The sequence below is a fragment of the Pleurodeles waltl genome, chromosome 1_1 (assembly GCF_031143425.1).
Source record: "Pleurodeles waltl isolate 20211129_DDA chromosome 1_1, aPleWal1.hap1.20221129, whole genome shotgun sequence".
Taxonomy (NCBI): Eukaryota; Metazoa; Chordata; class Amphibia; order Caudata; family Salamandridae; genus Pleurodeles; species Pleurodeles waltl.
The window spans coordinates 294117052-294261230 of record NC_090436.1 but is presented as its reverse complement, the minus strand read 5'-3'; positions in this window follow the sequence as shown (position 1 = coordinate 294261230).

Sequence of the window (144179 nt, the reverse complement as noted above, 5' to 3'; positions counted from 1 at the left end):
CCGTCGTCAGTTGAACTTGACCCCACCCCTGAATTTGTTCTTTAATCTCATAGTCACCTAAATGAACAAGTATGGTACGTGGATATTTAGCATTTAATGTCTGCTGATTTGGTACCCTGTGTGCCTGCATTATGAAATGACCAGTTGATGAGTCTGGAAGAGAATTAATTTAATTAAATCAGACATAAGCTGAACCACCACCCCCTACATTTTCTTTGCCTTCGGGTACACCCAGAATCTGAAGATTTGATCTGCTGAAGTAATCCTCTAGATCTTTCAATTTAAATTGTAAAGAGTACATTTCTAGTTTGCCCACTTTTGATTCTTCCTGATGCGAGTTGTTCTTGATGTCAGATATGCTCTGATCTGCCTGCTCAAGATGAGTTAAGAATTGTGTATGTTTCTTGTTGATTTTTTCATATAGTAATGAAGTGGAAAATAGATTGGGCTTGCAATACTTTCATATCACAAATTAAATTATAACAGTATGTAGGGTCAAATTAAAAACTGAGATAGAAGATTGATGCTTACTTTGAATAGTTCACTATTGTTCAATATCACAGTGAGAGCTAGGTATCAAGATAGGGGGCCTCATTACGACCCTGGCGGCCGGCGGTAAGCTGGCGGTCACACCGCCAACAGGCTGGTGGTGTTCTGCCAGCTATTATGACTGTGGCGCAATAGCCACGGCCATACCGCCGGCCCCTCCACTATACCGGCAGGCTCCCGTCTGGCAGTCATAATCCCCCGACCGCCAGCCTGGTCACGGCAGTAAACACCGCCATGTAAAGGCAGGCGGTAAAGGGGACTTGGGGTGCCCCTGGAGGCCCCTGCACTGTCCATGCACTTGGCATGGGCAGTGCAGGGGCCACCAGGCATAGCCCCATCGCGCATTTCACTGCCCGAATTTCAGGCAGTGAAATGCGCGATGGGTGCTACTGCGCCCGTTGCACATCAGCGTTGCCGGCGGCTCTATTACGAGCCGGCAGCAATGTTGATGTGACTTTTCTGCTGGGCCAGCGGACAGTAACACTGTTACCATCCGCTGGCCCAGCGGAAAAGTCGGAATAGGGAGCCAGAAATACCGCCAGCATTGGCGGTATTCTGGCGCCGCTGCCTCGGCGGTCTTCTGTGAAGACCACCAAAGGTTGTAATGAGAACCAGGGTCTTTCACTGGAGTACCAATTCAAGTCTTCACACCTGCACCTTGTATTGGGGGATTCAGTCTTGGTCTCACCTGATCTGCAGGAATATCAGCCACCTGGAGAGAGCTGAGTAACGCAACCACACTACCATCGGAATGTTTAGCACTGTTTTCTGTTTTCAAAGAGTTATCAAAGGGAGGTTAACTGGCTTGCAGTAATAAATCCTCCTCAATCCATTGTCCTCTTAGGTACATTGCTAGGAAGGAGGAACTGATTGTGGCTTGAAAGAGATAGTCATTGAGGATTTAGCCAAGTCATACTTAGCTGAATGGATGCTTCCACTGTTGTTGAGAAAGATTTTGTAACTTCTACTGTCTCAACCATCTTAGCCAGTGCACTAATTCCAAAAACCGTTGCTGCCATTGTTTTCTCAGATAGTAAGAGTTTCTATTCATGGATTTATCCCGAGAGACCTCAGCACTGTTGTTTGATGGATTCAGATTTATTAAGAGAGCCCCATAAAGAGTATGACTTAGTATGCAGCAGAAACATGCTCTAATTCAAGGCAGAACCCACTCCGTTCTGTAAATGAGTGACAGCCAGCAATGCCACACTCAAGGTGATAAAGAATAAGACTTATGGTCCCCCATGGAAGGAAGTCCCCACCACAACTCCTTGTGGCTAATACCTGTGTGTTCGTTCAATGGTATTTAGCATTCTTTGGTCACTTCTGCTGGCAACAGGGGCCCAAACCTGGCTAATGCAAAAATGTAAATTTGTCATGAGAGCTTCTATCATACTCAGTGACTGAGGATTTTGAACAATCCTTTGGGAAGTTTGTCTCCTTCATGCCATCATGAGACATGGTATTTTGCACTCCCAGAAGAATTGTTCAAGCCTATGTGTGTGGTGGGCAGGGGACAGAAGAAGCAGAGCCACAAAGAGGATAGTTGGATGTCAGAATGCACTAGCAGCTTATTAGGCAGCAGTGTAATAGCAGCAATATTTTGCCTTGATCCCCTCTGCATTTACCATACTGCATTTAGAGGCCATTAGAGTGGCAGTAAAGTGGAGGGGATTTAGGCAGGGGGACTGCTTTCTGGACACAGGGCCTGATTTAAAGTTTGGCAGATGGGTTACCCCGTGACAGATATCCTGTCTGTGATATTATGTTGTCCATAGGATGTAATGGAATCTTAATACAGTGGACAGGATATTCATCAGGTTTGTGAGGGAGTAACCGCATCCATCACCTCTAAATCAGGCTCATGGTATTTTTCCTAAAACTTTACCGCACCAGAGATTTTTGTCTTTGTGTTTTTGGATATTCTGGAATCTGTTAAAAGGAATAATGAGCTTCCTCAGAATGCTTCTAGCTCGCATGCTTGCTTCAATCTGCCTGAAATTAAGCTCCAGCAGGAATGTTTGGGCTTGTATGTACGAGTTATCTTAGGTTTTTTTTAATTTGTAGCTTTAGAGACAAGAATGTCATCATCAATATAAACATTCCTGCCTTCCCCTAGTACTTCTTGTGATTGGTAGTTTGTTTTCTCCTTTACTCCTTTTCTGCCATTCCTGATGCCTCTGTTATTTCAGAACAACTTTGACTACTATAGTCCTTTTGTGAATGGGGTGCAACTGTAGTGGTTGCATCAAATCAAATCAAAGCATTTATAAAGCGCGCTACTCACCCGTGAGGGTCTCAAGGTGCTAGGGGGAGGGGGTTACTGCTGCTCGAAGAGCCAGGTCTTGAGTTGCCTCCGGAATGCGAGGTGGTCCTGAGTGGTCCTGAGGTTGGTGGGGAGGGAATTCCATGTCTTGGCCGCCAGGTAGGAGAAGGATTTCCCACCTGCCGTGGTGCGGCGGACGCGAGGGACGGCGGCAAGTGCGAGGTTGGTGGAGCGAAGTTGACAGGTGGGCGTGTAGAAACTGAGGCGACGGTTGAGGTATTCGGGTCCCTTGTTGTGGAGGGCTTTGTGTTTGTGGGTGAGGAGCCGGAAGGTAATCCTTTTGTTGACGGGAAGCCAGTGCAGGTGTCTCAGGTGGGCGGAGATGTGGCTGTTGCGGGGTATGTCGAGGACGAGGCGGGCGGAGGCGTTTTGTATTCGCTGCAGACGTTTCTGGAGTTTAGCGGTGGTTCCTGCGTATAGGGTGTTACCGTAGTCCAGGCGGCTCGTGACGAGGGCGTGGGTCACAGTCTTTCTGGTGTCGGCGGGGATCCAATGGAAGATCTTTCGGAGCATGCGGAGGGTGAGGAAGCAGGAAGATGATACGGCGTTGACTTGTTTGGTCATGGTGAGAAGCGGGTCCAGGATGAATCCGAGGTTGCGTGCGTGGTCTGATGGGGTTGGTGCGGTGCCAAGGGCCGTGGGCCACCAGGAGTCGCCCCAGACGGACGGGGTGTTTCCAAGGATGAGGACTTCCGTTTTGTCTGAGTTCAGTTTCAGACGGCTGAGTTTCTTCCATTCTGCGACATCTTTCATTCCATCTTGCAAGTTGGTCTTGGCGCTGGTGGGGTCCTTGGTGAGGGAAAGTATCAGCTGAGTGTCGTCGGCATAGGAGGTGATGTTGATGTTGTGTTTGCATACGATGTCGGCGAGGGGGCTCATGTAGACATTGAAGAGAGTCGGGCTGAGCGAGGAGCCTTGTGGGACGCCGCAGATGATCTTAGTGGGGTCTGAGCGGAACGGTGGGAGGTAGATTCTTTGGGAGCGGTTGGAGAGGAAAGAGGTGATCCAGTCCAGGGCCTGTCCTTGGATACCGGTGGAGCGGAGGCGGGATATTACGGTTCGGTGGCAGACGGTGTCGAAGGCAGCCGAGAGGTCGAGGAGGATGAAGGCGACTGTTTCTCCGTTGTCCATCAGAGTTCTGATGTCGTCTGTGACTGAGATGAGGGCGGTTTCTGTGCTGTGATTGGCTCGGAATCCGGACTGAGAGGGGTCGAGTAGGTTGTTGTCTTCAAGGAAGTTGGTAAGTTGCTTGTTGACGTCTTCTCTATGACTTTGGCAGGGAAGGGGAGGAGCGAGATGGGGCGGAAGTTCTTCAGGTCGCTGGGGTCCGCCGTAGGTTTCTTCAGTAGGGCGTTGACTTCTGCGTGTTTCCAGCTCTCGGGGAAGGTGGCAGAAGCAAACGAGCTGTTGATGATTGTCTGGAGAAGCGGGGCGATGATGTCGTCGGCTTTGTTGAAGATGAAGTGTGGGCAGGGGTCCGAGGGGGCACCGGAGTGGATGGAGTTCATGGTAGCTTTGGTCTCTTCCGTGCTGATGTGAGTCCAGGTGTTGAGGGTGATGGCTGGGGTTGAAGGTTCTGTGGTGGTTGGCTGGGTCTAGTGTCCGAAGCTGTCGTGTAGGTCGGTGATCTTACGATGGAAGAAGGTGGCGAGGGAGTTGCAGAGGTCTTGTGAGGGCGTGATGGCGTTGGCGTTAGGATTGGAGAGCTCTTTGACAATGTTGAAGAGTTCTTTGCTGTTGTGAGTGTTCTTGTCCAGTCTGTCTGTGAAGGAAGTTCTTTTGGTGGCGCGGATCAGTTGGTGGTGTTCGCGGGTGGCGTTTTTGAGGGCAGACAGGTTTTCTGCGGTGTGGTCCTTGCGCCAGGCTTTCTCGAGGGTGCAGCAGTTTTTTTTAGACTCCTTGAGGGTGCCTGTGAACCAGAGAGGTTTCCTGGTGTTGGTCTGTCTTGGGAGGCGTCTGAGGGGTGCGAGATTGTCCGCGCAGTTGGTGATCCAATGCGTGAGGCTGAGGGCTGCGTCGTTGGGGTCGGTGGAGAAGGTGGGTTGGTTGTCGCTGAGAGTGGAGAGAAGCTGTTCCGTGGGGATTTTGTTCCAATGTCTGCGTGGGATGGGTTGTGTGCAGAGGTGGAGAGTCTCGCGTTGGAAGGTGAAGTGGACACATCTGTGGTCGGTCCAGTGTATTACGGAGGAGTGGCTGAAGGATACGTGGTTGCTGGCGGAAAAGATGGGGTCGAGCGTGTGTCCGGCGATGTGGGTGTTCACCAGTTGCTTGAGACCGAGGTCGGCAAGGTTGTCGAGCAGGGCGGTGGTGTTGGGGTCGTTGTTCTGTCCCAGGTGGAAGTTGAGGTCACCGAGGAGGATGTAGTCCGGCGAGGCAAGGGCGTGCGGAGAGATGAAGTCAGTGATAGAGTCGCTGAAGAGGGCGCGTGGTCCAGGGGGTCTGTAGATGAGAGTTCCTCTGAGGGTGGTCCTGGGGTCGGTGTGGATCTGGAAGTGCAGGTGTTCGGCGGCGAGGGGGGTGTCTTCGGTGGAGGTGGTGACGTTGATGGAGTCCTTGAAGACGATGGCGATTCCTCCACCGACTTGGTTGGTGCGGTCTCTCCTGGAGATCTTGTAGCCGTCGGGGATGGCTATGGCGATGTCGGGGGCCGAAGAGGCGTTCATCCAGGTCTCAGTGATGAAGGCGACGTCCGGTGCGGTGGAGTCCAGGAGGTCCCATAGTTCAATGGCGTGCTTGTGGACGGAGCGTGCGTTGATCAGGATGCATTTGAGGTGGATATTGGCGCGTGGGCTGGTGGGCGGGGAGGTTTCGCGGTGGAAGGTGAGTTTGCAGGTGAGGCATGCGAAGGGTCCATGGGTGCGTTTAGGGTTGGCTTGGAAGCAGGTACTGGAGCGCCCCGGGTTGAGGGCGTGGAGGGTGTTGGGGTCGTAGCGGTGCTGAGGGGTTTGGGAGTGCTGGGGGCCAGGGGTCGTGGCGCTGGGCGCGGTCCAGGCGCGGACGGGCGCAGACGGGCTTGCCTTTGGCGCGCTTTCGGTGCCAGCGGCCGCCATAAGAGGGAAGAGGGGGGAGGAGGGGTCAGCTGGGGGCAGGGGGCAGGAGGGGGGGCGACGAATGGGAGCAGGGGGGGCGGGGCTGAGCTGGAGGTGGCGGCGGGAAAGCGGAGGGTGGGGGGGTCAGGTGGAGGGGAGGGGAGAAAAGATAGGGGAGGGGGGATTACAGAGGAGGAGGGGAGTCAGGAAGAACAGAAGAGGAGAAGAGAGAAGAGTCAAGAAGAAGAGTAAAGAAGAAGAGGAGAGAAGAGTCAAGAAAGAAGAGCGACGAGTCAAGAGAGAAGAGAGAAGAGTCAAGGAGAAGAGTAAAGAAGAAGAGGAGAGAAGAGTCAAGAGAGAAGAGCGACGAGTCAAGAGAGAAGAGTCAAGTAGAAGAGTAAAGAAGAAGAGGAGAGAAGAGTCAAGAGAGAAAAGAGAAGAGTCAAGAAGAAGAGTCAAGGAGAAGAGGAGAAGAGTCAAGAGAGAAGAGAGAAGAGTCAAGAAGAGGAGTCAGGCAGAAGAGGAGAGACCTGAGAAGCAGAGGGGAAGCGTCCAGAAGATGAGGAGAGGCCACAGAGGAAGAAAAGGAACACGCAGAGAAAAGTACAGAAGAGGAGAAGAACACGCAGGTCGGGGTGCAGAGGAGAAAGAAGAACACAGATGAAGAAAGAAGAAAGAACACGCAGGTCAGGGTGCAGAGAAGAACACAGATGAAGAAAGAAGAAATAACATGCAGGTCGGGGTGCAGAGAAGAACACAGATGAAGAAAGAAGAAAGAACACGCAGGTCGGGGTGCAGAGAAGAACACAGATGAAGAAAGAAGAAACAACACGCAGGTCGGGGTGCAGAGAAGAACACAGATGAAAAAAAAAGAAGAAAGAACACGCAGGTCGGGGTGCAGAGGAGAAAGAAGAACACAGATGAAGAAAGAGGAAAGAACACGCAGGTCAGGGTGCAGAGAAGAACACAGATGAAAAAAGAAGAAAGAACACGCAGTTCGGGGTGCAGAGGAGAAAAGAAGAACACAGATGAAGAAAGAACACGCAGGTCGGGGTGCAGAGAAGAACACAGATGAAGAAAGAAGAAAGAACACGCAGGTCGGGGTGCAGAGGAGAAAAGAAGAACACAGATGAAGAGCAGAGCAGGAAGAGAACGCGGTGATGAAGAGGAGCGGGGCCGAGGAAGAACAGAACACGCAGCAAGTGGGCTGCAGAAGAGGAGCAGAGAGCGAAGGGAAATGGACAGCAGAGGTGCGGAGAGAGGTTGGAGGAGAGAGCGGAAGGCAGAAGACAGAAGTACAGGAAAAGAGAGGTGAGTAGTGCGGGGCTGGGTGAGGGGCTGGGCGGGGGGAGTACTTACGGTTTTTAGCAGGACTTGCTGGGAGGTGTCAGGAGCCTGGGCTGGTGGAGCTGCAGTGGCAGGGGGAGCGACCTACCCTAGGGTCAAGGGTCGCTGACTCTGCCGCGCAGTGGCCGCCATAAGAGGGAGGAGGGGGGGAGGAGGGGTCAGCTGGGGGCGGGGGCGACGAATTGGAGCAGGGGGTGCGGGGCCGAGCAGGAGGTGGTGGCGGGAAAGCGGAGGGTGGGGGGGTCAGGTGGAGGGGAGGGGAGAAAAGATAGGGGAGGCGGGATTACAGAGGAGGAGGGGAGTCAGGAAGAACAGAAGAGGAGAAGAGAGAAGAGTCAAGAAGAAGAGTAAAGAAGAAGAGGAGAGAAGAGTCAAGAGAGAAGAGCGATGAGTCAAGAGAGAAGAGAGAAGAGTCAAGGAGAAGAGTAAAGAAGAAGAGGAGAGAAGAGTCAAGAGAGAAGAGTCAAGGAGAAGAGTAAAGAAGAAGAGGAGAGAAGAGTCAAGAAAGAAAAGAGAAGAGTCAAGAAGAAGAGTCAAGGAGAAGAGGAGAAGAGTCAAGAGAGAAGAGAGAAGAGTCAAGAAGAGGAGTCAGGCAGAAGAGGAGAGACCTGAGAAGCAGAGGGGATGCGTCCAGAAGATGAGGAGAGGCCACAGAGGAAGAAAAGGAACATGCAGAGAAAAGCACAGAAGAGGAGAAGAACACGCAGGTCGGGGTGCAGAGGAGAAAGAAGAACACAGATGAAGAAAGAAGAAAGAACACGCAGGTCGGGGTGCAGAGAAGAACACAGATGAAGAAAGAAGAAACAACACGCAGGTCGGGGTGCAGAGGAGAAAGAAGAACACAGATGAAGAAAGAAGAAAGAACACGCAGGTCGGGGTGCAGAGAAGAACACAGATGAAGAAAGAAGAAAGAACACGCAGGTCGGGGTGCAGAGAAGAACGCAGATGAAGAAAGAAGAAAGAACACGCAGGTCGGGGTGCAGAGAAGAACACAGATGAAGAAAGAAAAAAGAACACGCAGGTCGGGGTGCAGAGAAGAACACAGATGAAGAAAGAAGAAAGAGCACGCAGGTCGGGGTGCAGAGGAGAAAAGAACGCAGATTAAGAAGGAAGAAAGAACATGCAGGTCGGGGTGAAGAGAAGAACACAGATGAAGAAAGAAGAAAGAACACGCAGGTCGTGGTGCAGAGAAGAACACAGATGAAGAAAGAAGAAAGAACACGCAGGTCGGGGTGCAGAGGAGAAAAGAAGAACACAGATGAAGAGCAGAGCAGGAAGAGAACGCGGTGATGAAGTGGAGCGGGGCCGAGGAAGAACAGAACACGCAGCAAGTGGGCTGCAGAAGAGGAGCAGAGAGCGAAGGGAAATGGACAGCAGAGGTGCGGAGAGAGGTTGGAGGAGAGAGCGGAAGGCAGAAGACAGAAGTACAGGAAAAGAGAGGTGAGTAGCGTGGGGCTGGGCGAGGGGCTGGGCGGGGGGAGTACTTACGGTTTTTAGCAGGACTTGCTGGGAGGTGTCAGGAGCCTGGGCTGGTGGAGCTGCAGCGGCAGGGGGAGCGACCTACCCTTCGGTCAAGATGTCGCCATTGAAAAATGTGCTTTGGTTTTACACTGTTACCAAATTGCCTGACCTAATCAATCCATATATCTCAAGGGTGAGACTCTGGAAAGGTTTCAGAGCCTTCTCCGCAGCCATCAACTCACTAAAGCTGCAGGATTGAAGACTTTGAGCCATTAGCCATCAACTGGAAAGAGAGGAGAGAATTGATGGACTAGTACTAGAAACAGTTAAGTGGTTAACAGAAAACCTTGGAGGAAACAAAATTACTGGCATTAAGGTCCACATTTTCAAAGACTTTACATCAAGTTGGCATCACTTTTTTGACACAGACCCAACACAAAGGCCCTCATTACAACATTGGCAGTAAAAGGCGCTTACCGCCGTGCAGAAGACCGCCAACACACTGCCGCGGCCGCGGAATTCCGCCACAGCCATTACGACCCACAGCTCGGAAACCGCCAAAATTCAGACACCCACACAAGTCCACCACACCAACGGTCAATGATAAACTGGCGAAAACAAAACCTCCACCGTCACGCCAACAGATATACGCCCACACTATCACGACCCACGAATCCACGCGGCGGTCTTTCAACCGCGGTATTCCATTGGCGGTACACACCGCTGCGCTCAAAATACGCACACATTTACAAAACACTACCACATTGGACAATTCCAAATACACACACCTGATACACATACACACACCATTCCCACACACCCAAGACAATATAAAACACACACCCACATCACCCACAAACCCCTACGACCAAAATACCGAAAGAACGCCAGAGAGAGACACTACAAACTACTACCAAGCATCCACAGGCACACAACACCATCACCCACAGAACTTCCACGCACCTCACACAACACACCACTAAATATCACCCCACTTATCACTACACACACCACCCCACACATCACCCACACCACCCCATCGCACGGCAAAGACACCCCAGGTTCTCTGAGGAGGAGCTCAGGATCATGGTGGAGGAAATCGTCCGGGTAGAGCCACAGCTATTCGGATCACAGGTGCAGCACACCTCCATAGCTAGGAAGATGGAGAAATGCGAAGAATAGTGGACAGGGTTAACGCAGTGGGACAGCACCCAAGAAATAGGGATGACATCAGGAAGAGGTGGAACGACCTATGGGGGAAGGTGCGTTCTGTGGTCTCAAGACACCACATTGTGGTTCAGCAGACTGGCGGTAGACCCCAACTTTCTCCCCCACAACTAACAACATGGGAGGAGCAGGTCTTGGCGATTCTGCATCCTGAGGGCCTCGCAGGAGTAGATGGAGGAATCGACTCTGGAAAGTCAAATCTTAACTATTACATCCCCCACCCTACCTGCATGCCATCACATACCCCCACCCTCACCTTCACCCCATCACTCCAACTCCTCACAAATGTCCCAATATCACAAACCACCCATCCCAACACCAAGCCCTGCATGCACCAACAAAGCATGGACACCCATCACCAAAGCATGGCCACTGCACATACCCATCCACCCCCGAAACCACCATCACACAAGGTCCCACACAGGAATGCAAGCACTGGGGTACACGGTCAACCACCCATTGCACACCATGGCACACACAGATGCAATAAACATCATTTTTATACCCCTGCAGGACCCCTACTCACCGGAGAGGAGGGTCCACACATGTCCACACCACCAACAGAAAAGGCCCACAGTGATGACAGCAGCTCTGTCCAACTGGATCTAGATGACTAGCCTGGCCCATCTGGGACCTCGGGACAGTCGGTTCCCCTGACAGTCACAGGCCACCACAGAGCTTCTCCCCTCTGGAAACACCAGCACAGCACCCACCCAGCGGGCCCATATCTCTGTCCCCACGTCAATCAGCAGTGTGTCCACCACTACAGGGAACCCAGGCTAACCCTCCACCCCAACAACAACAGGGACTTGGGGGCAGTGGCAGTGGGCACACGGTCCAGGGGACAGAGGCCCAGGAACACAGGGGAACTGGGAGGGCTGCTGTGCGACAGGGGGAGGACAGGCCTAGGGAACCCACTCTCCACGAGGCCCTCTCCAACATCATGGGAGCATACCACCATTCCCAGGAGAAAATGGCAACGGTACTGGCCAAGTATCAGGAGACCCAGCGGCTGCAGGAGGAACAGTATTTGGGCTTCAGGGAGGAACTCAGATCCATCAATTCCACCCTGGGCACCATCGTAGGGGTGCTGAAGGAAGTCCTCAACACCAGGAGGGACACTGTGGCACAACAAGGGGCCCCTGACACTAGCCTGGACGATGAACTGCCCATCACCTCCGCCCGCGCTAGTGGACAGGAGGTACCGCCACAGGACCACCACACCAGCACCCCACCCCCTTCAGAGGGAGAACCACCCCGCAAACGGTCCCTGAGATCCAGGACAAAGACAGAGAATGATGCCAAGACCCCCGCAAAGAAATGATTCCGCCCTGATTGTCATCCTTCTGTCCCACCTTGTCACCCTGTCCATCCTCAAACTGCCCCAGCTCCACTTCCTATGCCCATTTGGGCAATGCACCTGTGAGACTAATAGACTGGACTCTGCCATGGACATTCCTCCACCATCACCCCTCACCGTTTTACAGCACCCTCCAATATTGAGCACTTAAATAAACACCCTTAAAACACAAAACAATCTGGAGTCTGTGATTTCGAAATAGTGTATTAGTAATTACAGTGACAAAATGTTCTTTCATTTGTAATGTCAACATACCTATGTCACACAGCTCTAGTCCGTGAGGAAACAAAGCAGATGTCACACAGTGGGACCCACATCTGTGAAAAAGTAAGGGAAAGTGAAAACTCAGTGAGCAGAGGTAGTAGTGTCAAAGTACATGTAGTAGGCAGGTTTGTCTTCTTACCTGTGTCTCACTGGAAGTATTGCAGGATCACAGAGTTCCGGTTGTCGGTGTCCTCTTCTTCTGCTTCCTCGTCTTCACTGTCCACAGGCTCCACAGCTGCCACAACACCTCCATCTGGACCATCCTCCTACAGAAAATGCACTTGTCGTCACAAAGCTAAGTTGTGAAGCACACAGTAGGCCACGATGATCTGGCACATCTTCTTTGGTGAGTAGAATAGGGATCCACCTGTCATATGGAGGCACCTGAACCTGGCCTTCAGGAGGCCAAAGGTCTGCTCTATAATCCTCCGAGTTCGCCCATGGGCCTCATTGTATCGTGCCTCTGCCCTTGTCCTGGGTTTCCTCACTGGGGTCAGTAGCCATGACAGGTTGGGGTAACCAGAGTCACCTGCAAATGGCGAGGGACAACTATTAGACACACACTAACCTGTAGAGATATCCCGAGACCATTCCCACTGACTTGCTTCCAGGTGATCACCTAATAGCCACACACGATGCCTCTGGAGTTGCCTCATCACATAAGGGATGCTGCTACTACTCAAATGTAAGCGTCATGCACTGAGCCAGGAAATTTGGCATTAACATGGGAGATGTACTGGTCGGCCAAACACACCATCTGCACATTCATCGAATGATAACTCTTCCGGTTTCTGTACACCTGTTCACTCCTGTGGGGGTACCAAGGCCACATGTGTCCCATCAATGGCACCTATGATGTTGGGGATATGTCCCAGGGCATAGAAATCACCTTTCACTGTAGGCGAATCCTCCACCTGAGGGAAAACGATGTAGCTCCGCCTTTGTTTCAGCAGGGCAGACAACACTCTAGACAAACATCTTGGAAAACATAGGCTGGGACATCACGGATGCTATGGCAACTGGTGTTTGAAATGACCCACTTGCAAGGAAACTACTGACAGCACCTGCACTTGAGGGGGGATTCCTGTGGGATGGCGGATAGCTGGCATCAGGTCTGGCTCCAACTGGGCACACAGTTCCAGGATTGTGGCACGATCAAGCCTGTAGGTGATGTCTTTCCTCCACTGTCGACAGGTCCACCAGCGGTCTGTACACCGGAGGATGCCGCCATCTCCTCACATGTCCCAGCGGACGGTGCCTATGAAGGACAACAGCAAGCACAGAGTCAACCAACTCAGAGGTACGTAGCCACAGCTTCCACAGTACACAATTCATAATCCGAAATAAGCATGTATGAGTTTTTAGGCAAGGCCTAGGTGTGTGTGACGCAGTAAAAAATGTATCCATGTTGGCCCCTGAAATGGCGGCTACCTGACCTGTAAAGTGGGACAATGAGATGTGAGGTAACTGCGCTGGCGTTGTACACCGTCGCGGTAAGCGGTCGAAGACTGCGGTGCAATTCTGCATTGGTTAACATTGGACCCTATGGGTCCCGGGAGCCAATGAGGATGTACGCCGGCGGTGACGGTACGCACCGCCGCGAACGTGACCGCCATTTTCTATCTGTTCAATCACTCAATACCTGATCTTCAACAGGAGAGGACCTACACTGCAAGTGCTGCTGTGACCTCAGTCTGGAAGAGACAATGGCTCGTGCGTCTGGGGAAAGGGCCCCTGCCTTCACATCGGAGGAGTTGGAGAAACTCGTGGATGGGGTCCTCCCCCAGTACACGCTAATCTACTGTCCTCCAGACGAACAGGTAAGTACACTGTGAGCATGCTGTATGGGCCATGCCGCTGTGGAGTGGGGTGGATGAAAGATGGGGGGGGAGATTGAGGCGTGCATGTAACGACGGTGAGTGCATGTGCCACATGGCAAGGGTAGGGATGGGGGCCAATGACTGTGATGGTGCAGTTGGTAATAACTTTTCTTTTTCCCCTGTACAATTCATGAAGGTCAGCACCCACCAGAAGAAGGACATTTGGCGTGCCATCGTCAAGGACGTCCGGACCCTTGGGGTCTATCACAGACAGAGCACCCACTGCCGTAAGAGATGGGAGGACATTCGCCGCTGGAGCAAGAAGACGGTGGAGGCCCAGCTGGGGATGGCCTCGCCAACGTGGGAGGGGTGCTCATCGCACCATGACCCCCCTGATGTTCAGGATCCTGGCGGTGGCGTACCCGGAGTTGGATGGGCGCTTGAGGGCATCACAGCAGCCACTAGGGGGTGAATACACTCTCATTCAGCTGATTGATCGCGCAGTGGAGGTGTCTGGGTGGGGGAGGTGGGCTGTGGGTTTCCCTAGGCCAGGGCGAGTGTGCTAGTGAGGTCCCCTTCTTCTGGCAGACCCGGTGGCACCCCACCCCACCTGTGTACAGTGCTAACTACACCTAGTCAGGCTCCTGTGACATCCATGTGTTCAGATGTCGGCCATAGCCTTGTAGGCCATGTCCCAGGGATTGAATAGTGGACCCCAAGTGCGCGGCGTAGTGCAGGGGGCTTCTTTGTCTGTCATGTCCGCCAACGGTAGCGGTAATGCATGCACTCAACATGTCTTTCTTCTGTCGTCCCCCCCCCTTTTTGTGGTCTCCCTGTTCTTGTGTGCATTAGCATCATCAGGCGGAGGAGCAGTGGCACCGGAGCAGGAGGGAGCTGCATCCCACATGGCCCTGGAGGGCGAGACAACGGACTTGGAATTCACCAGTGGGACGGAGAGCGAGGGGAGCTCCAGGGCGGGGACAGGAGCTGAGACTAGTGATATTGACTCGTCCTCTGATGGGAGCTCCCTTGTGTTGGTGGCCACATCTATGCCCCCGCATCTACAGGTACAGCCGCCACCCCCCCTACCAGCACCACCCTCCCAGCAGCCCCTCAGCCTTTGCCCCGTGCCCGCTCACACAGGAGGGTGGGCATCACCTTCGCCCCAGGCACCTCAGGCCCTGCCCCAGTCACCCCTGCTGCCCTCAGTGAGGAGGCCATTGACCTCCTCAGGTCCCTCACTGTTGGGCAGTCTACCATTTTGAATGCCATCCAGGGTGTAGAGAGGCAGTTGCAACAAACAAATGCATTCCTGGAGGGCATTCATTCTGGTCAGGCAGCCCTTCAGCGAGCTTTTCAGACTCTGGCCTCAGCACTGATGGCAGCTATTGTCCCTGTGTCTAGCCTTCCCCATCCAACTACCTCCACCCAGACCCACACCCCTGTACCTCAGCCTATCCCAAGCACACCATCAGACCAGCATTCACACACGTCAACACACAAGGGAAGCTCTGGCAAACATAAGCACCACATATCCCGCAGGCACTCACGCAAGCATCACACACATGCAGACACACCAACATCCACTGCCTCCACTGTGTCCCCCTCCTCCTCGTCTCCCTCCTCCCTCCCAGTCTCGTCTCCACTCACACCTGTATGTACTACATCTACAGTCACTACTTCCATCACCAGCACACACACCACCACACCCCGCTCACGTGCAGTCACGACCCCAACTACCATTCACACGTCCCCTGTGTCCTCTCCCAGTGTCTGTGACGTCACCTCCCAAGATACACAAACGCAGGCACACACCCACCCAACAGCCATCCACCTCACGACAGCCTCCAGCGCATGCACCTTCACCCAAAGTCACCAAACGTACACCTCCTACAACTACAACCTCTTTCTCCACTCCCAAACCCCCTCCAGCTACCCGTCCCAGTGTTCCCAAGAAACATTTCCTGTCCACCCTTGACCTCTTTCCCTCACCTCCCCCACCATGTCAGTTTCCTAGGGCCTGACTCTCCAGGTCCCAACCTAGCACCTCAGCCACAACATCTCCGGGACCAGTGGTGCCAGTAGTCACCGGATTCTGGAGTGCACCAGGCAGCAGGGCAGGCAGTGTGGCAAGGAGCCACAGCACGGACAGTCCCCCACCTGTCAAGCATCAAAAGTTGGCCAGTGCCCGGCGGGAGAGGGGGAAGACTCCAGCCACCAAAGCCGCTCCCAGGGGTACAGGTGGGAGTGTGGAGTCAGCTGCGACACCTTCTAAGGTGGGGAAGGGGCACAAGAAACTCAGCAGGTCTGGGAAGGGCAGCACGGCGGAGAAGACCGTCATCATCCCCGCTGCCCAGGAGGCCACTGCCATCATCCCCACTGCCCAGGTGGCCACCGCCATCATCCCTGCTGCCCAGGAGGCCACTGCCATCATGCCCGCTGCCCAGGAGGCCACCGGAGGCCAACGCCATCATCCCCGCTGCCCAGGTGGCCACCGCTATCATCCCCGCTGCCCAGGTGGCCACCGCCATCATCCCCGCTGCCCAGGAGGCCACCACCATCAGTCCCGCTGGGCCAGACAGGACCGCCAGCACCAGCCCCGCTGGGCAAGAAAGGAATGCCAGCACCAGCCCCGCTGGGCCAGAAAGGACCGCCAGCACTAGCCCTGCTGGGCCAGAAAGGACCGCCAGCAACAGCCCCGCTAGGCTAGAAAGGACCGCCAGCCCCGCTGGCCCAGAAAGGACCGCCAGCCCCGCTGGGCCAGACAGGACCGCCAGCACCAGCCCCGCTGGGCCAGAAAGGACCGCCAGCACCAGCCCCGCTTGGCCAGAAAGGACCGCCAGCAGCTGAGTCGCTGGGCCAGACAGGACCACCACCAGCTGAGTCGCTGCCAAGGACCCCGCCGCAACAAGCACCGCTGAACAGGACACCGCCACCACAAGCACCGCTGAACAGGACACCGCCACCACAAGCACGGCTGAACAGGACACCGCCGCCACAAGCACCGCTGGCCCATGAGCGCCAAGGGCACTGACGCTACTGTGTCCGCCACGAGCAGGATGAAGCACTCTGGGCACAAAGCCCCCTCCAGAACCAGTGGAGAAAGGCATCCACTCACACAGTCCATAGCAGGATGAAGCACTCTGGGCACAAAGCCCCCTCCAGAACCAGTGGAGAGATACATCCATTCACACAGTCCTTAGCAGGATGAAGCACTCTGGGCACAAAGCCCCCTCCAGAACCAGTGGAGAGATACATCCGCTCACACAGTCCTTAGCAGGATGAAGCACTCTGGGCAAAAAGCCCCCTCCAGCACCAGTGGAGAAAGGCATCCACTCACACAGTCTTTAGCAGGATGAAGCACTCTGAGCACAAAGCCCACTCCAGAAACAGTGGAGAGATACATCCACTCACACAGTCCTTAGCAGGATGAAGCACTCTGGGCACAAAGCCCACTCCAGAAACAGTGGAGAGATACATCCACTCACACAGTCCTTAGCAGGATGAAGCACTCTGGGCACAAAGCCCCCTCCAGCACCAGTGGAGAAAGGCATCCACTCACACAGTCTTTAGCAGGATGAAGCACTCTGGGCACAAAGCCCACTCCATAACCAGTGGAGACTGTTATCCACTTGAGAGACTGTGACTTTGCACTCCCCAGGATTGAACAGTGGGCAGCCCACCCACTGTAGAGACTTGAGAGATTGTGGCTTTGCACTCCCCAGGATTGAACAGTGGGCAATCCTCCCACTGTAGAGACTTGAGAGACTGTGGCTTTGCACTCCCCAGGATATGGCAGTGGGCAACCCACCCATTGTAGAGACTTGAGAGACTGTGGCTTTGCACTCCCCAAGATTGAACAGTGGGCATGGGGCCCCCTCGTGGATTTGGCGTCGTGCACTCAACCTGCTGAGGTGCCCCCCCTTTCCCTTCCCCCTGAGGTGCCTGTTTTATTGCTATCTGATGCCCCTGCAGTAATCTCTCCGTCATGTTCAGGTATTGAGTGTGGGCCTAACCCATGCAGTGTGGGCCCAGTGTTCCACAGACTTCAATGGAGCAATACCTGGACTACTATTCTTGGTGTATATATTTGTGAATAGTGTATATATATTTTTGTGTACTGGATTTTAATATATTACAATGGTTACACTCATTTGTTTTTGTCTTTGCATTCTTCCGGGGGGTCTGGGGGGTGTAACTGTAATATATCATGCTGTATTAGTGTGTGTGTTGTAGTAGGTGAGGGTGGGGGTGGGGGTGTTGTGTGTTGCATGTGTGTGTCCCTGTTTTTCCCTCCCTCTCCCCTGTGTCGTAGGTGCAATACTCACCGTGGTCTTCGCGCCGGCGTTCGTGCTCCTGGTAGAGGCGCAAGAAGATAAGGGCAGGGAGAATGTGCAGCTCTGGTTCCATGGCGTCCTGGTTCCTCGTGGGGTGTGTACAGGTGAGCGTTTTCCCTTCGAAGTCCAGTTTTGGCCGTGTTTTTGTTTGCGGGGAATCCGCCCAGAAAAGGTGGCAGATTGGTAGGTTGTGATACTGTGGGCGGTACATTGTCCTCCGCCTGTCTGTTGGCGGTGACCGCCATGCTGTTTGTTTGTACCGCCGTGGTGGTCGGAGTGTAAAAGTGGCTGTCTTTGTTGGCGGTTTCCGCCATGGTCGTAATTCAAATTTTTTTCCGCCGGCCTGTTGGCGTTCTTACCGCCGCTTTAACACCGACCGCGGGGTTGTAATGACCACAAAAAATATTTTGTGGTATATACAAATCAATGCAAATAGCACAGAATGCAGTGCATTGCACTGCCTTGTCTTATTTTGTATCAGTTATACTTTCCAAGGATGGTGCATGGGTGTTCTTGTGCATCCACACAGGGATTTTGACAGAAATCTTATCTACAAAAATTCATAGAAATGGGTTTGCAACAAAGTGATGTGCCTGTCTGAGGCTAGTGTACGGAGGAAATATTTCTCATCATTAATTCCTCTTTGCATTCTGCAGCACACAGATAAAGAGGAAATAGCCTCAAATGATAGATTTTGTGCAGGAAGGTACTCCATTCACAAAAACTATCCCAACCTTAAAGTAGACACAGAGCCACTATGGTGCTAGGGTGCCTGCATTAACACTAGGCAGCAACAAGTGCTCCAGCGCATGGGGAGAGCAGAACTGCACCATTTGTTTTTAAGATATATGGAAGTTCTGTGCCCTCCTGTTCATGCAACACAGAGCAGCAACTTCACTTCATGTGCTGTGTTGCATAAACTCTTTAAAATATGCCCTAATGTCTCTTTTAGATCATTTAGCAGTGTTTGCATCTTCTGACTATTGCATTAAAATGGAGATTACGCCAGATTATCAGAAGGAAATTTATACTGAGAAGGAGATTATACTCCTGGGGTTTCCTACGCGTGAGTCTCCAAGAACTTCGTGTCACTTTGTATGAAAATATATTAAACAATTTCCTTACGTCAGCCCAAGCAAATATGCCCATACACTCATAAGTGATAAAGAATCATTGTGTGGATGGAGGGTCCACATAATGCCACAACCACAGACTCATGTATGACTTGTACTCTCTGGAACAGCTGGAGGAGAAAATCCAAAAACCTGTAATGATTTATTTGTTTGTAAGTGTAGAGGGTGACGGGGGGTCTTGACAGGAAGTACTATAAAGACGACACACACCAGTACTGCAGTTCTCGCGGAAATGCCCCCGAGGTCAACGACTCTCCATTTTATTGCATTCGCTAAGTAGCCCAACCCCTTTGACCTTCCTGGTTTTAGTTATCAAAAGAAATAAAATACCCTGTGGGGAAAACCCATCTCATGAAACTCCTGGGAAGAGACCAAGATAGAAAAATGTAGAAAGGGAAAGGAAAAGTATAGACCAGTGAAATTATAGAAACATTTAAACCCCTGATACGTTGTTATTCATTAAAAAAACCTACAGTAACTACATCAACATGCAAAGTCCCTCAGTCTCTGGCTGGGAGCTGGACTGGGTCGCAAATGATACCTCTCACTCCGACTGGTGGTCTCCTTGCAACCCACATCACGTGTCGTTAACCCAGGATCGGGCCCCTGAGCTTGCTGATCGCCCAGTTCCTCCTTCGCCGGGACTTCCTCGCCTCCATCTTCATTTTCAACATGGGCATCGCCTCCCCCATTCTCACAGGAAACGTCAACCCACTTAAACCAAGATATGTTCCGGGTGACTTGACACCCATCTCTCCGGGCAGTCACCATGGTCCCATTTATTCAGATCACCTTCCACCGTTCTGACTCATATGGAGTCTGAAATTTCCACTTTGACGTTGGTTTCTCACCACCACAAAGTCATCCACCTGAAGATCCAGACATCGGGTTCTTCTCAGATTGCTTGCGATTTGATTAGTCGCTCTTTGTCTCTGCTGGGCTGCTTCAATATTCAATTCTGTCAGTTCCCAGTTTAGCTCAGCTATAATACAGTCCCTCGGTGGCTGTCTAAACATCAAAGCTGCTGGAGCACACCCAGTGGTGCTGTGGGGCGTCTGCCTGTATGCCCGCAGAAACTTGTGCATACACCACTCAACATACTCCCCTTGTTCCACCCCGATTCGAAGAGCTCTATTAAGAGTCCGTATGAATCTCTTTACTTCACCATTGGCTTGCGGCCAATAGGGCGTGAGCTTTCGGAGATGAATTGCCAGAAGACCCAAGTAACCTTGAAACTCTTGGCCCTGGAACGGCGGACCGTTATCAGTGTGAATCTCATCAGGCAGGCCAAATAATATGAACGTTTTCTTCAAGATTGGTTTTATGTTTTCAAAAGCAGTTGATGCAGCTAACTCCACCACGGGGAATCAAGTACAGGAGTCCATCATAACCACTGTCAGCCTCCCATCGGTAAAGATTCCAAAATCCATACTGACCTTTGGCCATGGCTTGGAGCTCGGCGGCTCGGTAATCACAGTAGCGGTGGGTTGATCAATAGCAGGGATGGCACAGGAGTGACACCTTGCAACAAGATTATCTACCATGCCATCCATGCCTGGGAACCATGCTTTGGCTATCTCCTCTAGTGTGAGGGCCACGGGACAGGCCCCCTGCACCACCATCTTCACGAAGCTTTCTATTCTTTCTCCTTCATCGTCGGAATCATCATCTGGTTGAGACAACGGGGGTTGCCTCGACAAATAATCAGCCAGATTGTTTACTCCCGGCCTGTAAGCAACCTTGAGCCTGTACGGTTGAATCAAGACAACCCAACGTTCAATCCTAGAGGGAGCCAAATGCATGGATCCCGCAAACAACGACACAAGGGGTTTGTGGTCGGTTATCACCTGGAATTCCTGTCTGACAGGTATAGGTGAAAATGCTGACAGGCCCAGCGGATTGCTATCACCTCTCTTTCAATTTGTGCATAATGAGCCTCCACCGCTGACAAGGTTCGGCTGGCATACACCGCAGGCGCCCACTCCTGGTCACGCTGTTCCTGCAGTAGCACCGCACCTAGCCCAACCAGACTAGCATCCACTACTACCTCAGTGTTTCTCCTGGAGTGGAAATAGGCCATTGTTACCTTATCCAGCCATGCCTCCTTCACATCCTGAAATGCCTTGCTAGCGTCCAGACTCCAGTCCCACTTGGTATCCGCTTTCGTTAGTCATCGCAAAGGTTCGGCCATCGTAGCCAAATGAGGTATGAAATGGCCACAGTATGTTGCCATACCCAGGATGCTCCTGACTTCGGAGGCGTTTCGCGGAACTGGCCCACTGTAAATGGCATACACCTTCTTGGGGTCCATTCTCAACTCCTCATGGTAGAAAATGTATCCAAGAAATTGACGGAGTTCTGGTAAAACGCACATTTTTTTTTGTGAAGTGTGAGACCTGCGTCAGACAACCGCTGCAGCGTGGCTTTCAACCGGCGGTGAGAGTCTTCCAGCGTCTCCAAGAAGATCAGAATGTCATCACTTAGGTTCAGTACACCCTCCAGACCGGACAGTGTCTCTCTAATGGCATTCTGAAAAACTTCAGCGGCCAATGACACACCAAAACTGAGCCTTTTGAAGTGTTGTAGCCCCACATGTGTGGAGAAAGTCATAGGGGGTCATTCTGACCCTGGCGGTCGGTGACCGCCAGGGTCACCGACCACGGGAGCACCGCCAACAGGCTGGCGGTGCTCCGAAGGGCATTCTGACCGCGGCGGTTCAGCCGCGGTCAGAAAGGGTAAACCGGCGGTCTCCCGCCGGTTTACCACTGCCCTAGAGAATCCTCCATGGCGGCGGAGCGCGCTCCGCCGCCATGGGGATTCAGACACCCCCTACCGCCATCCTGTTCATGGCGGGAAACCCGCCATGAACAGGATGGCGGTAGGGGGTGCCGCGGGGCCCCTGGGGGCCCCTGCAGTGCCCATGCCAATGGCATGGGCACTGCAGGGGCCCCCGTAAGAGGGCCCCACAAAGTATTTCAGTGTCTGCAAAGCAGACACTGAAATACGCGACGGGTGCAACTGCACCCGTCGCACCTTCCCACTACGCCGGCTCAATTCTGAGCCGGCGTCCTCATGGGAAGGTAGATTTGCCCTGGGCTGGCGGGCGGCCTTTTGGCGGACGCCCGCCAGCCCAGGGCAAATCTCAAAATACCCTCAGCGGTCTTGACACCGCGGAGCGGTATTTTGACGCGGGAACATTGGCGGGCGGCCTCCGCCGCCCGCCAATGTTAGAATCACCCCCATAATGTTCCTGCTGTCAGGGGCTAACTCCAGCTGGTGTTAGTCGGAGTTTAGGTCAAGTTTTCAGAACTATTATGTGCTGTTTAAGTCCGCGACAATCTCGTCCATTGTAGGTGTGCCGTTCTCTCTTGATGGCATGATTCGGCAGCCGCATATCGACACATAGGCAGATGGCCCCAGGCTGCTTGGGTTTTGGTGCGATTACCAATAGCGATACCCATGGAGTAGGCCCCGTAACCTTCTTGATCACCCACTGGTCCTCTAGGGCTTGCAGTTCTCTCTCCACTGCCAGTCTGAGATGAAATGGAACACAGCGGTGCCGCAGCACTGTGGGGGCCACTGCAGGGTCAATGTGCAGTTCGAACTGCTGCCCCTTGAGCCTTCCTAGACCTACAAATAGCTGTGGGAAGTCATCAAGTATGGCCTCTGCATGCGTGTCATGGACCTGATGTGCAAAGAAGACAAGTTCCAGGTCCTCAGCTGTGTGGCATCCGAGGAGGGTGCCCCTGTTTCCTTTTGCCACGTAAAACTTGGCTGTCATCAAACGACCCGGGTTAACTACTTCCACGTCAATGGCACTACGCAGCCGGAGCGGATCCCGCCCCCGTAGGTATAGATTTTTGTGGTGCGGGTACTAGTTGTGGCTTCAAGGACAACTGGTCGAACAGCATACTGTCCATTACATTGACCGACGCCCCATTGTCAATAAGCACGGTCGACCTAGCGCATGTATGTCCACGTTACACATGGGGGGTGGACGTCGCTTCTGTTGCCTCCCTCCCGTGAATAAGATGCTAAAAATATCTTCCTCTTCTTCATCTTCATTTCTTCCACTTCCTGACCTTCCTGCGCCTCCACCTGTGCCTTCCGCAGGTGTCAGTTGCCTCACTGTGGCAGTCTTATCCGGTGCGGTCTTCTGTCTGAAACGGCTGGCTCAACACACTCTGGCAAAGTGATTCACCTTCCAACACTTGTTGCAGGTCTTTCCTCTCGCTTGGAACATGCCGGGCATTTTGTGGCCATAGCTGCAGCTCTTGCACTCTCTTTCACCTTGTTTTTGGGCACGTGGTGATCTCTGTCTGACTGGATGCGTTTGCAGAGTGTCAACATGTTTCTCCTTCACCATGGGGTGCTTGGCAGCACTAGACGCCACCGATGCCTGCCCTCTCGTGGCAGCCATAGTGTCTGCCCGTGTGGCTGAGAGCTCATGCGAGCGGGCGAGGATCAGTATCTCATCCAACTTGATGCCCGGCTGCCGTAATATTAGTTTCCGCAGCATGTTGAAATGGCACCCCTTAATAATCTGTGCATGGATCTCTTTGTGCTGGTTCCCGCCAACACAGGTACTTGCTAATATTCTCAATCTGGCATAGAACATATCCACCAACTCTGTGTCAGACAACAGCACTTGGCGGAGCTTGAACCTTTCATAGTCTGGATTCAATTGTGGATCAAAGTACAGGTTCAGAGCAGCAACCGCCGCATCAAAGTCATTGGCCGCACCCGTATTTGGGATGGTGCTGAAAAGCTTATACAGTTCATCCCCACCCATGTGCAATATCAGGGACCTACGCCCCGCACCATTGGTCTCCCTTGTGGCACAGAAGTAGTTGTCCAGACTACCAAGCCAATGGCGCCATCGTGGCGCTGCTGTGGCAGGATCCGCCAGCTGGCTGAAAGGGGTCAGCACTGCCACTGACGAGTGGATTCCCACAGTGGGGTGTGGAGGCTGCTGGTCTGGTTGTGCTGTGACGAGCTCATCACGGTTGCCTGTTACCGCTTGCACCATGAACACACTTCTTCAGTGGCCCTGCCGGCCAGTGTCTGTGCTGTTGGAGTCCCCTTCCCGGGAGGTGAGAAACGTCAAGTCTCAACTGTGGCTTGCCTTCTCCTTTATTGCCCCCTTTGTTTTTGAAGAATATTGTGCCTGTAGATAAGTCCCTTAACTCCTGTCTGTTATTATTATTATTATTATTTTTTTACATTTTTTGGTGTTTTTTTTTGGAGTACTGCAGTAGGCCAATGGACTCCCTCGATGAGGTGTGTCACAGTTCACTTACATTATTGTGGAGGTAGCTCTTCTATTTTTTTTTCTTTAGCAGGCTTCTGCACGTGGCCACGCTCGGACCACCAGTGCTGAAAGGGAGAGGAGAAAAAAAAACGCTGCGTTGTCACTTCAGGCACCCAAGAGGCAGCGGCGAGGTGGGGCCTTCCTCCTGCCAGCAGCGTGCCTCAGAAACACTGTGTCTCCAGGACGGCACGAACACAGAGCGCCACCTCCTCCAGGGAATCAGGTAGCAGCGGCCTGGCCCACGTCGGTGACAGGAGGCGTCACCTTTGCTGCTGCCCGCAGACCAGAGAGGGGGGGCAGCGAAGGCACAGAGTCCGCACACCCCGCATCACAGCCGACACCGGCGTGCTCCTCCCGGAGAACGGAGCACCGAGGTGAGTGGTGCGCTGAGGCCCCTAGACTATGGGGCATGGCACAACTGCGGGTAGTTTCCCCCTCGTCGCCAATACGAGGGTGATGGGGGTCTCGACAGGGAGCGCTATAAAGACAGCATACACACAAGTACAGCGGTTCTCGCAGAGATGCCCCCGGGGTCAATGGCTCTCCATTTTATTACATTTGCTAAGTAGCCCAACCCCTTTGACCTTCCTGGCTACAAAGTATAGGAGAGCCCGGGTGGCTCTCTACAGTAAGAAGCCTTGTGGGAAGTACTCCAATGTCTGATAGTGCTATAATTAAATACACAACAGAAAAGAAAGTGGATTCTTCATTGAAAAAGAATATGGTGACTCAAGTAAAGGTTCAGAAACAGTATTCCACAAAGAGATAGCTGGGCTTCTGGGAAACCAGCCAAATTTGAAAATTGTTGAATCTTCAGTGACTTGTAGAAAGTCCTTCACAGCGAATTACTAATATAGGGGCTACTTGCTTCTAAATGCTAAAACACTAATCTTGGCTTGCAATTAGGTTACTACCTTCAAGTTTTATGTGTTTATCTGCTTAACTGTGCTATGTTTCATAACTGAGTAAAAGTCATATTTATTTTAAATTATAATCACTGAATGGACCAAGAACTGTGGTATCCGGTTACCATAGCCATAGTTACCAGGATACCATAGTTCTGGATTGCTAGGAATAGCAGTTGGAAAGAGTCTTGTAGAGGAACGGAGGCCACTGCCAGCTCTCTACAAATAAACTTATAAAGCTCACCTGTGTACCACGTGATTTGTGGAAGGAAGACTATAGAATTGGTGATGAGTTGTCCCATAGAATCTGCCTTCTATACATCGCATAGAACATTTCCAGACTTTACCTGAATGTTGGGGATATGGAAAACAGCGTAAGAGGTGCTGTTCTGTGGTGCTGTTCAACGTTTGCATTGTCTGCGTGTATGGCAGTGAGAGCTTTGCGGCGCAGGATATAGCAGAAACATTTATAAAATTACTTTAAAAAAGTTCTGCATTGAAAGTGTGGGCAGATGTGCTTGAGCTCCTCCTCGCGCATTCCAGAGAATGACTCGCATTTGGAACTCTCACACATGCGCGTCTATTAATGTGTGCATCGTACCAAATTTAAAGGCATGGACTTGACTAGTAACCTGGAACGGCCATCTTTGAATTAGGCTTTGCGGTCTGAGTGCTGCAACATTTGAGTTCCAGATTATGGTGATGTGCACACCCTATAGCAGGGGTCTTCAAAATCGAGGGCGGCCCCCCTGGGGGGCCTCAAGTGATCCCAGGCGGGGCGCCAAGCTATGATCAAAACAGTCATTACACAACAGTGTTTTGTTTTAAGCAAAAACATGTTATTGCATTTTTAAAAAGGTAACAGTACTTAACTGCAATGTTTAAATAAATCTAGACATATTTAAACATTGCCATCTTTATAAAATAATTGTGAAAAAGTTCTGAAGGGGGACCCCAATGATTTTTATTTTTCAACTGGGGAGGCAGCATTAAAAAGTTTGGAGACAACTGCCCTATAGTGAAGCACATCATATTTACCTCCAAAAATACAGTGATGCACACACCCTATTGCAAAGCGCATCAAAAGTATATTCCAGGACAATCACAACCTGTAGTAAAGCGCATAACGAGTATTTTTGTGATTGAGAAAAATTGTATGTCCTTATACAGTGATGTACATACCCTATTGCAAAACCCATCAACAGTATATTTTAGGACAACATCTTTGCCTGATTGTCTTTAAGTGCAAGGGAAGTGCTTCAGGCAGAAATCACTTCACCTTCAGAGAAAAGCACATCATAAGCATTGTTTGTACCAATTTATTCACAGGGATGCACACACCTGGTGCTGATTGGCTTTAAATCACTGAGAAATTATTTCAAGCATGTCTTGCTTTTCTTAGTGCAGAGATGTGCACAGATTATATCAAAGCACATCAAGGGTAATTTTGGCACACACAATTTCCACAGTAATGCCCACACCTTTATTTTTGTTTAGCAAATTTATTGTTACGGTGATACTCACAGATTACCTGTTCATTAACAAGTGTCTACAAGTGTGCACATATGGTGAAGTGCACACCTGCTGCTTTATTGTATGTTAGGCATTCCATATACTCTCTCCTGTATAAGTATTATATGTGCTCAAACCTTTTCACTCACTCCACCAGTACCATTCTTACCACTTCCAGGTGAACCCCAAATTAAATGGCCAGAGTAGAAAGATTATTTTTAAACTATATGTCAGCATTAGAGGAGGAAGGTTCAGAGGAATTCACTGCTTCCGGAAAGAAGAAAATACTACTTGATAGTTTAGGTCTGGAGGATCTAAGGGCCTGATTTATGAAAAGTTAGCATCTCCTTTGTGCCATTTTTTGACGCAAAAGCAGTGCAAACTTACAAAAAATGATGCACAGGCGGAGCTAACTTTTCATAAATCAGGCCCTAAGAGTATGTGGCCAGATGGAAAAGAAAGTAAGGACGTCAGCTGAAGGGGATTTTTTTTAATAGGCAATAGAAGATTTCAATAATTATTATCAGCCAGCTGTATGCGGTGCAATTTACTGTTACAATTTATTTCAAAGGAAAGAATGAACCAATTCAGGACTATATTTTCAGCATTAAAAACATTGGCTGTGTCATGTAAGTTTAGTACACGTCATGATGAACTGATACAAGATCAAATAATTATGCATACCAATGATGACAACTTAAAGGAAAGGTTGTGGGTTAGTGGAGACTCTTTTAAAAGAGCTGGTGGCTATTGTAAAGAAAGCTGTGCTAACAAAAAGGTTAGGGTCAGAATTTGATTACATCTCGATTCTCTTCAATGATTATAGTCTAGCTAAAGATCTCCTGGCCTTTGATGCACGGACACGCACACTATGTATTGGTAGGGTATCAAATCTTAGACTTAGCAGTCAGCCGCCTGGGGCCCCGCTATTCAGAGAATGTTGTATATCCGGAATTATAGCAGCTGGGGCTATTCCCTCCCCAGTTAATTCTGTTACTTCTAAATATGAGAACCCTTCCCCCTCACTCTCTGAATTGGACTGACTGTCTGCCCCCTGTACAGTGCTTCCAAAAACAGTAAATGATGTGTGTCAATTTATAGGGACTTCGACTCCTGCCCTACCTATGAGAACAAAGTCAATATCTCCACCTCCTAAAATTAACATCATGTCCTGGAATGTAGCTGGAATCAAGCAAAAGCTGGATGACCCGGAATGGGTAAGCCTTGTAAACAAACAAGATATCTGTCTCTTCCAGGAGACATGGACTAAAGAACAGTTATCCTTACAAGGCTTTACAACCTATTTCTCTGCTGCCCAACCTGCCTCTGGTGGATTTGGAAGACAGATAGGAGGTTTAATGATTTTACTGAACAATAAGTTAGAATGTGATCACTCTGTGATAAAGTTTAACTCCTTTGATCTGCTGGGTGTGCAACTTACATTCCGTCCTGGCTTTAAAATGATAGTTCTGAATATTTATGCTAGATCTGTTCCCCGTGGGTCTGATTCAATTGTTCTTTCCCAGTTGACGGACTACATAGACGTTTTGGACCCTTCAGTTTTTCTGATTATAGCAGGTGATTTTAATTGTTCTTTTGTGTTGGACAACTCCATTAGCAATCTGACTACTGAGGAGGACGAACATTGGGGTATTCCCCAATCTAAAGAAATGGTACTTTCGCCTGTTTCCTGTGTTGCATTCCAGATGTCTTCCCTTTGCCTGAACTATGGCCTGAGAGAATGCAATGGCCGCACTAAATCCGACTCAGAGCGAGCCATTACTTTCAAGCGAGGGCTTTCCTTTAGTACTATTGATTACATTATTTTGGACATTAGGCTATGGTCAAGTTCACTTGATATGGAAATTTTACCTCGCTTGGATAGTGATCATAATCCTTTGTGTCTTGTATTGACTAATCATGCATTTTTAAGAGTCCAGCACTTAAGGATTACTAATGTTCCATTCCCTCATTTGAACCATAGACGCTCTAGGGTCTGCTGGCCAAAGGTTGAATGTAACCCGTACTTAATTGGGGAAATTTATTCATCTTTTTTAAAACTCTTTGTAGATTATGAAGATCAAGAATCCTCGGATATTCCTATTATGGCGATCCACACTAAGATGGTCGATTCCCTTCAGGGTATCTTCTATAAGGAAACTTCCTTTAAATTGAGACCCGCTGACACCCTTCGCAGGGACTGGTATAATCAGGATTGTGCGCAAGCAAGATCCACCTTAAAAGAGCTGTTAAAAATTTTACGCATGCGGCTATTAAAGAGGCTCGTTGTAGGTATGCTAATGCCCTGAAGCGAGCCAAAAGAGACTGGGAGAATGAGACATGGCAGAAACTGCTTGCAGCAGTCCAAAGTAAAGATGATAGCTCTTTTTGGCGGTTGTTGACCTCCAGTTCAGGCTGTCATTACTGTTCTGGAAGTATGTCACCTTATCTAAGCAAAAACTCTATGTGGCTTTCGTAGACTTAAGATCTGCATTTGATCTTGTCCCAAGAGAGAAACTGTGGGAAGTATTGTACAAAATTGGTATCCCAGGGAACTTAGTGCATTTAATCCAAAGATTACATGAAAAAGCATTTGCACAAGTAAGATGGGGCAATCAGGGGGAACTCACAGACAAAATAGACATCAAGAGAGGAGTGCGCCAGGGTTGCGTTCTTGCCCCAACGCTATTTACACTGTTCATCAATGAGGTGGTGCAAGTCGTGTCCAATTGTCAAAATGATGCCCCATCTTTGAATCACCATAAAATTCCAATTTTGTTATTTGCCGATGATTCTCTCTTGATCTCCAGAACCCCTATGGGCCTCCAGGTACTCATGGACAAGTTCAGTTCGTTTTGCGGTGACTATGGTCTGGAACTTAACCATAGCAAAACTAAACTCATGACTTTGGGTTGTGGCCCCACTAAGAGATATTCAATATTTTACAATGGAACGCCCCTAGGTTTGGTAAGCTCTATAGATTACTTGGGGGTGAGAATTAGCAACAATCTGCATTGGGGGGCCCAAATCGACAAAAGTTTGGTTCGCCTGGTACAGTCATCTGGAGCCATTCTTCGTTTTCATAAGTCTACTTCTGAGAGAGTGATTACTCCAATTATTAAAATTTATAGAGCAAAGGCACAAAGTGCTGCGGTCTATGGGGCAGAAATTTGGGGGTCCTCAAACACTGGCAGGCTTGCAGTGGGGGAAAACAATTTTGTGAGGTCTACTTTGGCCTGCCCTCGCAGTACCCCACTGCTGCCATTGTTCTGGGACCTTGGCCTTTCACGCATCACAGATGTAGTTGCCCTACGACCTCTGCTTTTTTGGGTCCGTGTTTGGTCCACCCCTGAGTTATCTACATACAAGGAGTCTATCCAAGACATCTTGGATAGACCAAATGTACTCACCATTCCCTGGTTTAATCACATCTCTAAATGGTTTCACAAATTGGGTCTTAGTGAGCTATGGAGTCATCCAGAAAGTATAAGGAAGGAGCAGAAGAATCATTTGAAAACTGTATACTGGACTTACGTCAGGGAAAACTATCTGCTGTGCCCTACTCACGGCAGATTGACCTCACAATTTTTTGATTTTAAATGGTATCCGTCTTTTGAATCTTTTATGGATATAATTCTTGACCCATTAAGTAAGAGTTTATATATCCAGTTCAGATATGGTTGTCTGCCTCTCAAATCATATGGCAGTAAGTGGAGTGCAACTACAAGATCTGATTTATGTCCGAGCTGTACCCATAATCCAGAATCCATTGTACATTTTATTTTTTTATGTCCTGCCTATTTGATTGCGCGTCGAAAGTGGTTACGGCCAGTGTGTAGAAATATGGGGGTAAGACATTGTATTGTTGCCTTAAGAATTCTGATGAGGGAAAGTTCCCCCCCCTTGCCCTGTGCGGTTAGTAAGTACATTACAGCTGCCTGGCATGTACGTATTAATCGCTTGGGGAAAGTTGCTGATGCGGAACTTACTTCCAAATAAGGACAACATGAAAAACTGACAATGGAATGTTTTAGTCATCAAATTTTAACCACACAGCTAGACTGGAACAAAACCCCATGATTAATTTAAATGACAGTCAGTAGGAGATTAGGTGTTTGGTTTTTATGTGTTTTAAGGCCGTAAAGGATGTTCTTTTTTATTCCTCTTATTTCCTTTTTAACTTAATTTTTACTCATCTTTTATCTTTCTACCGGTGGTTGTTTTGCTTTTATGGTTGAAAGTAACCGAATAAAGCTATGTATGTACAAATATAACTGTGGGAGAAAACAATTTTGCGAGGGCTTTGATAGCGTGCCCCCGAAGTACACCACTGATCCCAATGTTTCTTGATTTGGGGCTAAACCAAGTAGCTGATTTAATTTCCCTATGACCTCTATTATATTGGATAAGGATTTGGACCACCCTGAATTGGATTTATACAAAGCATCATTGCTTGACCTGCTAAAGAGACCAAATGCAGCTATTATTCCTTGGATTAAATATGTGTCCAATTGGTTTTGTATCTTGGGGTTCGGAGATTATTGGGAGAATCCCCAAAAATTAGTGAAATCCCATAAAACTGCTTTAAAATCAGCTTACTGGTCCAATGTATGGAACAATTATATTTGTTGTAAATCTCATGGTCGATTAACTAATCTTTTTATTGATTTTAAGTGGTTTCCGCAGTATGAATCCTATTTAGATATTATACCAGATTTACAGGGCAAAGGTTTATGTGCTAGATTCTGTTTTGGGTCCTTACCAATGTTGTCTTTAACTTGCAACTGGGGGCCAATCACTACTTCAGATATATGTCCGGCTTGTGGCGGTGCCCCGGAAACAGTTGAACATGTTATGTTTTTTTTTTGCCCTACATATTTTATTTCACAGTCAAAATGGATTCGAAAAACCTGTTGGGAATGGGGCTGAAAAATTGCAGTATAGCAATAAGGGTTTTAAAAAGCCATAGATCAAATTAATTAATTTTAGCAGTCAGCAAGTTTTTAGTGGCAGCATGGCATATACGTGATCACCATTTTAATCAAGGACCCATGAAGCGTGCCCAGGCAGGATTTTAGATGAATACTTTGATATCACATGCATGTATTTATTTATGTGTTTTTCTATAAAATTATTTAATTATTGTACAGATTATAAAATGAGATGAAATTTTTCCTTTAATGTATGTGATGCTTTGATGGTTAATTGACCGAATAAAGCTTGACTACTGAAAAAGGTTTGCAATTGGTGCGACTTCTTCTACAAGTAACAAGGATAAGTATGTTGTCTGTCAGGTCACTTTGAGTAAAGAGAAAAGGAAATACAAGAGTACGAATAACATACAGGGTACTGTAAAATTCCCCATTTACTGTGGTAAACAAAAATGTATGGAGTGATAAATTTGTGAACATATGGGACAATGATTTGGTGGAGTCTGAGATCCAACCAGTGAGATTTATGGGACAGGATATTCCTATGTTGGGATACAAAGTTTTTTAATTTGAGTTCAGGATATGTACCATATAGGGAAAGTTATATGTGTCTGAAGTTGGACCCTTATTGTTAGGTTGGAAAGGCCAAAAGGCGTTGGGAATTATTTTAGATCCAAATAGGAGGGATCAAGTCTTATTACTCGACACACAAGAACAGAATGAAAGGAGATTTGTAAGAAGGAATTCCCAGAACTATTTAGTAAAACCGGAAAAGATAAAGGGTTTGTACACAAAATAGTACTCAAAGAAGGTGCAATACCAGTGTGCCATAAGCTAAGAAATATTACTTTGAGAGCTAAGGACTAAGCGGTCAATAAACTGAATAAATTGAAACAAAACGGTATAATTGAGCAAATTGGGGGGCCATATTTCTACCCCATTTGCGCCGAATTTGTGTCATTATTTTTATGCAAATTCGGTACAAAACTAACTCCATATTTATGTTTTGACGTTAGAACCGTAGGTATTCCCATCTAAAAAATGGTGCTAACCCCACAGCCCCATATTTATCCCGAGGTGCTAAAATGACACACAGTTGGGAGGAGGGGCTAAATAATGGTGCAAAGCTTGCTTTGCACCATTATTTAAAGTCTAGGTCAGACCCATTGAATGGGTCCACAGGTGCCCTCTTCAAGCCCCAGGAACACCCTCACCCACACCAGAGGGACACTGGAGGATGGGGGACCCCATCCCAGGTAAGTGGTAAGTACGGTAAGTATAATTGAAAAAAAAATTGAAGTGTCATCGGGGGCCCAACTTGGGGCCCCCTGAATGGCACAGGGTGCAATAACCACGGCCCCCTGTGCTGGCCATTGGGTGGTAGGCATGATTCCTATCTTTTCTAAGACAGGAGTCATGTGGCATGGATGGTTTTGCATCAGAAAATGACGCTAGGCTGGTTAGAGTCATCTTTTTTTACTCTGACCAGCCTAACAGCATTTTTTGTGCAAAACCCCCTTCTCCCATACCGCCAGCCCCACCCGACTAACATCATTTTTTTTTACGCTAGCCCACCCTTTGCATCAGTTAGCGCTATTCCATAAATATGGTGCCCGGCTGGTGCTCAGGAATGGCACAAGCTGGTGCTAAACATTTTGGTGCAAAACTGTGTTAGTGTAGTTTTGCGCCAAAAAGTATAAATATGCCTCTGAGTGTGCAGAATGGCTGTCTCCTTTAGTGGTGGCAAAGAAAGATAATGGGTCAGTAAGACTATGTGTGGACTTACGAGAATTAAACAAAAAAAGGGAAATACTCACATGTGGCAACTGAAAAAATCATGACCCAATGTGCGCTGGCCTGACGATCTGGGACCACCTCCTCAAGTATCCAAGGAAGTTATAAACCTTGGAATTACAATGGACTCCTAGTTAACAATGAACGTCCAAGTGGACAAAATAGGGCAATAAAGCATCATCGCCTTGAAGACTCTGCAACGCATCTTCCCCCCTCGGATTTCCATACAAGGTGCAGGCTACTATCTCTCTTGTACTATCTAAACTGGATTATGCCAATGGCCTCTACCACGGATCACTTCTAGCTATTATGCAAAAAACTACAATGTATTTAGAACTCAGCTGCCAGGCTACTATTACATGTAAAGCCACAAGCCCAAATCTCCCCTACCTTGAGAGCACTACACTGATTCCCGGTTACCAGAAGATCCACCTTTACGCTGCTTTGTATCACCGACAAAGCTATACATGGAACAGGACCGCTTTTCATTAGAAACAAAATAACAAAACACATTCAACAAAGACACCCCCACTCAAGATTGGCACCTCACCTTAAAACACCACCATGCAAGAAAAAGACACAAGGTGGTACATCCTTCTCTGTTCAAGCAGCCAATCTATGGAATTCATTACCCCCAAATATGAGATCCACAATAACTATCTATGTCTCTATCAGTCTATCCTCCATCCCCATTCTGACTCATCCCAAACCCATTCTACTACTTTAATTTCCAAAATGACCCTGCCTCAGCTCTTTTCTCCTCTACTGCTCCTGGCTCACCCCACACCTCAGTTTACTACTATGATTTCCCAAACAATCCTACTAAATTCTCCCTCACTTATCTCACCTTTGACATAAGGAATGTAAACCATTTGGATGGAATGACAAAGAGAATAATGAATTTATGAGTATTAAGGAAGATATTTGTTCAGCACTTCCTTTGCAGGGGCTGGATCATAGTGCTAACCCCATTCTCACCATGGACGCAAATGGAAAGGGTTTAGGAGCAGCTCTGAGCCAAGTATCAATCACAAATGGTAAGAAGATAGAAGAAACTGTTGCATTCGCAACACGTTCCCTAGCTCCCATGGAAGAAAAATACTCTGTTATAGAAAATAAATGCTAGAATGTGTTTGGAGAATGGGAAAGTTTAGACAGTATTTGTGGGCTTCAGATTGTATTGTACGTACAGACCACAAACCTTTAGTCAAAGTATTGACAATGGAAGGTTCATCATGGGCTACTCCCCGTTTAGGACAGATGACAATCAAACTACTAGAATACACTTACAAGATAACAAAATAGCAGATCTATTGAGTAGATTGCCTGTGTGTAGCCAAATACCTTTTCAGGATGAGTGGGATGAATACAGTGTTGTGGTTATTGGTGATGATATTGAAGCCATTCTGGAGAGTGAGTAGATAGAAAAATAAAAAGATGATAAAGTCTTGGAATAAGTTAAAAAAATTGTGATGGATTGGTGGCATATCAAGAGCAGACTCAATGAAGAAACCAGAACATTTGGGGAACTTAGAGGTGAATTGTCCATTTCTGGTGAGGGATTTTTATTGATAAGGCAGAAAGTGATTCCTCCCAATGATTTGAGAGAAGGGATTTTGGAGTTAATGTACAAAGGGAATTTAGGAATTGTCAGATGTAAAAAAAGAGTCAAGAAGTTTTATTGGTGGCCAGGATTAGATTCAGATATGGAAAATGTTGTACACAAATGTAGAAGTTGTGCTAATACTGACAAGTCACTTTTAAAAATTGCGACCTCCTTGGGGAGGGTAAGATTGCCTAAAGGACCTTGGCAGTCTTTAGCTGTTGACATTTTAGGGCCCATTTTGGATTAGCACAGAGTACTGAAGTGTGTCATTGTTCTCATGGCTTTATATTCCAAATGGCCAAAAGTTGAATGCTATCCTAAAGTGGATGTGGATGTGGATGTGGTGATATCATTTTTGGAAGGAGCTTTTCTGTTTGTAGACATTCTGAAGCAAATATTAAGTGATAATGGTCCTCAATTCAAGTCTGATTCCTATCTAGAAATTGTGTTTTTGAAGCACACACAGCAGTATAGCCATCCATTAGGCAATGGTTCTGTGGAGAGGTTCAATCATGTGATTATGGGAAATGTGCAAGCTGCAATGAGTGCTAGAAAAAATTGGAAAAGGAAATGACCAAGTTAGTATGGGTGTACTGAATTACTCCTTCAATGACTAGTTATAGTCCTTTTACAGTGCTGAGATGATTAGAACGATTCATGAAGGGCAATAAAGCTTGGATGTCTGTGGAAATAGGAAATAAATGGTATCCTGCTGTTATTATGAACAGCTTGATGTCAGCATAAAATAACTAACAACGTTTACTATGATAAAAAAAAAAGTGTCAAAGAGCTAATGCTGATAAAGGGTGACTGGATATGAGTAAAGATTGACACAAAGTAAAGAAAGGAAGCAACAATTTTTCCCAGCCTCTAAAAGTATTAGAAGTATTTGCCTCTTCCACAAAATGACCGGACAGTAAAATTTGGCTCTTTAGCAAATTAGCTAGATGTAACATAGGACCATATGTACAATGCATTTTCCCGGTCACAAATGGCCCATTGGGCCGTTTGCGATAGGAAAAATGCTTTTTCCTATGTACCAAAGCAAAATGCGACTCAGTAACTTGTTTAACGAATTGCATGTTGCTTTTGCGATGCTGTATTAGGAAGGAGTGTGTTAGGGCATCCCTTCCTAATACCAAATCGCACTGGTATCGCACTTCAAGTTGGTGGTAACCCATTTGCAAATGGGAAGGGGTCCAAGGCACCTTCTCCCCTTTGTGAATGGAGGCGTAAATATTTTTTCAATGCAAGTAGTGGTCTCACAGACCACTGCCTACTCTGAAAAAATTTAAAGAAGTTTTTCATATTTTTGCTTGAAATGCATCCCGTTTTCCTTTAAGGAAAATGGGCTGTATTTAAGTAAAACCTTTGTTATTTAAAAGCAGTCACAGACATGGTGGTCTGCTGTCCCCAGCAGGCCACCATCCCTGTGAGTGCGGCCCTTCCCAATGGGGGTGCAAATTACAACCTTCCTCGTGAATATGGACGCCCATTAGAGGACAGCAACATTGAACTGGGAGTCGTCCATCATTGCTGGAAACAGACCCTCCAATGCTCCTAGAGAGTACTGCCATACTCACCTGACCTCCCACTGCAAGGACCAGAGCCAATAGTGCAGAGTCTCGCCCTACAGAATATAGCAGAGTGGTCCACAAACTGTGTGAACCATATTAGGGACCTATAGAGAGTTGGGGAACTATTATCATTTGAAGACTTTTCTGATACCTTTGTTGTATCGAGGGGCCAATTCTTATGGTATAGTGCAGTGACGGTGACACTGAGACACTAATGGGGATGGCAGGAACTACCACTCCACGGGGGATGCCAAATGCTATGCACCATATCCAGTCGCTCTAAAGCGAAAACTTGTATCTACCAAGCCATAAGACTTGACCTCACCACACCATTAGCCACTCTGCGAAAGGGATATCTCACACCCAATTGCTGAAACTGACTGGGCCAAAATCCTCAGGAACATATACACTGTGTCCTATAACGCAAGATTCAAATTGATAAGCTTGTATTACTTACATAGGGCCTACCTAACTCCAGGATGTATTCTTAGGCAATTTGGAGTCCAAGAAGTGGTCTGCTCATGTTGCGGCCAAATAGGAGCAGAGATGTTCCACATTGCATGGGCATGTTCATCGTTAGAGGAGTACTGGAGTGAAGTAGTGGCTTGCATTACTGAATTGATACTGCAGTCCATACCGCACACCCCAGTGGGTTGTCTGTTGGGGGGATTCTCAACGCCCTCAAAACATAAAATGACCACCAGATTCATAGACTTAGCCCTGACACTGGAGAAGAGAAAGATTACCATAAATTAGAAATCTACCAGGGGACCTAGCCTGAATAAAGGGAAGGTGGTGCTCACTAGGTGGGTGGGATACAAGTATGCAATCCTACTTAGAGAGGCAAGGTGAGGCAGAGGATCAATGGAAGGGGCACGAGCATGGGAACATCTGGTAGACTGTCTGGTTGATCCAGAGCAGAATTCCCCTACTAGCACACCTGCACACAAGGACACATAAGGAACTGCACATCCAAGTCATCTCTATTGTAAATTTAGGAGCGTAAAGAGGTAGTACCCCGGATAGATCTTTGAATAATGGGAAAGGGAAGGGGAGGTTTGGACATCATAGTTGCCTCAGGAGAAGGGAGAGGGAGCTCAGCAATAGGTATTGAGAATGGGGGACAGTCTGTTATTTGTTGCTGGTGGGATCAGGTCAAATGTGTGCTACAACTATGTATCAGAATTTGTGTTCAAGAAGACCACACAATGTGACATCGGGCTGTAAAATGTAGATATACCCATGTGGTGCAATATTGCTGAACCCCATAAATTGTGCTTGTATTATTTGAAAATGAAATAAAATCTGTTTAAGCAAAAGGTAAAGTATGAATTAACGTGGATTTTCACCGAATCCACTTGTTAGTAACGTGCTCCATGTGAAACAGGTCACATGACACAACGTTTCATAGATAACAGGGAGTACACCAAACCATATAAGAGCATACACTGCATATCATTACAACTGTTCCATGAGCAATGTCACCACAATCGTTCAATAGAAAGTTTGAGACAGACCAAAGGTAATACAGAGGGACATTCTTGGAAATATTTGAATTCTCAGAAGCCAATCTAGGAATGTAGAGGTGATATTCGAACATCACTGGAAAATGGGGTGCTAAGATTTACTGAATCTCCATTTCTTTGAAGTTCTCCCAAAAATCATGGCAGTTTTTGTAGCTCTTTGTGGCGCATGCTAATGCTTCCATTACTGATTCATGCTTATGTGCTGCGCATTGAAGGGATTGCCCTTGATGTCTGCCATGTCAATAGTATGAGGATATTTAGCATACCATTCAGGGCACAATTTAGAAGGGAGCAAGGCAGGTTCTATACTACCACACTGAACTCTATCCTTGTAGGATTGTGGCCTGCTGCTAATGGGCTAAGATGTGCCCTATAAGTGTGACCACACTGACAGAATGTGTGCATTCGTTCTTAAAGAAACCTTATGATGTTTGTTTCAGCTGTCCCACTATAAAGTTCTTTACTGTTCCATGAACGTTCTAGTTTTCATATTTCACCTCAGAGGCTCTGACTGCACAGACTACCATTATGCAACCGCTAGACTAGCTGCCAGGCAAAGTGATAGACTCTGAATAACTGAGGTGAACTACAGTGTGCATCGTAATTACAAGGAGTACCCTTTCCTACCTAACAATGTGGTGGCTTCCTGACTTGCTGCTCTTTACCTACTGGGGGTACAGTTGTTTTACTGTAGCTTCTTAAACATATATTGCTCGCCAAAGAAACCCCCCTGAATAAATATAGACCTCTATTGTGGGATGGTGTATGTGTTTTACTGTATTGAAGCCTACCTTCAAAACACCTGCACCTGTTGCACCTGTGGCTTACATCTACTATGAGTAAACATTGACTACACAACCACAACAATTATTTGTACAGTCAAGGGCAACTAAATGAATCTTGGTTTATTCATTAAAGCAACAGAATACATTATCCTCAGGCAACGGAGAAAACAGTAAGGTTTACCGCAGATCTGGCCCCATGCGATGTATAAATGACATGATATAAAAAATCTGGCCATACACCATACACCTCACACCTTTCCTAAAGACACAAAGACCACTGCCATGGTTATCAGTTCCCTTAACAGTTAGACAATGACTGTGTAATGGAGAAGAAGAGGTGTTGGGGGCTGTTGTTATTTAGCAGCCTTCCTCCCCCCCCCCCATTCCAGCTGCACTAACACAAGATGTATTCGGAGCAAAGTCATAGCTATATGTCTCTAGGCATTTTGGGCTCTGACACTGCTCTGATCCACTTGCTCTTTTATCCTTTTATCTAAGAATAAAGACTGTGGGGTATATATATATATATATATATATATATATATATATATATATATATATATATATATATATAGGATATATAGGGTGCTAATAAGATTTAGGGGGTCATTCCAACCCTGGCGGTCGGTGTTAAAGCGGCGGCCAACCCGCCAACAGGCAGGAGGTAAAAAAAATGGAATTCTGACCCTGGCGGGAACCGCCAACACAGCCCGCCACTTTAACACTCCGACCGCCACGGCGGGGCAAACAAACAGCGTGGCGGTCACCGCCAACAGACAGGCGGCAGACAATGTACCGCCCACCCTATCACGACCCACCAATCCGCCACCTTTTCCGGGGCGGGAGCCCCGCCGATAAAAACACGGCGGAAACAGACCACGAATGGGAAAACGCTCACCTCTATACACTACACGAGGAATCTGGACAGCATGGAACCCGAATTAAACATCCTACCAGCGATTGTCTACCTGCTCCTCTACCAGGAGCACGAACGCCGCCGCAGGAGACAACGGTGAGTACTGCACCTACGACACAGGGGAGGGGGGAGGAGAAAAGATTACGGGCACACACATACGCGACACCCCCCCCCCCCACCCAAATCCCCACACACCAATGCAGAGCAACAAGTCAGATTTACACCCCTCAAACCCCCCGGAATAATTCAAAGACAAAATAAAATGATCATTAAAATAGAAGTATATTAAAGCATATTTGAACTTAAGTGAAATATGAGATTTTTTAAACAAATAAATCACAACATGAACAATGTATACATAGTCCAAAAGTCCGGCACATATTGGCTACATGCCATTGTTCGTGGGCCAATGTGCATAAACACATGGGCAAAGCCCACACACGAGACCCGATTCCATTGGAGAGAACACTGCTGGGGCATCAGATAATAAAACCACAGGCACCTCAGGGGGAAGGGAAGGGGGGGCACCTCAGCCACATGAGTCCACGACGCCAGATCCATGAGGGGCCTCCATGCCCACTGTACCATCCTGGGGAGTGCAAAGCCACAGTCTCTCAAGTCTCTCCAGTGGGTGGATTGCCCACTGTACCATCCTGGGTAGTGCAAAGCCACAGTCTCTCAAGTCTCTACAGTGGGTGGATTGCCCACTGTACCATCCTGGGGAGTGCAAAGCCACAGTCTCACAAGTCTTTTCAGTGGGTGGATTGCCCACTGTACCATCCTGGGGAGTGCAAAGCCACAGTCCATCTGGTGGATTACAGACTCCACTGGTTATGGAGGAGGCATGGTGCCCAGAGTGCTTAGTGAAGCCCTGCCCAACACAGATCCGGCCCTGCCAATGGGCCAGCGGTGCTTGAGATGAAGGGCCCAGCGGAGCGGTGCTTGAGATGAAGGGCCCAGCGGAGCGGTGCAGAGACGGCAGGGCCCAGCGGAGCGGTGCTTGACAGGAAGGGCCCAGCGGAGCGGTGCTTGAGATGAAGGGCCCAGCGGAGCGGTGCCTGACAGGAGGGGCCCAGCGGAGCGGTGCAGAGACGGCGGGGCCCAGCAGAGCGGTGCTTGACAGGAAGGGCCCAGCAGAGCGGTGCAGAGACGGCGGGGCCCAGCGGAGCGGTGCTTGAGATGAAGGGCCCAGCGGAGCGGTGCTTGAGATGAAGGGCCCAGCGGAGCGGTGCAGAGACGGCGGGGCCCAGCGGAGCGGTGCTTGACAGGAAGGGCCCAGCGGAGCGGTGCTTGAGATGAAGGGCCCAGCGGAGCGGTGCAGAGACGGCGGGGCCCAGCGGAGCGGTGCTTGAGATGAAGGGCCCAGCAGAGCGGTGCAGAGACGGCGGGGCCCAGCGGAGCGGTGCTTGAGATGAAGGGCCCAGCGGAGCGGTGCTTGAGATGAAGGGCCCAGCGGAGCGGTGCAGAGACGGCGGGGCCCAGCGGAGCGGTGCTTGACAGGAAGGGCCCAGCGGAGCGGTGCTTGAGATGAAGGGCCCAGCGGAGCGGTGCTTGAGATGAAGGGCCCAGTGGAGCGGTGCAGAGACGGCGGGGCCCAGCGGAGCGGTGAGTGACAGGAAGGCCCTAGCGGAGCGGTGCTTGAGATGAAGGGCCCAGCGGAGCGGTGCCTGACAGGAGGGACCCAGCGGAGCGGTGCAGAGACGGCGGGGCCCAGCGGAGCGGTGCTTGAGATGAAGGGCCCAGCGGAGCGGTGCTTGAGATGAAGGGCCCAGCGGAGCGGTGCTTGAGATGAAGGGCCCAGCGGAGCAGTGCAGAGACGGCGGGGCCCAGCGGAGCGGTGCTTGACAGGATGGGCCCAGCGGAGCGGTGCTTGACAGGAAGGGCCCAGCGGAGCTGTGCTTGAGATGAAGGGCCCAGCAGAGCGGTGGTTGAGATGAAGGGCCCAGCGGAGCGGTGCAGAGACGGCGGGGCCCAGCGGAACGGTGCTTGACAGGAAGGGCCCAGCGAAGCGGTGCTTGACAGCAAGGGCCCAGCGGAGCGGTGCTTGAGATGAAGGGCCCAGCGGAGCGGTGCCTGACAGGAGGGGCCCAGCGGAGCGGTGCAGAGACGGCGGGGCCCAGCGGAGCGGTGCTTGACAGGAAGGGCCCAGTGGAGCGGTGCTTGAGATGAAGGGCCCAGCGGAGCGGTGCAGAGACGGCGGGGCCCAGCGGAGCGGTGCTTGACAGAAAGGGCCCAGCGGAGCGGTGCTTGAGATGAAGGGCCCAGCGGAGCGGTGCTTGACAGGAAGGGCCCAGCGGAGCGGTGCAGAGACGGCGGGGCCTTGTTCAGCGGTGCTTTTCACGGCGGGGCCCTGTTCAGCGGTGCTTCTCACGGCGGGGCCCTGTTCAGCGGTGCTTCTCACGGCGGGGCCCTGTTCAGCGGTGCTTCTCACGGCGGGGCCCTGTTCAGCGGTGCTTGTCTTGTGTTCCTAGGGAACCAGATCTGGGCAATCATTCCCGCTCAGTCGCCATCCGACCTATCGCTTGCGGGGCCCTCCTGTGCTGGACTCCTGGGCCCGTGGGTGTCCTCCGTCACACCCAAATGGGGCTGGTGGGGCCCTCCTGGGCAGCTCGCCTGCTGCCGGACTTCTTCGCCCTGCTGCCCTTGCCCTCCTTGGAAGAATCTCTGGGGCCCTTGCCTCCCTAGGAAGAATCTCTGGGGCCCTTGCCCTCCTTGGAAGAATCTCTGGGGCCCTTGCCTCCCTTGGTGGATGGGCCAGGTGACGGTGCAAGGCTGGTGTCCTTGGGGGCAGCCGTCTCAGGCCTGTGGCGCCGGCCCTTCCCTTTTTTGCTTCTTTTCCCAGGGGGTGGGCTGGCTGTCCCCTTGCTGCTGGCCGATGTTCCTGCCCTAGGAGCTGGTGGACTCCAATAGCCCTGAACGATGGTCCTAGTAGGTGCAGGGCTTGTGGTGGCTGAGGTGCTGGTTGGAGTCTTACGAGATGGAGGGGGTGGGTCAGTTGTTGGAAAGAGGTCAAGGTTGGAAAGGAAAATCAATTTAGAAAGACAGGGACGGGTAGTTGTAGTGGGTATGGGAGTGGAGGAAGAGGATGTGGTTGAAGGAGAGTCAAGTGTGCTGTCTTTGGGTGCAGGTGCTTGTGACGGAGACTGTCGTGAGGTGGATGGCTGTTGGGTGGGTGGCTGCCTGCGTTTGTGTGGTTTGGAAGAGGGGGTGACAGACACACTGGGAGAGGACACAGGGGACGTGTAAATGGTAGTGGGGGTGGTGACTGCACGTGTGCGGACTGTTCTGGTGGGTGTGGTGGTGATGGACGTACTGGCTGATGGTGGTGTGCATGCAGGTGTGAGTGGAGACATCACAGGAAGGGAGGAGGGAGACGAGGAGGAGGGGGACACAGTGGAGGCAGTGGGTGTTGCTGTGTCTGCATGTGGATGTTGCTTGGGTGAATGCTTGTGTGATCTGTGGTGCTTATGTCTGGATGAGCTGCCCTTGGGTGTTGATGTGTGTGCAGGCTGGTCTGTAGGTGTGTCTGGGATAGGCAGAGGAACAGGGGAGTGGGACTAGGTTGAGGAAGTTGGAGGGGGGAGGCTAGACACAGGGACAATTGCTCCTGTCAGTGCTGAGGCCAGAGCGTTGAACGATCGCTGATGGGCAGCCTGACCCGAATGAATGCCCTCCAGGTATGCATTGCTCCGATGCACCTCCCTTTCTACCCCCTGGATGGCATTCAAAAGGGTAGACTGCCCAACAATGAGCATCTGGAGGAGGTCAATGATCTCCGCACTGAGGGCAGCAGGGGTAACTGGGGCAGGACCTGAGGTGCCAGGGGCGAAGGAGATGGCCGGCTTCCTGGCCGAGCGGGCACGGGGCGAAAGCTGAGGGGCTGCTGGGAAGGCGGAGCTGGTGCGCTGGGTGGCGGCTGTACCTGTTGTTGCGGTGGGCACGGATGTTGCCGCCACCACAAGGCAGCTCCCTTCCGAGGACGTGTCGGTGCCGCTGACGTCTCCACGGGTCCCCGTTGTGGAGCCCCCCTCGCCCTCCGTCTCACTGGTTAACTCTGAGTCGGTTGCAGGGCCCTCCGGGGGCCATGTGAGATGCAGCTCCCTCGTGCGCCGATGCCACTTCTCCTCCGCCTGATGATGCTAATGCACACATGAACAGGAAAACCAAAAAAAAGGGGGGGGAGAAGAAAGGAAGACATGTTGAGTGCATGCATTGGCGGCACCGTTGGCGGAGAGGACAGACACAGAAGCCCCCTGCACTACGCCGCGCACTCGGGGTACACTACTCAATTATAGTGACTTTGCCTACAAGTCTATGGACGACAAATGCACACATAGGTGAGCCCGGGCCATGGATAGCTGTACTTAGCACCCTACAGAGGTGGGGGGCGGGGGCACAGGGCCATGTCTAACGGAGGGGCCTAGCCTACAGAAACCGCCCTGGCCTAGAGATAGCCACAGCCCTCCTCCCCCACCCAGACGCCTCCACTGTGTGCTAATATAGCGGAATGTGCTGATACTCACCCCCTTGTGTCTGCTGTGATGTCCTCACGCACCCATCCAAATCGGGGTAGGCCACCGCCAGGATCCGGGACATCAGGGGGGTCAATTGACGACTGGCACCCCTCCTACGTTGGGAGGCCATCCCCAGCAGAGCCTCGGCGGTCTTTCCGCTCCTGCGGCGGATGTCCTCCCACCTCTTGCAGCAGTGGGTGCCCCGTCTGTTGTGGACCCCCAGGGCCCGGACGTCCTTGGCGATGGCACGCCAAATGTCGATCTTCTGATGGGCGCTGACCTATGTGACATGTACAGGGTTGAAAAATAAATATCATCACTTTTCTGCATGGTCGATGTGCGCGGCCCCCCCTCCCCAACCTTGTCATGTGGCACATGCTCTCATCTGTCGTGCGTTGCACTCCTCATTCGCTCCCCTCCCCACCATCTTACATCCACCCCACTCAACACAGGCATAGCCCATACTACGTGCTCCCAGTGTACTTACCTGTTGGTCTGGAGGACCGTAGAGTAGCGCATACTGGGGGAGGACCCCATCAACAAGTTTCTCCAATTCCTCAGATGTGAAGGCAGGGGCCCTTTCCCCAGTCGCAGCAGCCATTGTCTCTTCCAGACCGAGTTCACAGCAGCACTTGCAGTATATAGGTCCTCTCCTGTGGATGATCAGGTCTCGAGTGATTAAGCAAGTAGAAAATGGCGGTCACGCCCGCGGCGGTGCGTACCGCGACCGCCGGCGCACATCGTCATTAGCTCCTGAGACCCATAGGGTTCAATGTTAACCAATGCTGCTTTGCGCCGTGGTCTTCGACCGCCTACCGCCACGGTGTGCCACGCCAGGGCATTGACCTCACATCCCATTGTCACACTTCACAGGTCAGGCAGCTGCCATTTCAAGGGCCCACATAGCTGAATTTCTACGGCGTCACACAGGCCTAGGCCTTGCATTGCCACTCATACAAGCCATTCAATGCATAGCGAATCGTGTAATGTGCAAGCTGTGGTTACGTACCTGTGGGTTGCTTGACTCTGTGCTCCATGTTGTCCTTCCTAGGCACCGTCCGCTGGGACTTGCGAGGAGATGGAGGAATCCTCCCGTGTACAGACCGCTGGTGGACCTGTCGACAATGGAAGAAAGACATGTCATACTTACATACAGACTTGACCGAGCCACTATACAGGAACTGTGTGCCCAGCTGGAGCCAGACCTGATGTCCCCCATTCGCCAACCCACAGGGATTCCCCCTCTGGTGCAGGTTCTGTCAGTACTCCATTTTTTGGCAAGTGGATCATTCCAAACAACAGTGGCCATATCATCAGGGATGTCTCAGCCTATGTTTTCTAAGGTTTTGTCCAGAGTGTTGTCTGCCCTGATGAAATACATGCGGAGCTACATTGTTTTCCCTGAGGTGGCCGATTTGGCTACGGTGAAGGGTGATTTCTATGCCCTTGGACATATCCCCAACATCATTGGTGCCATTGATGGGACCCATGTGGCCTTGGTTCCCCCCAGTGGAAGTGAGCAGGTGTACAGGAACAGAAAAAGTTATCATTCTATGAATGTCCAGGTGGTCTGTTTGGCTAACCAGTACATCTCCCATGTAAATGCCAAGTTCCCTGGGTCAGTGCATGACGCGTACATAATGCGAAATAGCAGCATCCCTTATGTGATGGAACAGCTACAGAGACACCGTGTGTGGCTGATAGGTGACTCTGGTTACCCCAACCTGTTGTGGCTACTGACCCCAATGAGGAATCCCAGGACAAGGGCAGAGGAATGCTACAATGAGGCCCATGGGCGAACTAGGAGGATTATAGAAAGAACCTTTGGCCTCCTGAATGCCAGGTTTAGGTGCCTGCATATGACAGGGGGATCCCTAATGTACTCACCAAAGAAGGTGTGCCATATCATCGTGGCCTGCTGTATGCTTCACAACCTGGCTTTGCGACGCCAGGTGCCTTTCCTGCAGGAGGATGGTCCAGATGGTGGTGTTGTAGCAGCTGTGGAGCCTGTGGAGAGTGAAGAGGAGGAGGACGACAGGGATGACACAGACAACAGGGACACAGTGATACAACAGTATTTTCAGTAGCACACAGGTACGAATCAACCACGGCATTTTACATTTACTTAAAGTCTCCTGCCTCTCTACTGTCTGAGTTCCCCCCCAGTTCCTGTTAACTGAGTTGTGACTTTCCCTTCCGTTTTCAGAGCTGTGGGCCCCACTGCGTGACCTCTGCTTTGTTTGCCCATGGACTACAGCTGTGTGACAGTGGTATGTTGTCATCACAATGTAACTGAACATTTTGGCACCGTTATGTCTAATACATTTGTTCAAAATACAAGCAGACTCCAGATTTTTTTAGTGCAAGAAGTGATTTAATTCAAGTGCTAAATTTAAGGAACATGATTGTAAAACGGGGATGGGTGATGGTGGAGTAATGTCCATGGCAGAGTCCAGTTCTCAGTCGCACAGGTGCATTGTCCATATGACTGTGGAAGGATGGAGCAGGGGCAGTTCAAGGTTGGACAGGGTGACAATGTGGGACAGTGGGATGACATCAGGGGGTATCGTTTGCTGGCAGGGGTCTTGCAATCCTACTCTGTCTTCTTGTGAGATCTCAGGTTCCACTTGCGGGGTGGTTCTTCTTCTGCAGGAGGTGGGGTTCTGGTGGCCTGTCGTTGTGTGGGGGCTTCCTGTCCACTAGCGCCGGCGGAGGTGGTAGGCTGTTCCTGGTCCACGCTAGTGACAGGGGCCCTTTGTGGTGCCACATGGTCCCGCAATGTGGTGACTATCTGGGTTAGGGCCACGACGATGGTCCCCATTGCGGAACTAATGTTCCTCAGTTCCTCTCTGAACCCCATGTACTGTTGCTCCTGCATGACCTGGATCTCCTGGAACCTGGCCAGTACCGTAGCCATCGTCTCCTGGGAGTGGTGGTATGCTCCCATGATGGAGGAGAGGGCCTCTTGGAGAGTCGGTTCCCTGGGCCTGTCCCCCCCCTGTCACACAGCAGCCCTCCCAGTTCCCCTGTTTCCCTGGGCCTCTGTCCCCTGGACGGTGTGCCCACTACCATTGCCCCCAGGTCCCTGTTGTTGTTGGGGTGGTGGGTCAACCTGGGTGCCCTGTAGCGGTGGACACACCGCTGATTGACGTGTCCTGGAGACAGAGGCATGGGCCCGCTGAGTGGGAGCTGTGCTGGTGTTCCCAGAGGGGGTTAGGTCTGGTGTAGCCTGTGGCTGTCTGTGGGGAACCGACTGTCCCGAGGTCCCCGATGGGCCGGGCTGGTCATCAGGGTCCAGGGAGACAGAGCTGCTGTCATCACTGGGGGCCTCTTCTGGGGGTGGGATGGACATCTCTGGACCCTCCGTGGCGGTGTGGTGGCGTTCGGGTCCTGCAGGGGTATAAGAGTATGGTTATTGCTTCTGTGTGTGCCATTTCGTGTAATGGGTGGGTGGCCGTGGCCCCCAGTGCTAGCATTCCCTTGTGGGGGCTTTTGTGACGGTGGCTTGTGGGGGTGATGGGTGTGTGCAGTGGGCATGCTTTGGGGATGGGTGTCCATGCTTTGGGGACGCACGCAGGGCTAGGTTTTGGGATGGGTGGGATGTGGTGGTGAGCCATTTGCAAGGAGTTGGTGTGATGGGGGTGGGGGTGAGGGTCGGGGTATGATTTGGCATGCAGGTGGGGAGGAGGGAATGGAGTAGTGAAGATTTGACTTACCAGAGTCCATTCCTCCGCCTACTCCTGCGAGGCCCTCAGGATGCAGGATGTGCAAGACTTCCTCCTCCCATGCTGTGAATTCTGGGGGAGTAGGCGGGGGTCCGCCGCCAGTCTTCTGCACTGCAATGTTGTGCCTTAATACCATGGAACGCACCTTCCCCCGTAGGTCGTTCCACCGCTTCCTGATGTCGTCCCGATTGCATGGATGCTGTCCCACAGCGTTGACCCTGTCCACTATTCTTTGCCATAGCTCCATCTTCCTGGCAATGGTGGTGTGCTGCACCTGTGCCCCGAAGAGCTGGGGCTCTACACAAACTATTTCCTCCACCATGACCCTGAGTTCTGCGTCAGAGAACCTGGGGTGTCTTTGGGGTGCCATGGGGTGGTGTGGATGAGGTGAGGGGTGGTGTATGTGTTGTAGAGTGTGGTGAGTGTGGTGGTGTATGGTGTTTTGTGCGTGGAAATTGTGTGGGTGATGTTGTGATTTGCCTCTGTGTGATGGTGTACTCTATGCTGTGCTCTCTCTCTCTGTCCTTCAGTCGCAATTGTGGTCGTAGGGGTTTGTGGGTGATGTGGGTGTGTGTTTTATATTTAATTGGGTGTGTGGGAGTGGTGTGTGTATGTGTCTCAGGTGTGTGTATTTTGAATTATCCAATGTGGTAGTGTTTTGTAAAGGTGTGTGTATTTTGACGCGGCGGTGTGTACCGCCAATGGAATACCGCGGTTGAAAGACCGCTGCGGGGATTCGTGGGTCGGAATGGTATGGGCGTATTTCTGTTGGCGTGACGGTGGAGGTTTGGTCATCGCCAGTTTCCCGCTGACCTTTGGTGTGGCGGACTTTTGTGGATGTCGGGTTTTTGGCGGTTTGCCAGTTGCAGGTCAGAATGACCGTGGCGGTTTACCGCGGCCGCGGCGGTGTTATGGCTGCCTTCTGGCCGGCGGTAAGCAACTTTTACCGCCGAGGTCAGAATGACCCCCTTAATCATTAATGTAATATATATATTTTCCAAGCAAACGCAGTCTCTCCCCCGAACCTGCAACACAATGTAATGTTCTCTCTCTGTCACTTCCTCTCGGGTGAACCCTAATATGTTATATCCCAAAATATTTCAAAGTGGTAAGGGAAGGGGCATGATATTTCTTAAAATGAGCTGCCACAGGATAACCCTTATCACCATTCACAATGGCTCTCATATGCTGGAGAGTCCTAAACTTTAGTTTCTTGGTGGTACTCATTACATACAATGTATTGCACCCACACTTTAGGACGTAGACCATATGATCTGTACTACAGGTAATTCTCTCCTAAATTAGCACATTCCGTCCCTCAAAGGTTTGATAACTGTTATAGTTTAAGCCATATTGACAGGCTTTACATGAGGGGCATCAGTTGAAACCCCAAGTTTTCTCAACTAACCAATTTTCACCTCTCATGTCAGTATCCAAAAACACTTGATGTCAAAATATCCCCCAATGATTTAGCTTTCATAAAAGTGATCTGCAGTCCACCTTTTACTATTGTTTTTAAATGTTTATCTTTGCTCAACACATGCCATTTCTTATGCAATATTTTCTTAACACTTGACTGTGACAAATCATGCTTAAGGAACAATCTTTTTTATGTCACCTTTCTGCTGGTCTAAGTTCTCTTCTTCTCAATATAGTAACTGTTCTCTTGATTTCATATCCACTCTATACTTTGCATCAATAAGCACATTCCTAGCGTACCCCGCTCTAGAAATCTATCTATCATGTCTGATGCTTCCTTATTATATTCGTCACTTGTAGAGCACACTCTCTTAGCTCTCAACAATTAACTAAATGGAATGCCCCATTTCAGAGCAACTGGGTGCCCACTGTTAGCATGTAATAATGCATTGGTGGCAGTCAGTTTTCTATATATTTTGGTCACCAACTGATTGTTAAGGATCAACATTTCAACATCCAAGAACTCACAATGTGTTCGACTATATGAGCTAGTAAATTGCAAAATCATCTCATTTTGATTTTACTTTTCAATAAAGGAGCACAATTCCACTTCATCACCTTCCCAAGGTATAAAAAGATCTTCAATAAATTGTGTCCATAATGCAAACTTCTGTACATATTCATCAATTTCCTCTGTCCAGGCTAACTCCTTCTCCCACCACCCCATGAATAAATTCACATAGGTGGGGGCGAAGGAGGTGTTGACTGCTGTACCCTGTTCCTGTAAATAATATTTTTTATCAAAGAGAAATATATTGTGTGTGAGGCAGTATCTGAGTATTTCCATTAACATCTGCATGTGCTCTAATAGCTCTATGGGTCTATGGGTCTATCTCTCAAAAAATATTCACAAGCTTGCATCCCATGATCGTGATTAATAGATGCATACAACAATGTCACATTGAGTGTTACCATAATGTATTGCTGTTTCCAAGGTATACCATCCTTTTTTTTCAGAAACTCCGTAGAGTTGTTCAAATATGAACGCAAATTAATTACACACTCCTGTAGAAACAGATCCAAATACCTCAATGTGTTTTCTAACAAAGACCCTATGGAGCTCACAATTGGCCTTCCTGGGGTAAATGTCTTATTCTTATAGATTTTTGGGAGAAAGTAGATAGTCGCCATAACCGCATGCTCTACTCTTAAGTATTGTGACTCTTCCCATTCCAACAATCCACAGTCAAACCAAGACTTTAATTTCAAATGATATTCCACTTCTATTTGTCTAATAGGATTCCCAGGAAGACAACTATAATGTGTGGTATTGCTAAAACTGCAATTTTGCTTCTAATTGATATACATTCAAATTCATCAACACAATGTTACCCCCTTTATCAGAAGGTTTGATGATAAGAGAGGGATTATTATTTAAGTCCAGAATATCTTTCCAGCCCTTCTCCGACAAATTGTTCTGTCCTTTCTCATTATGCCATTCCTTCCTCAATTTATTAAGTTGTTCCACCACCAGTTCTTAAACCAAATCAATACAATTTCCAGCTCGTAGCTGGGGGTGAAATTTACTTTTAGGTTTCAGTCCACTTGCTACCTGGCTGTCTAATATAAATCCCATATCTCTCATCCGTGGAATTATTCCAATTAATTCAAAGCTACCAGATGTCTCACCTATACCAGCGGTCGATTCAGTTCCTTCACTACTGGATTGTACCACATATTCACTAATTTCCATTGTCAGATCTCGAATCTCCATTAACCCAAGGATATCTGATATCCTGAAAGATGAGTACCTATACTCTGTAGATCTATTTACAGTTTCTTTTGCAGTCCTCATTTCATAATACTTATGTAGTTTAAGCTTATGGATATACTTATAGACCTCAATTCTCGTATCTACAAAATCTGGGCAGTGTGTAATGCAAAAGGTGAGTCCCATGTTAAGCAACCTCTTTTGAATACCATTAAAAATGACCGATGATACATTTAAAACTAGAGGTTGCTTTATGGATGCATCATCAGTTCTTTTGTCGTCCCCTGTTCTTTCCTTGTCCCCATCTTCTTGCCCCTTCTTGTCCTGCATTTTCTCTTCTGAACCCCACCTATTGTCTAGTCCTTCCTCCCTGATGTGTGGTCATGCGTATGAGGTGGAGCTCTTTCTGAAAATCCATTTTCTCCACTCCTGTCGCATCAGCACTAGAGCCAGGATCAGAACTGATATCTCTCTCACTTGGCAATCAGCTCTCTGAAACATCCAGTTTTTCATTTGATCTTAAACTATCATATTCTTTTGCGAAGGTGTATACTCGGACATACTGGTAATCCAATCTATCCCTCATAAATGTCCTCCCCTTCCGTTCCATGATTTCCTCGTCATAGTTTTTGTAGGGACTTCTCCATCCTAATCAATTGATCTTTCACATCCTCATCATCTTTAAATCTTTCAAATTCTTTCATAACCATTTCAATCTTTGCTGCCTGCAATTCCATTTTATGCTTTGCATGCTTGGTTAATGTTCTCACTAACTTTTTTTAACATTCCTCCATATTCTGACACCATTCATTCAACAAGTCCTCATCAAAATCCTCGTATCTTGGTAATAGGATGATCCTCAGCCCCTTGGGTACTCGTTTACACTCCAAATATTTTGTAAATTATGTCATCTCCCACCACTGTTTTGCTTCCATTTTTCTTGCTTTCTCCAATTCTCTAATCAGTTGTGAAGGAGTTCTATTCCCAGTGCCATTGGGATTCTCAATTTCAATCATCTCAGTACCCTCATTAAAAGTAAGTTCCACTGCCAACCTCTATTTTGCCTGTCTATCCTCCATGCTAATGTTCAAATCAGCCCCAATGAGAGCTATTAGTGTCCATTCGGTTCATTAATTATTTTCAAATAATTCTAATTCTCAAACAATGCCTAGTAGGAAAATTCAAAAAACGTTTTCAATCAATGTTTGCACTCCAACTTATTTCTCTTCTTTACTCTGTGGATTCCAACATCAACAGGGGTGTTCGATATTACACCCCTTATATTCAAAGTTATTTAATCTAATTTCCAGAAACCAAGGATCGCTGTGCCTCAATTGTTCCATATACCGCATACACAACATAATCCGTTTTCTATTGTTTAATATAGCTTGCCGTTTATAGTTGTAGGGCTACACCGATGACAAATTCAACTCCTCTCCACACGTAATGTAAATCAACCGCATTTTATATATATATAAAAAACAAAGGTTACAGTTAGGAAATACATTTTTTTTTTTAAACTAAGAAATTAACTTAAAAAAACGAAAGGTTACAGGGACGTTATAGTTAGGATCACATTTTAAACATACAAAATCATAGAAATTCACCATTTAGAGTTACCTTAATTAACTATGACATGTGCCCTAAGGTAGCTATAGTTTGCGCCTTCGCCATGCACAGTTTTTTCATCAAAAATGTTACCACATATATTACATTGATATTATCAATGATGTTATGAAAGATGGCATGAGTGTCATAATTTGTGGGGTAATTAGCAGTGTATGGTGAGGACGCGAGTTATAGTTGTCTTAGGGCATGAGTGGAGTTCCATTGGAGTTCCAACAGGCTGGATGTGATGGGCTTGTATTTCTTCATGTCCTTGATGCAGCATGTATGATGCCATGTAGGGTTTGTGAAATCTGGGAGGCCCTGGAGCAGGGAATTAATAACATTAGGATGCAAGAGTATGAAGGATTAAACTGCACTTATGAAACCATTCAGTCATGACTTCAGGTTTCAGGCTGGATTGAGGTAGAACAGTTACTTTGGGTAGCATGTGTATCACTTATCATAAGTATGATGTTAAAACAGTGTTATTCTTTGACGGAAGACTTTTAATATTATCAGGGTAATGTCCCCAGTAACTTTAAATGGTTTTATAGCATCATAATACTTTTCATTCATCATGAGTGACATTCTACCTTTTGTTGGAAATGGTCCTCTCTGTAGGTACATCCATAAACCTTTTGTCTTTTTCCCTTCACTTTTTGCTGAATTAATGTTTGTTGGCCTTAGCACTTTGTGCACTTTGCAACTTCTAACTAGTGCTAAAGTGCTTGTGCTCTCTCACTAAAACATGGCTGAATTGGCATATACCCAATTGAAATGTTTAATTTACTTACCAGTCCCCAGTAAAGTGCATTACATGTGCCCCAGTGTCTGTAAATTAAATGCTACTAGTGGGCCTAAAGCACAGATTGAGCCAAACACTTACCTAGCCCTTTAAACATGTCTCAGGCCTGCCATTACAGAGCCTGTGTGTGCAGTTTAAACTTCTGTGACAACCTGGTAAATGAACCCTTTTGCCAGGCCCAAACGTTATTTTTTTAAAACATATGTCACCCCTAAGGTAGGCCCTAGACAGCCCCAAGGGCAGGGTGCAGTGTATTAAAAAACTGGGCATGTACTGCTATGTTTTACTTGTCCTGGTAGTGAAAAACTCTTAGATTCATTTAAGGCCATACAGTAGCATTGGGATTACCTCACTATACCGTATAAGTGTTCACAATCTAGAAGAGATATGTTTTTGAAGTTTGGTGTCTCTGGAATTCTGAAAATGTCACTTTTAGAAAGCCATTTGCTGCATGCTGCCTGTCTCTGATCACTTCTCAGGGGTGGGGGACAGCTGGGTTTTATTTATCCCCGCTAGACAGCCACACACATTGGGAGCTCAGGTGTTAGTAACTAGGGAGAAGCTGGCCACAGTCTCACACTTACACCTGAAGAGGCTGTATCCTGTCCCCACACAAAGGGCTGTATTGCCCCATGTAGTGAGTCTGGAGCCAGGGCAGGAAAGGAGGATCGCTGTGCTCTACAAAGACTTTTTTGAAGTCCCACCCACTTCAAAGGCACCACTGGTTATAGGAACAGGAACCCAGCCACTACCATTTCAGGGCACTTGTGGACCTGTGGATACTCTGCCAGGAAGAAGGACTGTTGTGCTGCTGAAGGACTGCCAATCTGCTGGACTGCTGCTCTGGAAGAACTGCTTTCTTGCTTTGCTGCCCTGCTGCCTGCTGCCCTTCTTGCCTGGGTGAGAAGGACTAGATCCACATCGCCTGAACCCTGCATCCAGAGCGACTCCAAGGGCCAGCTAACTGGTCTCCTGTTTTCTGAAGTCTCCGGTACATAAAAGACTTCCACCTCATCTGCTCCTGCACCTAGACTCTGCCAGTTGGGAGTCTGCCCTGCCAAGTGGTGCCCATACAGGCTTGACAATTGGAAGTGGGCCTAAAGTGCATTGCCAACAGAATCCATGCATCTATGTTGACACAGAGCCCACAACCATCACATCACCATTGATGTGGAGCCCAGAACCAGTGCATCGCCTCCACTGTGGACACATTGCTGTCTTTGTGAGGATCAACACTGAACCATTGCTGCTGTTGCAAGTATCAACACTAGTGCATTGCTTGGACTGTGTGCGTCGCCGTTGATGCATCGCTGCTGTTGCGTTCTTGAACTCAAATATTGCCCTAGCTGTGTCGACCGCCAAAGTCGCAGCACTTCCTCTGTATCCCGCATCTTGCATTTTACAGTAATGTTACCCATGTACTTTTCAGCAGACCAAAGGGGTTATTCTAACTTTGGAGGAGTGTTAATCCGTCCCAAAAGTGACGGTAAAGTGACGGATATACCACCAGCCGTATTACGAGTTCCATAGGATATAATGGACTCGTAATACGGCTGGTGGTAAATCCATCACTTTTCCGTCACTTTTGGGACGGATTAACACCTCCTCCAAAGTTAGAATAACCCCCTAAATCTGAGCCCTGCAGCCAGCCTGCACTCCATCGCGGTCATCGTGAAATTTTGACTTTGTCCTGGTCAATCACGACCAGATATCCCCAGTTGGTGTTTTTTCTTTCTAAGCGCTTTTCTACAGTTTGGGGGTGATTCTGACCTCGGCGGTAAAATGCCCTTACCGCCGGTCATAAGACCGCCATAACACCGCCGCGGCTGCGGTCAACCGCCACGGTCATTCTGACCCACAACGGCCAAACCTCCAAAAATCCGTCCTCCACTGCAGCCCGCCACATCGGCGGGCAGCGATAAACTGGAGATGACCAAACCTCCACCGTCACGCCAACAGAAATACGCCCATGCCATTACGACCCACGAATCCACACGGCGGTCATTCAAACGCGGTATTCCATTGGCGGTACACACCGCCGCGGTCAGAATACACACACATCACCAAAACACAGCCACATTGGACAATTTGAAATACACACACCTGATACACATACACACACCACTCCCACACAATCAACCAACTATAAAACACACACCCACATCACCCACAAACCCCTGCGACCCTAATTACTGAGAGAAGGAGAGAGAGACACAGCAGACAATCCATAGCAAGACACACTGAGGCACACTACACCATCACACACACCACATAGTAGCACAAAGCACCACTCACCAACACACTCCTCATCACATACACCACCCCACACCTCACCCACACCACCCCATGGCACCCCAAAGGCACCCACGCTTTTCGGACCAAGAACTCCGGGTCATGGTGGAGGAAATCCTAAGAGTGGAACCCCAGCTCTTCGGCTCGCAGGTGCAGCACACCAGTATAGCCAGGAAGGCGGAGCTATGGCAGCGGATCGTGGACAGGGTCAACGCGGTGGGATAGCATCCCAGGAATAGGGAGGACATCCGCAAAAGATGGAACGACCTACGGGGGAAGGTCCGATCGATGGTCTCCAGGCACAACATCGCGGTCCAGAAGACTGGCGGCGGACCCCCACCCACCCCTCCCGAATTTACATCGTGGGAGCAAGAGGTCTTGACCATCCTGCATCCTCAGGGCCTCGCTGGAGTAGCCGGAGGAATGGACTCTGGTAAGTCCCATCTCAACTACTATATCCCCCCCACCCCACCAGCATGCCAACCCACACCCCCACCCTCACCCCCAACCCCCCAGCACACATCCTCCCTGACAATGTCTCACCAGCACAACCCACCCATCCCAACACCAACTCCTGCATGCCAACACAAATCATGGGCACCCATCACCTAAGCATGACCACTGCACTAACCCCTCCCCCCCACTAACTACCCTCACAACACCTCCCTCCAGGGAATGCCTGCACTGGGGGACAAGGGCACCCATAACACGCATGCTATTGCACACACAGAAACAATAACCAAACTCTCTTACCCCATGCAGGACCCGAACGACAACACACCAGCCAGGAGGGTCCAGAAGTGTCCATCCCACCACCGGAACAGGCCCACACTGAGGATAGCAGCTCTGTCGACAGTGAACCTGATGACCAGCCCGGACCATCGGGGACCTCTGGGCAGTCGGTTCCCCTCAGGCAGCCACAGGCCACACCAGACCCGACCCCCTCTGCCGACACCAGCACAGCTCCCACCCAGCGGGCCCATGCCTCTGTCTCTAGGACAGCTCAATCAGCGGTGTGTCTGCCACTACAGGGCACCCAGGCTAACCCAACACCCCAACAACAACAGGGACCTGGGGGCAGTGGTAGCGGGCACACCGTCCAGGGGACAGAGGCCGGGGGAAACCGGGCAGCTCGGAGGGCTGCTGTGCGACAGGGGGGGGAGGAGAGGCCCAGGGAACCCACTCTCCAAGAGGCCCTCACCACCATCATGGGGGCATACCACCACTCCCAAGAGACGATGGCGACGGTACTGGCCAGGTTCTACATGGGGTTCAGGGAGGAGCTGAGAATCATCGGGACCGCAATGGGGACCATCGTCCTGGCCCTCAACAGGATAGAAGAGGCGTTGCGGGACCATGTGGCACCACACAGGGCCCCTGTCACTAGCCCGGACCAGGAACAGCCTACCACCTCCGCCGGCGCTAGTGGACAGGAGGCCCCAACACCACGGCAGGCCACCAGAACCCCACCTCCTGCTGAAGAACAACCACCCCGTAAGAGGAGCCTGAGATCCAAAAAAAAGACAGAGTAGGATGTCAAGACCCCCGCCAGCAGGACATACCCCCTGAACTCTTCCCACTGTCCCACATTGCCACCCTGTCCAACCATGAACTGCCTCTGCTCCATCCTTCCACAGGCAAAAGGACAATGCACCTGTGAGACTGAGAACTGGACTCTGCCATGGACATTACTCCACCCCCCACCCATCACCCTTATAATCACATGTACCAATATCTAGCCCTGTAAATAAATCACATATTGCACACAAATCAGTTTGGAGTCATGCTGTATTATTAGCAAATGTATTACATATTACTGTTCAATATCTGTTCTGTCAATTAGTGATGACAACATACCAATGTCAATACGCTGTAGTTCATGGGCAAACCAAGCAGAAGTCAGGCACTGCGTCATACAGCACTGAGAAGGGAAGGGAAAATCAAAAATTACCCAAAAATATCTGGTGGGAACTACAGAAAGTACAGATGCAGGAGGCTAGAAGCAATTGGGAAATGGCGTGGGTGATTCTTACCTGGGTGTTACTGGAAATACTGTTGTATCACTCTGTCCCTATTGTCTGTGTCGTCCTCTGAGTCTTCCTCCTCTTCACTCTCCACAGGCTCCACGGCTTCTACAACACCACCATCTGGACCATCCTCCTGCAGGAAAGGCACCTGGCGTCGCAAAGCCAGGTTGTGAAGCATACAGCACGCCACGATGATATGGCACACCTTCTTTGGTGAGTACATTAGGGATCCACCTGTCATATGCAGGCACCTAAACCTGGCCTTCAGGAGGCCAAAGGTTCACTCAATCACCCTCCTAGTACGCCCATGGGCCTCATTGTAGCGTTCCTCTGCCCTTGTCCGGGGATTCCTTACTGGGGTCAGTAGCCACGGCAGGTTGGGGTAACCAGAGTCACCTATTAGCCACACACGTTGTCTCTGTAGCTGCTCCATCACATAGGGGATGCTGCTATTTCGCATCACATACGTGTCATGCACTGACCCTGGGAACTTGGCATTTACATGGGAGATGTACTGGTCAGCCAAACAGACCACCTGGACATTCATCGAATGATAATTTGTTCTGTTTCGGTACACCTGCTCATCGTCTTTTGGGGGTACCAAAGCCACATGGGTCCCATCAATGGCACCAATGATGTTGGGGATATGTCCAAGGGCATAGAAATCACCCTTCACTGTAGGCAAGTCACCCTCCTCGGGGAAAATGATGTAGCTCCGCATGAGTTTCATCAGGGCAGACAACACTCTGCTCAAAATCTTAGAAAACATAGGCTGAGACATTCCAGATGACATGGCCACTGTGGTCTGGAATGACCCACTGGCCAAAAAATGGAGGACTGACAAAACCTGCACCAGAGGGGGAATCCCTGTGGGTTGGCGGATGGGGGACATCAGGGCTGGCTCCAGCTGGGCACACAGTTCATGGATAGTGGCACGGTCAAGTCTGTATCGAAGTATTATATGGCGTTCTTCCATTGTCGACAGGTCCACCAGCGGTCGGTACACGCGAGGATTCCTACTTCTCATCGCAAGTCCCAGCGGACGGTGCCTAGGAAGGACAACATGGAGCACAGAGTCAGCCAAACCACAGGTACGTACAGACAGCTTGCACAGTTAAAGAATGGCAATGGGTTGAAAGGCGTGTATGTGTGGCAATGCAAGGCCTAGGCCTGTGTGTCGCAGTCAAAATTAAGCCATGTAGGCCCTTGAAATGGCGGCTGCCTGACCTGTGAAGTGGGACAATGGGATGTGAGGTCAATGCGCTGGCGGGGCACACCGTGGCGGTAGGCGGTCGAAGACCGCGGCGCAAAGCCGCATTGGTTAACATTGAAGCCTATGGGTTTCAGGAGCCAATAACGAAGTGCGCCGGCGGTCGCGGTACGCACCGCCGCGGTACGCACCGCCGCGGGCGTGACCGCCATTTTCTATCTGCTTAATCACTCGAGACCTGATCATCCACAGGAGAGGACCTATACTGCAAGTGCTGCTGTGACCTCGGTCTGGAAGATACAATGGCTGCTGCGACTGGGGAAAGGGCCCCTGCCTTCACGTCTGAAGAGTTGGACAAGCTCGTGGATGGGGTCCTCCCCCAGTATGCGCTACTCTACGGTCCTCCAGACCAACAAGTGAGTACACCGGGTGCACATGGAATGGGCTATGCCTGTGTGGATTGGGGTGGATGTAAGTTGGTGGGGTGGGGGGCGAATGAGGAGTGCAACGCCCGACAGATGAGAGCATGTGCCATATGGCAAAGTGGGTGGGGGGGGGCCAATTACATCTAACATGCAGGTCATTGATGATTTCCTCCTTTCCACCCTGTACATGTCTAATAGGTCAGCGCCCATCAGAAGATCGAGATTTGGCGTGCCATCGCCAAGGAAGTCCGGACCTTGGGGGTCCACAACAGACGGGGCACCCACTGCCGCAAGAGGTGGGAGGACATCCGCCGCGGAACAAGGAAGACCGCAGAAACACTGCTGGGGATGGCCTCCCAACCTAGGAGGGGTGCCAGTCGCACCATGACCCCCCTGATGTCCCGGATCCTGGCGGTGGCCTACCCTGAATTGGATGGGCGCTTTAAGACATCACAGCAGACACAAGGGGGTGAGTATCAGCACATTCTCCTATCTTTCTGCGCAGTGGAGGCGTCTGGGTGGGGGAGGAGGGCTGTGGGTGACATTAGGCCAGGGCGCTTTCTGTAGTGTAGTCCTCTCCCTTAGGCATGGCCCTGTGCCCCCGGCCCCCACCTCTGTAGGGTGACAAGTACAGCCATTGAAGGTCCAGCATCTCCCATGTGCGCGTTTGACGTCTCTTGGCCTGTTGTCTTAGTCAGTAGTACTGAGTAGTGTACCCCGAATGCGCGGCTTAGTGCATTAGGCACCTGTGTCTGTCCTCTCCGCCAACGGTGTTGACATTGCATGCACTCAACCTGGTCTTCTTTTTTCTCCCCCCACCCTTTCTCTTCATCTTCTTGTGCATGTGTGCATTAGCATCATCAGGCGGAGGAGATATGGCATCGGAGCACGAGGGAGCTGCAGGACACAAGGCCCCGGTGGGCCCAGGAACAGACACCGAGGGCACCAGTGATCCGGAGGGCGAGGGGAGCACCACGACGGGGACCGCTGGTGAGAGCAGCGAAAGCGACACGTCCTTGGATGGGAGCTCCCTAGGGGTGGCGGCAACATCTGTGCCCCCCGCCTCTACAGGTACAGCCGCCACCCAGCGCACCAGCCCCGCCCTCCCAGCAGCCCCTCAGTCTTCGCTCCGTGCCGGTTCGCCCAGGAAGGCGCGCGTCTCCTTCGCCCCAGGCACCTCAGCCCCTGCCCCTGTTGCCCCTGCTGCCCTCAGTGCGGAGCTCATTGACCTGGTAAGGACGCTCATTGTTGGGCAGACGACCCTTTTGAATGCCATCCAGGGTGTGCAAAGGGAGGTGCAACAGAGCAATGCGTACCTGGAGGGCATTCATTCGGGTCAGGCTGCCCATCAACGAGCGTTCACTGCTCTGGCCTCAGCACTGACGGCAGCCATTGTCCCTGTTTCCAGCCTCCCTCTTCTGACTGCCTCCAGCCTGTCTCTGTCTCCTGTTCCTCAGCCTATCCCATCCACACCATCAGACCAGCCTGCACACACCTCAACACCCAAGAGCAGCTCATCCAAACACAAGCACCACAGATCCCGCAAACACTCACCCGAGCAACACCCAGATGCAGACATGCCAACAGCCACTGCCACCCCTGTGTCCCCCTCCTCCTCGTCTCCCTCCTCCCTCCCTGTGACGTCTACACTCACACCTGCATGCACCCCAACATCAGCCAGTGCTTCCATCACCACCTCACCCTCCAGTACAGTCCACACTCGTGCAGTCACCACCCCCACTGCCATGTACACGTCCCCTGTGTCCTCTCCCACTGTGTCTGTCACCCCCTCTTCCAAGACACACAAACGCAGGCAGCCACCCACCCAACAGCCATCCACCTCACGACAGCCTACAGCACCAGCACCTTCACCCAATGACAGCACACCTGACTCTCCTACAACCACCTCCTCTACCTCCACTTCCATCTCCACTTCTCCTACCCTTTACCTTGGCCCTAAAAATCTTTTCCTGGCTAACCTTAACCTCTTTCCCCCCGATGACCTCCCCCATCCATCTTCAAAGAGTCCCAAGAGCACCGCAGCCACCACCAGCCCAGCTTCGGGTGTCACTGTTGTGCCTGGGTTCTGGAGCCCACCCTTTGCCAGCAGTGACACATCGATCAGCAGCAAGGACACGTCCAGCCCCCCCCCCGGCAAAAGGACACGCAAAAACAAGGACCGCCGTGCGAGGACCGACAGGGCTGCCCCCAAGGAGCAATGTGCGGCCACTTCACCACCCACACCATCTAGGGGAGGCAAGGGCCCGAGAGCCCCATCAAAGGAGCGGAAGGGCAGCAGGAGCGCGGAGAAGGTGGACCCCACATGCCACATCCCAGCTGGGAAGGAGGACACTAAGGAGGCCAGGAGTCCGTCCCCGAAGGGTCCAGAAACGTCACGGTCCGAGGGCGACTGAGCAGGGAGTCGAGGCCAGGTCTGGCTCCCTTGACCTGCTGGATGAGCACCGCTGAACAGGGCCCGCGGTGCAGAAGAGTACCGCTGAACAGGGCCCCGCCGTGGAGAAGAGCACCGCTGAACAGGGCCCGCGGTGCAGAAGAGCACCGCTGAACAGGGCCCGCCGTGGAGAAGAGCACCGCTGAACAGGGCCCCGCCGTGGAGATAGGCACCGCTGAACCGGGCCCGCGGTGCAGAAGAGCACCGCTGAACAGGGCCCGCCGTGGAGATAGGCACCGCTGAACCGGGCCCCGCCGTGGAGAAGAGCACCGCTGAACAGGGCCCGCTGTGCAGAAGAGCACCGCTGAACAGGGCCCGCCGTGGAGATAGGCACCGCTGAACCGGGCCCCGCCGTGGAGAAGAGCACCGCTGAACAGGGCCCGCGGTGCAGAAGAGCACCGCTGAACAGGGCCCGCCGTGGAGATAGGCACCGCTGAACCGGGCCCCGCCGTGGAGAAGAGCACCGCTGAACAGGGCCCCCCCGTGGAGAAGAGCACCGCTGAACAGGGCCCGCGGTGCAGAAGAGCACCGCTGAACAGGGCCCGCCGTGGAGATAGGCACCGCTGAACAGGGCCCCGCCGTGGAGAAGAGCACCGCTGAACAGGGCCCGCGGTGCAGAAGAGCACCGCTGAACAGGGCCCCGCCGTGGAGAAGAGCACCGCTGAACAGGGCCCGCCGTCTCAAGCACCGCTCCGCTGGGCCCTTCCTCTGAGGCACCGCTCCGCTGGGCCCTTCCTCTCAAGCACCGCTCCGCTGGGCCCTTCCTCTGAGGCACCGCTCCGCTGGGCCCTTCCTCTCAAGCACCGCTCCGCTGGGCACCGCCGTCTCAAGCACCGTTTATGGTTCACTGTGCCCACCATGCCTCCTCCTTGACCAGTGGAGACTGTCATCCACCTGATGGACTGTGGCTTTGCACTCCCCAGGATGGTCCAGTGGGCAGCCCACCCACTGTAGAGACATTGAGAGACTGTGGCTTTGCACTCCCCAGGATGGTCCAGTGGGCAATCCACCCACTGCAGAGACTTGAGAGACTGTGGCTTTGCACTCCCCAGGATGGTCCAGTGGGCAGCCCACCCACTGTAGAGACATTGAGAGACTGTGGCTTTGCACTCCCCATGATGGTCCAGTGGGCAATCCACCCACTGCAGAGACATTGAGAGACTGTGGCTTTGCACTCCCCAGGATGGTCCAGTGGGCAGCCCACCCACTGTAGAGACATTGAGAGACTGTGGCTTTGCACTCCCCAGGATGGTCCAGTGGGCAGCCCACCCACTGTAGAGACATTGAGAGACTGTGGCTTTGCACTCCCCAGGATGGTCCAGTGGGCAATCCACCCACTGCAGAGACTTGAGAGACTGTGGCTTTGCACTCCCCAGGATGGTCCAGTGGGCAGCCCACCCACTGTAGAGACATTGAGAGACTGTGGCTTTGCACTCCCCAGGATGGTCCAGTGGGCATGGTGGCTCCTCGTGGATCTGGCGTCGTGGACTCATGTGGCTGTGGTGCCCCCCCCTTCCCTTCCCCCTGAGGTGCCTGTAGTTTTTACATCTGATGCCCCTGCAGTGTTCTCTCCAAAGGACTCAGGTCTCCTGTGTGGGCTTTGCCCTTGTTTCTCAAGACTTTGGCCCACGGACATGCTGAATTCGTAGGATGTGCAGGACTTGGTACTTCAGTTATACACTGATGTGTATGTCATTAGTTTTGTTGTGAATATCTTTCATGGTTGTACGCTAATTTTCTGGAGCTTTTTGGTACATAAATATTTATTCCAAATATGATTCTGTCCTAGCATTTTTCAGGGGTGTTTGGGTGGTGTCACTGTGACTTGGTGCTCTGCATTGGTGAGTACATAGTTGGGGGGGGGTCGCATATGTGTGTGCCCGTAACCTTTCGTCCTCCCCCTCCCGTGTGTCGTAGGTGCAGTACTCACCGTTGTCGTCTGCGCCGGACTTCGTACTCGTGGTAGATGAGAAGGTAGACGAGAGCAGGTAGGATGTTTAATTCGGGTTCCATGCTGTCCTCCTTCCTCCTGGAGTGCGTAGTGGTGAGCGTTTTCCCGTCCGTAGTCTGTTTCCGCCGTGTTTTTATCGGCGGTGCTCCCGCCCCGGAAAAGGTGGCATATTGGTGAGTTGTAATAGTGTGGGCGGTACATTGTCTGCCGCCTGTCTGTTGGCGGTGACCGCCGCGCTGTTTGTTTGTACCGCCGTGGCGGTCGGAGTGTTAAGGTGGCTGTCTGTGTTGGCGGTTCCCGCCAGGCTCAGAATCCCATTTTTTTTACCGCCAGCCTGTTGGCGGGTTGGCCGCCGCTTTAACACCGACCGCCAGGGTTAGAATCACCCCCTTTATCCTTTAAAAAATCATTAACTCAAGTTCTACTTATTGGATTTTTGGTGGTTTGGTCTATTATGATTTATTATGTTAAGTTCTACTCTTCTGACCAGGTGTGGTATTTTTGTGTGGTGTTTTCACTGTTTTACTGTTTGAAGTGTTGCACAAATACTTTACATGTTACCTCTTGAGTTAGGCATGTCTGCTCTGTGTCAAGCTACCAAGGGGTGAGCACAGCTTAATTTAGGGTGTATTTGTGACTTACCCTGACCAGGATAGTGGTTTCTGCTTTGACAGGGTGCATGCCTCTGCCAACCAGAAGCCCCATTTCTAAATGTTTTCCTATTTTTCATGGGTAGGTGCACAAACAGAAAATGGATAGAGTTACAACACTTTATAAAAGCATAGCTAAGCACTGGGTCTGCTCTTTACAGGTATGTGACTGTCAATAATTCATTTTATTTATGAATGATTCCAGAAGTCATTGCATTACTACTGGGGAAGAGGTAGGTTATTTGGGAATCACACTGTACAGTTCCGGAGTGGTGGGGTGAGGCCACATAGTATATGATGGGCTTTGTGAGTTGTGCCAGCACTTCACTGCTGCTTGCACCACTCAGGAAGGAATTGCTAGCAATCTGTAGAGCAGGACATAGATCCACCTCTGTGATGCATAGCTTGGAGTTTCATCACAGAGGCTCTCTGTGTCCAAGTCATTTTCTCTGCTTCTCCCTACCTCTAACGGGTATTCTTGAATACCTTTAAATTGTTCCAGCAGTGCTGTAAAGTTTCACAGCGCACAATAGGCCTTCAAGATGAGGTCCTGTGATGGAGTCACAATGTACAACCTTCCTCTTCTGACAGTTCATTGGGCTGACCACCGTACTCTTGGTTCTAGGGTTTGCAACAAGAGAAGGTGTTGCAATTATGACACACATGTGGGCTTCTGACTGGATTCTTCTTAGTCTCAAAAGGATTTGTTTCTTTGGGTTGTGTATGGCTGAAATGCAGAAATTTTGGTCTAGGCCTGCAATCCCTATATAAAATCCTGTCTCTGACTTCCTTTTTACAGGGAAGATGATGTCGCTGATCGCCTGTAATATAGAAATGATGCAGCAGCTCAACTGTAATAGTGTATTACACTTGAGATCTGACATCATAATGCCTGCTGCCAAAGGGAAAGGTAGGACAGAGAGCATAGCTAAAGTTGGAGTTTAAACTGCAAAAACAAAACCGGACCACTGTGCTCTGTTTTTCAAGATGAACAGTGTTGTTCAGCAGAAATGAGATATCTGTGGCAAAAGTTTTATTTTTGACATGCTTCAGGTAGTGATAGGTAACATAGAATTTCTCTACTTTTTTCTACACGTTATGACCAATAGAATTTTTTTTAAATCTTACTTTTATTAAACTGATTCAATATATTTTTGCAACAAATATCTAACTTCTTTTTGGTGGGTTTCATTTTGCAGCACAGATTCAACATTATATCACCATGTCTGCAAACATTCAATCTCTTTCATGTATAAGAGCAACACACCAAGGGCCAGATTTACTAAAAACTGACACAGCGCAGTGCCAAAATTGGCAGTGACACGCTGCGTCACTTTAGAAATGCAGGGATGCGCTGTATTTATTAGAATAGGGTGTAGCCCTGCGTTTCCCACTGCGCTGGTGCTAAATTGAGCTGTCTAGCGCCACCGCAAGTATCCTTGCACCATCGAGCAAGGATGCCTATGTTCAGGGGTTTGATTGTTTATGTGCAGAAGGTGTCCCTTCCTGCACATAAACAATCACTAATGGCGATTTGGCACTTCTGTCTGTGCTGCACAATGCAGCACAGACAGAAGTGCCAAAGCGTCATTTTGAAAGATTGTTTATGTGCAGAAAGGGACACCTTCCTGCACATAAACAATACTTTCTGGCATTTTACTCTTTCTATGCGTGCTGCAGAATGCAGCACACATAGAAAAAGCAAAAAATGAGGAGGAGTAAAAGTATTCCTCCTTGTTGCGCCTTGCTAACTCCACCCCTGGGGTGGCATTAGATGTTGGCGCTGCCTCATGTTTACGAAAACAGGTAAATCAGGGGCAGCCTCAAAATGCAATGGGTGTTGCTGTGGCACGCACACAGCCACACCCATTGCACGCCCCTTCCATGCAAAGTGCTGCATGTGAAGGGGCTGTATTTACAAGGTGGCTTGTAAATACGGTGCAGGGCATAGCTCCACTGGAGTTTAACGTAAAGTGACGGTCCTGTGTCGCTAGGGGCTAATAAATATGCCCCCAAGGATTTAACCAGTTTGTAGGAAGAGCTGTGGCGTGACCATGTATTATAAGGAATAAATTACCCCCTACTGTACATTATAAGGATACTAGAGGTCAACCTAGGAGTCCCATGACCTTATGAAGTAACTCAGCATCAGTCTCTATGTGATCACTGAACTTATTGACAACTTGCAATATCCTTACTATATATGGCATGGGTACTTTATCCCATCTATTTGTTTTTGAAATATGTAGTTGCTTTATTGCATGAACACAGATTTTTTCACAAGTTTGGATGGACTTTGGACTTTTTCTGAAAAAAGTAGTAAATCTGTACCTGTAGATTTACATCTATGTGCAGGAGCATATTTACTCATTTTTGGTATAAACCATCATTTCCAATAGTGCTCCTTGAAAAGTGCACAAGCTGCAGATTTCCAGGGATACGACCAGGAACGACTCCTCCCACAGTCCTTTATCCCAAATGTGGAGCTCCCCATAGCAGAGAAATCTAAAGAAGGAGAATCGATGGTCCTATGTGAGCACATATTTTTAGGTTGAACATGAAGCGCGCAAGTGCTGCTCTTCCGACGTGTTGGTATGGATCTGGGCTTTTAGCCACGTCCACCTCACACCCATCACTATCGCTCGTTCATGGACTTGCCCTTCAAAAATCCTTTGTTATCATTGGTAAATGCTTTCTGCTTGTCCCTCCTTGGGGCGGTTTGGTTACTGCCTTGGACATCCACCCTGTTACATGGCTAATTGCACTTTTGCTGATACATTTGATTGCGACCGAACTTCTTTTACGTTTTTTATTGTGTCCCTCACACTCATGCTCAAGGCGGCAGTCGGCTCGCTTATGTGAAACTGTTTTACTTTTCATTTTCAATTTATGTGGAAAGAAAAGTCTGGTTAGGAGTTTACAACGCTAATAGCTCTAAGATGAGCAAACGCGAGACCCATTCTGTTAGACTTGGTATCACTGGGATGGTCTCCCCTAACTTTTTGCCTCTACTTCCCAGGTTGCTTCTGTGCGCTGGACTCTGTTTTTGCTGTTTTTGTTTGCCCTGGACACTTTACCACTGCTGACCAGTTCTAAAGTGTTAGTGTTCCCTGTATGCATTGTATGTGTACATTGGCTTATTCATGATTGGCATATTTGATTTACTAGTAAGTCCCTAGTAAAGTGCACTGGAGGTGCCAAGGCCTGTAAATCAAATGCTACTAGTGGACTTGAAGCACTTTTTGTGCCACCCCCGTCCGTCAGTAGCCCTGTAAACATGGCTCAGACCTGCCACTGCAGTGTCTGTGTGTGCAGTTTTAAACTGCCAATTCGACTTGGCAAGTGTACCCACTTGTCAGGCCTAAACCTTACCTTTTTATACATGTAAGGCACCCCTAAGGTAGACCCTACATAGCCCCATGGGCAGGCTGCAGTGTATGTTAAAGGTGGGACATGCACTTATGTGTTTTACATGCCTGAACAGTGAAATACTGCCAAATTCGATTTTCACTGTTGCAAGGCCTATTTTTCTCATAGGTTAACATGGGGGCTGCCTTTAATAATTAAGGCTAAGATTCCCTTTGGGGGCAGATAGAAAAATTTTGTTTAGTGTCTCTGAACTCACAATTTTAAAATACATCTTTTAGTGAAGTTGGTTTTTTAAATTGTGTGTATGAAAATGCCACTTTTAGAAAGTATGCATTTTCTTGCTTAAACCATTCTGTGACTCTGTCTGTTTGTGAATTCCCTGTCTGGGTTAGTTTGACAAGTGGGCTGTTTGCACCTCTCCTCTAGACAGTAACACAAAGGGAGCTGGGGTGTAGCCTGCATATCCTGATGGGCCATCTGGGCTGAGAGGAAAGGAGGAGTGGTCACTTACACCTGAAAGGGCTGTGCCTGTCCTCAGACAATACAGTGTCCAACCCCCTGGTGTGTGTCTGGGCATGTCCTGGACAAGACAGGATCTTGAAAACAACAGACACTTCTCTTTGAAGTAGGCCTACTTCAAAGGCAGAAAGGGGTATAAGAAGAGCACCCAAACCTCCTGAAAAGCAGATTACCTCTGGAATCAAGAGGAACCTCTGCCTAGCTCTGCGAGCTGGAGAAGCTGGAGGAGGAGTACTGCCCCTTTGCCTGTGACTGTGATTTGCTGGGTTGGCCTGCAGTAGCTGCTTCTGCCTGAGAGAGGACAAAGACTGATTTTTGTTTTTGTGTGACTTCTCATTGGTGAAAAATCTCCAAGGGCTCGAACTGAGCTTGACTACTGTTGTTGAAGTCTCAGGGACATCAAATCCTTCTCTCTGACAGCACCTGGGCCTTCTGCTGAGAGTCCTGCCTGCCAAGTGGTGCCCTAACCTGTCTCTGGGCCCTTGAAAGGTGCAGCTGGTGGAAAAAGGATCTTTACTATTATAAAGGACAGAAATCAATGCAAAGACTGCCATGTGGGGAAACTTCTGATGCACCACCTGCATCAAATCAGTGCTCCACCTACATCCTGGCTGGGAGATTGACTCAAAACAGCTGTAGAAACGATGGGCAACACCCGCAGCAGCTGCTGTTAATGCCACAAGCCCCCACGCCAGTGGTTTCTTGACACCGTGCGACCGGATTTCAATGCAACATCGCTGGGCGCGGAAAATCACTGCAAAGCCTGCCCGGACGCGAGGTGCCTGTCCGCGATCGACACATTGCTCTCTGGGAGAGAAGAAACGACGTACGCCGACCTGACCGGAGGAGGAATGACGCACGGTCTCCCTTGCGAGCGACAAATTGGCGCATCATTGGCATTTTTGGATGCACACTCGTCCGTGCAGCTTTATTTTGATGGGACCCAAGTACGTTTGTGTAATAACAGCGTTCTCACTGTTTTCTAAGGATTAAGGCTCTTAGGCCTTTATTACAACCCTGGTGATAAATGCCGCTTACCGCCGTGCTGATGGCCGCCAACATACCGTGACCGCGGCGGTATACCGCTATGTGTGTTATGACCCATTCAAAGAAATCTGCCACTATACAGACACCCACACAAGTCCGCCATCCCAAAGATCGAGCGTTGCGAGGCCTTCGGGCAGTCAGGCACTATATAAATTTATGTAACAGAACATAACATAAACTGGCTGTACCAAAACCCACACCGTTACACCAACAGAAATATGCCCACAGTATTAGGTGGTGGTAAACACCGCCGCACTCAAAATACACACACACTGACAAAACTACACCACATTGGACAATTCAAAATACACACACCTGATACACACACCACACACTCAGACCACTATAAAACACACACCCACATTACCCACAACCCTTTCAACGAAAAAAATTATTGATAACTGGGAGAGAGAGAGACAAGCCAGGGGCACTCACTCAATCTGAGCCACAGAACACCAACACCCATACACCATCCATGCACCTCACAGCGCACACACCAACACAGCACCCCACACATACCACTCACACTACATCCAGGGCACCCCAAAGCCACCCAATGTTTTCAGAGGAGGCGTTAAGGGTCATGGTGGAGGAAATCATCCAGGTAGAGCCACAGCTATTCGGATCACAGGTGCAGCAGATGTCCATTGCTAGGAAGATGGAGCTATGGCAGAGAGTCGTGGACAGGGTCAACCCGTGGGACAGCACCCCAGAACAAGGGATGACATCAGGAAGAGGTGGAACGACCTACGGGGAAAAGTGCGTTCCGTGGTTGCAAGACACCGGGTAGCCATACAGAGGACTGGCGGTGGACCCCCACCTCCTCCACCACAACTAACAACATGGGGGGAGCAAGTCTTGGCAATAATGCATCCTGAGGGCCTCGCAGGAGTAGCAGGAGGACTGGACTCTGGTAAGTCGAATCTTTACTATTATATCCCCCACCCTACCTGCATGTCATCACAAACTCCTACCCCTACCCTCACACCCATCACTCCACCATCTCACATATACCCCACTATCACAACCCACCCATCACAAAACCAAGCCCTGCATGCCACACTAATGCATGGACCCCCACCACAGACCTGCATGGACACCCATCACTAAAGCATGCACATTAAAGAGAATAACCTAGCCCACAAAGTCACCACTCACACAAGGCAAAGCTGGCAGGTCAATCACAACCATACAGGGAAACACACCCATGCACAATATGGCACACGCAGATACAATAACACTGCATTTACATCCCCACAGGACCCCCACTCAACGTCACCGGAGAGGAGGTGCCACCAACATCCAGTCCCCCCCCCCCAGAAGAGGCCCACAGTGATGACAGCAGCTCTGCACACCTGGATCACGATGACTAACCTGGCCTATCAGGGACCTCTGGACAGTCGGTTACCCTGCCACAGTCCCATACCACCACAGAGCCTCCCCCCTCAGGAAACACCAGGACAGCACCCACCCAGCGGGCCCATCCCTCTGTCCCCAGGACACATCAATCAGCAGTGTGTCCACCACTACAGGTACCCCAAGCAACCCCACAAACACAGCACGATCAGTGACCTGGGGGTCAGTGGCAGTGGGCACACGGTTCAAGGGACAAAAGCACAGGACAACAGGGAAACTGGGAGGACTGCTGTGCGCCAGGGAACCCACTCTCCACAAGGCACTTGCAGGGATCCTGGGAGCATACCAACATTCCCAGGAGACCTTGGGCCAGATAGTGTACACTTTGCAGGAGACCCAGCGGATGCAGGAGGGACAGTACCTGGGGATCAGAGAGGACCTCAAACACATCCACACCATCCTGGTCACCATTGCAGGGGTGCTGGCTGACATGGCCAACACCATGAAGGAGGCAGTGGCACACCAACGGGCCCCTGACACTAGCCACACCTATGAGCAGCTCTCCACATCCGCCAGCGCTAGTGGACAGGAGGCCCCACCACAGGATCAACTGGCCACCAGCACCCCACCCCCTGCAGAATGAGAACCACCCTGCAAACGGTCCCTTCGATCCAGGCAGAAGCCAGAGAACATTGCCAAGACCCCCGCCAGGAAATAAGGGCCAGATGTAGGTAGGTTTCCTTTTGCGAGGTGCAAATTGCGAGTCCCAGGGACTCGCAATTTGCACCTCGCAAAAGGAAATGCAGAAAGATGTCTCAGACACCTTCTGCGACTCGCTATGGGGTCGCAAAGACCCACCTCATAAATATTTATGAGGTGGGTCGCAGTTTGCGACCACATAGTGAGTCTAGGCACTCACAGGGATGGTGGCCTGCTGGAGACAGCAGACCACCATGTCCGAGACTGCTTTTCAATAAAGCAGGTTTTTTTTTCTATTTGCAGCCCGTTTTCCTTAAAGTAAAATGAGCTGCAAATAGAAAAAATACCGAAACCTTTTAGTTTCGGGTTTTTTCAGAGCAGGCATTGGTCCTTAGGACCACTGCCTGCTCTGAAAAAATATTATTGTGAGCATTCACAAAGGGGAAGGGGTCCCATGGGGACCCCTTCCCGTTTGCGACTGAGTTACCATCCACTTCAAGTGGATGGTAACTGCGAGTTGATTTGCGACCGCTTTCGCGGTCACAAATCAACTCTACATTGCGGTGCGACTCGAAAATAGGAAGGGAACACCCCTTCCTATTTGCGAGTCTGAAACTCATATTGCGAGTCGGTTCCGACTCGCAATATGTGTTTCTGCATCGCGTGAGGGCATTAGCGCCTTCCTACATCTGGCCCTATAAGCCAGATGTAGGTAAGTTTCCTTTTGCAAGGTGCAAATTGCGAGTCCCAGCGACTCGCAATTTGCACCTCGCAAAAGAAAATGCAGAAAGGTGTCTCAGACACCTTCTGCGACTCGCTATGGGGTCGCAAAGACCCACCTCATAAATATTTATGAGGTGGGTCGCAGTTTGCGACCCCATAGCGAGTCTAGGCACTCACGGGGATGGTGGCCTGCTGGAGACAGCAGACCGCCATATCCGTGACTGCTTTTCAATAAAGCAGTTTTTTTTCTTCTATTTGCAGCCCGTTTTCTTAAAGGAAAACGAGCTGCAAATAGAAAAAATACCGAAACCTTTCGGTACCCTGGGGACCCCTTCCCGTTTGCGACTGAGTTACCATCCACTTCAAGTGGATGGTAACTGCGAGTTGATTTGAGACTGCTTTCGCGGTCACAAATCAACTCTACATCGCGGTGCGACTGGCAAATAGGAAGGGAACACCCCTTCCTATTTGCGTGTCTGAAACACATTTTGCAAGTCGGTACCGACTCGCAATATGTGTTTCTGCATCGCGTGAGGGCATTAGCGCATCGCAAACGGTGTTTTTCACCATTTGCGAGGCACCAATGCCTTCCTACATCTGGCCCTATGACTCTCCTGATTGTCACCCTTCTGTCCCACTCTGTTACCCTGTCCACCTTGAACTGCTATTGCTCCCCTTCCTATGCCCCATTGGACAATGCACATGTGATACCAATAGACTGGACACTACCCTGGACTTTCCTCCATCAGCAACCCAGCCCATTGCACTACCCCCTCCACTTATTTGCACAAAAATAAACACCCTTGGAACTAATATAAGTATGGAGTCTGTCAATTGATTCAAATATGTATTCATTTAACAAGCTGTAAACATTGTAATTCAGCTGTACAGTCATGTATACATAGGTATGACCTGTAGTAGGCAGCAGGGAACACACCAGGAGCCAGAGTGGGCCACCTATTTCTGAAAATAGAGATTCCAAAGGGTACAGTAAGTGGGCATACAATATGGAAATTCAGGCTGCCATGTAAAATGTCCAACACAAAATGCAATGGAAAGTGAAGTTACAGTGTCTTACCTGTGTGTCACTAGAAGTACTGTTGTATGAGTGATCTTCTGTTGTCCACATCTTCTTCCTCTGCCTCCTCTACCTCACTGTCCACAGGCTCCACCGCTGCCACAAGACCATATCCAGGCTCATCTTCCTGCAGAAAAGGCACCTGGCGTCTCAAGGCCAGGTTGTGCAACATGCAACATGCAACGATGATCTGGCACACCTTCTTGGGTGAGTAGTACAGGGATCCACCTGTCAGATGGAGGCACCGGAACCTGGCCTTCAGGAGGCCAAAGGTTCTTTCAATTATCCTCCTTGTTCGCCCATGTGCCTCTTCGTAACGTTCCTCTGCCCTTGTCCTGGCATTCCTCACTGGGGTCAGTAGCCATGAGAGGTTGGGGTAACCAGAGTCACCTGTAAATATTTGAGGTATACTTTTTAGACATACACTCACCTTTAGGGACAACCCTACACCCATACACCTACATCAACTGGGTGGGGACCATAGGCTCACCTATTAGCCACACCCTGTGCCTCTGGAGTTGAGACATCACATATGGAATGCTGCTATTCCTCAAGATGAAGGCATCATGTACAGAGCCAGGATACTTAGCATTCACATGGGAGATGTACTGGTCCGCCAAACACACCATCTGCACATTCAGAGAGTGATAGCTTTTTCTATTCCTGAAATCCTCCACCTGGGGGAATAAGATGTAGCTGAGCATGTGTTTCAGCAGGGCAGACAACACTCTGGTCAACACGTTGGAGAACATAGGCTGTGACATCCCTGATGCCATGGCCACTGTCGCTTGGAAGGAACAAATTGCCAGGAAATGGAGCACTGACAGGACCTGCACTAGAGGGGGGATACTTGTAGGCTGGTGGATAGATGAAATCAGGTCTGGCTCCAATTGGGCACACATTTCTTGGAATGTGGCCCTATCAAGTCTGTAGGTTAGAATAATGTGCCTGTCCTCCATTGTCGCCAGGTCCACCAGGGGTCTGTACACGAGAGGATGTCTCCATCTCATATTCATCCTCAGCGGTTGAAGTCTAGGGAACAAAACGGTGAGCAGAGGGTCATATTCACACATATGTTGAAAAAATGATGCATCTCTTCCTTTACAGAAACAGTATGTGAATTTGAGAGTCAGTTGATGTGCCATTGTCTGCTGTGACGCAGTTAGGTGCCATGCCCTGTGCCCCCCTGAAATGGCAGCTGCCTGACCTGTGAGGACAGACAAGTGGAAATGAGGTAATTCCGTTGGCGTTGTGCACTGTATCGGTCGGCGGTCGATGACCGCTGTGTAACTTCGCATTGGTTAACATTGGGCCCTACGGGTTCAGGAGCCAATTTTGATGTACGCTGGTGGTGATAGTACGCACCGCTGTGGACGTGACCGCCATTCTCTAACTGTTCACTCACTTGCTACCTGACCTTCAACAGGAGAGGACCTACACTGCATGTGATGCTGTTACCTGTGTCTGGAAGAAACAATGTCTCATGTGTCTGGGCAAAGGGCCCCTGCCTTCACTTCGAAGGAGTTGGAGAGACTGGTGGATGGGGTCCTACCCCAGAACAATTTACTCTATGGTCCTCCAGACAAACAGGTTAGTACACTGTGAGCATGATGCGTGGGCCATGAATGTATGGAGTGATGTGTGTGTAAGCCACATGTAGAGGAGGGCTAAAGAGTCCTGAGCAGAGTGCTGCATGTATGGTGGTCAATGTAGGTGCGTAAGGGGATGGGAGGGATATGGCGGGCCATGAGTATGACAGTCCGGACGGTATGACTAATCCCTTTTCTGCTGTCTTTTTCCTGCAGGTCAGCGCCCATCAGAAAAAGGGTATTTGGCGTGCCATCGCCAAGGAGGTGCAGACACTGGGGGCTTTGACAGGGGGAGCACCCACTGCCACAAACGGTGGTTTGACAAGCACCGCTGGGCAAGGAAGACGGCGGAGGCCTAGCTGGGGCTAGTCTCCCAACGAGGAAGGGGTGCCCCTCATACCCTGACACCCCTGATGTTCCGCATCCTGGCGGTGGCCTATCCGGAGATGGATGGGCGCTTGAGGGCATCACAGCAGCCACAAGGGGGTGAGTACAGATTCAGATTCATGACTTTGTGCGCGTTAAGGTTTTAACTGGGTGGGGGATGTGGACTGTGGGTGCCCCTAGGCCAGGGCGAACATGGCAGGGTAGGTCCCTTGTTGGTCAGGCTCTGAAGCACTCCAACCCCAATGGTGTTAGTGGGCATCTACTATTGGGCAGGGCCCTGTTTGATTCAGGTGTGCAGCTGATGGCATTATGCTATGTACCCCATGGGCTGGTGACTATCTTTGTAACTGGTAGTGCATGGCCTAGTGCATAGGGTTGCTCCCTGTGTGTTGTGTACGCCAACGGTAGTGTTGTTGCTGGCATTGACCAAGTGTATCCTCTGTCTCTCCCCCCCTTTTTATTTTGTCACCCTGTCCTTGTGTGCATTAGCATCATCTGGTGGAGGAGCAGAGGCAACCGGCGATGGAAGGAGCTGCATCCCACATGGGTCTGGAGGTGGAATCCATCGAGGGTGAGGGCACCAGTGTACAGAGGGTGAGGGGAGCACCACGATGGAGACAGCAGGGGACACTACAGACAGCAACTCCTCCTCCGATGGAAGCTCCCTGGCAGTGGCGGACACCTCTGTGCCCACCCCAACAACAGCTACAGCCGCCACCCCCCCACCAGCACCACCCTCCCAGCAGCCCCTCAGCGTGTTTCCCATGCGCGCTCACCCAGGAAGGTGGGCATCTCCTTCGCCCCAGGCACCTCAGACCTTGCCCCAGTCAGCCCTGCTACCCTCAGTGAGGAAGCTATTGACCTCCTGAGATCCCTCACTGTTGGGCAGTCAACCATACTGAATGCCACCCAGGGTGTTGAGAGGCATTTGCAACAAACAAATACATACCTGGAGGGCATTCACTCTGGCGTGGCGGCCCAACAGAGAGCATTTCAGGCTCTGGCCTCTGCACTGATAGCAGCCATTGTTCCTGTCTCCAGCCTCCTCCTCCAACTTCCTCTACCCAGTCCCAATCCCCTCAACCCCAGCCTATCCCAAGCACACCTTCAGACCAGCATTCACCCAAATCAACACACAGAAGTGGCTCAGGCAAACACAAGCATCATAGGCACTCACACAAGCACCATCCCCATTCAGATGCTCCAACATCCACTGCCTCCACTGTGCCCCCCTCCTCCTCTCGTCCACCTTCCTCCCAGTAGCGTCTCCACTCACACCTGCATGCACTACATCCTCATCCACTACCTCCATCACCAGCACGCCCATCACCACACACCCCTCACTGGCAGTCACCACCCCCACATCCATGCACACGTCCCCTGTGTCCTCTCCCACTGTGACTGTGACCCCTCCTCCCAAAGTACACAAACGCAAGCACACACCCACCCAACAGCCATCCACCTCACATCAGCATCCAGCTCATGTACCTGCACCCAAACACAGCAGACTGACACCACCTACAACCACTCCCTCTTCCTCCACTCCCAAACCTTCACCCTGTTCCCGCACCAATGTCCCTAAGAAGCTTTTCCTAGCCAACATTGACTTCTTCCCTACCCCACCCCTGCCCCGTCCTTCACCTCGGGCCAGGGTGGCCAGAACCCAGCCCAGCACTTCAGCCGCCAAGTCCACATCCACTGTGGTTTCTGCAGCTGTCAGAGGCTCTAAGGGGGCACCTGTCAGCCCAGCCAGTGTGCCACCAACCCCTGCGAAGGCCAAGAAGATTCTGGCACCTGGCAAGGTCAAGAAGGGGACAGCATCCAGCAAGGAGAAGGAGCCACAACCACCCAGCAAGGCCACGTCAAAGACTCCAGCTGCCAGATGCAAGGTGACACCACCATCTGCCAAGGGCAGGATGGGCACAGACAACAGCCAAGGCACTTCTGCCGTCCAAGCCTGCAGGTGAAGGCCTGGTGGCTACCAGCACAACCACCAGCACCGCCACTTGCACTGCGGCCAGCACCGCCACCTGCACCGCCGCAAGCACCAATGCTGTCAGCAGCAGCAGCCCCAGTGGGCAGCCGTCCGAGGCTGCAGGGGAAGGGCTGGAGCCTCCCCCCACCACAGGCAGTACCGGCACTTGCACCACAGCCAGCACTGCCACCTGCACCGCTGCAGGCCCCACCGCAAGCACCGCCACCTGCACCGCTGCTAGCCCCGCCGCAAGCACCGCCACCTGCATCTCTGAAAGTGGCACCACTGCCAGCAGCAGCAACCCCAGTGGGAAACCGACCGAGGCTGCAGGGGAAGGGCTGGAGCCTGCCCCCACCACTGACAGCACCCCCACCACCACTGCCACTACCACCACTGTGCAACCGTAGCTGCCGGCAGATGGACTGTAGCCCTGCCTCCATGGAGTATCATGCATCCTGGCCACTGAAAATATCGTGGCTCTGACACCCAGATGAGGGACTGTGTCCTGGCACCCCCCAAGTGCTGCATCACTGGGCACAAAGCCCCCTCCAGAACCAGTGGAAGAAGGCATCCACTCACCCTATCCTTGGCAGGATGAAGCACACTGGGCACAAAGCCCCCTCCAGAACCAGTGGAAGAAGGCATCCACTCAGCCCCTCCTTGCCAGGAAGAAGCACACTGGGCACAAAGCCCCCTCCAGAACCTGTGGAAGAATGCATCCACTCACTCTATCCTTGGCAGTATGAAGCTCACTGGGCACAAAGCCCCCTCCAGAACCTGTGAAAGAAAGCATCCACTCACCCTATCCTTGGGAGGATGAAGCACACTGGGCACAAAGCCCCCTCCAGAACCTGTGGAAGAAGGCATCCACTCACCCAATCCTTTACACGATGAAGCACACTGGGCAGAAAGCCCCCTCCAGAACCAGTGGAGGAGCCACCCACTTGAGAGACTGTGGCTTTGCACTCCCCAGGACCAGGCAGTGGGCAAACCACCCACTTGAGAGACTGTGGCTTTGCACTCCCCAGGACCAAGCAGTGGGCAAACCACCCACCTGAGAGACTGTGGCCTTGCACTCCCCAGGACCAAGCAGTGGGCAAACCACCCACTTGAGAGACTGTGGCCTTGCACTCCCCAGGACCAAGCAGTGGGCAAACCACCCACCTGAGATACTGTGGCCTTGCACTCCCTAGGACCAAGCAGTAGGCAAACCACCCACTTGAGAGACTGTGGCTTTGCACTCCCCAGGACCAAGCAGTGGGCAAACCACCCACTTGAGAGACTGTGGCCTTGCACTCCCCAGGACCAAGCAGTGGGCAAACCACCCACTTGAGAGACTGTGGCTTTGCACCCCCTAGGACCAAGCAGTGGGCATGTAGACCCCTCCAGGAGCAGTGGTGTTGTACCATCTTCCGGCTGAGGTGCCCCACTTCCCCGTCCCCCTGAGGTGCCTGTGTGTTTTTGACCCGATGCCCCTGCAGTGTTCTCTCCGTTTTGAGGCAGGAGTCAAGTGTGGGCTTGGCCTATGTGTTATGGCCTAGTGGGCCACGGACTATTTTTGTGTGCACATTGTCCCTCATATTGTATATATTGTACATACTGTTCATTTATTTATGAACGAATTTCTACAGATTTCTAATATAACACTAATTTGACTCCATTCCTTTTGTCCTTGCATTATTCCTGAGGGTTACAGGGTGTATACGTAATGTTATTGCATCTGTGTCTATGGTGTTGGAGGTGAGGGCAGGGGTGGGGGTGTTGCGTGGTGCGTACGTGTGTCACTCTCTTTTTTCTCCCCCCATCCCCTGGGTGCTAGGTGCAGTACTCACCGTGGTCGTCATCGCCGGCGTTGGTGCTCCTGGCATATGAGCAGATACACCAGCATGGGGAGGACCTGCAGCTCAGGCTCCATGGTGTCCTGGTTCTTCCTTGAGTGTCGAGAGGTGAGTGGTTTCCCTTCAAAGTATTGTTTCCACCGTGCTTTTGATGGCGTTGGTACCGTCCCGGAAAAGCTGGCGGATGGGCGGGTTGCAATTCTGTGGGCGGTACATTGTCTTCCGCATGGCTGTTGGCGGTTACCGCCGCGGTGTTTGTTGCTACCGCAGTGGCGGTCGGAGTGTTAAAGTGGCTGTTGTGGCGGTTTCCGCCGTGATCATGATTCCATTTTTGTTATTGCCGGCCTGTTGGCGGTATTATCACCACTTTAACACCGACCGCCAGGGTTGTAATGAGGGCCTTGTTCTTTTAAAAATTCATAACTTGACTTGTGTATGTCAGATTTTTATCATTTTGGTCTAGTTTTGTTTAGATAAATATTACCTATTTTTCTAAACTTGTGTCTTTCTCTAGTGTTCTCACTGGCTTACTGTGTGTGTTGATACAAATACTTTACACATTGCTTCTGAAGTTAAGCCTGCCTGCTCATGCCAAGCCACCAAGGAGATGAGGGGGGTTAACTGAGGGTGATTTTTCTTTAACCATACTAGAGTGAGGGTCCTTGCTTGGACAGGGGTTAACCTGACTGCCAACCCAAGACCCCATTTCTAACACATTGCTTTTCAAATGTTTGTATTAATCCTGTTTCTAAACACTTCCAACCCTGGGAGTGATGAATCTATTGGCCCTGGACTCCACAAAGTGGTCAGGAAAAGAATTTGGGATTTTAAGCCTGCGTTATTGCTCAGCAGCTAATAATGTAACCCACCATACACTCTCCCACTGCCCCTACAGCCCAAAGGAAAAACAGTACACACCTAAGCCCCCGCCCACCAACCTTGCATGGGCGACTCAGATTTCAGATTCTTTGCCATATGTATATGTTTGAGGGAACTGTTTAGGATATGGAGTAGCTTTACAACACGCTCTGAAGTGGAGGGATGGGGTCTAGTTTCGGTTAGAGACTGCACTGAATCATTTTGTGTAATTCAACCATTCCTTAGTAAAATACGGGGTCTTATCCACTCGACCAAAATCTGCGTGATTCTCTTCGCATCACCTAATTCCACTGAGCTTCAAATTGTCAATACGTGCAATGAAAAATGTAGTAATGTGAGACTCAACTTGATATATACGGCATTCAACTGTGTACCCCTTCAAGTGTATAGGCCCCCCCCCCTTCACTGGGCATGTGGGGCACTCTCATGTGAGAGTTCCTGTTGGTTGGATATTGAACCGGAGATATGAAAGGCTTTGGAAAATAATACGTGTTCTGTCTTTTACTTTGAAATGCTTGTATATGACAACACTATCACTTGGTGTTGGATCACTGGTGAAGAAAAACAAGTTAAAAAAATAGCATAATCAAAACATATGTAAATAGTACGGACAGGGAGCTTATAATTAAAGGACGGCAGGATTTCTGAACCACAGAATGGACGGTTTTGGATACGGGGCCAAGCTCTTATTCCGGCTTCGCCAGAATGTCCTGTGATTCTGGCCAATTCACGTAAAATCTTTCCCTTGAAGCCGCTTTGCTAATTCCAGTTACCTCCTCCAGGGATAACTAGCAATGAGCTAACAGTTTGTGGATAATTTTAATACCAAGATTGGCCAATGGGTAACTACTCCTGGCCTACAAGTGATCTACAGTTTCACTTTCGAATTCAGGCAATGTCACATTGCCTTTCATTCTTCTGATGTCAATATGAAGTAATAGTAATTCATGTCGTCTAGAATGCTTATAAATGCAAACAGCTCTATTAAGCATTACGTAGGCAAGTTATCAGTGTCACTGAGTTGCTAGCAAGGGAAACTTATTGAGGTGGTAGGTATTAGGCTTCAAGGTTTTACCAATTTATTGTTCTCATCCTTAATTTCAACATGCTAGTTTCTTGTCGCTCGTGGCTTTGACTTGTTACCCTGTTCTTGGCATTTTGGAGTAACTAATGCCCCCTGGATACCTGCCTCCCCCAAGTGTCAATTCGGATGAAGTTTAGGGGCCTAAACATAGCTGTTCCATCTCCTGTAAAAGCTTAGATGTCGGATTTCTCTTTTCCATGTCAGGTTACTCATAGGGAATTGGACAACAAGATGCTACAGTTCCTTGTTGGACTCAGCATCGAAGAACTGGCTTCCATTGGGTGTGTGGCTGCAGTGTGGACAGCCTGGCCTGCAGGACAGGCACTCGACCCAAGCTGTCAAGAACAGTGATGCCAGGCATTGCACTCACCCCTTCTCCAAAGCTGCTTTGAACAGTCTTTAAATCCATAGGAAGCAAGAGAAAGCTGTTGCACCTCATTTGAAACACACAGACCATTAAAAAGCTTCAAAGCCCGTTGTGGTGGAGAAGGAAGAGAAGCCCTAACAATAAGGTACCAGAGTGCAGACTTTACTGTTTTCATATTGGAAAGTGCATGTCGATCAAGTCTTTGCCTTTTGGTTTAAGTAGCCATTTGTGCATGGGCCTGCATGCACCACCTCCTGCAGCAGAAGATGTTTCAGTTTATTCTCTTTCAAGTGACTTTCTAAGGCTATCTCCAGACAAAGCCTTGTGTGAACCGGTGCTTCTCACAGCAGCGAGAACAGAGGCTGGCACCAAGACAGAGCACCTACAACATGGGCGCAATTAAGTTTGGACTCTTTGCACAGCTTCCTTCCCAGACCAGCAATTAAAGATAACCAAAAGAATGGCCTGGCCAAGAAACTTCCTCAACTTGAGCAGCAGAAACTACAGCCCAACACCTGAGCTCAGGAAGAATTAATCTTCAGCCACTTGCAAACAAAGTGCATGAAATTTCTGAAGGTAATCCTGTCTGCAACCCCTTACTTCAGTTTCATGATCTCCACTTTCAACCTACAGAAATGTAGGCAACATATTTCCATTGTCTGTAGAGCCTCCCCTCTTCTCTGTCTTCTGCCATGAAAACCAGAGGTACCCAAAACCGATCTACTTTACGTTAGCAATTAATGTGATAGTACGCATTCCATGAGATTAAGAGGACATCTGCTCCAGCATTTGAAGTGTCTACTTTACAATGTTTACATTATTTACTCCTACATCCTCCCACTTTGCTATGTCTGCAAGGTTAGACTCCTTGGCTACATACATTATTTTTTAGGTTGAGCGTAAGTTTTCGATCTCGTGTATACTTTTAGAATACTTCTTACGGCTTAAAGCAATTTAATTTGTTGGTTGCAGTATCCTTTAAAAATTCTTGCTTGCTAGTGGTCAGTTCTGCCTTTTTCTCCCTCCTTTTCTGTTTCAGAGCAGTGACCAACTACAGCATTATTCCACTTTGGTTTCTTTATCTGCTGCTGTGATGGACTACTTTGGCATTTCTTTGGTGCTCCCTTTTCACTGTAGGTGTTTTAGGCTGGTAGCTGCCTGAGTTTTTTGCAGAAATCTGTTCCTCCCACCTCCACCCATGTCGCTGATATTTGTTTTGGCTTTATTCCGGTGCTGTACTCACTTCTGGCTCCTAAACTAAGCTTATGTTACAAAAAAAACACCCGGTCGTTTAGCTAACGGAAGTCATAAATATAGCTAAACCTAGAAGCAATGATGTGAAACTTGCTTAGCCTCGCATCTGGAGACTCTCCTTCAGGGCCCCTCCCTGCCGGCATTCAGGACATCTGTGCACAGGGCATTGCTTATCTCCTTTATTGGGGCTATAAATCTTTTCAGTCTGCTCTGCTATTGTTAATTTCATTAGAGCTTTGTTGAAATGGGAGGCAAGAATGCTTGCAAGACTCCATTCTGTTAAAATAGAAATAAAATACTTTTCCAGCCTTATGTTCCATCTCTTTCCTCAAGGGCTTGTGATTTCTGATGTCAGTAGCTGCCAGTGACAATCAAAACATGGCAGGAAAAGACAAAATTATGAGACAGGGTTGACCAATTTATGTGGCAAGAAAAGTCTAGTTATGAATTTACAATGCCAATAGCTCTAACTAAAAAAACTGTGAGACCCATTGCATTGCAAATGATTGTTTACTGCTTCTCAGTGAGGAAAATGGTTTCCCCTTGGAGGAAGCTCTTCTAGAACACCCCTACCTCATATGCCGGTGATCTGTTCCCTCTCCTATGTTAGAAGTGGGGTTACTCCGGTCATTGGGAGAGGTTTATGTTTGTGGCATTTCCAGGCTTCACCATTTCCACTCCCCAGTGTGGATTTCATAGCACCCCTGGTGGAGAAATCACATTCATAAATGCATTTACACCCACCAGGATCCCCTTTGAGAATTTCAGTTTTAAACGTACGTTAATGACCAAATGTATGTGTGTAAATTATATCACTAAAGTTTTTTGCAGGCATTGTATTGTACCACGCATTGGTATATATGTGTCTGGTGCATTCGCTTGACAAGTGTTTAGAACACTTTAAGTTTACTTTATTAACATAAAAATTGCATGATCTCACTCATGTTTGTGTTTGGTGATACCAATGTTTGGTGATATCAGTGCAGACACCCCTACCCATAGCTCCAGTGGTGGCTCATGAAATGTGAAAGTGGTGGGCTACAAACTCTTGCCTGGAATTTCAAGGAGCAGCTACCTAACGGGACGCTAATAGAAACACGCACTGATCTCTCAAGTTTCTTGCATTTCAAGTCTGTACATGCTTTTTTACTGTAACAATACACATTGGCCCTCATTATGACATTGGCGGTAAATCCCACCTACTGTCATGCTGACTGCCGGCTACATACCGCCGCAGCGGCGGATATCCGTTCACCATATTATGACACACACACACACCAATCCGTTACTATTCAACCACAGACACAAGTCTGCCACACCAAAGGTCAGTGATAAACTGGTGGCATCCAAACCCACACCGTTACACCAACAGAACAACCCCCCACACATTATGATCCATGAATCACCACAGCGGACATTCAACCACAGCAAACCATTGGCAGTACATACCGCCACGCTCAAAATACACATACACATACAAAACAACATTACATTGGTCAATTTAAATAACACACACCTGACACCCATACACGCACCACACCCACACAACTATAAAACACCCACCCACATTCCCCACAACCCTTTACGACTACAAACCATTGGCACCAGAGAGAGACAGCAAGACCACTCACACAACCAGAGCCACATACCACTCACACCTATACATCACTCACGCACCCCACATCAAACACCCCAACACATTACCCTACACACCCTCACCTACACACCTTACACAACAACCTTGGCACCACAAAGACACCCCGATTCTCAGAGGAGGAGCTAAGGGTCATGGTGGAGGAAATCATCAGGGTAGAGCCTCAGCTATTTGGAACACAGGTGCAGCAGATATCTATAGCTAGGAAGAGGGAGCTATGGCGGAGAATCGTGGACAGGATCAACACCATGGGACAGCACTCAAGAACTATGGATGACATCAGGAAGAGGTGGAACGACCTACGGGGAATGTACATTCCATTGCAGCAAGACACCAACTTGCTGTACAGAGGACTGGAGTTGGACCCCCACCTCCTCTACCACAACTAACAACATGGAGGAGTGCGTCTTGGCAACCCTGCATACTGAGGGGATGGCCAGAGTAGAAGGGGGACTGGACTCTGGTAAGTCAACTCTATGCTACTACTACCCCCCTACATGCATGCCAACACATATCCCCACCATCACCCTCACTCCCATCACTCCTCCACCTCCCACACACCCCACCATCACATCCCACTCATTCCAATGCCAAGCCCTGCATGCACTACCAATGCATGGACATCACTCACAGCCCTGCATGGACACCTATCACCAAACTAGAGAGAATCAGCTAGCCCACTATATACTTACTTACACAAGTGAAAGCTGCCAGGGCAAATACAACCAAATAGGGCAGCCCACCGATGCACAATATGTCACACACAGAAACAATAACACTTCATTTACATCCCCACAGGTATCCCAGCCAATGTCACCGGAGAAGAGGTGCCAGCACTATCCAGTCCCCTAACTGAAGAGGCCCACAATGATGACAGCAACTCTGGTCATCTGGATCTGGATTACCAACCTGGCCCATCAGGGACCTCTGGACAGTTGGTTACCCAGGCCCAGTCACACATTACCACAGAGCCTCCCCCATCTGGAAACACCATCACAGCACCCACCCAGCGTACCCACACCTCTGTCCCCAGGACACGTCAATCAGCAGTGTGTCCACCTCTACAGGGACCCCAGGGCACACCTCAAACCCAAGACAATCCGGGACCTGGTGTCAGTGGCAGTGGGCACACGGTTCAGGGGACAGAGGCACAGGACAACAGGGAAACTGGGAGGAGTGCTGTGCGCCAGGGGAGGACATGCCCAGGGAACCGACTCTCCAGGAGGCACTCACCAAGATCCTGGGAGCATATCAACATTCCCAGGACACTATGGGCCAGATCCTGGACAACGAGCAGGAGAACAGGCAGCTGCAGGAGAGACAGTACCAGGGGATCAGGGAGGACTTGCAGGCGATCAACACCACCCTGGTCTCCATTGCAGGGGTGCTGACAGACATGGCCAACATTATGAGGGAAACAGTCTCACAACAGCGGGCCCCTGCCACTAGCAAGACATCTGCACTGCCTTCCACCTCTGCTGCTGCTAGTGGACAGGAGGCCCCACCACAGGACCAACAGGCCACCAGCACCCCTCCCCTTGCAGAAGGAGAACCACCCCGCAAATGTTCCCTGCGATCCAGGCAGAAGCCAGAGACTGTTGCCAAGACCCCACCAGGAAATGAGACTCTCCTAATTGTCACCTTTGTGTCCCACTCTGTCACCCTGTCCACCTTGAGCTGCCATTGCTCCCCTTCCTATGTCCCCTTGGACAATGCACCTGTGCTACTAATAGACTGGAACCATACCCTGGACTTTCCTCCATCATCACCCCACAACCTTGCACTTGCCCCTCAATATCTTAGCACTTAAATAAACACTGTTGGAAAAAAACAGGTATGGATTATGTTACATTTTTAAAGTATGTATTTGCTTAACCAGGTTCAAACATTGCAATTCAACTGTACAGTAATTGTGCACATATGAAAGACCTGTAATTGGCTGCAGTGATCACACCAGTAGCGATAGTAGGGCACCAACATCTGTAAAATGAATTGCCAAAGGGTACAGTAAGTGGGCATAGAAGTGGGAATTAACAGAATGCCAGTGCCAAAGATATACAAAATATTGACAATGAAATGTGAAGTAACACTGTCTTACCTGTGTGTCATTGGAAGCATTGCTGTATCACCGCTGTTCTGTTGTCCTCATCCTCTGCCTCCTCATCCTCACTGTCCATAGGGTCCACTGCTGCCACACGGCCATCTCCAGCCTCCTCCTCCTGTCGAAATGGCACATGGCGTCTCAAGGCAAGGTTGTGCAACATGCAGCATGCCACGATTATCTGGCACACCTTCTTCGGTGAGTAGCACAGGGATCCACCTGTTAGATGGAGGCACCTAAACCTGGCCTTCAGGAGGCCAAAGGTTCTTTCGATTATCCTTCTGTTTCGCTCATGTACCTCATTGAAACGATCTTCTGCCCTTGTCCTGGCATTCCTCACAGGGGTCAGTAGCCATGATAGGTTGGGGTAACCAGAGCCACCTGCAAATATCAAGGAACAACATTTAGCCACACACTATGCCATATGGCCAACACCATACCCATACACCAACACCTACTGGGTGCGAACCAGGGCTCACCTATTAGCCACACATTGTGCACTGTGCCTCTGTAGTTGGCCCATCACATTTTGGATGGTGCTATTCCTCAGGATAAAGGCATCATGCACTGACCCAGGATACTTAGCATTGACATGGGAGATGTACTGGTCTGCCAAGCACACCATGTGTACATTCATGGAGTGGAAACTCTCACGATTTATTATCCAGGGCCTGCCCCTCCCCCCTGAAATGGAATCTTCCTGTCCTGTGTGGAGGGACAGGTGGAAGTGAGGTAATTCAGCTGACGTTGTGCGCCGTTAATGGAGACGGTCGGGAACCGCTGTGCAACTCCTCATTGGTTAGCATTGGACCCTATGGGATACAATGGCCAATGGTAATGTACGCCGCCAGTGATGGTATGCACAGCCGCGAATGTGACCGTCATTTTCTATCTGATCATTCACTTGCTACCTGACCGGGAGAGGACCTACAATGCATGTGCTGCTGTGACCTGTGTCTGGAACCTACCATGGCCCGTGTGACATGGAAAAGGACCCTGCCTTCACCACGGCGGAGTTGGAGCAACTAGTGGATGGGGTCCTACCCCAGTACAGACCGCTGTATGGGCCTCCAGACCACCAGGTGAGTACACTGTGAGCAGGATGCATGTGGCATGAATGCATGGAGTGGTGTGTGTGAAGGCCTCTTGTAAAGGGGGTGGGTGGATGTCCTCTGAGCGGCGTATTGGTTGTGTGCTGGGCCATGTGTGTGCAAATGGTGATGTGAAGGGGTATGGTGGGCCATAAGTGTAACAGGCAGGACTGCCTGACTAATATTATTTTCCTGTGTGTATTGCCTCTGCAGGTCAGCGTCCATCAAAAGAAGGGTATATGGCGTGCCATCGCCAAGGAGGTATGGACACTGGGGTCTTCGGCAGGCGGAGCAACCACTGTCGGAAACAGTGGAAGGACCTGGTACGCTGGGCACGGAAGATGGCAGAGGCCCTGCAGGGGATGGCCTCCCAACGAGGAAGGGGTGCCCGTCGAACCCTGACCCCCCTGATGGCCCGCATACTGGCGGTGGCCTCTCCTGAGCTGGATGGGTCCTTGAGGGCATCACAGCAACCACAAGGGGGGAGTACAGTGCCCATCATTACAACTTACGCATGGTAGGGAGGTATCGGGGTGGGGGATGTGTGTCAGTGGGTGCCCCTAGCCAGAGGAGGTCCCCTGGTGGCAATGGTCCTGAAGGGATAATCCTGATACCTTGCTCATAGGCATCCACAACTGATCAGGGCTGCGTGGGTCCCAGGTGTGCTGCATTTGGCGGTGTGTGCCCCTCCTCATGCCTTGGAGGCTAGCAAAATAACTGGTAGTGCAATGCATAGTGCGTAGGGCTGTTCCCTGTGTGTGAGAGCGGTGTGTACGCCAACGGTGGTGTTGGTGCAGCCATTGACCAGGTGTATCCTTTGTCTCTTCCCCCCCTTTTGTTTTGTCACCCTGTCCTTATGTTCATTAGCATCATCTGGAGTAGAACCAGAGGCACCGGCGATGGAGGGAGCTGTATCCCACAGGACCCAGGAGGCAGAGTGCACTGACGCTGAGGGCACCAGTGGGACAGAGGGCGAGGGGAACACCATGGCGCAGACTGGAGGGGACAGTTCAGACACAGATACCTCCTCCGATGGAAGCTCCCTGGAGGTGGCAAACACCTCTGTGACCATCCCAGCTACCGGTACCACTGCCACCCCCGTACCACCACCACCCTCCCACCAGCCCCTCATCGAGTTGGCCATGCCCGGTCACCCAGGAGGGTGGAATCTGCTTCACCGCAGGCACCTCAGGCCCTGCCCCAGTGAGCCCTGCTGCCTTGAGTGAGGAGGCTATTGACCTCCTGAGATCCATCTCTGTAGGGCAGTCAACCATTGTGAATGCCATCCAGGGGCTGGCAGCCCAAATACAACAAACTAATGCATTTCTGGAGGGCATTCACACTGGCTTGGCAGGCCAACAGAGATCGATCCAGGCTCTGGCCTCCTCTCTGATGGCAGCCATTGTCCCTGTTTCCACCCTCCCCCTCCAACATCCTCTTTCCATTCCCATTCCCGTCATCCCCAACCTATCCCAAGCACACAGGCAGTTGAGCATGCACACAAGACAACACACAAGAGTGGCACTAGCAAACACAAGCACCGCACATCATCCCACAGGCACTCACACAAACACCATCCAGATGCAGACATACCAACATCCACAATTTCCACTCTCTCCAACCTCCACCTCCCTCCCAGTTGCGTCTATGCACACACCTGCATGCTCTACATCCTCATCCACTACCAGCATCACCACCACACCTAGCAGAACACACATCTCACTGTCAGACACCTTCACATCAGCCATGCACACGTCCCCTATGTCCTCTCCCACTGTGTCTGCCCCCCACCAAAAATACACAAACGCAGGCACTCAGACACCCAACAGCCATCCACCTCACAACAGCATCCAGCCCATGTACCTGCACACAAACTCAGCAGATAGACACCTCCTACAACCACTCCCTCTTCCTCCACTCCCAAACCTTCTCCGTCTTCCTGCCCCAATGTCCCTATTAAGCTTATCCTCTCCACCATTGACCTCTTCCCTACCCCACCTCCCCGTCCGTCACGTCTGGCTAGTGTGGCAAAAACCCATGGCGAGCATCTCAGCCCCCCAGTCCATGGGCCCAGTTGTCTCCACACCCACTCATAGTGGGAAAGGATCCAGGGCTCTTGTGCAGAGGGTGAAGGAGCCTGCACCAGGCAGCCTCAATGAAAGGGTGCCAGCCCCAGCTGCTGCCCAGAAGGGGCAAGGAGCCAGCACCAGCTGCTGCCAGGAAGGGAAAGGAGCCAGCACCAGATGCTGCCAGGAAGGGCAAGGAGTCAGCATCAGCTGCAGGCAGGAAGGACAAGGGGCCAGCACCAGCAGGCAGGAAGGACAAGGGGTCTGGGGCAGGGACCCAGAAGGAGCCCCTGCCACCAACCATGGTTGTGCAGCCATTTGAGGCTGCAGGGGTTGGGCTGGACCCTCCCCCCACCAGCAGCAGCAGCAGCACCACCACCAGTGGGCAGCCGTCTGAGGCTGCCGGGGATGGGCTGGAGCCTCCCCCCACCAGCAGCAGCAACACCACCACTGGGCAGCCATCACCGCCAGAAGATGGTATGTAATCCTGCGTCCATGGGCTGCTGTGTGGCCTGCCCCCTGCAAATCCAGTGGGTATGACACCCACCTGAGAGACTGTGACCTTGCACTCCCCAGGATGAAGAGCACAGGGCACAATGCCCCCTCCAGAACCAGTGGGTGAGACACCCACCAACCCTTGCACTCCCCAGGATCAAGAGCACAGGGCATGATGCCCCCTCCAGAACCAGTGGGTGAGACACCCACCAACCCCAGCCTCCCCAGGATCAAGAGCACAGGGCATGATGCCCCCTCCAGAACCAGTGGGTAAGACATCCACCAACCCCAGCCTCCCCAGGATCAAGAGAACTGGGCATGTTGCCCCTTCCAGAGCATGTGGGCAAGTCACTCACTTGAGAGACTGTGGCCTTGCACTCCACAGGACAGAGCACAGGGCATGTTGCCCCCTTCAGAGCATGTGGGCAAGTCACCCACTTGAGAGACTGAGGCCTGCACTCCCCAGGACCGAGCACAGGGCATGTTGCCCCCTCCAGAGCATGTGGGCAAGTCACCAACTTGAGAGACTGTGGCCTTGCACTCCCCAATACCAAGCACAGGGCATCCACCGCCAGGGTCATAATGAGGGCCTTATTCTTTTAAAAATTCAGATCTTGACTTGTGTATGTTGGCTTTTTATCTTTTTGGTCTTGTTTGATTTAGATACAGACGTGGTGTAGCAAAGAGGCCAAGGAAAGTAGGGTCAGCAAAACTAAGGAAGGAACAAGCCTGTGTAACCCTAGAGCACCTAGTATACCTTAATCTACTAAAAAAGTTGCTGCAGTCAGTCTAATTTAGGGTCTGAGGTGAAGAAAGGGTTTTTTTCTGTTAGTCATCGGAAACGTTGAAGCATCATATGGGTTATTGGCTGTGCAGAGAACTCAAGAATGTTTTACATCGTAAAAGTCAAATAAATCATATGAGTCAAAAAAGTTATAGAAGTCATGAACCTTTTTGCAAATACATGTGGTGAAAGTTAAAAGAGTTTGATGCACTATTGGGAATACCATAATTATTCAAGCGCTAACTTTTTTTTTCAATCTCGGGAGTATGCGTGACAATTGAAACATCATTTGGACAACCATCTGTTGCGTATAAAGCGGGTGACTTGCCCACTGGTTCTGGAGGGGGCAACATGCCCATTGTTTTGTCCTGGGGAGTACAGGGACATAGTCTCTCAAGTGGGGACTTGCCCACTGGTTCTGGAGGGGGGCAACATGCCCATTGCTTTGTCCTGGGGAGTGCAAGGCTACAGTCTCTCGAGTTGGTGTCCTGGTTCTGGAGGGGGCAGCCCACACAGTAGCCCCTGGAGGGTGGACTACATAGCGTCTGCCGGCAGTGATGGCTGCATGGTAGTGGTGGTTCGGTGAGGCTCCTGGGCAGCCCCTGCACTCACTGATGGCTGCATAGTGATGGTGGTTGGGGAGGCCCCTGGGCAGCCCCTGCACTCACTGATGGCTGCATGGTGGTGGTGGTTGGGAGAGGCTCCTGGGCAGCCTCTGCACTCACTGCTGGCTGCATGGTGGTGGTGGTTGGGGAGGCTCCGGGCAGCCTCTGAACTCACTGATGGCTGCACATCCATGGCTGGTGATGGGGGCCCTGTGACAGCTGGTGGTGGTGGCGGTGTTAGCCTGACAGCTTTCACTGGCATAGAGTGCCCCTTGTGCTCCTGTTCATGGGTCGGGATCCCTTACCTTTCCTGGCAGGGGTGGATGGGCTCTTCCCCTCTCTGCCTGGTGGTGCAGGTTCCTGCCCCTTCCTCACAGCTGGTGCAGGCTCCTTCCCTTTCCTCACAGCTAGTGCAGGTTCCTTCCCCTTCATCACAGCTGGTGCAGTCTCCTTCCCCTTCTTCACAGCTGCTGCAGGCTCCTTCCCCTTCCTTCCAGCTGGTGCAGGACTCTTCCCTTTCATACCAGGCGGTGCTGGCTCCTTTCGCTTCAGTGTTGTCGGTCTTGTATCCTCACCACCACGAGTAGGTGGTGGTACTACTGTCCCCGTGGACTGTTTGGCTGAGGTGCTGGGCTGTGTCCTTAGTACCCTGCCCATATATGCAGGACGGGGGTAGGGAAGAGGTCAATTTGAGAAAGGAAAGGCTTTTTAGGAATGTTCACTACCACCTACCGCCATGGCGCAAAACATCAGCGGAATTACCTCACTTCCACCTGTCCCTCCACACAGGACAGGCGGTCGCCATTTCAGGGAGGGATAAACAGGCCTATCGAGAATTTCTGCATCACAGGATAAAAGGCACATACTTATAAATTACACTGTCCCAAAACATGATTGCACGATGTGGACTGCTGTTGTGGTACAGTAGTTTCAATTGTGACAGCCTACTCACTCTTGTGTCTCTTAGATACCTACTGCTGTGGATGAATTGGAGATGGAGACATACCCCCGTGTAAAGACCCCTGGTGGACTTAGCTACACTGAAGGACAGGCACATTATACTCACCTATGGCCTGGACAGGGCCACAATCACAGAGCTGTGTGCCCAGTTGGAGCCTAACCTGATCTCATCTAATCGTCATCTGACTGGGATCCCCCCTCTTGTGCAAGTTCTATCAGTGCTCCATTTCCTGGCAATTGGTTCATTCCAAGTGACAGTGGGCTTGGCAGCAGGAATGTCACAGCCAATGTTCTCAATAGTGCTGGCAAGAGTCTTGTCCGCCATGATGAAACACATGTGCAGCTACATTGCTTTCCTCCAGGTGGAAGATTTAGCCACTGTGAAGGCCTGGTTTTATGAAACGGAACATACCCTCAAAATAATTGGGGCAATTGACGGAACACGTATTGCGTTTGTCCCCCCCGCAAAATGAACAGGTGTACGGGAATCGTAAGAGTTTCCACTCCATGAATGTGCAGATGGTGTGCCTGGCGGACCAGTACATCTCCCAGGTCATTGCTAAGTATACTGGGTCGGTGCATGATGCCTTTGTCCTGAGGAATTGCAGCATCCCAAATGTGATGGCCCAACTACAGAGGTACAGGGTGTGGCTTATAGGTGAGCCTTGGTCCCCACCCAGTGTATGTTGGTGTATGCCTATGCTGTTGACCAAATAGGATAGTGTGTGGCTAAATGTTGTCCCTCAATATTTGCAGGTGACTCTGGTTACCCAAACCTATTGTGTCCTGACCCCTGTGAGGAATGCCAGTACAAGGGCTGAAGAAGGTTATAATGAGGCACATGGGCAAACCAGAATGATAATTGAGAGAACCTTCGGCCTCCTGAAGGCCAGGGTCAGGTGCCTCCATATGACAGGTGGATCCCTGTGCTACTCACCCAAGAAGGTCTGCCAGATAGTAGTGGCATGCTACATGTTGCACAACCTGGACCTCAGACGCCATGTACCTTTTCTGCAGGAGGAGGAGACTGGAGATGCCCTATGGCAGCAGTGGACCCTGAGGACAGTGAGGATAAGGAGGCAGAGGATGAGGGCAATAGAACATTAGTGATCTGTCAGTACTTCCAATGACACACAGGTGAGACAGTCCAACTTTACATTTCTATGACTATTGTTGTATTCTGTGTGGCATTGGCATGCTGGCATTACCCACTTGTTTCCCCTACCTACTGCTGCCTATGGATTGTCATTTTACAGATGTTAGTGATATGACAACAATGTCAGCCAGCCAGCCAACCAGCAATAGGTAATTCATTCTATGCTCTCACTATGTACAGTTCATTTGCAATGGTTGTAGCTGTTTCAATCAATACAAATTTGAAATACATGAAATACTAGTAGTCGCGTTTTATCCAAGGATGTTTATTGTAGTTCTAAAAAATAAAGGGGAAAGTGCAATGGAATGGGGTGATGATGGAGGAAAGTCCAGGGTGTTGTTCCAGTCTGTTTGTTGCACAAGTGCAGTGTCCAAGGGGGACATATGAAGGGGAGCAATGGCAGTTCAAGGTGGACAAGGTGACAGAGTAGGACACAAGGGGGACAATCAGGAGTCTCATTTTCTGGTGGTGGTCTTGGCAATTGTTGCTGGCTTCTGTCTGGTTCACAGGGAACGTTTGCGGGGTGGTTCACCTTCTGCAGGGGGAGGGATGCTGGTGGCCTGTGGGTCCTGTGGCGGGGCCTCCTGCCCATTAGCGGCAGCAAAAGTGGAGGGCTGGTCGATGGACTGGCTAGTGGTAGGGGCCCACTAGTGTGCTGCTGCCTCCCTCATGATGTTGCCCATGTCTGCCAACACCCCTGCTATGGAGATCAGGGTGGTGTTGATAGCCTGCAAGTCCTCCCTGATCCCCTGATAATGTACCTCCTGCAGCCGCCTGTTCTCCTGCACGTTGTCAAGGATCTGGCCTATTGTGTCCTGGGAATGTTGCTAGGATCCCAGGATCTCGAAAAGTGCCTCCTGGAGAGTCTGTTCCCTGGTCCTGTCCTTCCCCTGGTGCACAGCAGTCCTCCCAGTGTCCCTGTTGGCCTGTGCCTCTGTTCCCTGAACCGTGTGCCACTGCCACTGCCCTCAGTTGCCTGATTGTCTTCGCTGTGAGATGTGGCCTGGGATCCCTGTACAGGTGAGCACACTGCTGATTTACGTGTCCTGGGGAGAGAGGTGTGGGTACGCTGGGTGGGTGCTGTGGTGTTGGTTCCTGATGGGAGAGGCTCTGTGATGGTCTGTGAGTGGGCTTGGGTGACCAACTGTCCAGTGGTCCCTGAAGGGCCAGGTAGGTCCTGCAGATCCTGAAGTCCAGAGTTACTGTCATCACTGGGGTCCTCTTCTGTTGGGGGACTGGATAGTGGTGCCACCTCTTCTTCACTGGCATTGGCTGGGGTACCTTTGGGGAGTTAAATGATGTTTTATGCTTCAAGTGTATGACATTTGTACTTCCGTAGCTTCCCCTCTATGGTTGGTGTTGCTCTGCCAGCTTTTGCTTGCGTATGTTGATGTATTGTGGGATTGCTAGTTTCCCTATGCTGTGCATGGTTTGGTGATGGGTGTCCACGCAGGGCTGGGAGGGGTGTCCATGCATTGGTATGGCATGCAGAGCTTGGCATTTGGATTAATGTGATGTGTGGGTGCAGTATGTGGGATGGAGTGGAGTGATGGAAGTGAGAGTGAGGGGATGTGATAGCATGCAGGTATGGGGGGTGATAAGTGTTAAATGTTGACTTACCAGTGTCCAGTCCTCTGGCTACTCCAGCGAGTCCCTCAGGATGCAGGATTGCCAAGACTTGCTCCTCCCAGGCTGGGAGTTGTGGGGGAGGAGGTGGGAGTCCACTGCCAGTCCTCTATATGGCGAGCTGGTGTCTTGCTGCAATGGAACGTACCTTTCTCCCATAGGCCGTTCAACCTCTTCCTGATGTTGTCCCTTGTTCTTGGGTGCTGTCCCACGGCGTTGACCCTGTCCACGATTCTCCACCATAGCTCCATCTTCCTTGCTATAGATATCTGCTGTATCTGTGCTCCAAAGAGCTGTGACTCTACCCTGACAATTTCCTCCACCATGACCTCAGTGAAACGGGGGTGCCTTTGTGGTGCCATGGGTGTTGTGTGATGTGTGTTGGTGAGAGTGTGTTGGGTAATGTGGTGGGGTGTGTGTGTGATGTGGAGTGCGCGAGGGGTGTATGGGTGTAAGTGGTGTGTGTGTGTGTAGTTGTCCTTGTGCTCTTCTTCTCAGTCTACTGGTGGCAATTGTTGTTCGTAAGAGGTTGTGGGTGTGGTGTGTGTATGGGTGTCAGGTGTGTGTATTTGGTATTAGCCAATGTAGTGTTGTTTAGATTATGAGTGTCCATTATGAGCGCAGCGGTGTGTACTGCCAATGGTTTGCCGCCATTGAATGTCCGCAGTGGTAATTTGTGGTTCATAATGTGATGGGGTTGTTTTGTTGGTGTAACAGTATGGGTTTTGGGACTGACAGTTTATCACTGACCTTTAGTCTGGGGGATTTGTGTACGTGGCTGTATTCTGTCGGATTGGTGTGTGTGTGTGAACGGATATTCGCTACTGCGGCAGTAAGTTGGTGGCCGTCAGCGTGGCGGTAAGCATCATTTACCGCCAATGTCATAATGACGGCCTAATCATCTTACTCAATAGAAAACAATGGAAATGTTGATTTCACAAAGTACCTGGCTTGCATCAAAACTAAAGCTGCACGGGTGAGCGTACGTCGGAAAAGTCAGCGATGCGTCCATTCTTTACTCGCAAGTGAGGCCGTGTGTCATTTCTTCTTTGGTCAGGTGGGCCAGGCGTCGTTTTTCTCCCTCGCAAGAAAGAGATGCGATGGACAGGGCACCCCCGATCCAGGCCGATTCACGATGACTTTGACGCCCAGGGACGATCTGGTCACACGTTGTTAGAAAAGTGTGCTGCGTGGGGTTTGCGTCGTTATCAGCAGCCACAAATGGGTGTTGCGTTGTTTCTCCAGCAGCAATGCATCGATCTCTCAGCTGTCAATTTTAGCCGCAAATCGGTTGGCGCGTCATTTATCAGGCGCATTGCAGGTGATGTATCGAACATTTACTCACATAGTGTTCTGTGCGTGGATTTCAGCTCTTGTTGTGCCAACTTCACCTTTCAAGGGCCCAGGGATTGGATAGGGCACCACTTGGCAGGGCATGAGTCTCAGCAGACAGTCCAGGTGCTGGCAGAGGAAGTCTTTGATGTTCCTGAGACTTCAAAACAGTAGGCAAACTCAGTTCAAGCGCTTGGACATTGTTCTGAAGCAGGAATGCACAACAAAGTCCAGTCTTTGTCGCCTTTCACAGGCAGAAGCAGCAACTGGAGGATAGCCCAACAAAGCACTGTGACAGGCAAGGGCAGCGCTTCTCCTCAGCTCGTCAGCAGCTTCTCCTTGGCAGAGGTTTATGTTTTTGTGATTGTTTATGTGCAGGAAGGTACACATATCTGCACAAAAACAATCATTCATATTTTCCTCCTATGTGTTCTGCAGAATGCAACACACTTAGAAAGAGCAAAAAATTAGGAGAAATACAGTTATTTCTACTCGTTGTGCCACTTCAACATCACCCTTGGGAAGGCATAGGAATCTGATGAATCCCAGCCTTGTACATCTGGGAATGCGTCAGATTCCATGGGTGCTGGGTGGGAACATCAACAGCAACACCCATGGAATGCCCCTTTCAAGCAGAGTTATGTGTGAAATGGGGCCATATTCAGAAGGCAATAAAAAGCCACACAAGGTGGCTTTACTTGACCTTGTATACATGTGCGGGCACACTGCACCGCCGGAGAGTAATAAAAGTGACACTCTGAGGCGTTATTGTGACCCATAGGCATTGTAAATATGCCCCTAAGTGTTTTGCACACTTCTCTCATTGGGTTATCCTTGGGCCACATTTGGGTAATATGTGTTAGCGCATCAGACCTTACTAAGTAAACTTACAGACGTGTATAGGCCGATGGACCTTTGACTGCGCTTCGAGTTGCTCCCACCATGTAACCCCGTACCAATACAAATTGATAGCAATACCAATCAATGACATCAATAATCAATAGAGTCAGTAAGTTCCACACACCGTGACCTCACGGCCACAAATAACCACACCTTTGTGTAAAAGTTAGAATGTTTATTTCCCTAGATTAACAATGCCAATGCCACGTAACTTAGTCTGAAAATCAAATGATTAACATAGAGAAACAATAATGGCTGCCCAAAGCGGCGAAAGAATCGCAATCTAATCATAGCTTGGGCTACCACACATTGTAATGTTACGGTACAAATTAGCAACATGAATAACTGCGCAAACGATATAGCATAGATTTAGATTCAGCAAAGAAAAAACATGAACCGCTATTACATGTAGCGAACTTCATCAGGGAGAACCCTAACAGTCATCAGATTAGAATAACATGTTTGGACTTCATGCAAAACGATTTAGTCACACAAATTTGGAAAAAAACATCTAACTATGGCTCTATCAAAATTAGCAGTTGGTACTTAGAAACAAAAGCAAATAGACAGAACAATCAGTAGCATCGTCTTATGCCTGTCCTCAATATGGTTCAGCAAGCTGTGACAGTCTTCGTCAATAGGACATCAGTTCGGTCAGCAAGGCATTGGAAATCAGCATCAAAGTTCAGGAAAAGGAAATTCTCTTCATGCAGTACAGAAAAGAATAACTAAACACTCAAGACAGTTAAGAAGAATATCACGGAATAGCCTCTCTCCTCTTGGTGCAGTCCAGCTAAGTTATATTTCCTAAAAGTATTTCCCACGTCCTTATTGGTCAAAGAATCGCATGTTTACATTTAATCCTATGAAAATAAAACCCCAAATCTACTAATATTCTAGTACATGGGTCACATGTCGACGATTGGCTCCTATTTTTCTGTTCCCATCGTTTGGCTTGTCCGTTATACCCCAGTCAGTGAATCCATTGTCTTCTCCTGGGAAGATCAGTCTTACACATACTACGATATACAATGTTTCCCTAGCTAGTACAGCATCCTCTAGCAAACAGTTTCACATGAGAACGAACTTCAGCTGCGAGCACATGGTCAGTACAGTGGAAAATCACAATTTAATTCTCTAAACAACCGTTTTATAAAACGCCAGAAAATGCAGCTTGACATGAGGCCATGAAACTAAGCTAAGACCTCGCTAAGTTAAGGCCTGCGATTAATAAAGCTAATACATAATGCATAACCATTAATATGACATATTACTACATTAATCAAATACAAGCTCAACATCTCATATTAATAAGCTATTAATAAGAACACTTTGTGAACATTTGCTGCCACTCAAATGGGCGCGACATTAAATGCGTGCATTATATTTTCCCTAAGTTGATACATTTTCTATGCAAATTCAACACTCAGAAAACATGAATATTCATTAGCAAAGTTTAGCGTTAACAACTCTTCCTCTGATGACTGAATGTGTCATCACACAAAGGGGGTCATTCTGACCTCGGCGGTAAAAGGCGCTTACCGGCGGCCAGAAGACCGCCATAACACCCCCGTGGTCGCGGTCAACCGCCACGGTCATTCTGACCCGCAACTGGCAAACCGCCAAAAATCCGACATCAACAAAAGTCCGCCACACCAACGGCCAGCGAAAAACTGGCGATGACCAAACCTCCACCGTCCCGCCAACAGAAATACGCCCATGCCATTCCGACCCACAAATCCCCGCAGCGGTCTTTCAACCGCGGTATTCCATTGGCGGTACACACCGCCGCGCTCAAAATACACACACCTTTACAAAACACAACCACATTGGACAATTCATAATACACACACCTGATACACATACACACACCACTCCCACACACCCAAAACAATATAAAACACACACCCACAAACCCTTACGACCACAATTGCGACTGAAGGCCAGAGAGAGACAGCACAGAATAGAGTACACCATCACACAGACGCAAATCACAACATCACCCACACAATGTCCACGCACAAACCACCACACACCACCACACTCACCACACTCTACAACACATACACCACCCCACACCTCATCCACACCACCCCATGGCACCCCAAAGACACCCCAGGTTTTTGACGCAGAACTCAGGGTCATGGTGGAGGAAATAGTTCGGGTAGAGCCCCAGCTCTTCGGGACACAGGTGCAGCACACCACCATTGCCAGGAAGATGGAGCTATGGCAAAGAATAGTGGACAGGGTCAACGCTGTGGGACAGCATCCACGAAATCGGGACGATATCAGGAAGCGGTGGAACGACCTACGGGGGAAGGTGAGTTCCATGGTATCAAGGCACAACATCGTGGTGCAGAAGACTGGCGGCGGACCCCCACCTACTCCCCCAGAATTTACAGCATGGGAGGAGCAAGTCTTGCACATCCTGCATCCTGAGGGCCTCGCAGGAGTAGCTGGAGGAATGGACTCTGGTAAGTCAAATCTTCACTACTTCATTCCCTCCACCCCACCTGCATGCCAAATCATACCCCCACCCTCACCCCCACCCCATCACACCAACTCCTTGCAAATGGCTCACCATCACAACCCACCCATCCCAACACCTAGCCGTGCATGCATCCACAAAGCCTGGACACCCATCACCTAAGCATGCCCACTGCACATACCCATCTCCCCCACAAGCCACTGTCACAACAGCCCCCACAAGGGAATGCCAGCACTGGGGTACAAGGCCACCCACCCATTGCACACTATGGTACACACAGAAGCAATAACCATACTCTTATACCCCTGCAGGACCCGAACGCCACCACACCGCCCAGGAGGGTCCAGAAATGTCCATCCCACCCCCAGAAGAGGCCCCCAGTGATGACAGCAGCTCTGTCTCCCTGGACCCAGATGACCAGCCCGGCCCATCGGGGAACTCGGGACAGTCGGTTCCCCTCACACAGCCACAGGCTACAGCAGACCTAACCCCCTCTGGGAAAACCAGCACAGCTCCCACCCAGCGGGCCCATGCCTCCGTCTCCAGGACACGTCAATCAGCGGTGTGTCCACCACTACAGGGCACCCAGGTTGACCCACCACCCCAACAACAACAGGGACCTGGGGGCAGTGGTAGTGGGTACACGGTCCAGGGGACAGAGGCCCAGGGAAACAGGGGAACTGGGAGGGCTGCTGTGCGACAGGGGGGGGACAGGCCCAGGGAACCCACTCTCCACGAGGCCCTATCCTCCATCATGGGAGCATACCACCACTCCCAGGAGACGATGGCTACGGTACTGGCCAGGTTCCAGGAGATCCAGGTACTGCAGGAGGAACAGTACATGGGGTTCAGGGAAGAACTCCGAAGCATTAGTTCCGCAATGGGGACCATCGTCGTGGCTCTTAACCAGATTGTCACCACATTGCGGGACCATGTGGCACCACAAAGGGCCCCTGTCACTAGCATGGACCAAGAACAGGCTACCACCTCTGCCGGCGCTAGTGGACAGGAGGCCCCCACACAACAACAGGCCACCAGAACCCCACCTCCTGCAGAAGAAGAACCACCCCGCAAGCGGGGCCTGAGATCTCGGAAGAAGACAGAGTAGGATGCCAAGACCCCCGCCAGCAAAGGATACCCCCTGATGTCATCCCACTGTCCCACATTGTCACCCTGTCCAACCTTAAACTGCCCCTACTCCATCCTTCCACAGGCATATGGACAATGCACCTGTGAGACTGAAAATCTGGACTCTGCCATGGACATTACTCCACCATCACCCATCACCGATTTTCAACCATGTCCCTAAATTTAGCACTCAAATAAAATCACTTATTGCACTAAAATTATCTGGAGTCTGCTTGTATTTCGAACAAATGTATTAGACATAACGGTGCCAAAATGTTCAGTTACATTGTGATGACAACATACCACTGTCACACAGCTGTAGTCCATGGGCAAACAAAGCAGAGGTCACGCAGTGGGGCCCACATCTCTGAAAACGGAAGGGAAAGTCACAACTCAGTTAACATACACTGGGGGGAAACTCAGACAGTAGAGAGGTAGGAGTCTTTAAGTAAATGTAAAATGGCAGTGTTGATTCGTACCTGTGTGTTATTGAAAATACTGTTGTATCACTGTGTCCCTGTTGTCTGTGTCGTCCCCGTCGTCTTCCTCCTCTTCACTCTCCACAGGCTCCACAGCTGCCACAACACCACCATCTGGACCATCCTCCTGCAGGAAAGGCACCTGGCGTCGCAAAGCCAGGTTGTGAAGCATACAGCAGGCCACGATGATATGGCACACCTTCTTTGGTGAGTACATTAGGGACCCACCTGTCATATGCAGGCACCTAAACCTGGCCTTCAGGAGGCCGAAGGTGCGTTCGATCACTCTCCTAGTACGCCCATGGGCCTCATTGTACCGTTCCTCTGCCCTGGTCCGGGGATTCCTCACTGGGATCAGTAGCCATGACAGGTTGGGGTAACCAGAGTCACCAATTAGCCACACACGGTGTCTCTGTAGCTGTTCCATCACATAAGGGATGCTGCTATTTCGCATGATGTAAGCGTCATGCACTGACCCAGGGAACTTGGCATTTACATGGGAGATGTACTGGTCAGCCAAACAGACCACCTGGACATTCATCGAATGATAACTTTTTCTGTTCCTGTACACCTGTTCACTTCCTCTGGGGGGAACCAAAGCCACATGGGTCCCATCAATGGCACCAATGATGTTGGGAATATGTCCAAGGGCATAGAAATCACCCTTAACTGTAGCCAAATCGCCCACCTCAGGAAATACAATGTAGCTCCGCATGTATTTCATCAGGGCAGACAACACTCTGGACAACACCTTTGAAAACATAGGCTGAGACATCCCTGATGAAATGGCCACTGTTGTCTGAAATGACCCACTTGCAAAGAAATGGAGTACTGACAGAACCTGCACTAGAGGGGGAATCCCTGTGGGTTGGCGGATGGGTGACATCAGGTCTGGCTCCAACTGGGCACACAGTTCCTGTATAGTGGCTCTGTCAAGTCTGTATGTCAGTATGACATGTCTTTCTTCCATTGTCGACAGGTCCACCAGCGGTCTGTACACGGGAACATTCCTCCATCTCCTCGCAAGTCCCAGCGGACGGTACCTATGAAGGACAACATGGAGCACAGAGTCAATCAACCCACAGGTACGTTCCCACAGCTTGCACAGTACACGAATCTCTATGCATTGAATGGCTTGGATGAGTGGCGATGCAAGGCCTAGGCCTGTGTGACGCAGTAGAATTTAAGCCATGTGGGCCCTTGAAATGGCGGCTGCCTGACCTGTGAAGTGTGACAGTGGGATGTGAGGTCAATGCGCTGGCGTGGCACACCGTGGCGGTAGGCGGTCGAAGACCGCGGTAGAAAGCCGCATTGGTTAACATTGAACCCTATGGGTTTCAGGAGCAAATGACGATGTGCGCCGGCGGTCGCGGTACGCACCGCCGCGGTACGCCACGCCGCGGGCGTGACCGCCATTTTCTATCTGCTTAATCACTCGAGACCTGATCATCCACAGGAGAGGACCTATACTGCAAGTGCTGCTGTGACCTCGGTCTGGAAGAGACAATGGCTGCTGTGACTGGGGAAAGGGCCCCTGCCTTCACTTCTGAAGAATTGGAGAAACTCGTCGATAGGGTCCTCCCCCAGTATGCGCTACTCTACGGTCCTCCAGACCAACAGGTAAGTACACAGGGACCATGCTTTATGGCCAATGCCTGGGTTGAGTGGGGTGAATGAACGATGGTGGGGAGGGGAGCGAATGAGGCATGCATCAAACGACAGATGAGAGCATGTGCCATATGGCAAGGGTGGGGAGGGGGGGCCACTCACATCGAGCATGCAGAAAATGATGATATTTTATTTCCTCTCCCTGTACATGTCACATAGGTCAGCGCCCATCAGAAAATCGACATTTGGCGTGCCATCGCCAAGGATGTCCGGACCCTGGGGGTCCACAACAGACGGGGCACCCACTGCCGCAAGAGGTGGGAGGACATCCGCCGCGGGAGCAGAAAGACCACGGAGGCTCTGCTGGGGATGGCCTCCCAACATAGGAGGAGTGCCACTCGTCAATTGACCCCCTGATGTCTCGGATCCTGGCGGTGGCCTACCCAGATTTGGATGGGCGCGTGAGGACAAGGGGGTGAGTACCAGCACATTCAGCTGATATTGCGCGCAGTGGAGGTGTCTGGGTGGGGGAGGAGGGCTGTGGGTATCCCTAGGCCAGGGCGATTTCCGTAGGCTAGTCCCACCCGTAAGGCATGGCCCTGTGCCCCCGCCCCCCACCTCTGTAGGGTGCCAAGTACAGCTATCCATGGCCCTGTGTCACCTATGTGTGCAGTTGTCGTCCATTGGCTTGTAGGGCAAGTCTCACTGATTGAGTAGTGTACCCCAAGTGCGCGGCATAGTGCAGGGGGCTTCTGTGTCTGTCCTCTCCGCCAACTGTGTTGCAAATGCATGCACTCAATATGTCTTTATGTTCCCCCCCCCTTTTTTTAGTGGTCTTCCTGTTCCTGTGTGCATTAGCATCATCAGGCGGAGGAGAAGTGGCATCGGAGCACGAGGGAGCTGCATCTCACATGGCCCCGGAGGGCCATGCAACGGACTATGATTTCACCAGTGAGACGGAGGGCGAGGGGGGCTCCACAACGGGGACCCGTGGAGACATCAGCGACACAGACACGTCCTCGGAAGGGAGCTCCCTTGTGGTGGCGGCAACATCCGTGCCCACCGCTACAACAGGTACAGCCGCCACCCAGCACACCAGCACCGCCCTCCAAGCAGCCCCTCAGCGTTCGCCCCGTGCCCGCTAGCACACCAAGGCGGGCATCTCCTTCGCCCCAGGCACCTCAGGCCCTGCCCCAGTTACCCCTGCTGCCCTCAGTGAGGAGGTCATTGACCTCCTCAGGACGCTCATTGTTGGGCAGTCTACCCTTTTGAATGCCATCCAGGGTGTAGAAAGGGAGGTGCACCGGAGCAATGCATACCTGGAGGGCATTCATTCGGGTCAGGCTGCCCATCAGCGATTGTTCAACGCTCTGGCCTCAGCCCTGACGGCAGCCATTGTCCCTGTCTCCTGCCTCCCTCCTCCAACTTCCTCAACCCAGTCCCACTCCCCTGTTCCTCTGCCTATCCCAGACACACCTACAGACCAGCCTGCACACACCTCAACACCCAAGGGCAGCTCATCCAGACATAAGCACCACACATCACACAAGCATTCACACAAGCAACATCCACATGCAGACATGCCAACAGCCACTGCCTCCTCTGTGTCCCCCTCCTCCTCGTCTCCCTCCTCCCTCCCTGTGACGTCTCCACTCACACTTGCATGCACCACTTCATCAGCCACTACGTCCATCACCAGCACACCCACCAGAACACTCCGCACACGTGCAGTCACTACCCCCACTGCCATTTACACGTCCCATGTGTCCTCTCCCACTGTGTCTGTCACTCCCTCTTCCAAACCACACAAACGCAGGCAGCCACCCACCCAACAGCCATCCACCTCACGACAGCCTCCGTCACAAGCACCTGCACCCAAAGACAGCACACTTGACTTTCCTACAACCATATCCTCTTCCTCCACTCCCATACCCACTGCCCCTCCCCTTCCCATTGCTCCTAAAAAGTTTTCCTGTCGAAAATTAACCTCTTTCCATCACCTGACCCACCCCCTCCATCTCGTAAGAGTCCAATCAGCACCTCAGCCACCACAACCCCTGGACCTACAAGGACCATCGTCCAGGGATATTGGAGTCCACCGCCTTCAAGGGCAGGTACATCGGCCAGCAGTAAGGGGACAGCCAGCTCACCTCCTGGGAAGAAATCCAAAAAAGGGAAGGCCCGGCGTGAGAGGACAGAGTCGGGAGGCTCCACAGGCACTACCCTGGCACCGTCAGGAAGTGGGGTGCCACCTGGCACATCTACAAAGAGAGGCAAGGGCCACAGAGACTCGCGGAAGGATGGCAAGGGCAGCACGGCCGACAAGTCCGGCAGCAGGCGAGCTGCCCAGGAGAGGCCAACAAGCCCCATTCCGGGGTTGAAGGAGGACACCCACGAGCACGGGACACCAGAACAGGAGGGCCCCGCAAACGAGAAGTCGGATGGCGAGTGAACACCATATATTGGCCGGATCTGGTGCCCTGGAGACACATGGCAAGCACCGCTGAACAGGGCCCTGCCGTCTCGGGAACCGCTGAACAGGCCCCTTCAAGACAAGAACCGCTGAACAGGGCCCTTCAAGACAAGAACTGCTGAACAGGGCCCTTCAAGACAAGAACCGCTGAACAGGGTACCGCCGTCTCAAGCACCGCTGAACAGGGCCCTTCAAGACAAGAACCGTTGAACAGGGCACCGCCGTCTCAAGCACCGCTGAACAGGGCCCTTCAAGACAAGAACCGCTGAACAGGACCCCGCCGTCTCAAGCACCGCTGAACAGGGCCCTTCAAGACAAGAACCGCTGAACAGGGCCCTTCAAGACAAGAACCGCTGAACAGGGCCCTTCAAGACAAGAACCGTTGAACAGGGCACCGCCGTCTCAAGCACCGCTGAACAGGGCCCTTCAAGACAAGAACCGTTGAACAGGGCACCGCCGTCTCAAGCACCGCTGAACAGGGCCCTGCAAGACAAGAACCGCTGAACAGGACCCCGCCGTCTCAAGCACCGCTGAACAGGGCCCTTCAAGACAAGAACCGCTGAACAGGGCCCTTCAAGACAAGAACCGCTGAACAGGGCCCTTCAAGACAAGAACCGTTGAACAGGGCACCGCCGTCTCAAGCACCGCTGAACAGGGCCCTTCAAGACAAGAACCGTTGAACAGGGCACCGCCGTCTCAAGCACCGCTGAACAGGGCCCTGCAAGACAAGAACCGCTGAACAGGACCCCGCCGTCTCAAGCACCGCTGAACAGGGCCCTTCAAGACAAGAACCGCTGAACAGGGCCCTTCAAGACAAGAACCGCTGAACAGGGCCCTTCAAGACAAGAACCGCTGAACAGGGCACCGCCGTCTCAAGCACCGCTCCGCTGGGCCCTTCATCTCAAGCACCACTCCGCTGGCCACCGCCGTCTCTGCACCGCTCCGCTGGGCCCTTCATCTCAAGCACCGCTCCGCTGGGCCCTTCCTCTCAAGCACCGCTCCGCTGGGCCCTTCATCTCAAGCACCGCTCCGCTGGCCACCGCCGTCTCTGCACCGCTCCGCTGGCCACCGCCGTCTCTGCACCGCTCCGCTGGGCCCTTCCTCTCAAGCACCGCTCCGCTGGGCCCTTCATCTCAAGCACCGCTCCGCTGGGCCCTTCATCTCAAGCACCGCTCCGCTGGGCCCTTCCTCTCAAGCACCGCTCCGCTGGGCCCTTCATCTCAAGCACCGCTCCGCTGGGCCCTTCCTCTCAAGCACCGCTCCGCTGGCCACCGCCGTCTCTGCACCGCTCCGCTGGGCCCTTCATCTCAAGCACCGCTCCGCTGGGCCCTTCCTCTCAAGCACCGCTGGCCCATTGGCAGAAGGGGCAGGCCCGGATCTGTGTCGGGCAGGGCTGCACGATACACTCTGGGCACCAAGACTCCTCCAGTACCAGTGGAGTCTGTAATCCACTTGAGAGACTGTGGCTTTGCACTCCCCAGGATGTTACAGTGGGCAAACCACCCACTGTAGAGACTTGAGAGACTGTGGCTTTGCACTCCCCAGGATGGAACAGTGGGCAAGCCACCCACTGTAGAGACTTGAGAGACTGTGGCTTTGCACTCCCCAGGATGGTACAGTGGGCAATCCACCCACTGAATAGACTTGAGAGACTGTGGCTTTGCACTCCCCAGGATGGAACAGTGGCCATGGAGGCCCCTCGTGGATCTGGCGTCGTGGACTCATGTGGCTGAGGTGCCCCCCCTTCCCTTCCCCCTGAGGTGCCTGTAGTTTTGCTATCTGATGCCCCTGCAGTGTTCTCTCCTATGGATTGGGTTCTCCTGTGTGGGCTTTGCCCATGTGTTGAGGACCATTGGCCCACGTACAATGACTGAAAGCCTATTTTGACAGGACAATTTACATATGTGTATATAGTTATAAGATGTTCGATTTATTTTTTACTATGCCTTACAATATATTTGAATTTCATGATAATATTATTTTGTCTTTGCATTCTTCCGGGGGGTTTGGGGGGTGTCACTCTGAGTTGTTGCTCTGCATTGATTGGGTGTGTCGCGTATGTGTGTGCCCGTAATCTTTTCTCCTCCCCCCTCCCCTGTGTCGTAGGTGCAGTACTCACCGTTATCTTCTGCGCCGGCGTTCGTGCTCCTGGTAGAGGAGCAGGTAGACAATAGCTGGTAGGATGTGTAGTTCTGGTTCCATGCTGTCCAGATTCCTCGTGGAGTGTGTAGAGGTGAGCATTTTCCCGTTCGTATTCTGTTTCCGCCGTGTTTTTATCGGCGGGGCTCCCGCCCCGGAAAAGGTGGCGGATTGGTGAGTTGTGATAGGGTGGGCGGTACATTGTCTGCCGCCTGTCTGTTGGCGCTGACCGCTGCGCTGTTTGTTTGTCCCGCCGTGGCGGTCGGAGTGTTAAAGTGGCGGGCTGTGTTGGCGGTTTCCGCCAGGGTCAGAATTCCATTTTTTTTACCGCCTGCCTGTTGGCGGGTTGGCCACCGCTTTAACACCGACCGCCAGGGTTGGAATGACCCCCAAAATCTTCTCACACAAAATTTTCATTTGCTTCAGCTTAAAATTTTGTCATCTCAATCCCTCTTAATCTTCTTTCCCTATTTGAATTTTCCCTAAACAAATTTCCCCTTTTCATTTCTTTCCTCCTCTGATCATTTTTCATTTTCTTCAATTTAATTATCCTACACAATTTCCATATTCCCCATGCTCCAAATATGCAAATCACAATAATCAATATTCTTTGTATTATTTTCAATAATATCCCTTTCCCAATGTTGCTGAGCAAGTTCCCAGTGAAACAAATCAGAATCATCCCGTTTGTGACTAGGAAAATGCTTTTTGGGCTGTACAAGGCCCAAAGTGTGATTCAGTAACTTTTTACCAAATCGTAATTTGGGTTTTGCGATTCAGTATTAGGAACAGGCGTGTTAAGGGCATCCCTTCCCAATACTGAATCTAAATGGTATGTATGATTGTTTTGTGACTGTGAATGCGGTCGCAAAACAATCACAGTGAGCACCAATTTAAAATTGGTGCTAACCCATTCGCAAATGTGAATGCATGCGAAAACGCTTTTAAGAGCAGGGAGTGGTCCCACAGACCACTGCCTACTCTTCAAAAATGAAACTGAAACGTTTGATTTTCTTTCTTTTTAAATGCAGCCTGTTTTCCTTTAAGGAAAACGGGCTGCGTTAAAAAAAAAAGATTGCTTTATTTAAAAGCAATCACAGACACGGTGGACTGCTGACAACAGCAGGCTACCATCCATGTGATTTTTGTGATTCCCGGTGAGTCACAAATATCGACCTACCTCATTAATATTAATGAGGCAGGTCTATTTGCAACCCACCATAAATCGCAAAAGAAACTCAATGGAGTTTCTTACATTTGGTTTTGCGATTCCCTAATTGCGATTCGCATGGAATCGCAATTAGGAAATCGCAAATCCAAATATTTGTACATGTGGCCCTGGTTCTTTCAACTCTTTCAAATCAGCGCTTTCATTAGTCAGATTGGTAAATAAGCTTCTAATTTCTACACTGTTATCAGGAATATACAAGCAGCAATGCCTCGAATTAAGCATTTTGCAAACTCCACTATCTTTTGCTAAAATAATGTCTAATGGTGGGCGGTTCTGAAGAGTCATAGATCTTACCAAAGCCACTTTTGAATCCATTAGGATCATGGCTCCTGAAAAAATTTGTAAACATGTTATCCACGATAGCAGGCAACTTTTGAATCTTTATAAAATTCAGAACAACTCCTTTTGAAGGAATCATTGCTCCAAATATATCTCCCACTATACCAGAAGGATACTCTCTCTTTTGTATAGTGTGATGTAACTCAGTTATTTTAGGACATCTTTTCAAGTCATCAAGTTGGAATATCTTTGGGAAAACTATTCCCAAGTAACATGTGCCATACCATCCTCTTCGAAGATGGTAATAAGCATTAGGTCCAAAAATGTAATATAAACCAGTAATTGCTGGATCCTGTACATTCAACATAAATGTCCATTTACTCTGAAACAAAAACACATGCCTACATTCACTCATTCCCACAAACAAAGTGTCAGTACTAGATCTAGGTCTATATATACAAAGCTTCCCAACGTGTTGCTCATCTAAAGCTAATTTCCTTTGAGTTTTTATTTCACTAAAAGCATAATTATTTCAAAAAGTCCTTTTCTCCAAATCCTTTTCTAACTTCTCCTTTAATTTTTATGCCTTTCTCCAGTCATCTATCTGATCTAAGACGCTCTTTTCTAAAGGTGTAAGCAAGTATGTCAGATTATTTTTGTACACATATGCTTTTTCAAATGTTAATGTAGGCTCGAAGAAACCCCTTACTAGCACTATGTCATTGTCCTTAGCTGCTCTACTCAGATATTTAATTATGGGGACAAATGAAAACAGTACATCATGGTTGGAATAGAAATACTGAATGTATTCCTGGTTATAGAATCTTGTTAGTAACAGACGACAACTTATCCCATAAGTAAGAGGCAAACAATGATAGGTAACTCCTTCTGATGAAGGAATCTGCGTACACAAAAAACTATTTTTCGCATCCATCGTCTCAACATACTCACTCAATAAGCAATAGAAGACATTAGAAGAAAATTCCCCTTGTGCATTACCTACCTGCATACTTCTCATCTAACCTAAACTTCTCCATCGCTGTTAATGCAATAGTTGTCTCTAAAGCTGAAGTATGGTTGGCTTTACTCTTGTCAAGGATAGTCATAAGTGCAATCAATATCACGCACAATATCACACGCACAATTGCCAAAACAACACTCATGTATTTACAGCACCTACCCTTTTATTTCCTTTTATTTCCTACCCTGCTAACTAAGGTTACTCATGATCTGTAAAGAATCAGAAAGTAGAAGAGAAAACTTAAGAAACTATGCAGGAAAAATCAAAATCAAAAACAATTTAAATCTTCTTTCAGCAGCTATTTACATTTTTCAGTCTCACTTCCAGGATCCTTTTTCTCAAAAATCGGTAAGTTTGTCAACAATCCGTTTAGCAGCTTCTCAAATCAGGTTTTCAAAAGTATTTTCCTGTTACTTTCAACAGTATCTTTCTCTCTGTACTTTTTCTCAATTTATCTCAACAGTTCAGTCTAGTGATTTCCTTCAAGTCCCAAAATATTGACCTGGAATATCTCGATCAAAACAAAAAGACAAAAATTATCTTTGCCAGTCGCTTGTTGTTGCATACGCCCATTCAGGACCTGCGCACATTCGACTTGCTATTCTCTTTCTCTTGAACGTTCGGTCTCCATTCAGTTCTCCTTCACTCAGATCTTCTCTTCTTGTGGTATCTACCTCTTCCTCTATTGTTGTCACAACAACTTCTTCCTTTCTCTTTGCTTGTGACTCCGTCTACTTATCTCCTTTCAGTGGACCTCTGGTCAATGCTCTTTTCAGTGTTGAACTTGAAACTTCTTCTTGCTCTGCAGGATTTTCTCTTGACGGACCTGCAACTGGGTTAGGAGGAGTCAGACTACATTGGCTTTGATCTGCCTCGACTTCTTCCCCCTCAGGGTCTGGTGTTTGTTCTGTTTGTCTCTCAACTTTGTCTACTTTTAGGACAGTCCTCCTCTGACTAGACTCTCCTGCTGCCTCAATTGATATTGGCTCACTAACACTCTCCTGGAGGTTTTCTCCTTTGTCTCTCATAGGAGTGACTGAACTCTTCTCAACGTGCTCAGATCCGGTCTCAGTTCCTCTTTCTTCTCTTTCCGGCTTTGAGGTTTGCCTGGTCATCGTTGGTACTTTCAACAACTCCTCTTCATTGTCCAAAGGACATGCCACTTTTCTCATATGGCTTGCATGCATCCAGTTTGGAACTCCAGTGCACTTTACAGCTGTGGTAGTGATCAAAACTACCTGGAAAGGGCCTTTCCACAGAGGTTCCAAACACGTCTTCCTCACATGTTTTTGGACCACAACCCAGTCACCCACTGCGTTACTTCATTGTCGAAGTGACTTCCTCTATCTGATTCTAAAGAAATCGGAAACCCGAAACATGGTATGAGTTCCCTATGCAGTAGTTTTGCTACTGTGAGGCTGTCATTTCTTCGTGTAGGGTACGCTTCAATCCAATGACTTAGGATGCAGACAATCACCAACACTTGTCTCAAACCTCCACACACAGGCATCTCAATAAAATCCATTTGCATTCTGCTGAATGGACCTCCTCCTCTTCCAATATGGCTCAAATTTACCACTGTCCCTTTTCCCACGTTCAATTGTTGACAAATGATGCAACAATGGCAAACTGCTTCAGCAACTTGTCTAAACCTCGGATTAAACCAATTCTGCTTAAAGATGCGAATCATGGCATCCCTCCCAACATGTGCTTGACCATGATAATACCTAGCCATTTGAGACAACAAACTGTTTGGCACAACCAATTGACCCTCTTATGAAACCCACAAATCATCCTGTCACTGTACACAGTTCATTTTGCTCCATGATCGTGTTTCCTCCCTGTCAACATTATTCTGCAGTGTTCTGAATTCGTCCAATGTATCTATTGAGTGCAATCAAAACCTGGACATGTTTAATCATCTCCAGGTAACAATTGCCACTTATCCTTGAACGATATACAGTTCAATGCGCAAAACCTTGAAACTTGATCTGCATATCCATTTCCAATTGACACAAAATCTTGCGATTTCAGATGTGCACTGCATTTCACCACTGCAATTTTTCGGGCATTTGGATAGCTGGTACCAACTCATGAATTCTCTCACCATTTTTCACTGGTGAACCAGAAGAGGTCATGAAACCTCCATGTGACCACAACTGGCCAAAGTCATGAACTACTCCAAATCTATACTGACTATCCATAGAGGTGGTAACTTTAAGCTGGGCAGATATATGGCACGCTTTAGTAAGGGTTACGGGTTCCACCACTTGTGCAGAATATACTCCTCGAAGCCAAGACGCTTCCAGTATACCAGTAACTGTGCACACGGTATGTCCTGCTCTCAGTACTCCTGTATTGTCTCTTAGACAGGACCATCAACAAAGATAATTTGGTCATTTTCTTCCAATCGGATGTCTCTAATATCAGGTCTGTTTTGTGCACAGATCAGTTACTTCAAGACAATCATGCTCAATGTCTTCCAATTTTTCAATTTCAACTGGTTCATTTGGAAGTAAGGTTGCCAGGTTAAGCACTGTACATCTATTCAATGACACATTTGGTGACCCTAAAATACTCGTCTTATAACGGGTCAGTCTTGCACCTGTCAGGTACTGGGTTTTGGTTCGGGTAAGTAAAACTTCGATAGAGGGAGGGACCGTTATCGTTTAAGGGTGTCCCATCACAACGCCTTCACACTGTGCAAGGCTCTGTCCAACTGCTGCAACTGCATGCAAACAGCCTGGTAAAGCTGCTGGGACTGGGACCAAAGTAGCTGAAAAATATGCTACTGGGTGATTTACACCTCCATGGACCTATGTCAAGACAGACAAAGAACATGCATCACACTCATGACAAAATAACATGAAGGACTTAGTGTAGTCAGGCCTACCTAAAGCTGGAGCTTTGCACAGACTCTCTCTCAATTCAGCAAACACTTTCATGCAAGCCAACACTATGGGATCGGTGACCACTTTGTAAGTCAGCTTCTGCAGTGGTTTGGAAATCACAGAAACATTGGAAATCCTTTGGCAACAGTAGCCTACCATCCCTAAAAAGATCCTGACATCTCTCTGTGTGGCTGGGGGCCTTATCTGCAGAATGGCTGTGACCCTCTCTCTGGATATTTTTCTTGATCCCTTCTCAATCTGGTGACCTAAGTATTTCACTTCTTTCTGACAGTATTGTAATTGAAGTGGAAACACTTTATGGCAATTCCTTCCCAAACTGTTCAGTAAGGCAATCGTGTCATACTTGCACTCTTCCTTTGCTTTGGATGCAATTAGCAGATCATCAATGTACTGTACCAATGTTGATTGGAAAGGCAATTCCAATGACTCCAAATTCTTTCATAAGATCTGATTGAATATGGAAGGTGACTCTGAAAACCCTTGGGGAATTCGACACGAACAGTAAACCAGGTTAAAACTTTTGAAACAAAAGAGAAATTGACTATCCTTGTGAATCTGATACAGAATCACAACTGGACTTGGCACTATGGAGCAACATTTGATCTCAAAGTCATTTTTTTTTCTCAGGTCCTGCACTAAACGCACTTTCCCACATGGCTTTTTCAATCCCATTATTGGTGAAATACATGGGCTGCTCAACACTTCTTTCAAGATCCCTTGTATTACAAATTCTGCAATTAAGTCGGCAACTGTCATAAAGATATCCTGTGGCATGTGACACTGGGGAATCTTAGGAAAATTGTGTTCAGAACTCTAACTGGCTCAGCTCCCTTTATGAGGCCAATCTCTTTCCCTGTCAGATCCCACACTCTCTCTTTAACCGTTCCCTGTAAATCAGGGGAAGCTCCTTCACTCTGAACACTGAAAAGAAATTAATCAGGGAGTACTCCTCATTTATGGTCTCACACGCTGTCTCTGGAGCTGGGTCATCCTTATCATCACTATTCATCTGTATCTCAATTCCATCATTTGAACAGCAAGTCTCTTCCCAGTATGGATACCGGACTTAAATCAAAGACTACCAATTTGTACAACTCTTTAAAGTTGCCAATTTGAACCTGAACTGCTTCTGGTTCTGTAATTGAGTTGGTCAAGTACTGATTCGCTACTCGTACAATCTGGACTGATTTTCTTGAAAGTGGAAAGTTTGGAACTTCTGCAGTTCTTACTGTAGAGCGTGAAGCTCCTGTGTCAACCAAGAATGAAACCTTATGACCTATTACCTTTCGCTTCACATAGGGGCTTTCTGATCTACCTCTAAAGAAGCTGCAAGCACACGTTTCTCTTCATCCGAACTCTCGCTCAACCAATCATTGTTTATTATATTCTCACTGTGTAATGGAAATTGGTGTACTGTGTTATTACTTTGGTTAAACTTCTGACCTGTTGAGGAAGCATTACCTGCTGCTGTTTCATAGGGGCTTGAGGTACTTGAATTTGCTATATAGGGACCATTTGAACCTGCTGTTGAATTGGCTGCAACTGTGTCATTTGTACACGTGGCACTTGCGCCTGTTGCATAGGTTGAAAATTTTGCATTTGATTCATATTGTTATGAAAATTGGGATTATGACCTCTCATTCTCAGTTGCCTCATGTTTTGAAACGAAGTGATGTCACCTGTTTGCTGAACAACACCTTCCTGTACCATCATCGGACACTCCTGCATCCAATGTCTGACCGCTCTACAAGCGTGACAAGGCAACAAACTCTTCATTCCCTGCACATCATTCTGAACGACTGCAGTATCGAAATCAGGACTACGGTTTCCATTGCCATCCACCTCTCATTTGATTTTGAAATACCACATTTCACTGTTGCTGCTGCTCCTGTGGAAACTTCCCTGCATTCCTGTCTGTGCCACTTTAATCTGCATTACCATCGCCTTTTCCTTCAACTTTCTCTGCTTCAACTCAATCTCGTCAGTACAATACTTTGCATACTGCAACACCTCATCAATCGGTTATGCTTGTCAGCAAATCAAATGACTCTTAATCATCTGGCTAATTTCAGGTATCAATCCTTCAACAAATCTTAATACAAAATGAATCATGTCTTCCACCTCAATTGTCTCCTTACCACTGTAATGCTTAAATGTCTGCAACAATCTCTCATAATATGCATGTATCGACTCCTTTGCTTCCTGATCTGTCCTGTCTATTCTCTGCCAGTCAATGTTTTTGGACAAAATTCTCATTTTAAAAAATTAAATCACTTTGTAGTAATATTTCATTACTTCAGGAGATGGTGCACCTGTTTTCAGATCTCTCTTTGGTTCCTTTGTTGGCCAATCTATACTTGTCTTGCACTCCATCCACAGATCAGCTGGAACTAGTATTTTTAACAGAGTGTTCAAGTCTTCCCAGAGTCACTTCTCAAGGTTTACAAACCTTTCTGTCTACTGGTACCATTCTACTGGTTTCTCTCTCAACCTGGGATAGTCATTTGTAAAGGATAGAATGTCACTTCTGCTCCAAGGGACATGAACAAAATTCCCTCCTGAAATCTCTCTCATTGGTAAGATCTTCACCGGATCTTTGCCAACTGCACATTTCAGCTCTGCAGAATCCCTTTTTCGTTTATCTCTTTTCTTTGCCCATCTGCCTTCCCATTTGTCTAAGGCTCCCGAAGTCTGGACACTTTAAGAGTAACTCCCTAAGGTGTGCCTTCATTCTTGCAGATCTCATGTGCTCAAAGTCTTTTGTGTCAAAATCTAACCTGTAACTCCTTTTCAAATGTTTGATTTTCTCTATTTCTATGCCATACTTCTCTGCCAAGCCTGCTAATCTTTGATGCTCGTTGCTCACTTCCCTCGTATTTTCAGCCACAGATATCTCAGTTCTGCTTCTGTGTGGGACTCTAATCTGTTCACAATCATAGTCCGTTCAATGAGCTCACCAGCTTCCATTCCTAGTCTTGTATAGTTCAAGTACTCCTCTCCCCTAGGAGCACTCTGCGGGGTATTCAGCTTGACTAACCATTTAGCCAATTGTTAGGCATTCAAACCTTGTAGAGAAATATTGTTGGCCTGGGCTTGGGCTCCTGTTTGTTTTTCTGGTGGCTTTCCTTCCTTCTCTCTCGCTGTCTTGTGTGATCGCTAGAAACAGTTTAATCCCCTGTAAAGTCTCAGTTCTCCATAATTTCTGATCATTGTCTCATTTAGCCTCCGATAGTGTCTTTTCTTCCTTTCTCATCCTTTACTCTAATTTCTGTTGCTGTTGCTGTCTGGCTACTAACTCCCAGATTGCTAATGCCTCAAACTGTGCTGGTCTCGGAGGGTGTTTCATATCATGCAGCACCGTCCTCAGATTCTCTAAGCTTCTAAAATGAAATGTTCTGTGGGCAGAAAACACTAAACTCCCATCCTTCTCTGTCACTTTGCACCACTGCTTCCACCAAAGATAATGCGCAACACCCTCCTCTTCGATTACAGTGTAAGCTGGTGTACCTTCTGGTGGTGCAATAGCCCCTATACGTGTTGTAATGTACGTATCTCCCCTTAAAGTACTCTTTAAAGCTTTTTAAAATGTCATTTCTTGTGACCTTTATGTTATTCAAAATCAAATCAGGAAGTGACTTCTAATTCCAGAATTCTCTTCACCCACCTTCTCAACCTATTGCCCTTTTCACGGATGGCTGCTAATTCATGTGTAACCCTTCTCACTAACCAGCCTATCCCAGCGCGGCTCTAATGACGTCACATTCACACGTACTGTAGCTGACAAAGTCTTGTGGCTTGTCCTCCCAAATTCAGATTCACACTAAAACTAATGCAGTTTATTGCAAGCACTAAACAAAATCAAAACCCAATGTGTCCATTTACTAGAGGTAAGGTAACACAATCACTTCAGAAACGGATTTTTCACTGATGGCGTTTCGCTCTAGCAGCTACTCCTTCTTTCTCAGTTTCTCTGATTTGCAACCAAAATTCGACCCGCAAATTTCACTCTCAACTGATCAGTGGGTCTGTCCTGGTGCACATAGGACTCACCAAATCTCAGTCAAAAAATTATTTCACTCACCTTGACTCACGCTCTGACTCGTTGACCACGCCCATTGACCTATTAAACCAGACAAATTACAACAAAAAACAAGTGTGTCATACACTTTTCAATATACTCCGGAGTCTTGGACCATGCAGGGTCCGTATACCAACAACCACATGGCCAATTTTTGAGCACAAAGCGCCACACACATGTGAAGTTTGATGACTTCCCTACTCTAACGTCTCAGAGTATGCACACTCCTTCTACAATTTCATTTGGATTACACAAACTCCTTAAACCCTCGCAAACATCACAATTCCCCTGTGATTTGCATAAGCTGTGCAAGCGCGAAACCTACTTCATTCACACCGTCACTAGAACGCAGAGAACATCCTCAAAATATCATTGGCACGCTCCGAGATTCTGGGAAAGTCATTTTAGGTAGTTAGGGGCACATTTTCTTTATACTTTGTGTGATCCAATCTGAAAATCTAAAATTTCATCAATTTCACCCAATCTGCAAATTATTTTGCTCTCTGTAGGATATTAAGCCTTACCCTTCTACCATCTCTGGAGACACCTGTTATTTCTCGCTTACAATCTCTGGGACCAAATACTGTACTACCTATCTCTGGACTGTTTAATGGGCTCTTAAGGAGACATACCAAGTACCGGGCTTCTATGATGGGCTATTAAGGACACAAACCATCCTCTGCTACCATCCCTGTTAGCGCATCAGACCTTATTAAGAAAACTTACAAGGGAGACACATATAGGCCGATGGGCCTTTTGACTGCGCTTCGAGTTGTTCCCACCATGTAACCCCGTACCAATACAAATCGATAGCAATAACAATCAATGACATCAATAATCAATAGGAGTCTGTAAGTTCCACACACCATGACCTTAGGGCTATGAATAACCACACCTTTGTGTAAAAGTTATAATGTTTATTTCCTTATATTAACAATGCTAATGTCACGTACCTTAGTCTCAAAATCAAATGATGAACATCCAGAAACAATACTGACTGCCAAAGTGGTGAAAGAATCTTAATCAAATCAAAGATTGAGCTACCACACATTCTAATGTTATTGTATAAATTAACAACATGAATAACTGCAAACGAAATAGCATACATTTAGAATCAGCAAAGAAAAGACATCAATGTGGAAAAAAACATCTAACTATGGCTCTATCAAAATTAGCAGTTGGTACCTAGAAACAAAAGCAAATAGACATAACAATCAGTAGCATTGTCTGATACCTGTCCTCAATATGGTTCAGCAAGCTGTGACAGTCTTCGTCAATAGGACATCAGTTTGGTCAGCAAGGCATCGGAAATCAGCATCAAAGTTCAGGAAAAGCAAAGTCCCTTCATGCACTACAGAAAAGAATAATAACTAAACACTCAAGACAGTTAAGAAAAATATTGCAGAATAGCCTCTCTCCTCTCTTTGCAGTCCGGCTAAGTTAGATTTCCTAAAACTATATCCTACGTTTTTATTGGTCAAAGAATCGCATGTTTACATTTAGTCCAATGAAAATAAAACCCCAAATCTACTAATTTTCTAGTACATAGTTCACATGTTGATAATTGACTCTTCTTCTGTTCCCATTGTTCAACTTATCAGGTATCGATATTGTTGCAATTTACACTCCAGTCAGTGCATCCATTGTCTTCCCCTTGTAAGGTCAGTCTTCCACATACTATGATATACAATGTTTCTTCTAGCAAACAGTTTCTCATGAGAACGAACTTCAGCAACGAGAACATGGTCAGTACAGTGGAAAATCAGAATTTAATTCTCTAAACAGCCATTTTATAAAACGCCAGAAAATGCAGCTTGACATGAGGCCGTGCAACTAGGCCAAGACCTTGCTAAGCTAAAGCCTGCGATTAATAAAACTAATACATAATTCATAAACCTTAATATGACATATTACTAAATTAATCAAACATAAGCTCAACTTCTCTTATTAATAAGTACACTCCGTGAACATTGGTGGGCACTCAAATGGGCGCAACATCAAATGCGTGCATTATATTTTCTCTAAGTTAATACATTTTCTATGCAAATGCAACACTCAGAATACATGAATATTCATTATTAAAGTTCAGCGTTAACATATGTGTGCTACATTTGAGCTCTTTTTTCTCTGATGGCCATCTTGGGTGACTTATTTGTTATGACGCTCCCTAATTTCTTTGTTTACTGCAGTATCCTCAGTAGAAAATGATTTCAGTTTTCCACTCATTTTCATCAAGATGCCGTTCAGATGTGACACATTTTTGGCATCTAGTCAGAATGTTATCACTCTAGGTGCTCATTAGAACACTGTAAGCTGCTGATCACTATGGAGTTAATTTGCAGTCTGCTGCTGGTGTGGAAAGTTCATGGTTCAGTCTGCATGTCAGAATGTTTTAAAGAAACAAAAGAAAAAGATATTTGAGAACTCACTTAAAGTATGTCCTAATTTTTCTTTCTACAGCACTAGCCATGATTTCTATGACAACATGAACTCCCTCCTTTTGTTCCTTTGTAAATTAATTGTTTTACGTTTTACCAGTTTGCCTCTTTCAAGATGGCTATAGGTTTGCCACACTTTTGTCATATGTCAGACTTTTAGTGTTCTAGTTCTTTAGAACACTCTGCGAGGCTGCTGTAGAACACAGGGGAATCAAATGACAAGCTGCTCCTGTTGGAAGTATTAACCACAAGAGGCACTCGTTACAATAGCATAATTTGACAAAATTTGAAAACAAAGTACTCTGAAGTCAGTATTCTAGAAACAAAATAATACTCTATGTATTTTCTGGAAAAAATAAGATAAACTTCAATGCATATTTCAATATCATAAAATTGATTATCAATGTCCAAGTCCAATTCCATGAAGATTAAAGAAAACTGTCATGTATGTTGCTCCAATCTTACTAAATGACCAAAAATCAAAGTCCACATTTCTTCAGTCGATATTCAGTGTATCATCAATGCCGATTTCAACCTCACATCCAACCTAACAGCCAACATGTGTTTCGTCCGGGAATTTCCCAATTACTTTGTCAGGGCTGCAATTCTATAAATTCTTGTTAATTAAATCTAAATCCGTCATCCTAATCAAATGATGATATAAAGAAGCCACCACTGATTCGCCAAAAGGTGGGATAGACACATGCGTCCTCACGTGTGTTAGTGCCCCGTATTGCGATTTGATATACTATTTGCTCAAGAATTTTGTGCATCATGTTGATGATTAAGTATGTGATATTAGTACACAAGTGTGAAATTGGTGAATTATATCCAATCCAATATAGAGATTCTAAATCTCACTAAATAATATGCCTTCCTTATCATATAATGTCCCATATGTATAATGATACCTCTAATGTCCTAATATATATCAAAATAAGTCCTTAATCTTACCTAAAAGTACAAAAATCCTGTTTTATAACGTAAATAATCCTTGTTATTATGCCCAATTGTATTCTGTTAATCAAGCATATCTGTCTTGATGTCGGTATCTTCTGTTAAACAAGTAAAAAAATACAATGGCTAAGAAGCTTGCCATTCTAAACATCAAACTGTGACCACACTATAATCTCTGAGACCACATCCCATAAAACCCACAGAGCACTAGAATAATTTTGACACTTATCTGAAGATAACTAAAGCACTCACTTCTAATATGAGTGTGAAGTATATACTGTATTGCCAGCACAATCCCAAAATCTCAACTGCACACACAATTCTATACGTATCCTTATATATCGTGTTTGTCTAATGTCTCACCCGATTATGAGCACGATTTAAAAATGCAAACCATATCAAAATGTAGCCAAAACACACACTTTCAAATATACGGTGGGTTTAAACTGTATTATCGGCACCAACTAAAGTTTACTGTTGCTCAAAGAATTCAACACTTCTCCCAACATTACCACCTTTGCTATATGACTCACCTGAATTCCGAACGCGATCTCGGACCTCAAAATCATAAAGCTACTTCCCGAACGCGAGTACGCGTCGGGCTCCTAGATATCACTTTCGCCTTCGACCGCGTCTGCATACCTTACATATAACAGACGGACTGGACGCTCATCCCGTTCCCTAAAGTCTTGCGCTATTGAACTCGGTGATTACCATAAAAAATAAAAATAGGACTCTATTGCTGGCGGCCATCTTGGAAGTGAAAATGACGCAATACCACTTTTGCCTTCGGCCGCATCTGCTTACCTAAATTATAACAGAAGAACTAGACGCTTATCCCGTTCCCAAAGGTCTCGAGCTACTATACTCAGTAATTAACCATGAAAATAAAGAAAAAACTATGCTACTGGAATTAAAAGTAATGTGATATCTATGGAAAGACCCACTGAGAAAAATATACATTAGGTGGAAATATCAAGTGCTCGAAAAGGAAGATTATCCATGCGTTGTGGTTAGTATTAAAAGAGAATACATTAGAGAACGTTAGAAAGTGGTTGGAGAGAGACTCAAATGTAGATAAATACAGCATGTTAATTTAACATATCAAAAGAATTTTATAGTGATGTCCCACAATAATGATTAATTCCGGAGTTGTTAAAATTTCAGTATAAAGAGAAAATTAGGTTTTTATTCCATAAATTGGCATAATGATAATTATACCAAAATTTTAGAAAACAGAAATTAAACCATATATATCATGTGTACTAAACATATCATTTGACATTTATATACAGAACTTCACATTATAATCTGCTTCTACTTTCTTGTCATGTATTAGTTATCCATACAAAACAAGTACATATAAAAATAAGTACCACATACCAGATTTGACATGTCCACATAATGCAGATTAAGTCATCATATACATATTGTCCATAGCAAACACATTAGAACCCATCTTATCAATACAGTCTCATCCTAATCGCCAAGAAAATATTCAAGTTCTCTGTCCGTATTAAGACCTATTTCAACCACTCTCAATCGTAATATCCATAAGGCCTCTTTTCTCCTTAACGTCAGCTCCCTGTTACCCCCCTTGGGTCAATTCCTATATGGTCAATGCCAAAGAATTCAAAAGACTTGCGAGGTCCTTGTAATTCACAGGACATTATGGGGGTCATTCTGACCCTGGCGGTAAAATCCGCCAGGGCCAACGACCGCGGGAGCACCGCCAACAGGCTGGCGGTGCTCCCATGGGCATTCTGACAGCGGCGGTACAGCCGCGGTCAGAAACGGAAAACCGGCGGTGTACCGCCGGTTTCCCGCTGCCCTGGGGAATCCTCCCTGGGGATTCCAACCCCCATACCGCCATCCTGTTCCTGGCGGTTTTGGCCGCCGGGAACAGAATGGCGGTATGGGGTGTCGTGGGGCCCCTGGGGGCCCCTGCAGTGCCCATGCCAAAGGCATGGGCACTGCAGGGGCCCCCGTAACAGGGCCCCACCAAGATTTTCAGTGTCTGCCATGCGGACACTGAAAATCGCGACGGGTGCAACTGCACCCGTCGCACCCCTTCCACTCCGCCGGCTCCATTCGGAGCCGGCATCCTCATGGAAGGGTGTTTCCCGCTGGGCTGGCGGGCGGCCTTCTGGCGGTCGCCCGCCAGCCCAGCGGGAAACCCAGAATACCCGCGGCGGTCTTTTGACCGCGCAGCGTTATTCTGGCGGTCCCAGCCAGGCCGGCGGCTTCCGCCGCCGGCCGGGGTCAGAATGACCCCCCATATGTGTTATTAATGGGTATCTATAATTCTCATGGGCAAGTGCCCTCGCATGCTCTCCTATCCTTATTCTTAATGGACGGATTGTACTACCCACATAATAGTGGTTACATTTGTACAACACCACATATACCACAAAGGAGGTGCCGCAATTAATGTGTGTTCTGATCTTAAATACCTTGCCCGAATTGTCTGTGAATTCCATTCTTTTACGACTCGCCCATTTGCACAGTCCACAATGGCCACAATTATGAAAACCTGTTGTACGAGCAGAAAGCCAATCTTCCTTAGTGTGATTTGAGGGATAGCTCGGACTTAAAATGCATCTCAGAGATTTACCTCTCCGGTACGTAATTTCAGGTTTGGTGCCAATAATATCTTTTAAAGTATCATCTTGTGACAGAATATGCCAATGTTTATGAATAAACTTGCATCATAGTTTTGAGTTCTCCGCGTAATCTGTTACCAATCTGACTTTTTCTTGCTGTCTGCGATTGACATCTTACTTGGGCTTCAAAGTGTATCCTCTGTGTATATTTGTAATTCTACGTTTTGCATTGCTTATAATATGCCTATGATATCCCCTTTGTTCAAAACGCTGGCACATATCCTCAATACATTTCTCAAATTCCTTCTCCTTGCTTCAATTGCGTGTTGCCCGCATCATTTCACCATAAGGTATCGCAGAGATCTAATGATGTGGGTGGGCACTTGCAGCATGTAAGATAGAATTGCATGCAGTGGATTTTCTGTGTAACCTACTCTGAATACTATTGTTTTGAATATATAAATGTACATCCAGAAAATCAATGCAGTTGTTGCTATACTGATATGTAAATTTTACATTCATGTCATTCAAATTGAGATATTCGCAAAACTCGATAAGTTGCTCCACACTTCCTGTCCAAATCATAAGGCAATCGTCAATATAACGACCCCAATATAATATGTCTGTGTGCCATTTAGCGGCATCTGGGCCCCAGACCCACCTCTCCTCAAACCAACCCATGAACAGGTTGGCGTAAGAGGGAGAAAATCTTGAGCCCATCGCCACACCCTGTTTCTGTCTATACCAATCCCTTTTAAAAAGAAAAAATTGTTGTCAAGAATTATCTCTATCATATCTAATATTATACTTGTATGTTCCCAGAGGGTGTCTGATTTCCTGTTAAGGAACACCTCGACCGCCTTCAAACCCAAATCATGTCTTATACATGTGTATAGAGAGACAACATCCAGAGTAACAAGTATCATATTAGCATCCCAATCAAAATCACTTAAGATGCTTAAGATGCTTAAGATGCTTAAGATATGTATAGGAAGTACATGTTTTACTGAGAATGTCAGGCTTCATTCTCATATGGCTGAGAAAGACAGTGTGAATTTACAGAAAATATGCTCTCATTTTATCTTCTGGAGCACCTTCAATCACCTCTATGCGAAAATCAGGAGAAAACTGTATTCTCTCGAACATGATTCATGAAATCTTAGCAGAAGGCTTTTTCACAGGGTAAAATCACTTTAGAACGCATCACAATTCCTAAAAATAGCTTGGTACCGTAAAACTAATTACATTGTAACTAATATCTGTTATCACCCTTTGAATGTTCTCCTTTTTGTGACCCTCAGATCATGCCATTCACTACAATACATTTCAATGGGGTGCTATCATGTATATTGGTCCCAATATGGGTGCCATCACTTTCTGGTTGAAGTGCTGGTAGCCAATCAGATCTCACAATGTGATCTGTGCTTAGGCTCTGCCCACATACGCAAATTTGATTTTCTTTAAATATCTAAAAAAATACTGAACAAATTTACACCAAAAAGCAAGAAGCATGATGTATGGACCAAAACCTACCTTTCCGACAAATTTGTTGTAATTCCGTCAAGAGGTTCAGGCTTCAGGCGTGTCTAAAGAGTCTATGGGAACCTAGTTTCCATAGGAAGAGCACTTTTTGTTTTGCAATAGGGATTTTGAACACCACTACAGTCCAAATCGCTGGACAGAATTACACCAAATTTGGCAGATATCTAGCTCTTGGCACAGAAAGTGTGCTTTTTGTGATTTGGTATAAATCTGTTTAGTAGTTTTGGAGTAATTCGAGATTACAAAATACAGACATCTTGGGATGCAGCACCTCCACTGATCGAACCCCCCTGTGCTGATATTTAATTGGCTGCCAAAACTGCAACAAGGAAGTGCAGCCACTCTGCATTCAATATTTCAATGCCCCTGGGACCTGGTCCACCCGGGGGCTGTATACAAAGCAAGCTCAGGAGACTTCACTTGTTTTCAATTTTTTATTTTCCCCCTGATGCACCGTGACTCCGGCTGAATTATTATTTGTTTTTTTTTTAATGCTTTTTTGCTCTGGAAGGGGTCCCTCCACCAGAGCTAAGGGGTCAGGGTGTCCCTACCCTGGCCTCTTTTCTCTTTTGTAATTTTTTTTCTGGGACCCAGCCCCAAGATGGTTGCCAACACTTCCTTGTTGAAGTGTTGGCAGCCAATCAGATCTCAGCGGGAGATCATAAGGGTTTGCGGAGCCTTCACATCTCTATATATATATATATATATATATATATATATATATATATATATATATATATATATATACACATATACAACAATTTAGATTTTTCTTTAATTTCTCAAAAACTACTGAATGGATTTACATCAAATAAAGGGCGCTTTCTGGACAAAGAACTATCACTATCTTTCTGCCAAATTTGGTGTCATTCTGTCCATTGGTTCAGGAGCTATTCCTGTTCAAAATCCCTATGGAAAAATGCATGACGGAAAAGCGTTTTGGGGCCCCCCTTTTTCTTGACCCCCACATGAGGGATCACCACAAAAGTTTCCAGACAGCAGCTGAAATGAGCATCATTTGTTTTTGGAAAAGTTTGTGAAGATTCATCAAACTGCTCCAAAATTATTAGAAAAACCAAAAATGCATTTTCTCCTACGTAATAACTATACCTACCTAGTGGTGTGTGTTTAAAACCGTATTCTAAAGGCATGCACTATAAAGGCATGCATGTTTCTGATACCCAATTCTAGAGACATCAAACATGAACTAGGTACCTTGTCCCATTTAGAAAATTACACTTATAAAATGTGATAAGGTAAATCCAATGTTATCCTGTGAATAAAGAAGACCTTGCCGTAGTGAAAAAGGAATGTAAGAGGTTTTCACTACCAGGACATGTACATTTTAAAAGAATATTAAATACATTGGACCTGCCCTCGGGGATGTGCAGTGCGTACCCTGGAGGTGACATGTGTATTAAAAAGGAAGGTGTAGGCCTGGCAAAAGGTTTAATTTGCCAGGTCAAAATGGCAATATAAACTGCACACACAGGCTGCAATGGCAGAGCTGAGACATGTCTAGGGTGATACTTGAGTGGGCACAATAAGTGCTGCAGGCCCACAGTAGCATTTAATTTACTGTCACTGGGCTCAGGTAGTGTCACTTTACTAGGGAATGTGATTTAGCATTTAATTTACTGTCACTGGGCTCGGGTAGTGTCACTTTACTAGGGAATGTGATTTAAGGAGAGAGCACAAGCATTTTAGCACTGGTTAGCAGTGGTACAGAGGCCTAAGGCCAACCAAAACAAATGGAGCAAAAACAGGAGCTCTGAAGGCTGCCAAGTCTAGCACTAAGCATATTATTTTGTACTGGAAAGGTTCCCTTCCAGTACATCCTCTATGCTAGACACCAAGCACACACCTTTGCACTATGCTACGGTGGTGTGAGCATGCCAGAATAGTGCACCAGTGCTTTGGAAGAGAGCAGTAGCACCCTATCTAAGTAGATATGGTGCTTTCCTGTTCTCTGCCTCTCAATTATTGCAGAGCAACACCTTTGGTTTCTGCGTTGCTTGACATATTGGTAAATCTATTCTTCTGAGTTTGTGGACTTAAACTTATCTTCTCAACATCACCAACAATCCAATGCAAATCACCTACACATTTTGGGGGTTATTACAACTTTGGAGGAGGTGTTACGGTGACGGATATACCACCAGCCGTATTACGAGTTCCATAGGATAGAATTGACTCGTAATACGGCTGGTGGTATATCCGTCACTTTACCGTCACTTTTGGGACGGATTAACACCTCCTCCAAAGTTGTAATAACCCCCTTAGACTAGATTGACAACTTTTCCATTCCTATGTCCCGGCTTAGCACCCTACCAACAAAGCAAGGTCATCGCAAAAGAGAAGACCAAACCTTCATATCCTTCAGAGACTTATCCATAGACAGCCTAATTGAACTCATCTCTCACCCTATCAATTCCATGTCCAGTGCCAACACCCTTCTAAACAACATCAACACTTTTTTCACAAAACTATGTGACCATCCATGGCCCAAATAAAAGACCCAAGTGCAAGCCAAAGTCTTCAGCACCTCAGTACTCTAAAGACCTTACTGACAATAAATGATCCATCTGCAGACAGGAAAGAAAATGGAAGAAAAGCAGAACTCCTAATGACTCCTGATGACCTTATGATATTGAAGTCTCTTCACGCATACATCTCTTCACCTCAGTCAAAGCAAAGTACTATAATAACTGTTGGACCTGGCCCTTTTTTCAGGGTCATCCGCAAACTTTTTGCCTCCTTCCTCCTATTTTTTTCTGACCTCTTGCTGTTGGCTCTAGGACTCTGAGCACTTTATCCCTCCTGATCAGTGCTAAAGTGGAGGTGCTTTCCCTTCTAAAGTTGGTATGATTGGCTTACACCTAATTGGCTCATTTAATTTACCTGTAAGTCCCTTGTACAGTGGTATCACTATACCCAAGGCCTGTAAATTAAATGCTACTAGTGGGCCTGGAGTGTAGCTTGCGCTACCCACAGAAGTAGCCTTTCAAACCAGTCTCAGGCCTGCTAGCGCAGGGCCTGTGTGCACAGTTTACTACCACAGGGACCTGGCATCTAAATTTACCTGCCAGGCCTGGAACTCCCCTTTTACTACATGTTAGGCACCCCTAAAGTAGGCCCTAGCAAATGTGAAAGGCAGGACATGTGCCTGATTGTGTGGCCTGTCCTGGTAGTGACAAACAGCCTATTTTGTTTCTCACTGCTGTGAGTGCTGCCTTGCTCACAGGATTACATTGGAAATGCCCTGCCTTATGCCTAGGGGGTATTGTCTGATCAATGAGGGGTGACGTAGGCCTGTTTTGTATGGTTGTAACAGTAGTGAGAAATGCTGCTTTCTGGTGTATGTGGATATTTTATTACCATTACAGAATGCCACTTCTAGAAAGTGAGCATTTCTCTGTGTTTATGATTCTGGTGTTTATAGCTTGACTCCAATCTACGTCTGGGGCAGAGTGACAGCTGGGCTTTGTGCATACTTTTTAGACAGCCTGTACAAAGGGAGGGTAGAAGTATCACAGTGGTGCATCTGGATACTGAATGGTCTTCCTGGGCTGAGAGAAGGGGAAGCGGGGCACACCTGCATTTGTAAAGGGTGTGCCCTGGCCTTACACAAAGGGCTTGTTTAATTCCGACTGATGTCTGGAGCCAGTGCTGGAGGAGAGAGGGGACACTCCTAGAACCAGTTGGAACTGGTTGGAACCTCTTCTCCCCCTTTTGTGAAAGCTTGTGCAAAACTGAGTATAAGTACGGGGGTTTTCCCCATGTAAAGAGTGACACTTTAAGGCACTTCGGACTATTAACTTGGACACAGGATGTTGCTGGAGGGACTCACCAGGAACTGCCTTGGACTGCTGTTTTTGTGCTGACCTATGACCTGCTGGGTCACTAGAGGAACTGCCACTGATTGCAACCCTTTGCACTGGCCTGTTTGCTGGGCTCTGCTGCCCTGTGCTCCATCTCGATTGTCTCCAGGAACTGGGTGCTGAGGCCCCTGTTCCCCTGCACTTTTATTTTCCCTGCACTGGAGTGGTGCCGGTGAAGCTCTTCCTTGCCCCTGATAAAGCACGTGCTGAGCACATCACTTGCTGGGAAAACATGTGAGAAAGCTCTTGGCTTTGTTTGTTTAAAGTGCATTAGAACATCTTCCGCTATCTCCCTGAGGTAAAAACTCACCACCGCAACCCGGGCAGGTTGGAAGGATCGAACATGTCCAAAACATGCTTTGTGGTGTGCCTCCGGGGCACAGGAAGACAAAGACTGGAGCAAACGTGCTCCTGGTGGTGTCCCTGGGGTGAGGCACACTGAGAGGAGTGCCCCCGGGACACAGACAGGCACCTGCTTTGGTGCATTCACCGCTGTGACCTGGGCAACAGAGACAAACCAACGAGGGAAAGTTGCCAGAGCCGCCATGCTGCTGGTTGGGAGGCAGCGGCCCCAGAAGACAGAGTGGATCGTCCTGGGAGACCCTGGAGGGCTCCGGCGTGCCCCCCTGAGTGCGAGCAGCTAGAGGAATTCCGGCGGCTGAGTAGTAAGGTAAGGAGTTCTACCTGCTGGGGGGAGCATGGGGCTGTGGGGCCCCAGTGCCTGGAGACTTTTGTTTTGAAGGCAGCCCTCGTGTGAGAAGTGGGATCACCTCCTGTGTGGGTGCAGGCTTTCGTTGTTTTTCATCCTCACTCCCTGGGCATTGTTTTGGGCCCCAGGGGGCCTTGATCATTGAGGGTATGATTTCGCTGGACTGCTGGAGGCCTCAATGGAGGTCCCATCCTGCTCAAGGCCAGTCTGTGCCCCACGGTGCCCGGAGCAAAAGGGCTCCAGGATCGGGACACGGACGTCCCTGTTTTCACCTAGGGCATGGCAGCCCTAGCTATTAGGCTGACCTATGCCCCCCGGGAACCATGGTTTTCTCATGTGCACGATAGTGCAGTATGTTGATGATCTATGTGGCTGACATGTTTTCATGTCTTGCCTTTGTGTTTTCTGATGTTTCATGTATGGGCATTTATTATGTCATGTTTACTCGGACATGTGCTTTTTTGGCAACATTTTTTCTGTGATCTGATGTATTCATGTTGATATATGTTTATGATAACATGTGCATTTCTTTAAAACTGTTTACCTGACTACTGCTTATGTTGCAGGATAACCAGTAACCTATATTTTGGATGTGACTACTACTGGCTTTTGCAAAGTAATGATGTGTAATGTTGACAAATGCTTGGGTTGCAGGGCATTACTGACATGTTGTGTTTGGTCTAATAATTTTGTGTACAATACAGTTTATTTTTATATAACTTGGTATTGTGTTTCCTTTGTGGTGGGGATAGTGCGTCACTTATGTTGTGCAACGCTTTACACATTGCCTCTGGGATAAGCCTGACTGCACGCGCCAAGCTACCAAGGGGGTGAGCAGAGGTTATCTTGGGTGTGAAACTCCCTCGCCCTGACTAGAGTGGGTGGATTCTGCCTGGCTTAGGTGTATAACCTAGCCAACCAGAAACCCCATTTCTAACAATAACAATGTCAGAGAAGCCACCAACAGAAGCATAATGCTTTTCAAAACAATTAATCACTGTTCCCCCTATTCTTTACCAAGCAGAAAAGCACAATGCTATCAACATCTTCTTCTGTGAAAAATACAGAAGATCTGACATCACATTGAAAACACCAAGTCTGCTTCATCTCTCACACCCACCCCTTAAAATAGAATTCTGTAATGGTCAGCCTTCAAAGCCATATTTGTCACAGATCTCATCAATAAACTGGATACTACCGGCCTATCACTCGCCTACCATTCATCAAAAAGTATACTGAAAAAGCAGTCTATAATCAACTCCAAGATTAATAAAACTAATACATAATTCATAAACCTTAATATGACATATTACTAAATTAATCAAACATAAGCTCAACTTCTCTTATTAATAAGTACACTCCGTGAACATTGGTGGGCACTCAAATGGGCGCAACATCAAATGCGTGCATTATATTTTCTCTAAGTTAATACATTTTCTATGCAAATGCAACACTCAGAATACATGAATATTCATTATTAAAGTTCAGCGTTAACATATGTGTGCTACATTTGAGCTCTTTTTTCTCTGATGGCCATCTTGGGTGACTTATTTGTTATGACGCTCCCTAATTTCTTTGTTTACTGCAGTATCCTCAGTAGAAAATGATTTCAGTTTTCCACTCATTTTCATCAAGATGCCGTTCAGATGTGACACATTTTTGGCATCTAGTCAGAATGTTATCACTCTAGGTGCTCATTAGAACACTGTAAGCTGCTGATCACTATGGAGTTAATTTGCAGTCTGCTGCTGGTGTGGAAAGTTCATGGTTCAGTCTGCATGTCAGAATGTTTTAAAGAAACAAAAGAAAAAGATATTTGAGAACTCACTTAAAGTATGTCCTAATTTTTCTTTCTACAGCACTAGCCATGATTTCTATGACAACATGAACTCCCTCATTTTGTTCCTTTGTAAATTAATTGTTTTACGTTTTACCAGTTTGCCTCTTTCAAGATGGCTATAGGTTTGCCACACTTTTGTCATATGTCAGACTTTTAGTGTTCTAGTTCTTTAGAACACTCTGCGAGGCTGCTGTAGAACACAGGGGAATCAAATGACAAGCTGCTCCTGTTGGAAGTATTAACCACAAGAGGCACTCGTTACAATAGCATAATTTGACAAAATTTGAAAACAAAGTACTCTGAAGTCAGTATTCTAGAAACAAAATAATACTCTATGTATTTTCTGGAAAAAATAAGATAAACTTCAATGCATATTTCAATATCATAAAATTGATTATCAATGTCCAAGTCCAATTCCATGAAGATTAAAGAAAACTGTCATGTATGTTGCTCCAATCTTACTAAATGACCAAAAATCAAAGTCCACATTTCTTCAGTCGATATTCAGTGTATCATCAATGCCGATTTCAACCTCACATCCAACCTAACAGCCAACATGTGTTTCGTCCGGGAATTTCCCAATTACTTTGTCAGGGCTGCAATTCTATAAATTCTTGTTAATTAAATCTAAATCCGTCATCCTAATCAAATGATGATATAAAGAAGCCACCACTGATTCGCCAAAAGGTGGGATAGACACATGCGTCCTCACGTGTGTTAGTGCCCCGTATTGCGATTTGATATACTATTTGCTCAAGAATTTTGTGCATCATGTTGATGATTAAGTATGTGATATTAGTACACAAGTGTGAAATTGGTGAATTATATCCAATCCAATATAGAGATTCTAAATCTCACTAAATAATATGCCTTCCTTATCATATAATGTCCCATATGTATAATGATACCTCTAATGTCCTAATATATATCAAAATAAGTCCTTAATCTTACCTAAAAGTACAAAAATCCTGTTTTATAACGTAAATAATCCTTGTTATTATGCCCAATTGTATTCTGTTAATCAAGCATATCTGTCTTGATGTCGGTATCTTCTGTTAAACAAGTAAAAAAATACAATGGCTAAGAAGCTTGCCATTCTAAACATCAAACTGTGACCACACTATAATCTCTGAGACCACATCCCATAAAACCCACAGAGCACTAGAATAATTTTGACACTTATCTGAAGATAACTAAAGCACTCACTTCTAATATGAGTGTGAAGTATATACTGTATTGCCAGCACAATCCCAAAATCTCAACTGCACACACAATTCTATACGTATCCTTATATATCGTGTTTGTCTAATGTCTCACCCGATTATGAGCACGATTTAAAAATGCAAACCATATCAAAATGTAGCCAAAACACACACTTTCAAATATACGGTGGGTTTAAACTGTATTATCGGCACCAACTAAAGTTTACTGTTGCTCAAAGAATTCAACACTTCTCCCAACATTACCACCTTTGCTATATGACTCACCTGAATTCCGAACGCGATCTCGGACCTCAAAATCATAAAGCTACTTCCCGAACGCGAGTACGCGTCGGGCTCCTAGATATCACTTTCGCCTTCGACCGCGTCTGCATACCTTACATATAACAGACGGACTGGACGCTCATCCCGTTCCCTAAAGTCTTGCGCTATTGAACTCGGTGATTACCATAAAAAATAAAAATAGGACTCTATTGCTGGCGGCCATCTTGGAAGTGAAAATGACGCAATACCACTTTTGCCTTCGGCCGCATCTGCTTACCTAAATTATAACAGAAGAACTAGACGCTTATCCCGTTCCCAAAGGTCTCGAGCTACTATACTCAGTAATTAACCATGAAAATAAAGAAAAAACTATGCTACTGGAATTAAAAGTAATGTGATATCTATGGAAAGACCCACTGAGAAAAATATACATTAGGTGGAAATATCAAGTGCTCGAAAAGGAAGATTATCCATGCGTTGTGGTTAGTATTAAAAGAGAATACATTAGAGAACGTTAGAAAGTGGTTGGAGAGAGACTCAAATGTAGATAAATACAGCATGTTAATTTAACATATCAAAAGAATTTTATAGTGATGTCCCACAATAATGATTAATTCCGGAGTTGTTAAAATTTCAGTATAAAGAGAAAATTAGGTTTTTATTCCATAAATTGGCATAATGATAATTATACCAAAATTTTAGAAAACAGAAATTAAACCATATATATCATGTGTACTAAACATATCATTTGACATTTATATACAGAACTTCACATTATAATCTGCTTCTACTTTCTTGTCATGTATTAGTTATCCATACAAAACAAGTACATATAAAAATAAGTACCACATACCAGATTTGACATGTCCACATAATGCAGATTAAGTCATCATATACATATTGTCCATAGCAAACACATTAGAACCCATCTTATCAATACAGTCTCATCCTAATCGCCAAGAAAATATTCAAGTTCTCTGTCCGTATTAAGACCTATTTCAACCACTCTCAATCGTAATATCCATAAGGCCTCTTTTCTCCTTAACGTCAGCTCCCTGTTACCCCCCTTGGGTCAATTCCTATATGGTCAATGCCAAAGAATTCAAAAGACTTGCGAGGTCCTTGTAATTCACAGGACATTATGGGGGTCATTCTGACCCTGGCGGTAAAATCCGCCAGGGCCAACGACCGCGGGAGCACCGCCAACAGGCTGGCGGTGCTCCCATGGGCATTCTGACAGCGGCGGTACAGCCGCGGTCAGAAACGGAAAACCGGCGGTGTACCGCCGGTTTCCCGCTGCCCTGGGGAATCCTCCCTGGGGATTCCAACCCCCATACCGCCATCCTGTTCCTGGCGGTTTTGGCCGCCGGGAACAGAATGGCGGTATGGGGTGTCGTGGGGCCCCTGGGGGCCCCTGCAGTGCCCATGCCAAAGGCATGGGCACTGCAGGGGCCCCCGTAACAGGGCCCCACCAAGATTTTCAGTGTCTGCCATGCAGACACTGAAAATCGCGACGGGTGCAACTGCACCCGTCGCACCCCTTCCACTCCGCCGGCTCCATTCGGAGCCGGCATCCTCATGGAAGGGTGTTTCCCGCTGGGCTGGCGGGCGGCCTTCTGGCGGTCGCCCGCCAGCCCAGCGGGAAACCCAGAATACCCACGGCGGTCTTTTGACCGCGCAGCGTTATTCTGGCGGTCCCAGCCAGGCCGGCGGCTTCCGCCGCCGGCCGGGGTCAGAATGACCCCCCATATGTGTTATTAATGGGTATCTATAATTCTCATGGGCAAGTGCCCTCGCATGCTCTCCTATCCTTATTCTTAATGGACGGATTGTACTACCCACATAATAGTGGTTACATTTGTACAACACCACATATACCACAAAGGAGGTGCCGCAATTAATGTGTGTTCTGATCTTAAATACCTTGCCCGAATTGTCTGTGAATTCCATTCTTTTACGACTCGCCCATTTGCACAGTCCACAATGGCCACAATTATGAAAACCTGTTGTACGAGCAGAAAGCCAATCTTCCTTAGTGTGATTTGAGGGATAGCTCGGACTTAAAATGCATCTCAGAGATTTACCTCTCCGGTACGTAATTTCAGGTTTGGTGCCAATAATATCTTTTAAAGTATCATCTTGTGACAGAATATGCCAATGTTTATGAATAAACTTGCATCATAGTTTTGAGTTCTCCGCGTAATCTGTTACCAATCTGACTTTTTCTTGCTGTCTGCGATTGACATCTTACTTGGGCTTCAAAGTGTATCCTCTGTGTATATTTGTAATTCTACGTTTTGCATTGCTTATAATATGCCTATGATATCCCCTTTGTTCAAAACGCTGGCACATATCCTCAATACATTTCTCAAATTCCTTCTCCTTGCTTCAATTGCGTGTTGCCCGCATCATTTCACCATAAGGTATCGCAGAGATCTAATGATGTGGGTGGGCACTTGCAGCATGTAAGATAGAATTGCATGCAGTGGATTTTCTGTGTAACCTACTCTGAATACTATTGTTTTGAATATATAAATGTACATCCAGAAAATCAATGCAGTTGTTGCTATACTGATATGTAAATTTTACATTCATGTCATTCAAATTGAGATATTCGCAAAACTCGATAAGTTGCTCCACACTTCCTGTCCAAATCATAAGGCAATCGTCAATATAACGACCCCAATATAATATGTCTGTGTGCCATTTAGCGGCATCTGGGCCCCAGACCCACCTCTCCTCAAACCAACCCATGAACAGGTTGGCGTAAGAGGGAGAAAATCTTGAGCCCATCGCCACACCCTGTTTCTGTCTATACCAATCCCTTTTAAAAAGAAAAAATTGTTGTCAAGAATTATCTCTATCATATCTAATATTATACTTGTATGTTCCCAGAGGGTGTCTGATTTCCTGTTAAGGAACACCTCGACCGCCTTCAAACCCAAATCATGTCTTATACATGTGTATAGAGAGACAACATCCAGAGTAACAAGTATCATATTAGCATCCCAATCAAAATCACTTAAGATGCTTAAGATGCTTAAGATGCTTAAGATATGTATAGGAAGTACATGTTTTACTGAGAATGTCAGGCTTCATTCTCATATGGCTGAGAAAGACAGTGTGAATTTACAGAAAATATGCTCTCATTTTATCTTCTGGAGCACCTTCAATCACCTCTATGCGAAAATCAGGAGAAAACTGTATTCTCTCGAACATGATTCATGAAATCTTAGCAGAAGGCTTTTTCACAGGGTAAAATCACTTTAGAACGCATCACAATTCCTAAAAATAGCTTGGTACCGTAAAACTAATTACATTGTAACTAATATCTGTTATCACCCTTTGAATGTTCTCCTTTTTGTGACCCTCAGATCATGCCATTCACTACAATACATTTCAATGGGGTGCTATCATGTATATTGGTCCCAATATGGGTGCCATCACTTTCTGGTTGAAGTGCTGGTAGCCAATCAGATCTCACAATGTGATCTGTGCTTAGGCTCTGCCCACATACGCAAATTTGATTTTCTTTAAATATCTAAAAAAATACTGAACAAATTTACACCAAAAAGCAAGAAGCATGATGTATGGACCAAAACCTACCTTTCCGACAAATTTGTTGTAATTCCGTCAAGAGGTTCAGGCTTCAGGCGTGTCTAAAGAGTCTATGGGAACCTAGTTTCCATAGGAAGAGCACTTTTTGTTTTGCAATAGGGATTTTGAACACCACTACAGTCCAAATCGCTGGACAGAATTACACCAAATTTGGCAGATATCTAGCTCTTGGCACAGAAAGTGTGCTTTTTGTGATTTGGTATAAATCTGTTTAGTAGTTTTGGAGTAATTCGAGATTACAAAATACAGACATCTTGGGATGCAGCACCTCCACTGATCGAACCCCCCTGTGCTGATATTTAATTGGCTGCCAAAACTGCAACAAGGAAGTGCAGCCACTCTGCATTCAATATTTCAATGCCCCTGGGACCTGGTCCACCCGGGGGCTGTATACAAAGCAAGCTCAGGAGACTTCACTTGTTTTCAATTTTTTATTTTCCCCCTGATGCACCGTGACTCCGGCTGAATTATTATTTGTTTTTTTTTTAATGCTTTTTTGCTCTGGAAGGGGTCCCTCCACCAGAGCTAAGGGGTCAGGGTGTCCCTACCCTGGCCTCTTTTCTCTTTTGTAATTTTTTTTCTGGGACCCAGCCCCAAGATGGTTGCCAACACTTCCTTGTTGAAGTGTTGGCAGCCAATCAGATCTCAGCGGGAGATCATAAGGGTTTGCGGAGCCTTCACATCTCTCTATATATATATATATATATATGTATATATATATATATATATATATACACATATATACACAATTTAGATTTTTCTTTAATTTCTCAAAAACTACTGAATGGATTTACATCAAATAAAGGGCGCTTTCTGGACAAAGAACTATCACTATCTTTCTGCCAAATTTGGTGTCATTCTGTCCATTGGTTCAGGAGCTATTCCAGTTCAAAATCCCTATGGAAAAATGCATGACGGAAAAGCGTTTTGGGGCCCCCCTTTTTCTTGACCCCCACATGAGGGATCACCACAAAAGTTTCCAGACAGCAGCTGAAATGAGCATCATTTGTTTTTGGAAAAGTTTGTGAAGATTCATCAAACTGCTCCAAAATTATTAGAAAAACCAAAAATGCATTTTCTCCTACGTAATAACTATACCTACCTAGTGGTGTGTGTTTAAAACCGTATTCTAAAGGCATGCACTATAAAGGCATGCATGTTTCTGATACCCAATTCTAGAGACATCAAACATGAACTAGGTACCTTGTCCCATTTAGAAAATTACACTTATAAAATGTGATAAGGTAAATCCAATGTTATCCTGTGAATAAAGAAGACCTTGCCGTAGTGAAAAAGGAATGTAAGAGGTTTTCACTACCAGGACATGTACATTTTAAAAGAATATTAAATACATTGGACCTGCCCTCGGGGATGTGCAGTGCGTACCCTGGAGGTGACATGTGTATTAAAAAGGAAGGTGTAGGCCTGGCAAAAGGTTTAATTTGCCAGGTCAAAATGGCAATATAAACTGCACACACAGGCTGCAATGGCAGAGCTGAGACATGTCTAGGGTGATACTTGAGTGGGCACAATAAGTGCTGCAGGCCCACAGTAGCATTTAATTTACTGTCACTGGGCTCAGGTAGTGTCACTTTACTAGGGAATGTGATTTAGCATTTAATTTACTGTCACTGGGCTCGGGTAGTGTCACTTTACTAGGGAATATGATTTAAGGAGAGAGCACAAGCATTTTAGCACTGGTTAGCAGTGGTACAGAGGCCTAAGGCCAACCAAAACAAATGGAGCAAAAACAGGAGCTCTGAAGGCTGCCAAGTCTAGCACTAAGCATATTATTTTGTACTGGAAAGGTTCCCTTCCAGTACATCCTCTATGCTAGACACCAAGCACACACCTTTGCACTATGCTACGGTGGTGTGAGCATGCCAGAATAGTGCACCAGTGCTTTGGAAGAGAGCAGTAGCACCCTATCTAAGTAGATATGGTGCTTTCCTGTTCTCTGCCTCTCAATTATTGCAGAGCAACACCTTTGGTTTCTGCGTTGCTTGACATATTGGTAAATCTATTCTTCTGAGTTTGTGGACTTAAACTTATCTTCTCAACATCACCAACAATCCAATGCAAATCACCTACACATTTTGGGGGTTATTACAACTTTGGAGGAGGTGTTACGGTGACGGATATACCACCAGCCGTATTACGAGTTCCATAGGATAGAATTGACTCGTAATACGGCTGGTGGTATATCCGTCACTTTACCGTCACTTTTGGGACGGATTAACACCTCCTCCAAAGTTGTAATAACCCCCTTAGACTAGATTGACAACTTTTCCATTCCTATGTCCCGGCTTAGCACCCTACCAACAAAGCAAGGTCATCGCAAAAGAGAAGACCAAACCTTCATATCCTTCAGAGACTTATCCATAGACAGCCTAATTGAACTCATCTCTCACCCTATCAATTCCATGTCCAGTGCCAACACCCTTCTAAACAACATCAACACTTTTTTCACAAAACTATGTGACCATCCATGGCCCAAATAAAAGACCCAAGTGCAAGCCAAAGTCTTCAGCACCTCAGTACTCTAAAGACCTTACTGACAATAAATGATCCATCTGCAGACAGGAAAGAAAATGGAAGAAAAGCAGAACTCCTAATGACTCCTGATGACCTTATGATATTGAAGTCTCTTCACGCATACATCTCTTCACCTCAGTCAAAGCAAAGTACTATAATAACTGTTGGACCTGGCCCTTTTTTCAGGGTCATCCGCAAACTTTTTGCCTCCTTCCTCCTATTTTTTTCTGACCTCTTGCTGTTGGCTCTAGGACTCTGAGCACTTTATCCCTCCTGATCAGTGCTAAAGTGGAGGTGCTTTCCCTTCTAAAGTTGGTATGATTGGCTTACACCTAATTGGCTCATTTAATTTACCTGTAAGTCCCTTGTACAGTGGTATCACTATACCCAAGGCCTGTAAATTAAATGCTACTAGTGGGCCTGGAGTGTAGCTTGCGCTACCCACAGAAGTAGCCTTTCAAACCAGTCTCAGGCCTGCTAGCGCAGGGCCTGTGTGCACAGTTTACTACCACAGGGACCTGGCATCTAAATTTACCTGCCAGGCCTGGAACTCCCCTTTTACTACATGTTAGGCACCCCTAAAGTAGGCCCTAGCAAATGTGAAAGGCAGGACATGTGCCTGATTGTGTGGCCTGTCCTGGTAGTGCCAAACAGCCTATTTTGTTTCTCACTGCTGTGAGTGCTGCCTTGCTCACAGGATTACATTGGAAATGCCCTGCCTTATGCCTAGGGGGTATTGTCTGATCAATGAGGGGTGACGTAGGCCTGTTTTGTATGGTTGTAACAGTAGTGAGAAATGCTGCTTTCTGGTGTATGTGGATATTTTATTACCATTACAGAATGCCACTTCTAGAAAGTGAGCATTTCTCTGTGTTTATGATTCTGGTGTTTATAGCTTGACTCCAATCTACGTCTGGGGCAGAGTGACAGCTGGGCTTTGTGCATACTTTTTAGACAGCCTGTACAAAGGGAGGGTAGAAGTATCACAGTGGTGCATCTGGATACTGAATGGTCTTCCTGGGCTGAGAGAAGGGGAAGCGGGGCACACCTGCATTTGTAAAGGGTGTGCCCTGGCCTTACACAAAGGGCTTGTTTAATTCCGACTGATGTCTGGAGCCAGTGCTGGAGGAGCGAGGGGACACTCCTAGAACCAGTTGGAACTGGTTGGAACCTCTTCTCCCCCTTTTGTGAAAGCTTGTGCAAAACTGAGTATAAGTACGGGGGTTTTCCCCATGTAAAGAGTGACACTTTAAGGCACTTCGGACTATTAACTTGGACACAGGATGTTGCTGGAGGGACTCACCAGGAACTGCCTTGGACTGCTGTTTTTGTGCTGACCTATGACCTGCTGGGTCACTAGAGGAACTGCCACTGATTGCAACCCTTTGCACTGGCCTGTTTGCTGGGCTCTGCTGCCCTGTGCTCCATCTCGATTGTCTCCAGGAACTGGGTGCTGAGGCCCCTGTTCCCCTGCACTTTTATTTTCCCTGCACTGGAGTGGTGCCGGTGAAGCTCTTCCTTGCCCCTGATAAAGCACGTGCTGAGCACATCACTTGCTGGGAAAACATGTGAGAAAGCTCTTGGCTTTGTTTGTTTAAAGTGCATTAGAACATCTTCCGCTATCTCCCTGAGGTAAAAACTCACCACCGCAACCCGGGCAGGTTGGAAGGATCGAACATGTCCAAAACATGCTTTGTGGTGTGCCTCCGGGGCACAGGAAGACAAAGACTGGAGCAAACGTGCTCCTGGTGGTGTCCCTGGGGTGAGGCACACTGAGAGGAGTGCCCCCGGGACACAGACAGGCACCTGCTTTGGTGCATTCACCGCTGTGACCTGGGCAACAGAGACAAACCAACGAGGGAAAGTTGCCAGAGCCGCCATGCTGCTGGTTGGGAGGCAGCGGCCCCAGAAGACAGAGTGGATCGTCCTGGGAGACCCTGGAGGGCTCCGGCGTGCCCCCCTGAGTGCGAGCAGCTAGAGGAATTCCGGCGGCTGAGTAGTAAGGTAAGGAGTTCTACCTGCTGGGGGGAGCATGGGGCTGTGGGGCCCCAGTGCCTGGAGACTTTTGTTTTGAAGGCAGCCCTCGTGTGAGAAGTGGGATCACCTCCTGTGTGGGTGCAGGCTTTCGTTGTTTTTCATCCTCACTCCCTGGGCATTGTTTTGGGCCCCAGGGGGCCTTGATCATTGAGGGTATGATTTCGCTGGACTGCTGGAGGCCTCAATGGAGGTCCCATCCTGCTCAAGGCCAGTCTGTGCCCCACGGTGCCCGGAGCAAAAGGGCTCCAGGATCGGGACACGGACGTCCCTGTTTTCACCTAGGGCATGGCAGCCCTAGCTATTAGGCTGACCTATGCCCCCCGGGAACCATGGTTTTCTCATGTGCACGATAGTGCAGTATGTTGATGATCTATGTGGCTGACATGTTTTCATGTCTTGCCTTTGTGTTTTCTGATGTTTCATGTATGGGCATTTATTATGTCATGTTTACTCGGACATGTGCTTTTTTGGCAACATTTTTTCTGTGATCTGATGTATTCATGTTGATATATGTTTATGATAACATGTGCATTTCTTTAAAACTGTTTACCTGACTACTGCTTATGTTGCAGGATAACCAGTAACCTATATTTTGGATGTGACTACTACTGGCTTTTGCAAAGTAATGATGTGTAATGTTGACAAATGCTTGGGTTGCAGGGCATTACTGACATGTTGTGTTTGGTCTAATAATTTTGTGTACAATACAGTTTATTTTTATATAACTTGGTATTGTGTTTCCTTTGTGGTGGGGATAGTGCGTCACTTATGTTGTGCAACGCTTTACACATTGCCTCTGGGATAAGCCTGACTGCACGCACCAAGCTACCAAGGGGGTGAGCAGAGGTTATCTTGGGTGTGAAACTCCCTCGCCCTGACTAGAGTGGGTGGATTCTGCCTGGCTTAGGTGTATAACCTAGCCAACCAGAAACCCCATTTCTAACAATAACAATGTCAGAGAAGCCACCAACAGAAGCATAATGCTTTTCAAAACAATTAATCACTGTTCCCCCTATTCTTTACCAAGCAGAAAAGCACAATGCTATCAACATCTTCTTCTGTGAAAAATACAGAAGATCTGACATCACATTGAAAACACCAAGTCTGCTTCATCTCTCACACCCACCCCTTAAAATAGAATTCTGTAATGGTCAGCCTTCAAAGCCATATTTGTCACAGATCTCATCAATAAACTGGATACTACCGGCCTATCACTCGCCTACCATTCATCAAAAAGTATACTGAAAAAGCAGTCTATAATCAACTCCAAGATCATATTAATGCTAACCATCTTCGGCAGTCCTACAGGCTTCAGATAAGGCTACTATATGGAGATCACTACACTTGTAGACGATGCCCTCCTGACCTCTTCGTCCTGATATTTCTGCACACAGTCAGCAATCCAACCCTTAATACACACCCTGGAGCCTTGAATGAGATTCACCACCAACATCATTTACTAGTTCTCCTTCTACCTGTCCAACCAACACCAGTTTATGCACATGAGCATCTACAGGCTCCAAAAGATCATTATCTGTGGAGTCTCTTAAGGTTCTATACTGTTCTATGTCATCTTCAAACTCTAAATGGAGCCACTTGGTGCTCTACTGACAGGCCAGATTCACCAATATGCCGATGAAATGCAACTCTGCTTGAAAGGCCCCTCTGCTTTAGATTTCCAGTGCCTCAAGCACTGCCTGGACATCATTCATAACTGGATGGCTGGTGCCTACTTGAAGCTCAACACAGAATTTCTATTACATGTAAATAACAACAAACAGGAAATGGTATAAACATAGCTCAATGACATGATCCTTGATGGCTATAAACTCTAACATTCCCTGAATGCCAAGTCACTTGGATTCAACCTGGACACCAACTTCACCCTCAAGAAATGCCTTGCCAAAAAACCCAAAGATTCTGGTACCAACTCTCTCTTTAAAACAAACTGAAACCATTTATTTCAGAAGGTGACTTCAGAACTTCTGTTCAAGCCCTTGCACTTCTTGCATCAGGATGGTGGAAATGCCCTGCTCCATGGCCTCCCAGACTCCACAACTCCACACTGACATCCCTTAAAATGATTTTGCATGCCACGGCACGTCTCATCCAGGGCTTAAAGAAATATGATTCAATCACCTGCTTCCTGATGGAACTCCATTGGCTCCCCTTCAAAGTACGCACATCTTCAAAACTAACTGCCTCATTTACAAAGCCTTTGTGACCAGCACCCCTGTTGATCTTGCTGACAAGCTCACCATCTCTCATAGTTCTCAGCACACCCACAGCCAGGAAACCATCAGACTAAAAACTAAGCAGTGTTAAAAATAAAGTTAGCAGGCCTTTCCCATCTCTCCAACTCGGATCTGGAACAACATCCAGTGCTGCTCAAATTTGGGATAGAGTTGAACACACACCTCTTTAATGAACAATACATTGCAAAACATTAACCATGGAAAGCACACAGCATTACTACATCAGCCCCCATTCATAGGTCTGAAATTTGGAATGGTATAATCATTGTGTGCCCAGTAATTACTGTCACCAGCAGAAATGTTATTTACTGAATGCATAGTTAATGCAAATTACAACAGATCAGTCAGAATGAAAGCCAAATATATCTAGCTCCACTAGTAGGAGAGGGAGAAGAGAGGTGCTGAGTGTGGATCCTTGGGCAGGTAAGGATCTCTCCCCCATTTATGGAGAATCAACAGGTTCAGAGATTTTAAACTTATTGTCCGGTTCAAAGAAAGGATAGGACATGTTGGAGCATTTTCATCCTTTGCAGGAATCAATGCTTATCGAGGTGGATGGATCTGGGGCCCAGTAAGTGGTGTGGTAGACCTGATAACACAATTTCAATACAAACCCAATTAATGTAAACACCAAGACGAGTGTGGCCACAAATGGAAACTCCACACAGAAATAAAGGTAAGGCCTTTTATTACAAACAAAAGCTTAAAGTCATAAAGACTATTTGTAATACCAGATTATAAAGATACATAATCACCAAGGGTTGTCCATGGTGATGAAATAAGTTCAGTCAAAATAACATTAACAAAACTAAGCATTGAAGAAGGACAATACATATTATTAAAATAAATATCTGAGATATTCTGATTTGCCAAAGGTATCAATCCATGTCACATTGAATGGGAATCATCCCATAATAATAGATCACAGGACTCAAAGTTGAAACA